The 140,073-nt window shown below is 39.2% G+C and overlaps 12 protein-coding genes and 1 long non-coding RNA gene across 17 annotated transcripts; 3 read left to right on the forward strand and 10 right to left on the reverse strand.

Moving 5' to 3' along the window:
- Positions 1 to 7,758: 7,758 nt before the first annotated feature.
- On the reverse strand, positions 7,759 to 14,935 carry LOC102081923 (uncharacterized). The gene is made up of 10 exons (XR_003214226.1): positions 14,746 to 14,935; positions 14,031 to 14,103; positions 13,845 to 13,936; positions 11,241 to 11,558; positions 10,501 to 10,680; positions 9,940 to 10,029; positions 9,809 to 9,837; positions 9,579 to 9,635; positions 9,217 to 9,276; positions 7,759 to 9,046 (listed from the first exon to the last, which is right to left on the reverse strand). It is a non-coding gene; the product is annotated as an uncharacterized LOC102081923 (long non-coding RNA).
- A 552-nt stretch (positions 14,936 to 15,487) lies between these two features.
- LOC109194722 (uncharacterized) lies at positions 15,488 to 18,810 on the reverse strand. 2 transcript variants are annotated; one of them, XM_019345458.1, is made up of 3 exons: positions 18,687 to 18,810; positions 16,614 to 17,118; positions 15,488 to 16,484 (listed from the first exon to the last, which is right to left on the reverse strand). In XM_019345458.1, exons 2-3 carry the CDS (start codon positions 16,790 to 16,792, stop codon positions 15,653 to 15,655), a joined length of 1,011 nt encoding a protein of 336 aa, XP_019201003.1. In that variant the 5' UTR covers positions 16,793 to 17,118; positions 18,687 to 18,810; the 3' UTR covers positions 15,488 to 15,652. The 2 variants fall into 2 exon arrangements, with proteins under 2 accessions (XP_019201003.1, XP_019201002.1); XM_019345457.1 differs by having other exon boundaries at positions 15,488 to 17,118.
- Positions 18,811 to 22,657: 3,847 nt separating this feature from the next.
- LOC102081977 (uncharacterized) lies at positions 22,658 to 34,864 on the reverse strand. Of its 2 annotated transcripts, none has more exons than XM_025898660.1 (10): positions 34,376 to 34,864; positions 31,301 to 31,618; positions 30,704 to 30,973; positions 26,847 to 27,152; positions 26,103 to 26,390; positions 25,691 to 25,825; positions 24,779 to 24,825; positions 24,503 to 24,619; positions 23,745 to 23,813; positions 22,658 to 23,542 (listed from the first exon to the last, which is right to left on the reverse strand). In XM_025898660.1, the coding sequence occupies exons 1-10, from the start codon at positions 34,488 to 34,490 to the stop codon at positions 23,456 to 23,458; spliced, it is 1,752 nt and encodes a 583-aa protein (XP_025754445.1). In that variant the 5' UTR covers positions 34,491 to 34,864; the 3' UTR covers positions 22,658 to 23,455. The 2 variants fall into 2 exon arrangements, with proteins under 2 accessions (XP_025754445.1, XP_025754444.1); XM_025898659.1 differs by having other exon boundaries at positions 22,658 to 23,545.
- Positions 34,865 to 36,074: 1,210 nt separating this feature from the next.
- On the reverse strand, positions 36,075 to 40,227 carry LOC109194750 (uncharacterized). Its single transcript, XM_019345515.2, has 6 exons — positions 40,044 to 40,227; positions 39,009 to 39,314; positions 38,469 to 38,747; positions 37,283 to 37,393; positions 37,174 to 37,202; positions 36,075 to 36,746 (listed from the first exon to the last, which is right to left on the reverse strand). Exons 1-6 carry the CDS (start codon positions 40,087 to 40,089, stop codon positions 36,681 to 36,683), a joined length of 837 nt encoding a protein of 278 aa, XP_019201060.1. The 5' UTR covers positions 40,090 to 40,227; the 3' UTR covers positions 36,075 to 36,680.
- Positions 40,228 to 40,687: 460 nt separating this feature from the next.
- On the reverse strand, positions 40,688 to 44,434 carry LOC109194784 (uncharacterized). Its single transcript, XM_019345597.2, has 7 exons — positions 44,295 to 44,434; positions 43,621 to 43,929; positions 42,894 to 43,172; positions 42,639 to 42,752; positions 42,348 to 42,376; positions 41,360 to 41,431; positions 40,688 to 41,172 (listed from the first exon to the last, which is right to left on the reverse strand). Exons 1-7 carry the CDS (start codon positions 44,338 to 44,340, stop codon positions 41,086 to 41,088), a joined length of 936 nt encoding a protein of 311 aa, XP_019201142.1. The 5' UTR covers positions 44,341 to 44,434; the 3' UTR covers positions 40,688 to 41,085.
- A 1,661-nt stretch (positions 44,435 to 46,095) lies between these two features.
- On the reverse strand, positions 46,096 to 50,391 carry LOC102081802 (uncharacterized). Its single transcript, XM_005452520.2, has 7 exons — positions 50,326 to 50,391; positions 49,118 to 49,239; positions 48,454 to 48,762; positions 47,736 to 48,014; positions 47,476 to 47,568; positions 47,370 to 47,398; positions 46,096 to 46,179 (listed from the first exon to the last, which is right to left on the reverse strand). The coding sequence occupies exons 2-7, from the start codon at positions 49,161 to 49,163 to the stop codon at positions 46,096 to 46,098; spliced, it is 840 nt and encodes a 279-aa protein (XP_005452577.2). The 5' UTR covers positions 49,164 to 49,239; positions 50,326 to 50,391.
- Positions 50,392 to 51,988: 1,597 nt separating this feature from the next.
- Positions 51,989 to 60,712, reverse strand: LOC112842455 (uncharacterized). Its single transcript, XM_025899066.1, has 5 exons — positions 60,646 to 60,712; positions 56,180 to 56,497; positions 55,403 to 55,720; positions 54,402 to 54,677; positions 51,989 to 53,091 (listed from the first exon to the last, which is right to left on the reverse strand). The coding sequence occupies exons 1-5, from the start codon at positions 60,710 to 60,712 to the stop codon at positions 53,081 to 53,083; spliced, it is 990 nt and encodes a 329-aa protein (XP_025754851.1). The 3' UTR covers positions 51,989 to 53,080.
- flvcr1 (FLVCR choline and heme transporter 1) lies at positions 58,755 to 75,267 on the reverse strand. 2 transcript variants are annotated; one of them, XM_005452397.4, is made up of 11 exons: positions 75,144 to 75,267; positions 74,212 to 75,033; positions 73,606 to 73,750; positions 72,705 to 72,845; positions 69,946 to 70,013; positions 67,957 to 68,060; positions 66,923 to 67,033; positions 66,420 to 66,525; positions 65,960 to 66,071; positions 65,781 to 65,848; positions 58,755 to 63,261 (listed from the first exon to the last, which is right to left on the reverse strand). In XM_005452397.4, exons 2-11 carry the CDS (start codon positions 74,926 to 74,928, stop codon positions 63,163 to 63,165), a joined length of 1,671 nt encoding a protein of 556 aa, XP_005452454.1. In that variant the 5' UTR covers positions 74,929 to 75,033; positions 75,144 to 75,267; the 3' UTR covers positions 58,755 to 63,162. The 2 variants fall into 2 exon arrangements, with proteins under 2 accessions (XP_005452454.1, XP_025754725.1); XM_025898940.1 differs by having other exon boundaries at positions 74,212 to 75,211.
- Positions 75,268 to 76,625: 1,358 nt separating this feature from the next.
- Positions 76,626 to 78,716, forward strand: spata45 (spermatogenesis associated 45). The gene is made up of 2 exons (XM_005452396.4): positions 76,626 to 77,258; positions 78,384 to 78,716. The coding sequence occupies exons 1-2, from the start codon at positions 77,018 to 77,020 to the stop codon at positions 78,401 to 78,403; spliced, it is 261 nt and encodes an 86-aa protein (XP_005452453.1). The 5' UTR covers positions 76,626 to 77,017; the 3' UTR covers positions 78,404 to 78,716.
- Positions 78,470 to 84,972, reverse strand: tatdn3 (TatD DNase domain containing 3). The gene is made up of 10 exons (XM_003446722.5): positions 84,809 to 84,972; positions 84,613 to 84,645; positions 84,318 to 84,391; positions 83,801 to 83,885; positions 82,659 to 82,721; positions 80,678 to 80,787; positions 79,580 to 79,635; positions 79,399 to 79,511; positions 79,147 to 79,227; positions 78,470 to 79,059 (listed from the first exon to the last, which is right to left on the reverse strand). The coding sequence occupies exons 1-10, from the start codon at positions 84,863 to 84,865 to the stop codon at positions 78,925 to 78,927; spliced, it is 807 nt and encodes a 268-aa protein (XP_003446770.1). The 5' UTR covers positions 84,866 to 84,972; the 3' UTR covers positions 78,470 to 78,924.
- A 30-nt stretch (positions 84,973 to 85,002) lies between these two features.
- Positions 85,003 to 90,408, forward strand: nsl1 (NSL1 component of MIS12 kinetochore complex). 2 transcript variants are annotated; one of them, XM_005452398.4, is made up of 6 exons: positions 85,003 to 85,256; positions 87,026 to 87,098; positions 87,206 to 87,339; positions 87,595 to 87,649; positions 89,181 to 89,248; positions 89,343 to 90,408. In XM_005452398.4, the coding sequence occupies exons 1-6, from the start codon at positions 85,065 to 85,067 to the stop codon at positions 89,598 to 89,600; spliced, it is 780 nt and encodes a 259-aa protein (XP_005452455.1). In that variant the 5' UTR covers positions 85,003 to 85,064; the 3' UTR covers positions 89,601 to 90,408. The 2 variants fall into 2 exon arrangements, with proteins under 2 accessions (XP_005452455.1, XP_013127723.1); XM_013272269.3 differs by having other exon boundaries at positions 85,006 to 85,256; positions 87,209 to 87,339.
- Positions 90,409 to 90,803: 395 nt separating this feature from the next.
- batf3 (basic leucine zipper transcription factor, ATF-like 3) lies at positions 90,804 to 93,364 on the forward strand. The gene is made up of 4 exons (XM_003446645.5): positions 90,804 to 91,242; positions 91,581 to 91,685; positions 92,663 to 92,707; positions 92,905 to 93,364. The coding sequence occupies exons 1-4, from the start codon at positions 91,168 to 91,170 to the stop codon at positions 93,046 to 93,048; spliced, it is 369 nt and encodes a 122-aa protein (XP_003446693.1). The 5' UTR covers positions 90,804 to 91,167; the 3' UTR covers positions 93,049 to 93,364.
- A 20,482-nt stretch (positions 93,365 to 113,846) lies between these two features.
- Positions 113,847 to 117,872, reverse strand: atf3 (activating transcription factor 3). The gene is made up of 4 exons (XM_003446646.5): positions 117,715 to 117,872; positions 116,210 to 116,468; positions 115,978 to 116,085; positions 113,847 to 115,806 (listed from the first exon to the last, which is right to left on the reverse strand). The coding sequence occupies exons 2-4, from the start codon at positions 116,465 to 116,467 to the stop codon at positions 115,504 to 115,506; spliced, it is 669 nt and encodes a 222-aa protein (XP_003446694.1). The 5' UTR covers position 116,468; positions 117,715 to 117,872; the 3' UTR covers positions 113,847 to 115,503.
- Positions 117,873 to 140,073: the final 22,201 nt, after the last annotated feature.

A 140,073-nucleotide genomic window follows, 5' to 3' on the forward strand; every position in this document is an offset into this window, starting at 1 on the left:
ATGAAACAGGAAAAGACCACCGTGTAATCCATTTATTTCAACAAAGTAACTGTTTTCTGAATACCACCATTTAAAATGGTAACTGTAACGGAATACAGTTACACATATTTTGTATTTTAAATACGCAACAGCGGTACATGTATTCTGTTACTCCCCAACACTCCACATACTCACTTAAATGAGTTAATGATGTGTGAGTTCCCCTTCATGAAAAAAAATGTGTTTTTTATCTACGTAAGAGTGTATTCACCGGTGTGGAAGACTAAACTCCTCATTGTTACTCACTGTGCTACATCATTATTTTGCAGATTTTTAAACATAAATCTATCTATTAAGATATTATATTACATTATTATAGATGAAGTTATTAAAAATAATTTCCCCCTGCAACATTAAAGTTATCAATCAATCAATTCAATCAATTTATTTATAAGCACATTTAAAAAGAATACAGGTTGTACATAGTAAAAAAGTAAAAAGTAGAATAAACACACACAAAGAACAAAACAAAAACTCAGTCACAGTTAAAAGCTAGTGAGTAAAAATGTGTTTTCAGATGGGTTTTAAAAATGTTGAGTGTTGGAGAGATCCTAATTTGAAGAGGCAGACTGTTCCAAAGTTTGGGCGCAGCAATCTCAAAGGCCCGGTTTCCTCTGTTTTTTAGCCTGCTTCTAGGGACAACGAGAGGGAAGTTATCAGCTGACCTGAGAGTTCTATTAGGATTATTTTTAGTTAGAAGATCAGAGAGGTATGACAGAGCTAATCCATGTAGAGACTTAAAAACAAGCAATAAAATCTTAAAATCAATTCTACAACGTACTGGAAGCCAGTGTAAACAAGCCAAGACTGGGGAAATATGGTCATGCTTACAACTGCAGGTCAAGAGTCGGGCTGCAGCATTCTGAACAAGCTGAAGACAAGCGAGCAGAGCCTTGCTTATACCAAAATGAAGACTATTATAGTAGTCAAACCTGGTTGAAATAAATGCATTTATCGCTTTCTCGAAGTCGGCAAATGACAAAATGTTCTTAGTTTTTGCAAGAGCCCTGAACTGGAAGAAGCTGGCTTTTACAACAGTGTTTCTCAAATGAAAAAAGATGAAGAACACCATCAGATTTTTTGAAATGGGAGTTCTCGACATTAGTGGAGAGGTTCCAAGGAGCGCCAGAAAACAAACCAAGCATGATTTGAAGATAGACCATGCAGGAAGCAGTGAGGATCAGCTGTCGAGAAAACCGCTACATAGTTTTTAAACCTCACCGATATGCCTGCCCGTTTTCCCCTTCTCCTGCAGCGTTTCCTACTGGGAGGAACCCAGGTTGGCAGGCGAAAATTCTCGGGAACAGCCACCAGAACAGTTTGGAAGACGTCTTCTTGGAGCTGCCAAGTGTATCCACAGAGGATCGGATGTGGAGGAGAGTTGGGCGATCATAAATCATCAAAGAAGATGCAAACTGGAGCAAAGTTAACATTATCAATAAGACAAAAAACAGGACAGGTAAGACAGGTACAGCCACAAACACCGGCGCCATCTTGGATTTGAGTATGGTGGTTTCTGTATATAACTTTAAAAAGTTATATACACAATGATTCTCAGTACAAGTGAAACAAGCTGCTCAGTAAAGCTTGTTTCACTCAGGAATGGATAGAAAATAAACTGTTAAACTTTTTTTTACAAGAGTATTGGGTTTTGAGACTCTCACACCATCATCTGTAAAAAATAACATTACCATACATCCTATCCTGGCCGTACAATGTTTTATTATAAATCACAGGCCAGGCCAATCACAGAGACATAGAGAATGAAGCCATACTTCATAGTCTTTGAGTAGAGGCGACTTATATACTTTTGTATAAAGAGTCTAAATTGAAGTGCTAAGAGATTTGAAGAGAGAAACGGAACCCTCAGCATGCAGTTTATTTATTGCTTTTTTATTATTTACATAATCAACAATCATTCTCTTAGACAAAATGCATCAAACACATTTATTAACTCATTAACTCCATTACAATCTGTCTGGACAGGTACAGAGTTAAATTTCACAGCAGTCCAATCATTGACTTTCAAAAGCGACACCTGTTAGTAAGGAACAACACACCACCTCTGAGTTTAAACTTCATTGTTTAACATTACCAACTAATTATATTTTTAACATTTAACATATGCTTAAACAGAACATAATGCTTACTAAAAGTAAAACTTTTAGTAATACTTTACTTGTTGTTTTTATTAAAAGTAAAACAATAAGTAAAACAAAGTAATTTTAAGTACATTGAATTTGAAAAATGCATTGTATTCATATTCATACATGTTTTAAGCAAAGCAAAGTCCTATAATGTTGGCCTATAATTTTTAATTTGATAATCTAACACTGGAGACAGTACAGGTGAAAAAAATGTTACATATATTTTCCATGTCTTCTTTTCGATCAGTGAAGAGAAAATGTACACATGTAGGCTGCTTCCCATTTATGCAAGTGTATTAATCTGTAATGAGATATTAGCTATTTTGGATAAACATGAAAAAAAATCTAAAAACTTAAATGAAAGAAAAATAATCTTTAGCTAAATACACATTTTTAAAGACCTTTCTCTTAAACTTATTTTTTTACACTAACCCGCAGGTGTTCGCCCCACTTTTAGGCTGCCAAATATTACAGTTTTATTCTATTTTATAAATTCGATATTTTAAGAGCAATTGCTTCTATAGTTCTCAGAGTGTCATTTACAGATCATTTTATTTCTGAAAAAATTGTGAAATTCTACTTTTTTTGGCTCCTGACAGTATTTTTTGATTTCTGGATTGTTAAAAAAACAACAACAAAACAAACTGTTAGAGTGAATTGTTCAATGTTGTCATTTTTATGCTTACCATCTTTACATTGTTTTAACTCTGTGATGAAAGGAATTCTTTTATCCCCCTCCCCAGATTCTCGAGGTTCTGGGGGGGGGCTGTAGTGTTTTATTGCAGATACATCCTATCTGGAAGATCTGTTTCTTGTGATGTTGCTTCCTGCTTTTATGACCCTTTTGGTCAGCAGGAGGTCACACACACGCACACACACATTCTCACATAACACAAACACACACACACACACATATACGCACGATCTGATATCGTCGTGTTGGTGTTGTTCCCAGATCATCATGAAAATGTTGTTCCAGGATCAACATTGCAAGTGACCAATCAGAATGTTGTGACGTCATAGTTTTGCGACTTCGGGAAAAACCGCCGTAAAACAAAAAACTGTACTTAAGCTGCGAGAAACCGCCTCTGTCCACCGATCAACGGACCCTGACCCTAATCCTAACCCTAACCCTTTAATAAACGGTAAGCACAATTGATATTGTCCTTGCAACATTGGAATTTCATAAATGCACGAATGGCTTGGCGCGCAAAAGAATAACGTCACAACATTCTGATTGGTCACTTGCAATGTTGAACCTGGAACAACATTTTCATGATGATCTGGGAACAACACCAACACGACGATATCAGATCATCCCACATATACATACAGTGCCTTGTCTTTGTAACCAAGGGGGGTTACGAGGGGAGGTGCATGTAAACTATTGTTTATTGTGTGAACGTTTTCAATAAAAGGCAGCGAGAGGAGGCCGTTGTTGGGGTCATTTTGTGGTAGATACCAACGAGGCCTCCCTTGCAAGTAAATCGATCGGTCGCTGACTGTCTTGTTTTCTTCATGATGAATAAGTCTCTAAACCAGCGGGGCTTGTGGAAACACAGACCCAACACAAACCTTTTTTCTGTCTCTTCAATTTGAAGATCGAAAGAGCAATCCATCCTATACATTGTAAGAAACAGAATCTATAATGTAAACACAACTTGAAACTCAATATATGAAATTACCTGCAGTATTATGAAGCAATGGAAAGCATAAACAATCATTCATCAATGTAGAAAAAAACACAAAAAAATGCTGTGATTGATTAAAAAGGTTTTTTGTCGGAGGCACATTGCTGTCATCAGTGGAGAATCCAGAAGGGGAGTGAGATTGATTGTGGTGTAGGTCACTTCTTCACATTTGTTACATCTACTTCAAATCTGTGAGATGAAAGGAGCCCAACAAATACACACATAAAGAAAAAATATACGAGTGACGAGCCATTGGATATCACAAATATACACACCAAATTTTAATCAATATTTTGAAGAGATAGTAAAATGATAATAGGACAGCTTGAGAAAAGAAATCTCAGCCAAAAATGTCTTTTAAATTTATATTTGAAAGTTTGTTTGTTTGCTTGAAAAATGCATTAAACTCACCCTATTTAAAGATAAATACCATCAGTAATATCAATACACATTACTGATCTCTGTGTAAATATGTTTCTTTAACAGGAACACCATGATACAGACAGACCATGATACTCACTGTTAAGAACATCCAGGTGCACCTGAGAGTCTGTAACTGATTGTCCTGATCTGAACTGTCTGCAGGTGTAAGGACCGTGATCCTCTGATGTGACCTTTATAGCCAGAGAACAGTCTGTAACACTCAGTGTGTCTGATTTAGATCCACCTTTTTTCTGAACCGTACTACATTTACATTAATTGAATTCTTATCTATCTCAGGCAAAGTAACTTCATCTCCAGCTCTAACAGACAAGCTGGAACTAGATGGTTGAGATGGAAATTTGCCACGTTAAAAGAATAAAGGTATAAAGGTAAAGGCATAATATTAATGATGTTCAACTAAAAATTTACTGGAATCAGTATTGTGTTAAAACCCTTTCTCACAATTCCAACTCTTAGTCCCTGCTCTCATGCCTTATAATTGGAACCACTATTATTGTAATTTAAGTTATTACAACCACAACGGACAAGACTGGGAAACACAAAAGGTAAAGAAAAAAGAAAGTAAAGTTAGGGAGAAAGTTAAGAAGGAGAGAGAGAAAAAATAGGAAAAGAAGAGGGGTAGAGAAAGAGAAAAAACACAGAATCTGCTTCAACAAAAAAAACCATCAGCGAGATAATCAACATATATAAATACACATAAATAACAGTGGCAATATTACTGAGCAGCACACAGTACTAGAGAAATACTAGGTATTTTTTGAGTCAGCAGCTGCCCAAGATAATGTGTGTCAGTGAGTACCTGTGTGAACAGCTGTGTAAAAACCTGTGTGTGTGAACGCGCTTGCGCAAGGTTAGTCCAAGTAAGTGTCTAATAGTGGGTGTGGGGAGCCACAGCCCTGCCTCTCCAGGACCTCCAGAGCATAAGAACCCCAGGAGGACCTCAAGCTTATTTGAGGTCCTCCGCTCCCAGGTGCACCCTGGCGGTATTGGATGGACTGCAACATAATGTCCCAGAGGCATTCTATTTGATTTAGGTCAGGCGAGTGTGGGGGCAGTCAATGGCATCAGTTTCTTTATTCCTTAGGAACTGCCGCATATTCACACCACATAGTGAGGCTGGGATTTGCTGTGCACCGCAGAAACCGATGACCAATTGCACCAGAATAGGGTTTGACAATGGGTCCTGACCACCATCCTGATAGTAGTCAGGGTGTCATGGTGTGGGTGAGTGGTGATACATATCTCCTCTTCTGGGTGGAGCTGACCTAATTTCTCCTCAGGAGTCTCACCTGGACCCATCATGGCAGGATTTAAGCCAGATCGTCAGCTAACAAGCCCGCTGCCATCTTAGCTCCCTCACGGACTCCGCTCTCATCACTCTTCTGCCTGCCTCCCTGCCACACAGCTTAGCCTTTGTTGAGATTTAAATTTATAATCTTAAATGCTTATATGCTGATTATATTGCTTTATATAAGAAAGGCCTAACTCTGAGTACACTCGGTGCCAAAAGTGTTGACAGGAAACGACATGCTTTTGCAGAAGCGTGGTAACTGCAGGCTTTTGCAGCCAGAAAGTGAAACCAACAAGGCTGTTTGATCGAAACTTAAAGTGTGGTGTGACGTAGAGAGCAAGTATATAAACAACTAGGCTTCCGTTTGTGCTTCAGACGTGGGGTTGTGTGTTTTGTGTTCAGGTCTCTTAATCCCGGATATGTAAAATTAAAGATCATTGTTTGAGTTTGACCACTTTGAGCCCTGTGTCTTTCTTGGCCGTAAAGAATCTAAAAGAACTGGGATTTAATACCTTCCTCCTCCCTGTGATCAATGCACCAGCTCCACCAGCTCATTACTTCTGTCCCCGCAGGTTCTAACTCAGTCTCCAGTCCAGAGTCTCAGTCATGGAATCCCTGGGCCCACGTTCATAGCCCACAGCCCATAGCCTCCATTCCCAGCCCTGATGTAGATTTAGCGTCTTGCTTCCTGCTCAGGATTATAGTCATAGCATGTGTTTATAGCACTATATGTTCCTTGTCATAGTGTGTGTAAATAGCGCCTCGATCGTTCACAGCCATTGATCCCCATGTATTTGTTTATTGCCTAGTTTTGTTCTCTGTTGCACTTAGTCACATCCCCTTAAATATCTCCACAGTCCCTCACTGTTGTAAATAGTCGCATGTTGCAATCTTCCACTGTTTATCTGGGTATTGTAAATAAACATTGTGCACATCAACTGCATCTCGGTCTGAATCTGCTTTCTGGGTCCATCTTGGAGTTCGGCTCGTTCAATCATGGCGCAGGGAGCCTATGCTGCCCTCCCTCTTTGTGTCTAAACCAGTTTATCCAGTTAACTAAACAACTCTCAGACTGAGAAGTTTGTGCTAATGTTCTTCCATCATGTATTATAATCACCCTGCTGTACCATGTGCTCTCTCACTTCTAGTCGGCCCCACTGTTTTTCCCCCTGCATCAATAGGGTGGCAGTATTTCACAGAAAAATAAGGGTTCTCTGAATATATTCCTTGGGACTATGGCATACAGAGGCCATGATAGTGCCATTGCCTAGCCTGCAGAGATATGCGCACACTTCTTTGGATATGCTTTCCCAGACCATGATTGACCCAACATTCTCTACAGCTTCTCAAAGACAGTTTCACATCTGTCACATTTGCTTAGGACGAGGTTGCTCTCATAAGTAAAAACCACTGTGCACCACTGGTGGACCTGCTGATTCCTTTGATGTATGAAAAATGCCAGATGGGCTCCACAGTGCCAGACACAGGTGAGCACAGGGCCCACAAGAAGATATCGGGCCCTCAGGCCCAGGTTGTTAAACTTAATAGGAAAGCTTAGCAATGGTAGAAGATGCGATTGAAGCTGTGAACGATACCCAGGGGTAGCATCCATAATAAATACATGATAAAATCAGACCAAGAACTGAGCCCTGGGGAACCCTACATGCGAGAGTATATATGTATGAGAGTGACATGATCAGTGGTGTCAAAACCTTTCAGGTAGGTCTAGGGCTACAAAACAATGCAAATCCTTATTATATATATATATTTAGGAAGACAATAGACAGCAAACAGATATTTCACACTGAATTTTAAAGATAGTAATTTGCTAGGTTATGTAGTAGCAAGAGATAGAAACGCCATGTTAATCTTGTCCATTTCCATAAAGTCTTGCTTTAGCTTTTGGTCATCCAGCAGCAGTAAGTAGGCGGGCAAACAATGTCCACACACAGCCATAGGAAGTTTGCTAACTGTTTACTGCTGTGGGCAGTAAACAGTTAGCAAACAGGCAAAAAAACAAAGAAGTGGCCAATGCTGTCATATAATGTAGTATTTGCATGTGGTGTTATTGATTTTGTTTTAAAAATCCTTTTAAAGGGATTTCTTTTTAGCATGCTTAGTGTATAAAAAGTTGAAATTCAGAGAATTTGATTGATCTTTTATTATTTGTCATTGTCAGTACTCATTCTTGTAGAGAAAATACACCAAACAGACAAGTTTTAAATGCTTCTGAAACTAAAATAAAAATGTGGCAGAAATGAGGCATGAAAGCCACACATATCCACAACAACAACACAACAGAACACTACACCGTTCTTAAGCTGGCGAGGTGTGATTGCGAAGCCACACAGGTGCATACGCCTTCCCTGCCGCGGCACCGCTAACCACAACCCGCCACAAAAAACAATTTATCTTAAAATGTACATTAAATCAAATTTACTTTTGAATAGAGTTGAACAATTAAAAGATTCCACATCAGTCTCACAATTTGAAACTATGCAATTAGCAAGTCGCAAAAACTGCACTTAATCTACACTTTATACAGCACCAATCTAGATTAAAGCATGCAGCGCCAATAAAAATGTTTGCAATTTTTCTTATCAGTACTGCTGTTGAAAATGTGACAATCTCAAGGAGAGATACTACAGGGGAAAGCAAATGTTGTGCTGCATCAGTAATATGTCTTCTTTTAGACTTAGAGAAAACATTCAAAATATACTTGTAGTTCAATCTTTAGGAATACTTTGTCTACTTCATTTATAAAAATGCATTTAAACAATTAACAAGATAATACCTTGTGCTAAAACACAGCATATCAAAAATTTATTATTATTTATTGTATAAAATGCAACACAGAAATACACAGTTCGAGTTCATCTTTTGACCCATAATGTGGCTTTTCTTTTTTTTCCAGTTTTACAATGCATATCTTCAAACATTGTTTTCCCAATATAAATTATTCAGTCCCAAATTCATATGTTATTCAAACCCTGACTAAATATTTATTCAAAATATAGCAAAAAAAATTAAAAGTGTAAAATGTTTTGGCTGTTAGCAAAGTTTGGAATTCAGATCACGCAAAGTAAACTGACAGATAATATCTCATTTTTATATTAAACATAAGATGTCAGAAAAAGGAAAAATGTTACAATTATAGGTATAACTTGTTGTTTTTTGGGGGGGGGCTTTGTTGTTTTGTATTTTAGAATTTGTCTTTATGATTCATTTTGAAAAAAAAAAGATGATGTAGGTAGGTTCCTAAATGATCATCACAGTAATATCAAATAATATAAAGCATATTCTGATCATTAAAAATAACTGCCCCTGGCTTTTTGTATGCTTTTCATGTTCATGTAGATCCTGTTATCATCATTGGAGGCTTTGTCAAAGATGGAGAAAGTCTGTGCATCATCTTTATGGTAATTACTGTGAACCTGTAAGATATAGGAAAGCAGCACACACACACACACACACACACACACATAAATACATAATAAATACACACATAAAAAACTGCATAATTCTTCAGTCATCGGAAATCACAAATATCTCCACAAAACTTTTGCTGCTGTGATATTCGTTCTTGACCAATATTGGTACTTACCCGAGTTTTATTCCTGGTCTTCTTAATGGAGGAATAGGAAAGATCAGCTGCAGGATTAGCCTAGACATTAAAGATAACCAGAGGTGATATGTTAATATTTTTGATATCATAATTCTTGTAATTAACCTTTGCCTTCTTTTAGTATTTCCTAGTGTGCAGATGCAGAAAGAATTCTAGATCTGCTGTACGGGTTTTTTACACACACACACACACACACACACACACACACACACACACACACTAATGCATAATGTATTAGAGTTTTTTTCAATCGACACAATTATACACAGCAAATTTTAGTTGTTGAAATTTTTCTTCATGCAACAAAACTAACATTAAGCATAACCAATAAGACAGCTTACTGGGGCTTTGGAGGTCTCGTTTGTGTTACCAATGGTATCATAGAGAGCAGAATCAGCCTACGCAACAAAGACAGAAAGATATAGAAAATGAACATAAATACTCAAATACACCTCATTACTCAATTACTACAGGTACATTTATAGTTACAGTAGTAGTTCTAGCCACAGAGAAATTAACTATAGAAGTCATCGCTGTATAAACATCTTTGAATATTCAGTTTAAAACTTACAATTTCATCACTCTTCTGTCTTTTGTTCCCTAAAAAGACAAAATAGGGAAAATTTAAGTCCAACAACTTCATTAAAAAAAAGAATAATAATTATAATTTGTGTTTCTCAACTATAAATGGGGTGTTCTCACTTTTATTTCTCTTCCATCCAATGAGTGCCAGGATTATGAAGATTACTAGAAAACCACCCGCTAAAATGATCAGCATGTTTTTGGTTTGAACTGGAAAAAGATGTATTCAAAAATTAACAAAATATAGTTATTAATTACTATACATAATGTACCAGTTATCAACATGGTAAATGATTTATATCCAGTGTATTTTCACTAAATGGGAGAGCGAGAGAGATAGCCTTTCTTATTGCTCTAATTGCACCTGTGCAATATGGCATCACGTGGCACTGCCTGCCAGTATTTCAAATGTTTTGACAAGTGTTGATAGGGCTCGCTGAAGAAAAAACTGCTACATCCAAGTTATGTTAATTGTGGAAATAATTTATATATTTTTTAGTTTTTTTAAACATTTTTGCCTGATTGAGACAATGTGTTTCCAAAGTAATGTTAACCCTGTTTTTAGTGATGGTTTGATCTGTATTATTTACTCAGCATGTGATGATGTGCTGTGTGTCTCTAGAAACAGCTTTTTATGAAATAAACATAAACAGTTTTAATTTTTAGGTGTTCACACTGTACCTGTGTTTGAGGTTTTCTCTGATTCTGTGGTTGAATTGGTTTTACTTGTCATAGATGTGTTAGTCACTGATGAAGTTGTTGTTCTTGTGGTTGATGTAGCGCTTTTAGATTTAGGGACATTTGCTGATGTTGCATTTTTGGTTGTTGTTGATGTAATTATTCCTTTTGTTGTGTCCCCTTCTGAAATGTTAAAAAAATCCAGTGAGAAAACACACATTCACTATCTACAGTCATTAAACAAAAAACAGTGGCTCTTAAAATCACAAATCTATCAATAAAAAGACAAAACAATTCAACATGAAATCTCTTCAAACTTTTGATCATATTCTCACTTGTATGCAACAGCACTACTATACTATAAGATATGCAATACTTTGTATATACTGTAAATCACTCAAGCAGGACAAATAGACCAGACTGGTGAAATCATCACATTTTTTACTTTAAATCATTTGTAAAGAATAAAAACAAATGTTTTATCTTTATACTGAATCGTGGAGAAATTTAAGTCAAGGGAATGCATTGATCTTAATTAGATCAGAAAACTTATCCATGATCATAAATGAGCTATTAGATCCACTCACTGTAGGTGTTAAATGTTTAGATTTTTCCTTGATTTTTTTAAACCCTCATTAAATATACAGGTGTCAGCATAGGCCAAGATAATGTACTTATTTACTGTACTTTGAGTGTGCCTTAACAAAACAGTTAAAGCTGAAAATATTAATGTAAATACTCACCGTTAGTAACAAACAGGTAAGTCAGAGACTCTGAAACTTGCTGTCCTGATATGAACTGCCTGCAGCTGTAACCACCAGCGTCCTCAGCTCTGACCTTCTTTATGATCAGAGAACACTTCGGTGTAACACTCAGTCTGCCTGATTTGGATCCATTTTCTTTTGATATCTGCCCATGTTCAAACAGTGTTACTGTCGTTTTGCTTGCTGAGTCGGAAAAGAGCCAAGTAGTACTGTTATATCGATTGTGAAAATCTTTTCCATTTACACAAGGCAACGTGACTTTACCTCCAACTTTAGAGCTTAATTGTTGTGTAACTGCTGGTGACAAAAGTAGAGAAATGAAAATGATAAAGTTAGACTCAAACACAGCTTTTATATTGTATGTAGAACATGGTTTTATATTCATATATAAATGCACATGGTTGAAGAATTTCCTAAACTCATCATGTTAACTAAAAATAGTAAACAGTTTCAGTTACATGAGTATTACATCCTGAACCATCATTAGCAATGTCAGTATAGGTTTGATACATATTTTAAATATGTTTCTTTACCTGTAAATTGAAGCATCAAAATAAGAAGAAATTTAAATATTGCAAATTCAACCATTGTGCTTCTTTCTCTTCTTCTTTATTATAACCTTAAGTCTCAATGCTGCTGTACTTGTGTCTCAAGACAAGTGTAGAATCCAGCCTACTTCCTGTCTCCGTCTCATTGGGACTGGTGGTTTTCAGTCTAGGCAGATCACATTAACGTCTTCATTTTGTTCAATTTAAACTTATATCCTGTTTAAATCGAATTCACACTGTAATTTTTAGCATAATATTGGTGAATGAATAAATGTAAAGAATATAAACGTTTTGCTTCAGAACTAGTCTCTAATGAATCCACCATGCATTACTTTTATATTTCAAAATTAGCATATTTTTATCCTTTAACCATATATACTCGACCAGCTTGTACAAAAACATGTCACTATACAGTATGTGTGCTTCTTTGGGAAAATTGACATTTGTGCTTTTTAAACAGCAGGATTCATGCCAATGACTGATAGCACACATACCTATGAGGGAGTTGAACTTCTAACCCATTTCTGGGGGCTTTTTTTAAAATTTTTTTCTGAGAACTGAGTAGGAGGTGTTTTGATGACATTGTGGTTAATGTCAGCTCAGTTTGCATGCCATACACATGACAAAAATAAACATCAGGTGCAACCACACTGTCGTATCTAACTAATGTTAAGCTTATTTTAAATTGCGTGCGAGTCACAAACCCACAATCCTACTTCTTGGAAATGTAAAATGTTGACATAATGTGTAAAATGCTATATTACAAAGTTTAATGCATGATCCTACTGAGAATTTTGAAACAAATGGGGTATGAACGAATGCTGAGTGCACACAGTTAACACTTTAGTGAAGGAAGACCATTCTGCAGGTGGGAGAATGACTAACCTAGAGACACCTGCTTGCCTCTACAATGAAGGACAGAGTCTGCACTTTTATAACTGAGACTGAGCTGAAGAGAGGAAACATCGCCTTTTGCTTACAGGGTCAGGATGCAATTAATGGGAAAATTAACTTTGAATGTATTCACTTTTGAATTTGTTGCTGCAAGTGTGGCAAGCTTACAAAGACGAAGCTGGAGAGGGTTAAGTGTGATCATTTTCATTACCATTGCTATAATTGATTTGGCCATACAGGACTGAATAGCATGTTTAAAATACTTAACATGCTACAGGTTATTGCAATTATTGGGGACAAATTGTAAAGCATATATTCTTAGATTGTGATAAATATGCCACAGATTTAACCGGGAGAAAGATGATTGGAGTAGACCAGAGATCAGACCAGACCAGACATCAGAAACACCTTGACAGCATGAGAAAGTGGAAGTAATGTGAAGCTTAGACTTAGCCGGTAACACCTGTTATTGAACTTACACATAAGCTTCCTTTCAGTGCAGACGTACATGTTTATTTGAAGTTGCCAGTTGTGTTTGGCAAGTTTTTAATGGCATTATACACTGAAGCTATTGTGTATTGCTGTTGAAATAAACTGATTTTGTTGAAAATCCCCAAGCTTGAAACCCTGCCTCAAACATTTGTATTTTCCTCAGAAATTGGTCAAAATCCTGAAATCAATTTCACTTGTAGTTGGGAGTTTTGTCTTATAAGTGTCAAGGGGGCCAGAAGTCTGTACCAGAACTGGACTGAAGTGTGGGATGAAGTGAGGAGGCAGAATAGTTGAATTAATGAAGCTTTACTTACAACAACACAGAGAAAACAAAGAGAGACGAACCCCAACACCTTAGTGTGGCCTGATACGTGATATAATGCTTGGTGGGGGGACTACACAATACACTACAAAGCAGAGAATCCTAGCGTGGCAGCCTGAGGTATATTACATAAGCAGTGACTGGTGGAGTGGTGCTCACAGAGCGCACTACAGGGAGCGAGAGAGAGAGAAAAGGTGTTATTGGGTGCATGAGCTGGGTCATAGTGAATACTGAAATGGAGTGGCTTACTAAGACAGGTGAGGCTGAGGTTTGGAGAGGGAGACAAAGGTACAAGTTGGTGGCAGAGGAGTGTTTAGGAGGTCTAACCTGAGTTTTCAGGCCCCTGCGAGGGGTGGTGATGGCAGGAGGGCAGGCAGGTAGTGCGGTTGGTGATACTTCCTGGAGTGTGGCTAAGAATCCTGAGAGGGTTTGTGTCCAGAATCCAAAAGGTGAACGTTTTAACATTGCAGGTCTCTTTTATACTTTCACACACAACTGTATCTTTATCTTTACCTGTATCTTTCAGCTACAATGGCTTTCTTTGTCCCACCCGGGCTGTTGCTGGGCAGGGAAGACTTTCCATTATCTATGCTTCAGGAACCACCTAGGCTGGTCTTCTTGGGAGTTTGTCCTTCTACGTCCTAACATTTAGCAGATAACATATTGAAACATCATTAAGCATAGCTAAGCATTTTTCACCAGGTCAGATTGACACACACACATCCTTCATCTAAGGAACAAAAGGTTATACAAAATCCTACAGTGAAATTCTAACCACCTAAATCTAAATGTGAGGATAAACTAAACTTTCCGCTTTTACATCCCGCCCTTTGATTATTGTTTAATCATACAAAAATCACTAATGATTGTCAAGGTTATAATTCAACACCAATTAACATCAACAACATTGCATGCTCAGAGAGGTTTCACAATGTGCATCATTCAGGTGTTAAGACTGCATCCATCATCAACAGTATTAAACTTTACACATACTCATTGTCATTACAATCACTTTCCTCATCACTGTCCTTATCCTCTACACTACCTTCATCCTGAATTAATGGTAACTGCAGGTTAGCAAAATCCTTCTCCCTTGTCAGTGTGGTTGTGATTAATCTATTTATCAGCCTACGCAGACAGGGAATAAAACAGCAGCCACAGCATGTGAGTATAGCAACAAATGCAGCTGTGAACATTAACAGGGAGACCTTAACAGCCTTATACTCACCATAATAGTTAGTGAACCATTCATCTATTGGGTTGTTTATCCCAGAGTGTTCGGCCATTGTTAAGGACAGAGTTTTCAGTCCCTCCAAAGCTCTGGTTACTGAGCCATCTGGTGCAGTGCTGTTGGGAATGAAAGTACAGCACATAGGGCCTATCATGGTGCACACACCTCCTTTCTCAGCTAAAAGCATGTCTAGGGCCATTTTATTCTGCCAGGCCATTAGGGATGTGGTGGCCAGCTGTTTAGCTAGACCAAACACTGCATCCCTAGAAAGGTTGGCCAGTCCCTGGACATTATAATGTACATAATTTATCCTGTATATGTTTTTATTTGGGGTTATCCATCGGAAAATTGATTCAACCCCCCCCCGCGACTTGATAAGCTAATTTGTATTCATCAGGGACACCTCTAGGGACACCTATAGCATCTATGTAAGTTGGAGAGTTTTTAGTCAGATCAGAATCTTCTGACATGGTCCTACAGGTTCCACTCACAAGGGTCTCTGCAGTAGCAGGAGATCCCATTAACACTATAGGGCAGGGGTGGGCAATGAGGGCCGGTGTCCCTGCAGGTTTTAGATGTGTCCTCGAACCAACACAGCTGATTTAAATGGCTAAATTAGCTCCTCAACATGTCCTGAAGTTCTCCAGAGGCCTGGTAATGAACTAATCATGTGATTCAGGTGTGTTGACCCAAGGTGAGATCTAAAACCTGCAGGGACACCGGCCCTCGTGGACTGAGATTGCCCACCCCTGCTATAGGGAGTGTTAATCTCACAATAGTACAAGTTCCTGACCAACCACTGGGCAGAGTGTCTCTCAGGGTCTTGTCTCCACACCACCAGAAGAGGTCAGCATGAGCAACATTAATGCTGCTCATATTTGCCCATTCAGTGACATCTATTACCTCAGTGCACCATGCAGCGTCTGGGTTTCCTATAGGGGTAACACTTACCCTGGTTAAACAGGTGTAATTTCCGGCCCTTGGGGGAAAACAGAGGAGTGACACCCTTCGTGACAACTGGGAAAAGTGCACTTAAAATTTGGCAGTCATGACCCACCCCCCCCTTCATGTGGAGCTGTAACATGCAGTCAAATCCCAGCCTGTCCTCCCTGAACAATAAAGGGGCAGCCTCAGTGAACAGTGTGGGGCGCGCTGTAGAGCAGGCCACACACTCTGTCATGTTGTTTGTACTGGCTGTGTATGTTATCCAATCCAGCCAGGTGTTTTTATCTATGTACCCTGTTTCTACCTGTATCACGTCCTCTGGTGAGGATATGTTTACATACCTCACAAATGGGTCTCTGGAGGTCTCGTAGGCCAAATCTGTGACATTCACCCCCAGCCTTTGTGGTGCTGTAGTGCATTGACCTGAATGTAACCACCAACCGACAGTTCCCGCCTTAGAGTAAAGAACTACCTTAATTATCCCCATGCTATCTGTGCCTGCCTGGTCTACTCCGATAATCATGTAAAATGAGTCTTCAGATGGATCATAACATCGTTGTGAATATGCGATAGACCAGGGATTTTGTTTCAGACCATTTATGGTCAATAACAAGGGGTTGGATCTGGTCCCAGTCCCAACTCGGCCTCTCTTTAACGAGAAAAGCGCTGCAGTCTCCTTCAGATTACGTACCTCGTTTGGGCCCCAATAACTTGGTTGCGAGTGAGACCACACATCGTCCCAGCTACCGCACCAGCTTCGGTCTCCAGGTTCGGGCCGTCCCCTTGGTAGCCTACACAAATACACATCAGACCCTCTCCAACTGTCACCCTTTCCCTTGCAATTTATCACATTACACAAATCAAAACTGAAAGCTTGAGTGGTTGAATATAGATAGTGTAGTTCAAGGTGTCCGCCATACTTAGTCAGACATTTGTCTCTCTGCTCGTTGGCAGTTCCTCCTATTGTACAGACATCCCTGGGGCTTGGCATGGTGTTCAGCTGCAGGTCTCCCCAGATGCTCGACCACAAGGCAACCATCAGCCCTGTGAAGAGCACAAGGGCTACCCTGACAATGAGCTGCTTCTCGGTTCGGCACATCGTTGCAGGTAGAGGGTAGACTGCCTACTGCCTGGATGAGGTGCGGGGATTATTCTGCCCCGTGTGTTTTGTCTGGTTGTTCTTTCTGTGTCACAGGCGATTCCCCCTGTGAAGAGCTTACAATGACGTGGATCCACTTGCCGCGACCTTCACTGCTGTCTGAGTGGTTAGTAGGACTTGGAATGGGCCCAACCAGCGTTTTGCCTTCGAGTGTTTCCTTCTGATATCTTTCACCAGCAACCAGTCGCCTGACTTGAAAGGGTGCAGGGTCCCTCTGCTGGTCTGGGCCGGACTGCCTTCACTGTCTGGTGTATCTGCGAGAGAGTCTTGGGGAGATTTTGACAATACACAGTCATTTCACTGTTACATAGCTCTGTAGACATCCCTGTCCACTTTGGGGGAGCGCTTTTGGCCATGAGAGGCCAGTTTCTTCACACCATTTTGCTAGTTTGGTTTTCAAAGTGTCTTTCACTATTTCTATAGCCCCTCCAGATTGTGGGTTATATGCACAATGTGTTTGTAATCTAAACCCCAATCTCACACTGATTTCTTCGGTGCCTGATTTATAAAATGGGTGCCATCATCACTTGTGATTTTCTCTGGGATACCCCATCTGGAGATGATCTCTGATAGGAGGGCTTTTGCCACTGCGCTGCCATCTGCATGCTTAAATCTAAATATGAGGATAAACCCAAATTTTCCCCATTACAAAGGTCAACTTAATGATTTAATGGTTGAAAATTGAAAAAAAGCCTTATAAACTCAGAAACTAAGATTGTTACTGTTCTTAGTGTTGTATGCATTACCAACATAACGAAAGAACTATGTTAAGATTTAAAATATCATGTCATGTCGCTACTTCTTCAGTCACCTTTCTCACTCACTGTGTTAATAGACCTTTCTGTATTGAATCATACTTGTTATTAATCTCTCCCTCTTTTCCACAGCATGTCTTTTATCCTGTCTTCCTTCTCTCATTCCAACTGGTCACAGCAGATGGCCGCCCCTCCCTGAGCCTGGTTCTGCCGGAGGTTTTATCCTGTTAAAAGGGAGTTTTTCCTTCTCACTGTCCAAAAAGTGCTTGCTCATAGGGGGGCATATGATTGTTGGGATTCTCTCTGTAAGTGTTATTGTAGGGTCTACCTTACAATATAAAGTGCCTTGAGGCGACTGTTGTTGTGATTTGGCGCTGTATAAATAAAACTGAATTAAATTAAATGTTGACCTCTGACCTTTTTTCCAAGGTCAATAGATTCGTCTGACAGTCAAACTGATAATTATGCTGTATAGAGCTACTGAAAATATTTTTTTTTTTTACTGTCATTGTTTGCTCTGACAACAATGACATTACATGATATTACTTTGGATCTTTCATAAAAGTTCTTGTGGAAATATATTTTAATTAGATTTCAAGTTGAAAACAAGGACATAAATATTCACTCTTAATAACTCCCTCTTTTAGGTGTTTTCCTAATTAAAACTGTCTGTAGTCATAATGACCATCATCCTCAGCTTTGTCCTTTTATAATGTGAGAAAGGTTTTCTGCAACACTTGCACTGCTTTATTTAGCTGTGGCATCTTTGGCAGCCGGTGCTAAATTCCTGTGTTACAGCAGCATTATTGTTTTATTGTTTCTCTAATGAATTAAGAGCCAGGTATTATTGTGACATCTTTCATGAACATCTTTTCCATTTTCACAAGGTAAAGTGACTTCACCTCCAACTCTGACAGTAAATTTAATTTCTTCAAGGTGCTGCTGTTGAGGAAACAGCAAACACAGCACTTTTCGTGAGTAATTGATACTTAACAAACTAAACAGTAATATAAATAATACAAGTAATACAAGTTTTTGATAGTTGTTTAAATATATGTTATATTTATATGTTTCCTTACCTTTAAGTAAAACAATCAAAAATAGAGAGATATTAAAAAACTTTGCTCCAAATTCTGAGCTTTTTCTTCTTTTATCTCCTGTTCTCACGCTAGCATCTGTCAAAGGTTCCTGTTGCACTCTGTCAGGAGCACAAATGTGGTATCTACTTCCTGTGGTTAATGTCTCGTCCCCATGAGACTATAGTGTTGTTTATTTTGGTTTAGTTTAGTTAGCATTTATTAGATGTTTGATACTTGGCAATGCTGATACTATTTTAGAGGTGTGAAAAATGATGCCGCTTCTGTTTTTCTGAGAACTGAGAAGCACTCTGGCGAGTGTGGGAGTCTGGTCACAAATCACAAGATAATCATCAGGTGTGATCAAAACAATGATGTCAGTCCCAACTAATCTATGATTATTTTTGTGAGACTTATTAAATTGAAATGCAAAAAAATGTTGCCAAACTTTAAATATAATAATTGCTAAATGCTTTGTATATGTGTGTGTGTGTGTGTGTGTGTGTGTGTGTGTGTGTGTGTGTGTTGGTGTTTGGGGGGGGGGCTGTCTTTGTGTGTGTGTGTCTCTTGTGTTTAGAGCTATAATAGAATAGAATAGAATTCAACTTTATTGTCACTGCACATGTCACAGGTACAGGGCAACGAAATGCAGTTTGCATCCATCCAGAAGTGCTTTAGCCATGATATAGATATATTACAATATATATTAGCAATAATATAGATATGTAAGTATATTACAGAAATGGGTCTATTATGGTATGTTATAATGTACACGGTATGAAGTATGTTATGAATATTCTATAACTATAAGTATGTACAGGCTGTAGTGAGTACAAGCTATGTACAGGCTATGAACAGGATATAAATATGAAAAAAACTATACAGAATATGAAATAAAAAACTATACAGAAATATGAGATATACAGTTATACAGAAATGTGAACTAGGCAAGTTATAAACAGTTGTAGGATTAAAAATTATTGTATGTACAGAATGATTATTTACACAGAACTATACAGTAGTGCAGTTAAGATAAGTGAGATATGTGGATAATTTCTACAGAGGCTATATAAAGTGCTAGTGGTTGTGAGTGGTGGTTCAGTCCATGTTATTATTGTGTGTTTGAGGGTACGGTTGTCCATTGTGTGTGTGTGTAGGTGGTTGTGGGTGTGTGTATGTTCAGTCCATGAGTTTAACGTGGGTCAGATGTCAGGAGGCAGAGTTCAGGAGTCTGACAGCTGTGGGGAAGAAGCTGGCCGTTTATCAATGCCCAAGTACGCGAGTACGTACTCGCGTTCTCGGTGAGTATGTACTCGCCGAGAACGCATGGGAGTACGTACCCGCCGAGAACGCGAGCACGGACTCGCGATATGTACAATTGGAACACCTGCGTACGTGATGATGTCACAGGTCCGGAGTTTTTACTGCCGTCCCCTCCTAATTTAACTGTGAGTAACATGTTATGAAGCCTAACTTTAATCACAGCCAAACCGGTTTACTCAGGAACAAATAAAACACTGAAATAAACCAAACATTAACATTTAGAAGTGATCTAAGTGACTCATATATCATTTTTAACCTCAGTAGTGAAACCTCTATTAATAAAAATAGTGTACATGTACATACGTGTACATACCTTAATAAAAACAAGCAGGTGAGATGTTAGAACGCTTTTATTTCTATTCTAGTGGACACTCAATACTATAGACAGCTGCTGGAGTTTCTTTAACCTGAGTAGTGACAAGCGAGCGGGGGGGGGGGGGTTGAAAACGATGTGCGGGGAGTCCGCTGTTGAGTTTTGGACGAAATGCATTCTGGGATATATAGCTGTCCCAAGTCCACACCGATGCATGCTCGATAAAACGGGCGGATCGAGAACACATCCGGGACTTTTTCGCGTTCTCGGCTTGATGCGTACTTCGAATTGGAACAGTACTTGGTCTCCGACTGATGACGTATCACGAGTACACGAGAACGCAAGTACGCACAAGTACGCATATTGATAAACGCCCGCTGTTCCAGTATCTTGTGGTCTTAGTCCGGAGGCTCCTGTAGCGCCTCCCAGAGGGCAGGAGGGTGAAGAGTCCATGTGATGGGTGACTGGGGTCTTTGATGATTTTCCCAGCCCTTTTCAGACACCGTTTCCTGTAGATGTCCTTTATGGCAGGAAGTGGTGCTCCGGCGATGCGCTGGGCAGTTTTCACAACCCTTTGCAACGCCTTCCGGTCCGAGGCAGAGCAGTTCCCGTACCAGACTGTTATACAGTTGGTCAGGATGCTCTCGATGGTGCAGCGGTAGAAGTTGTAAAGGAATTTCTTTTACTTATGTACTAATCACATTATTTCATTGTATAATGCCTTGGTGCCACTGGATTTTAACATGTCTGACACCCATACTGTAAGACAAATGGTGGGGGTCTATTTAGGAAGTTGGGGGAAGCAGACAACTCCACAGGAAGGAATCTTTTATCTCTTCGAGGACTCTGGGAGGTAGCAAGGGAGTGTGAACCTTAAGGTGTGAAACAGCTGTGTACTGCCTTTTGTTCCTGTGGAAGGTATTTAACTGAGAGCCATGCTAGGCTCAGTGAGACTCTGCTGACGCTGCCCCGTGGTCATGCAGGCTCTCCACAAGCTTGGTTTACTGTTCTGTGTGTGTTTTGATTAAAGAATGTTAGCTACCGCTCACCGCTCATCTGCAGTCTTTATTTAATGGAAAACTTCCACAACAAAGTTCACCAGGATGTCTGAGGACAGGTGGTTCTTCCTCAGAGTCCTCAAGAAGAAGAGACGCTGGTGAGCCTTCTTGACCAGCTTGGAGCAGTTGGTCGTCCAGATGAGATCCTCGGAGATGTGGACACCCAGGAACTTGAAGCTGCTCACACGCTCTAATAATCCACAACAGCAGAATATCCTTGTCATCTGATCTGGTCTCACACTCGATGTCTTTATAGTTCAGTTCATGTCAGTTTTATGTAGTGCCAGTTCACAACAGTCACCTGAAGGTGCTTTATATTATAAGATAAAGACCCTACAATATCAAAAGGAAACCTTAATAATCAGATGACCCCCTATAACCACATACTTAGCGACAGTGGGAAGGGAAAAGCATCCCTTTAACAGTCTTGATGCATGCTCAATCATCCAGGCAAGTAAATCGGCAAAAGGTTGATTCTGATCATCTGGATGCTTCAGCCGATCCTCCAGCAGAACCAGTCTCAGGGACTGGCAGCTAGTGGTGGGCAAATGAAGCTTTCTGAAGGATTGAAGCGTGTATTCAAAAGGGGCTCATTACTCTAAACCTTTCAACACAGTCTTCTTTGGTAGCATCTGGTGGTCAAAAATATGAAGTGCGGCTTGCGTCTATAAATTTTAAATAAACTTTTTCATTATGATTGCTCACTCTACAGAGCTCAGTTGACAGCTTCTTTTAAACTATCACATATAAATATAACAAATTTGCGTATGTATTTTTTGGAGTAGCAAAATAATGTTATGTCTATTTGATTATTAATTAATAAACCTTCCTTGTTTAAACATGTAAAATGGTGTGGTCTCATTTTGCCTGTGACTTCTTGACATTTGTAAACATGATAAATTAAAAATAAATAAATGATATATAATAACACACAACACAGTCATATACTAGGTTGGGAGTATGTTTGTGGTGTGAGGTCTGCACGCAGGAGTGGTAGTAGGAGGACCCAATGTGCAGACACTCGGAGGCGGAAAGTAACTCAAACTCAGATTTATTGCTAAACTCAAAAGGTAAAAAAAAAACTTGCAAATAAACTTACTCAGACAGAACACACAGCAAGAAAAGGGTAGATCACGACATGGACACAGAGAAACACAGAGCTTAAATACACAGAGGGAGCAATCAGGGAATGGGTAACAGGAGGGAAACACAGCTGGGGCAAATCAGGCCTAACGAGACAAAGGAAGCAAAACCAGACGCATTTACATGAGACACGGACTAAAATAAATCAATCAATCAAAGCTTTATTCGCCACATGCAGGTTGCCCTGCAGTGAAATGGGACCCCCCCGACCTTACACATAAAACACAGACATTACATGGGGATACAGGTCGGAGATTGGTAGCATTAGAGAAAAACATTGAAATGTACATTACAATGGGAGAGTACAAGAGGAAAAAAAGAGACCCCTACTCATGCTGTGCTTCCATGGTAGGACAGCATGAGAACAGGAAACAAAAAAACTCCTCTGCACAAAAAGCACATGAATGTCCACAGCACAACATTATGAAGGACATGACAAGCCACGGGGATGGGTGGGGGGTGAGGAGTTATCCGAAGCGAACACAGCAGCCAGCAAATAAAAATCGGTGATCGATTTTGCAATCGTATCATCCGATCTGGAGACATATGTACTGGGCACTCGGGTAAAGAGAGGGGCTGAGGTGTCTACTGATCACCACCTGGTGGTGGGTTGGATCAGGTGGTGGGGAGGATGCTGGACAAACCTGTGGCACCTAAACATATAGTGAGGGTGCGCTGGAAACGTCTGGCAGAGGCCCCAGTCCGCAAGATCTTCACCTCCCACCTGCAGCAGAGCTTCAACAGCATTCAAAGGGAGACTGGGGGCATTGAGTCCAAATGGACCATGTTCAGTACCTCCATCGCTGAAGCTGCTGCACTCAGCTGTGGCTGCAAAGTGGTTGGTGCCTGTGGTGGTGTTAAAACCCGAACCAGCATGGGTAGATAGCACTGACATTATGAGAAGTTTTATTCCCTCTGATTTCATTTTGGTAAGCTTAGCAGATGTTACTGTAGATGCTGCCGGGGTCAGTTTCTGCCTTCGTCTTCACAGCAGAATAAGTCACCGCCTCCTTGTTTTTGACCTGCTTCACACAACATTTACATGAGTCAGGTCGTTACAAAGATTTTGCTGTTGAGTTCAGTTTTTTTATTCAGTTTTTAAATAACTCACTGATTGAAGTCAGAGGAGTTGAAGAAAAATATATGCTTTGTAATACATATAGCACTGCAAAGAAAATTTAGGATGAGATCATAATTATTGTAGGAAACAACTGAAAAACTTACCTTTTTCTTCAGAGTTTTTTGATTAGAGTGGTCAATTGTGGCGTAGATGATATTCCCCTCTGGCTCGTCCTGATTAGAAACACAGTGGTTTAGAAAGCATATCAATACACAGAACTCAGCTGTCTTAGGGCGAGAACTTTGACATCATAAATTCCATTTTAGCTCAACAAATATACTTTCAGAAACTATAGAATGTTGCATTTCTAACAATCAATTTAACTTTAATCTGTCTTAATTTGGCTGCACTTTAACAAGTATGATCAGATTATTACAGTTCAATAATCTGCTACATTAAATAATCAAGAGAATTTTCTTTAAATAATTATGAAGAGAATCTTGGAAGCATGGTAAGGTGTTGTACACTAAATCAGAAACTAAATCAATGTCAAAAAAGAAGAATTAGAGGTGGGCCAATGTCATTTAATCTTAGGAGATTTCCAGAGTATAGCACCTTTTTTTTTCTCGAAATACAATTTTTTCCAAAAATTTGGAGTTTATTCTCAAAATGATCCATCATATTATTTTTCTTAATATAGCTCTAATATCACTTTATAGTTACTGAGATCTCAAAGGTATTACAGTTCTTTGTTTTAAAATTGCTTTCCTTGTGGAGGTGGTTTTAAATGCAGACTAATCAGATTAATGTTGATATCTATCTAATATAGATATTGCCTAACTAGCTCATATCTACTATATGTTAATTGTAAATTTAATATTTCACAGCCTAACGTAAAGATTTATCAAGGTAGCAATGTTACCTCACAGCAAGAAGATCCTGAGTTTAAATCTGCAGGCCAGATGGAACCTTTTTGTTTGGACTTTGTTCTCCATGTGCCTGTATGGGTTTCTTTATTTTTCATTTTCTCATTTTCTAGCTAAAGAACAAGAAAAGGGAAGCACAGTGACACTTCCTGTCAGTTTGGCAAATTGAGGAGCAAGTTGAGCATACAAACAAGTTCACTTTTAAAATTGTGAATATAGAAAGAAGCTTCTTTGGTATTTCCATGTTGGTTATATAATAAATTAATAGATACCGTATTTTTCAGTATAGTCACATTGTGGTGGGATCGTTTTTGAATATCTGGAACACAAAGTGATTTACAGAATTGGTTAACAAATGTCATAATATGTGGCATTATAGTATTATATATATCATATTATTATATGTTTGTGTTAATTATGTTATTACTTATGACACATTTCTGAAAATGTGAAAATTGTTTACTTTTTCAGTCCAAGGTAGAAAATACTGAAGTAACTATAATAAAGGTTTTGGACTTGTACATCATATCATATGTAGATATACGTATCATTATGTAGATAAAAAGCCAACTGTAGCTCTAAGTGCACTGGCTCAAATGATTTTAGTGGGCCTGAGAGCTCATTACACTGAAAATGAAAACCAATCTTGATTTTGACAAATTTAATAAGAACGTTTGTTAGAAAGCCTTTCTTCATACTGACTTTCTTCTGATTGGCTGCCAACTAAAAATAAAACATTTGAGCAGCAGGTGGGTGAGGTTTGTGTGCAAAGAGTGAAAGATGTATGCCTGAGATGGCAATGTTAAGTATATTCACGCTCACTGACATCATAAAGAGGTAAGAGTGGAAAAAGTGTCTTTTAGAGCTGTGAAGCCTCAGAGTTCAGCTCCTAAGGGTGACTTGTATATACATGGAATTCATTATTTGATCCTTTGTCCGTGTTTAATGAGCAGCCACCACTGTTACAGGATATATTTCATATAAAATACAGAAAAGAAATAAGAGGATGCTTTAAATTTAGCATTTGTTTGCCTTAAATTCCTCAAATCAATCCATGAAAACTCTTAAAAATGCCGAAAAAAACAATAGCTTATTATGCATCACTTTATCATTCTGCAAGTTCACATGTCACATTATTGCACTGCTTTGTGCCTTCCTACAAATACTGTCCCTGTTTTACTGACCTTCTGTCACTTTGGCTCTCCTACTGTACTTAATGAAAACAGTAAAGATGACGACCAGAACCAGAATCACCATCCCAGCACCGATGATGATGAAGCCCTTGTTAGGTGTGGAATCAGACAGAGGATTCGTAGAGGCTTACCAAAACAAATTATATATATATATATATATATTATTACATATTACTGATGTATATATATATATATGTATATATATATATATATATATATATATATATATATATATATATGTAGAGAGAGAGAGAGAGAGAGAGAGAGAGAGAGAGAGCATAAATAGGAAAACTCATTTTTAATGAGCTACTTGGTAATAAACATTTTATATTAATATAATCAGACAGCATTTGTTTGATTAAAATGTTATCTTACTTTACTTTTGATTTTGTTATTATCTTACCTATAAAGACAGGTGTGTAGTGACCTTCTATCATCACAGTCTTTTTGTTAAGAAACTGGCAGGTGTATCTTTTGTTATGGTCACTCTGATGCTTCACAGTCAGAAGAGAAACACATTTTGTCTGCCCATTTTGCAGGACACCTCTGTCAGGCAGTGCAAATCCTGTCTCATCCACCCAGCAGATACTCTTCTTTTTACAGGGTATGGAAGAATAGTATCTAAACAGAGAGCACTCCAAAGTGATGTTTCCATCCTTCTGTGGGTCAGTGTCTGATGGAGATCCTGAAACTGAGAGGATGTGACTGAATGAGAAGAACCTAATATCTGTCTTACCCTTTGTTATTCTTTATTATCTTTTGTTATCCACATATTAACTGAGTGATTGTCCTGTAGAAACATTAGTTTTGCAGTTGTAATACCCGTGACATTGTTTCAGATGCAAATGCAAACTTTTTACCACATGAATAAACAAGTAATAGTCAATCAGATTGCTCATCTCATCACATAGGCATATCATTTTAAATCCCTGCTCTCATCATCCCAAAAAAGCAATACATTCAGTTACATGAGACATCAGTTCACATGGATTGAAATCAAAGCTGCATCCCCCATAAAGCCTGTGGAGATGATGGTTGGTGATTAGTTCTTAGTGTGAAGGGTTATTTACAGAACTGGGTGTGAGAAAGGGATCTCTGTTTTTTAAAGTGCCCCACCTTTAATGAGATGTTATGAATGTGTACTCACTGGTCAAAATATGCAGATAGACACTTGTGCCCTGACCAGTGGTCCCTTCAGGCCGACAGAAGTATTTGCCAGCATCCTCTGCAGTGATGTTGTTGATGCCCAGAGAGCAGTTACTCTGCAGACTCAGCCTGGCAGCTTGAGCTGATTGCTTCACATTACTATTTTGAACCAGTATTTCAGTCTGAGATGAGTCTTTGCTGTAAAGCCAGTTAATCATGGCGCATGTATCAGATAGACTGTCACACGGTAGAGTGACACAATCTCCAGGTCTGTGATAGAGGTGGTACATCTGTCCACTGATCACTGCTACTTAGAAAAGACAGATTCAGAAGAAAAGACAACACAAATCATCATCATCAAACAAAATAATAACTAACATTTGCAGCAACATAGAGAAAATGTACCAACATAGATGCCAAGAACATAAATTCCTGTAAGAAACATGTTCACAATTTTCAAATAAATCTCAGTTCTCAAAATTTCCTAACCTAACTCATTTATAATTGCCAAAAATGTTTCTTTCCAAACTTTTTAATTTTTTTTTCAGAAAAAAAGACTATACCGAAAGCTTTTGCGAGGTTAGAGTGGCCTGTAAAGAATCCGTTCTTAAAAAGGTAAAGTAAAAGAAGCTATACCTTCAAACTGGAGCACAAAAATGAGAATCAGTTCCAGCAAAGCCATTCTGTGTCAGCACAGAAATGTTATGAGGCATTCCTTTGCTACCAGTCTGTCTAATGGTGCTAGTTCCTCTTTGACATCATCACATACCACCCATACTGTCATGAGACATTTTGGGTTTCATCACATCCACTCCACACAATAAATTCAAATACACGTTAAAGGAACCTACAACAGGTTTTAGTAAAGAAAAAAATCATGTTTGATCTATTTGCTCATGATCATTTTAATAATTTTGGTATCAACCAAAAATCATTTTAAGGCTGAATCCTACCTCAGTGTGGTAAAATGTTGAAATAATAGTGAAGTAATTTTCATTCTCACATCTAATTAGATTTTTTTTTTAAAGATCAGGTGTTATGATTTGGAATTTAAGTGGAAAACTGTGGTTGTGGAGGTGTGGTGGAAAAAAAGAAAGGAAGTGGTCAAACTGAAGCTCAGATGTTGTCATGTAAGTGCGCTGGCCCCACAGCATATGTAAAACATGTCTGGTTTATTCTGTCAAAGCATGGCATGAATACATTTCTTTTAAAATCTTAAAACTTGCTTATATTTTTGGGTTGTTTTGTATCTTTTCAGTGACAGTCTGTTAAATAGAAACTGATGTATGTTACACTAACTTTAGTCATTTTGTGACTTAACTGAAAAACTTACTAAAATCCTTCATATCCTTTAACACCTAACATAAGTTCTACTACAACCAAATGAGTTTATCTTTCTTTCTATATGTATTTAATTCTTTGTTCCCACCAATTTTACGTTTTTGGGGGGGTTTTTTAGCAGAAATGAGGGTTTGGTGTCTTTTTTAAATAAATAACAGCCTAGCTATTTCTTGAAGTTGACTTGGCTCTTAAATAAAATCAGTATTTTTAATAAAGTCATTATTTGTAACTCTGTCTTGATTAAGTCACTCATAGCTACAAAGGACACACCATTTAAGGTATTCTGTATTTAACTTCATAAACTTATTTCTTTTACAGCAATGCTGCCATTTAAAGTATTTAGATAAGAAGCTACAAATACAGATACAAATACAAGTTTAGATCTTCACTTTTATCATTTAAGCAGTCTAAATAGGAAGAAATTGAAGAAACGAGTAACTTAATACATAACGCAGGATTTTTATTTTTCCAGATGTCTCACAAAATTAGGCTCAACCAACGATACAGGGGAATTATTAAATGGTAAATGGTCTGTATTTGTATAACGCTTTACACATCCAGTCATCCACCCACTGGTGATGGCAAGCTACATTGTAGCCACAGCCACCCTGGGGCGCACTGACAGAGGGGAGGCTGCCAGACACTGGCGCCACCGGGCCCTCTGACCACCACCAGTAGGCAACAGATGAAGTGTCTTGCCCAAGGACACAACGACCGAGACTGTCCCAGCCGGGGCTCGAACCGGCAACCTTCCGATTACAAGGTGAACGCCCAACTCTTGAGCCACGATCGCCATCACTTGAACTACTTTGTTCAAGTGATGACAAATATTAAAGCTTAAGAATCATAACTTGGCTTTATTGAGTACCGCTGTACTTTTCAGTGCTTTTATTCTACCAACAGTTATTTAATGGTAGAGCCGGAGCCACTGTCTTTTCATTTAAAAGGGAGATTTTCTTTCTCATTTTCACCAAGTGTTTAATAGTTGGGGTCTCTCTGTATTTCTAAATGTATAAATAGAATTTACCCTCTGTGTGAGTATATATAGAGTGTGTTTCCCTCTGTCCCTCGTCTGTTTGTCTGTTTGTCATCCTGGTGTTTTCATTCAGCAGTTTCTCAGCATTACTCTTTACCCTCAAATATTTGCACTATCCATAAAGGGGCTCTTCTATTTGTGCATGCTTCAGACATCTTGAGTTCACACCCTATGAAATTGAATAAGTATAAATGAGATCTTAATGTCTCTGTATTAGTTTTAAAAATTAATTGACTGAACTCCAGAGGAAATTATTCAGACATTACAAAAGAAAAAGAACCTAACGATGAAATCAGTATTGTGTTAAAGCTTATGTTCATCGGGCCGCCTACAGTCTTCTATAAAAAGTCAGTGAAGACATTTGTTGCTGGATTTCTGTAAACAAGCTTTACATCAGAAAAGGTGATGACATTTCCTATTTCTTATGAATTAAAAGGCAGAATTTCAGAGGAAGTTGTGTAGTTACTATTGCCCAATTACTATTTCAATAACACGAGGACCCAAAATTAGTCATAACATTTTAATTCCATAATTTGGTATCTGTTATGAAGATGTGCAATGCTGCTACATTTTATTCAACAAGACGAACTGAAACTGCTGTGAACAAAAGCCCATATCCTTATCATTGTGACAGTCCAAAGGCAGGTAACAATACTGGGGTGAATGACTGGATAATTTACCACAGATGGGGAAGAAATGTGGGGGATTATTAAAATGGAAATTCATATATAGTGAAGCAAGGTCAGGTTTATTTGTCTTAGATAGGTGGGCAAAACCAAAAATCCAAGTCAGAAATAACAGGGATATTGAGCATGGTTATTGTCTTCTCTGCTAACCCGGGCTCTCAGGCCCTCAGGCTCTGTTCTCATACAAAAGAGCAGTTCATCATTTCAATTTCTGACCAGGTGAGTGCAACTCAGTCCTAGTTCAGGGATTATCTGAGAAATATGATTATTAAATTAGAGACACACAGTCTCTAATTTAACTCTGACACAAAGAGTAAAATGCTTATATTGACACAAAGATGTCTTTTGGTGTCCAAAGCTTACTTTGAAATAAGAATACGTGATATAAATTTCAAATCTTTTAAGTTGTTTTTAATTCACTGGCTTTTTGCTTCCTGAAAAGAGAGAGAGCACAGCAATTAAATTCAAATGTCAGATTGTTTATCAGCACTCTTTAGGATCTAAATTGTCTCATCTCTGCCTCTGAGGACAAAAACAGTGATTGCAGTCATTAGGATCACTGCTCCAATGCGAAGAGTCCACATGATGTAGCTCACAGGAAACTGATCTGTGTATTCTATGAAAAACAGTACAAGAAAAATATCATGCTTTTGTAACTTTATTATTAAATTCTGGTCAAATTAATGTTTGAACATTTGGAAACTAGAGTAAATTACTTCTACAAATAAAACCAAAGCTTTATTTATTGAAGTGCATAATTCAGATTATTTTGAAATTCATTTAAGCTTCTCATACCTCTAAGTGTGTAGTGAGCTTCTATCTTCACACTGTTTTTCTTGATATACTGGCAGGTGTAGGTTTTGTGTTGGGCCCTCTGAGGTTTCACAGTCAAAAGAGAAACGCACATCGGTCCAGTGTCCCTGGCACCACTGCCAAGCAGCACAGTTCCTCTTTCGTTCAACCAGAGGATGCTGTTCTCGCCACACAATTGGGAGTCAGAGTATTTGAAGAGAGTGCATGCTAATGTGATGTATCCATCCCCGTTTAGTGTCTGAGATGCTGAAACTGAGAGAAAACAGGTGATAAAAGAAATCTAAAACTCTGTAACAGGTCCTCAGAACTTTTCCCACATTTCAAACAAATTTCACTGGATTCACTGGTGAGATTTCACTTTTAAGCTGTTGTTTCAAAGGTCAGCATGAATCTGAAACCTTTTCAATGCCCAAATTAAAACTGTTATATGATGTTTAATCAAATCTTTGCCACTTTCACAGTTTGTTAGTCTGCAGTTATTGCTTGCTGAATGTTCTGTGTAAGCAGTTAATTTAATAAGACAAAAATGTAGTGAACATAACTGTGGTGTTTGGGAATCATTAAAGTCTAAGTACTCACTGTTCAAAATATGCAGACCCACATTTGTATCCTGGGCTGTAGTGTTCCCAGACCGACAGCAGTAAAGGCCAGCATCTTCAGCAACAATGTTCCTGATGCCCAGGGAACAGTTACTGTACAGACTCAGTCTGGCTGCTTGAGCTGAGTTCTCCATAATAACGCCATTCCAAACCATTTCTGTTGTCTCAGAGTTATCTCTGTTATAAAACCACGTAATGATGGAGCATGATGAGTTCAATGAGGATGTGTTATCACAGGGGAGAATGACATCATTTCCCGGTGTGTAATAAAGATCCATGTAGGTTTCACTGATGCATGCTGCAAAGAAATAAACATGTTTATTCTACTTTCTTTTTTCTTTGAATTCATGTATTTACCTATCAATCAATATCAAGAAACATGAAACATAAATGTTCATTTTTGCACACAGCCTATAAGACTAATAGGAACCTCTCATACTCATGCTAATTTGAACTTTTCAGTTTTTTTCATAATCATTTCTGTCATCATTTCTGTGATGCAGGTTATGTTCCTTCACTTATCTTTCTGACTTTTATTTGAAGGCTTAAGCTAGGGTGGCATGGTAATGTGGTCGTCAGCAACTGCTACATTTCAAATTATGTTATATTGCTAAATTATTTTCAGCCCTTGAAAATAAGGGGACCATGTATATAAATCCTGTAAGATGTTGGTACATCTCATAGCAAGAAAGTCCTGGGTTTGAATCTGCTGGCCAGCTCGGGTATTTCTCTGTAGAATTTAAGAATTACAGCCATTTATATACATGGTCCCCTTATTTTGAGTTAGTGAAAATAATTGAGCAAACTAACATAATTTGAAATATAGCAGTTGTTTTTAACATTTAAAAATTCTTTGCAGTCAATGGCTGTCTGAAGTCTAGAGCTCATGGACATCAACAAATGCTGTTTTTCCTCCTTGAATGAATAATACTACTGTGGCAGGATGTGGTTTGTGGCTCAGCTGTAGGGGAGGGGTGGAGTAGTGTGTTCAATGAACAGTGCCAGGGAAGGCCTGCTGGCGCAGTTGATTTTCATCATCCTAACCACACCTTCCCTATTTCTAGTAGTTGCTGGGGCCTAGAGGAAGAGGCCCCAGCAACTGCTGGGGTTCTGGTAATGAGTGTTACAGTGGCGCCCAACTTCCCGGTGTGACATGTCAAACCCACAGGTACCACAGCCAGTTCAGGTGGCCCAGATGAAGGCCAACGTGGCAGCCATGCACCAGATGCAGGCAGTTGTGAATGGGGGGCAGCTAGAGGACCTGCAGGTCAAGACTGGGCGCAGACACTTCCACCAGGAGTGCCCATTCATGGATGCCAGCGAGGTGTTCGGTGTTGCTGAAGTCCCAACAGACTCCCTGGCTCAGGAGGCACATACAGGGATCCAGTAAGGTCCCAGTGGGGTACACGCCTGGCTATGGTTGACACGGGCTGTACACAGACCCTTGTCTAACAAACACTGGTTCAGCCAGGGAGGTTGGAGGCTGAGTCGGTGGAAGTTGGATGTGTGCAGAGGGACATACCCAAATATGCCATAGTGCCACTGCAAATTAAACATAAGGGCAAAACGCATAGAGGAAAGACTGTGCATCCCTTAATTCTCTGGGGACAGATTGTCCGGGGTTTAATAACCTGCTAGGGCAGTGTGCGGGGATGCATGACCTTTAACAGTATGTAGCGCCTGTGCTGCACTCAGCAGTGACGCGGGCTCGTCCGACATTGGCTCTGGGGAGAGGAGACAGCAGGGCCCTGCCCGCCCCAGGATTTCACTCCACAGGAGATTTCCTACTAGAAAAATCTCGTGATGATACCCTGCACTCAGCCTTTGACCAATGGATAAAAATTGATGGTCACATGGTGCGCCTTGATGCAGCGCTGACCTACCAGCATTTTGTACTGATCAGAGATAGACTTTATCAAGTGAGCCATGACACTCCCAGTTGTTGATTTCTAAAAGCCACCAGAAAATGATTTTCAAGTCGGCTCTAAAACTCCATGGCAAGGCATATGGGATATAAAAAAACTCAGGTGGACTGGCATGTCTACTGCACGTTTTGCCATAATTTGGGGTTGGCGAGAGTGATGTACCTAGGTTTAAGGATATAATGGTTTCATCTGTTGAAATATTTTTTTTCTGAACTGTGCATGCCCTTGAAGTTTTTACCAGCTCTCTGACAGGTTTCTGTTTTTCTGCCTAATGATGTCCTCCATCACTTCCAGTCTTCTATTTGGGCCTCATATTTAGAAATCCAGTGAAAAGCAACAGTTTGAATCAAATTAATATATATTATCTGCTTTATTTGTCATGAGATACAAAAGGAAAAAAAAGTCTCCCCTGGCCATGAAACTACTTGCCAGTTAATTGTACAATTGCCTCTACAAAGCCTCTGAAAGTGTAAAACAACTATGATTTCTGAACAATTAATGCACAAGTTTTATAAGACGCCTTTAAATTAAAGCCAAAAGTCAGCATTACAATCACAGCTTGATTGTTTGATTTAAAATCCACTGGTACTGATGTACAGAGGCAAAACTACAAAAATGTTTTCTGTCCATAAAGTTCTTAACTCTATATCGTCCATATCAAGACCTGTGAAAAGATCAGTGTTTTCTAGTAGCTTCTATCCTGTCATTTGCACCTCTCAGCCAACTGAAGATGTAAACATTATTCTAATAATGATATGCAGATTTCATTCTATAACTAATAATTCATAAACAATAGAAATAAACAGTAATAAACAAGAGAAATGTGCTGTATATTCAACTAGAATGAACACTTAATTGATTGCATAGTAAGATATAGAATAAGCAGAATCTACAGTAGCCTAACCTGCTTTGTGTCAAGCGCTGGATCATAACCTTTTCAGTTTTCTGTTGCAGTTAAAGTCAATGGAATTTATCTAATTAAGGTCCAAAATCTAAGAATACAAAGAGGTTGTCATTTTTGTGTTGGCAATCAATGATAATTTTCCACATGGCTACAACAGTTTAAATGTTCATATTTCATAACCACATAGTCAGGCACAAAAGCAAGAAAAGAAAATCTGAGTAATTACCTTCAAACTGAAGCATAAAAATCAGGATTGTTAACAGTGAAGAAATGTGTTGTTGCATCTCTCTCTCCAGGCTCAAATTAGGCTCTCTGGCACAGAAGAACAGAAGTGATAACATTTCCTGTTCCTGGTTTCAGAGAAAAACTTGCAAAATTGTCCTATTTGTCACCCAACGTATCTGCACAGTTTGACAGGGTATGTATTAATCTGAATGTGGGTCGCAGTCCCTGGCATTGGGCACTTTTTTATTTGATTTTACTGCTGTTCTTGTGCTCTACATTTATTTATTTCTTTATTGTTTGAGTTTTGAATTCCCATTTTGATTTTGTTATTTTTGTAATAGAGTAATTTCTAATGATACTGTTGAGTCTTTGTCTGTTTTACTGTCCATGTTTTACTCTTCCTGCTCTCTGCCTCATCTTTCTCTGTTCTGTAAAATTAGCTTTGTGTCTCTTTCTTGGTAATGATAATCGGACTGGCACTCATACTGCTTTTTACTACAATCCACCAATTCAAATAGGCCTTCAAACACTTTTTCTAGCAGTCACACACACTCACGGCTACATCCAGGACAATTAGGAGATCAAACCTAGTCAAGAGCTGATGGAACCTGGGATTGAACTACTAATCTTAGAGATCTGTAATTGTTAGAGAACAGGCTCTACTGCCTGAAATCAACAGGTATGTGTGGTGGAGGTGTGACCGCTGGCTAAGCTGCAGGGGAGGAGTGGGGCAGTTGAGCTCAAGTGGGCGGTGCCAAGGAGGCTGGAGGGACAGGCGGCGATGATTTGCCTAACGAGGTTTCTCCCTTTTTATATAGTGAAGCCAGAGGCCAGAGGGAGGAGTGTTCGCAGATGACTAACTGAAAAGTTGGTGAACAGTGCACTGAAACATAAAGCCACATGTGTGGTGTTTCAATAAACACTCCTCAAGTGAACAGCATCACAGTGTGTTGGGTCAATCTTTACAGTATGATGTCATTACCTACTGGCCAATCAGTTATCTGGAAAACAATGTGACCATTCCTGTGAGTACTAGAGTTTGGGGTGGGGGGGTTGATGGTATTATAATATCTTTTGTAGCTATTTTATGTATTCACACAGAGATTTGATAGTTTATTAAATAAATAAAAAAAATAATCTGTGAATACTACAAAAATGAGGGCTCATCTCCTGCACTAACATCCTGAGATAACATCAGCAGAGCAAACTTATATTAAACTGGCTCAACCAAAAAACCATCCTACACTGGACACACTTAGACAAAGCCACCTCTAAATGCAGAGCATGCTGATGGTAAAAGTGGGATAGCAACCTCCATGGAGGTCAAGGAAATGTGATTCAGAAGGAGGTACATTTTTGGATTATTCAATTATTCAATTATTCAATTATTCAATTATCTTTAGGGTTTTTTCTCATTTGCGCAGCTTCATCTCCTTGTTCTACCTGTGACATGGAGATCAGTTTCAGTATCTGTTGTGAATGATATCTCAATTGCTAAAATACATCTGGAGGACAAAGAAAACTGGAGGCTTGCCAGAAAGGTGTGTTCAGTGATGGAGAGGTGCACCCAAGTGGTCAATGATCTTTGATCAGTGGTTGTTGATCAATGGTCATGACAATTTGCATATTAATGATCAAGGAATTGACCTCACAGCCCATTGTTCATTTGTGCAAATGCACTGTTTATAAGGTTGGGGAAACCTGCAGTCAGCTGAGAGTGATGAGTGATGAAACGTTTCTCCCATTGAAAAGTCTACGTCCAGGTGAGCAGAATCAACCTTTTGAGATTCAGCATTTAGAGTTTCCAAAAGAAGAATGTGAGGCAGCACTTTCAGCTATTTGCCTCTTCTCCTGTGCTGCCAGTTGGGATTCAGAAGTCAGACGCCATGGCTGCTTTAGGATTAGACTCCTAATTTTCATTTTTGATAAATCTCATAGGGATGGTTCAGATGACTCTGAATTATCCTTTAGTTATGCTGCTACAGGCTGAGGCTGCTAATGCACTGAGCATTTCTTCTCCATTCACAGTTTTCAGCTTTATTTATCTTCAGGAATCAAACGTTATATAAGCAAGAAGCAGCATAACTCCATTCAGGATCACTCCATTACTGCAGTTTTAGTAGGTAGAAAGTAAGATTTGACCGAAAAAAAACTAAACCTGGTTACAGGTCTATTTTTTTAGTTGGATGGTGTACATTACATTATTGTTAATATACAAAAGAGTTAAAGAAAATCTAAGTAGTTGCAAAGGGATTAAGAAAATGTTGAGCTGAAGTATGTGCTCTGAAGTTCAGTGCAGTTCAGGGTCAGCCAGACTTTGTCACATTCTCATAGATCACTGTGGCATCATCACAGTCACCAATATAACGAACCTGTAAAAAGCAAACAAGCAGATGTTCAAGGGAAACTCGGATGGCCACTGAAGTAATAACTTGAGGATTCATTATACGTCACATAACTGTCACCAAGGATCTGGTAGGTTAAAGACTAAAGTCCAGTCTAAACTGTTTTAGGACATTTATGTTTTCACGTGCATCTTTATCAGGTAAGTCCTAGAAAAATTCAGTAATGCCATCCAGGTGTGAAAACAGTTTTATATAAATGGCAACTTACAGTGAACCAACTTTCTCATCATGTGTCTTACAAGCTATTTTAGTTCCTCCTAGGTTTCAAACTACCCAGTGCACACTGACAAATTGTGTATACATGGAATCTGCTTATCAGAGCCACTTACTGTGCGGTGTTTATTAAAAAACTCCTACATATTTAACATTTAAAACAAGATCTTTTTAAACTCACGTTGCTCTCTTCAAGGAGCTTTTTGTTTCCTGAAAAAAAGAGCAGCAATTTAATTTAAACGTATACTTTCAGTAATTATAGTTATTATGTATAATCTGAATTGGCTCACCTCTGTATCTGATGACTAAAATAGTGATGACAATCATTAGGATCAGTGCTGCAATGCGAAGATGCCACATGGCATAGCTCAGCGGAGACTGCTCCATGGACTCTCTGAAGTCTGCACAAAGCACATGGTTCACATATTTCTTCATGCATTTCAGTGTTTGAATGTTTGGAAACTAAAGTAGGACTCAAAGTTATTTTTACAAAATGCAGCACTATGGAATAAATGAGGGGATTTCCCTAAACATTGGGTTGGGGGTTTTTTTCTATATAAGTTATTGTATGCCTTTATTTTCTGTGGGAGTGGAGACTACACTGTAGTCCAGGGGCACATTATAATAGTCAATTTTTCTTGAATGTTCCTAACTGGAATGTGATTATTAGAGCTATTCTATCAATCTGTTTTCTCATTGTGGAGGGGTTTGGGCCTATCCTAGCTGCCATAGGGAGAGAGGCGGGGTTTGTCCTGGACAGTTTAAAAGCTATTTGAATTCTTCAAATACTAAGGAAAGAAGTCTTAAATGCTTTCTTTATCACCTCCTTTAGCAAGGGATTCACCAGACCAAAACATTAATTAGAGTCAGATTCCAACCTGGTCCTGTATGTTGGTAAGATCTGCCAATGACGTTACAAATTGTTTGAAAATTAGGACACCCAGGGAGGTAAAAAGAAGAGCGCTGTAGAGTTCAGAAGCAGCTGCTTTGAAACATTGGTTTCAGTTGTGGACCAAAACACTACTACCGCTTTAACCTGGCCTAGCTTCTGTCTTTTTTTTTCTTCTTTGAATCACAATTTTAGGTGGTGGCCAACCTGATGGAAGGCAGTAGGCTTGGGCGGGAAAAGACTGACAGTTACACTCCCAGGTCAGAGCATGGAGCCCACAACCAAAAGACCTATGACAACCCTGGATGTGTGGTGTCCTTGAGCCCTGAACTGGCCAGAATCACATTTCCAACCCACAAGTTACCATGGTGGTTTTCCCCTCGTCACCGATACAACGTATTGTCTTTTCAAATCTTAGGCAATTTGCCTTTTTAAAAATGTATTTATAGCAGTGACTTGCATATCTTAGGTAGAATTAACCAGCTTATTTATTCTTGCTAGAGGTGTGTAATGAGCTATGGAATCTGTGGACTCTGTTAATCAGTGTTTAATGGGTAAAAATCATCTAATCGTTACATATAACCTACCTATGAAGACAGGTGTGTAGTGAGCTTCCATCTTCACATTGTTTTCCTCAACAATCTGGCAGGTGTATCGTTTGTTCTGGTCACTGTGAAGCTTCACAGTTAGAAGTGAAATGCACGTGCGTCCAGTGTATCTGACTTTATCAAGCAGCACAGTTCCTGTGTCATCCACCCAGCGGATGCTTATCTCGTCACAAGGGAGGCTACTGAGTCTGAACAGAGAGCACTTTAATGTGATGCTTCCATTCGTCTGTAGGTCAGGGTTTGATGGAGATGCTGAAACTGAGAGAAAATGAGTGACGACAGTTACCTCAGCATTAAGAAAAAAGTGGAATGTAAGTGGAATTTAAATGCAAGCTCTGTAATTTCTTCTTATTGTCACAGATTTACTGAGTGACTGTCCTGTAGAAAAAGGACTTTTACATACTTAATATATGTGACTTTCATCCAGATGTTACTGTAAAATTTTGCTCCTCTTATCGCATAGGCATATCGAGTTAAAGCTGAGACTCCACCAAAATGGATTCATGTCCAAGTACTCACTAGTCAAAATATTTAGATAGACAGTTGTGTCCTGGCCAGTGGTCCCCTCAGGCCGACAGTTGTAAACACCAGCATCCTCAGTAGTGATGTTGTTGATGCACAGAGAGCAGTTACTGTGAAGACTTAGTCTAGCAGCTTGGGTTGAGTTCTTAACATCTCCATGATAAACCACCTGTATTGTCTGAGATGGCTCTCTGTTGTAAAACCAGGTAACCGTGGAGCACATATCAGGTGCATTGTCACAGGGCAAAATGACATAATTTCCTGGTCTGTGATAGAGAAAGTATGGTCCACCACTGATTCCTGCTGCAAAGGAAAGGAAAGTTTCTATGATGAATAACACACATCATCCATCCTCTTCCCCACTCATCCATCCACCAGCAGGGTTAACACAGAGAGACAGACAACCATTCACACCTATGGGCAATTTAAAGTGACCAATTAAACTAACTGTATGTCTTCAGACTGTGGGAGGAAGCCAGAATATTTGGAGAATCCACACAAACAGATGATGGTGGAATTGAACTCAGGACCTTCTTGCTGGGAGGCAACAACACTAACCACCGTGCCACCATGCAGCAACATAAACCACCATATTTTAAAAAAATAAAAAATAAAATAAATAATAAATGTAGCCCTTAACATTTGCAACATGCATACATCTAGTGCATGAGTTCTTATATGAATAACTTTCAGTGATATCTAACTTTACTGTACATCTCATGTAATCCAAAATCAAGACTGATTTAAAATAAATTCTACATAAAACTGAGAATCACTCCAAATATAACTCACAATTACTATTCTTTTTTTTCTCCCAAATACTGGCTACTTTTTTAAAAAACTGTTACCGAAGCTTATGAAAGTGGCATCTCTGTATCATTTCTGCAAAATCATTCAAAGAAACTTAACATAAACTGTCATGGTATTGCAGGATAGAGGACCCAAATGCAGACCCACTGTGGCAAACTGAAGAAACAGAAAACAAGCCTTTATTTTTGGGCCTAGCATCATGAAAAAAAAAAACAGATTTACCTTCAAACTGAAGCACAAAAACCAGAAATAATTTCCAAAGAGCCATTCTGCACCATTCTGTGTCAGCAGGCACACATTGTGAGGCACTTCTCTATCTTTATGTTGCTGCTGTTTTGTCTTTGAGCCCATCACACACCACCCATACTGTCATGAGTTTGGATTTCTTCACATCCGTGTCTGCAATAGACTGCACGCAAGTGCTTTAAATGAAAGACACTTGTCACAGGCTTTACAAAAAACTTCCGGTTAATCTATTTGCTCTGACAGTCTTCCAAAATTAAAATATACATCAGTATCATTTACCCAGCTGAGTACTGTGTTGTGGTTCAGTTGTGAGGAACTGTTGCAAGTGCGAAGTTTTTCTTTGCATAGTTTGTTATTTCTGTTTCCTTTCTTTACTGCCATTTTGGGACTGCCATCTACCCTTTTTCTTTTTCCTATATATTTTTATCAGCACCTTAAGCTTAACCTAAAAATAAAATCAGCTGTTTTGAATCTGGACTTGTTGACTTGTTTCCCCATTTGGACATGTAATTGTTATTCCTCCTCATAGTCCTATAATTCTGACATGACTGACTACACACTGTGGATGCTGAGGAGGACTACCCAAGTAAAGACGGAGAGGGAATTAATTTAAACAAGAACTAAGAACTAGAACTTAAGTAACAAAACTCAGAGGCACTCTACACTGAACATCGGAAACTCAATATTCTGCAAAAATCAAGAACAAGTCAACCAAGCTCAAACACCTGGGTCAAATATCCAGGACCATGAGGAGAACAATTTAATTTATGGATGACTTAAACTAAAAAGTTAAATAACATGTCTAAAACACTCTCACACACACAATTATACAACAAACTTTTTATTTCTTTAGTTGGATGAACTCATGTATTTTACAGTAATCTGCCATATTTCATGTTTGTATGTATTTGAAGCTGATAAAGATGCAAGGTTATGTTTATCTCTGACAACAGCAAGCTTAAATAAAAGCAGTGGCATTATGAGAAGTTTTATTTCCTCTCATTTATTTTTGGTAAGTTTAGCTGATGTTACTGTAGAAGCCACTGGGGTCACTTTCTACCTTTGTCTTCACTGCAGAATAAGTCACCGCTTCCTCTTTTTTAACCTGTATAACAGAAAATTAAAGGCTTTAAATAATTCAGACCAGATTTTGTTTTGCTTTTTTTGTTTCTCAAAAAATTCACTGGTTCAAATCAAATGGGTTAATGAATAAAATATGCATCTACAACTGTTAGATAGCCCAAAAGTAATTTTAAAATGGAATATAAGTTTAAAAAAAAACCAATAGTTACATTTTTCCTCAGTGAGGCATTTTGATCAGTGTGGTCAATAGTAGCATAGGTGATGCTGCTCTCTGGCTCATCCTGAAAGCAAACACAGTGGTTCAAAAAGCAAAAACATGAATGAAAACTACTTTAGGTTCTATTTCAGGCACATGATGATCAAACATAGTCTCAAAAACTAAATGTTAACTTTCAAATAAAGACTTGATTTTGGCTTTACTCTTATTTTAGTAAAATTCTGTATGAAAGGGTGAAACTAACCAAAAACCCTTTTAAAACGTCCACTAAAATCAGTGAAGTCAGAGAACAGGAATTGCAAGCAGGCTGAGGTTATTATGACATTGTGCCAAAAAAGTGATTGTCGTTCCTCAGTCACTCATTGCATCTCAAACCAGCTTTAAACTGCTGCAAAGTGCACCTGTCCACTTATTCACAGGTACGTATTTTTTCCCCTCTCTATCTATACAGACTTTAAATAGCAGATGATGTGATGTCCTGGTTTTAATAATTTAATATAATGAAGTTCCCCCTGAAATTTTTCAAATTTCATTGTGCATCAATGTAAACTGATCAGTGGGTATACTAAGTAACCATGCAGCATCAGTTTTCAACATACACAGTAATCTGATGAATCCAGGTTTAACTGGAATACTTTAGACAGCAAATTAAGCCAATGGATAATTATATAAGTAATAATTTAATGTATTACTATGTTCATTACTATATTTATTATAGATACATGAACTATTTATCAACTGGCCCAAGACTCCTTGAAGTATTTCCTCATTCTAAACGAGAAAAGGGAAGAACACATTGTCATCATATACTGTGGCACGGTCAGCATGTTGCAATTTTCCAAGTGATCAGTGGCAATAATGTGCAAGAAACAAGGTCCTTTGTAAAGGTTATATTAATATGTAATAAAGAAAAGAAACTTCACTGGTATTTCTGTTATATTTGAAAATATATCATACATAGTGTGAATCAATATACTTACATGTTTGGGTCGGGTGGGTTTTTCAATGTCTGGAACAAAAAGTAGAATCAATAATCACAGTGTAGAGCTTCTTAAATCAATTTTCCAGTGCAAAGTATATTAGACTGAAGTAACCACAGTTAAAATTTAGCATTTTCACAAGTTAACATTAAGCTGCAATTATTGCAGATTGTTCAAAATGGGATAGAGATCTTGTAATAATAAAATAATACTAATAATAATATTAGATGAAGCAGATGATAAATAGATGACCCAACAATGACCACATTTATATGCACTATAATTACTAACCCTCTGTCACTTTAGCACGCCTCCTGTATTTGATGAAAACAGCAGCGATGACGGCAACCACCAGCACCAGCATCACAGCACCAATGATGATGAAAGCCTGGTTCAGGGTGGAATCTGTCAGAGGATTCAAAGTAGTCAGCATTAAAAGTCATTAAAAAGTCATTAAGAAGTATGTAATTCACTTAAAAAAAAAGAGTGACTCACTCTTATATCCCATCTTATCTTAATTTACTTTTCCTATTGATGTTATCCTACCTGTGAGGACAGGTGTGTAGTGAGCTTCTATCTTCACAGTATTGTTATCTTCAAACTGGCAGGTGTATCTTTTCTTGTTGCCACTCTGAAGCTTCACAGTCAGAAGAGAAACACACGTGCGTCCAGTGTTCTTGACACCTCTGTCCAAAAGCACACTTCCTGTCTCATCCACCCAACGCATACTGTTACAAGGAGAGGTAGTATAGTATCTAAACAGAGAGCACTCTAACGTGACGTTTCCATCCTTCTTTGGATCAGCGTCTGATGGAAATGCTGAAACTGAGGAGAGAACACGAGCGACAACTGTTATGCAAGTTCAAAACATCTGGATCATCTTCCTAAATGTGAGAAACCTTATGAGACATCCCAAATAAGTTCTATTTTTCTCCTGGTATTTTAATAGCTTAAATAAGTGATTATCTAAAAGTAGTTTTACTAATTTAGAATATAAAATTTGAACTGAATACATAAGCAATGGCCAGATTTACTGCTCTCATCTAATGAAATAAAAACTCTTTTGATTTAAAGACCTGTCTCCATGTTTCAACGCGAGAGCTTTAATTCCCCAAAAGGTGTTACATTCAGTTACATGACACGTGTAGAGTGAAATCAATGCTGTATCCCTCATAATAGTAATTGTGGGGATGATGGGTGTGTTTACTGCTTAATGTACGGTGTCATTCACAGATATGGATATGTGGAAGTACATGGAAGTCTAAATACTCACTGGTCAAAATATTTAGGTGCACATTTGTGTCCTGATCAGCGGTCCCCTCAGGCCGACAGAGGTAAAGACCGGCATCCTCTGCAGTGATGTTTTTAATACTCAGCGAGCAGTTACTGTGCAGACTCAGTCTGGCAGCTTGAGCTGAGTTCTTCTCAACAATTCCATTATCAACCATAATTATCGTCTCAGACTCATATATGTTGTAAGCCCAGGTAACCATGGAGCATGTATCAGGCACATTATCACAAGGCATAATGACATCATTTCCAGGTGTTAGATACAAAACGTGTTTGGTTTCACTGAGCCCCACTGCAAAGAAAAGAGCACATTCTGAAAAATGTGTATATAGCATACATGGTCATCTAAAAAAAAAAAAAAAAAAGAATGAACTGAGTGTAAGAGGTTTGTTTTATTTTATATTTTTTCAGCTTTTTTTTTTTAGAATCAGTTCAATGTCCAACGATTTCTTTGTAATATACAGAAATGGCTTTGGATTTGTTAGAAGATCACAAATCAAGTTGAATCAAGTTTAAACTTGTTTCCAAACTGAACTCACGCTCATGCCACAATTCTGTCTTAACAAATTTTGACTAATTTTAACAAGTAACAAAAACCTTGTGTGAAGCTATCAAAGTGGTTATCAAAGTAAGCAATAAAAATAAAGGAGGCTTTACCTTCACACTGAAGCACAAGAATTAGAAGAAATGTAAGCAGGACCATTCTGTGCCGTTCTGTCAGCGGGCGAACGTTATGAGGTTTTTCTCTGCTGCTGGTCTGTCTGATGCTTCTGTTTCCTCTTTGACATCATCACAAACCACCAACATTATTTTAAAAGAACTTGGATTATGTCACATCCGTGCATGCAAACACAGCTAAAAAAAAAAATTCACCTTAATTAGATGGATGAAAACTGGTTTGGCCTTAGAGTGGGATAATGTTGAAACAAAAAGTGTTGCAATTTCCATTTAGTAATGTCAAAAAGAGGAAGTGTGATGATTTGGAACTAAAATGCCGATTTAGCAGAAGACAGAAATGACATGATTCAGCTGCTGGTAGCAACAAACAGCTGCTTTGGGGGGGGGGGGGGGGGGGGGGGTCCCAGTTTAAAACTGTGGCTGTTTTAAATCAACCTGTCACATAAAACATGTGGCAAACAGGATTATATGGAGGAGATTTCAGATGATCAACTCTGTGATTAAGCTGTCTGACACTGTGTGTGTGTGTGTGTGTGTGTGTGTGTGTGTGTGTGTACCTGTTTAGACATCTTTATGGGGACCAAAAAAATTTGGAATCTTAGTATCCTTGTGGGGACCAACAGTGACTTGTGAGGACAAGAGTGCCCGTCCTCATGAGTGTGAAGGCGTTTTTGAGACTTCAAATGTGGTTTTAGTGTCAGGGTTACAATTAGGTAATGGTTAGGTTTAAGCTAAGGGCTAGAGTTAGGCATTCATTTTTGATGGTTAGCGTTAGGGTAAGCGGCTAGGGAAAGCATTATGTCAATTAGATATCCTCACTAAGATATCAATATGGGAATGTGTGTGTGTCTCAAAAGTAAAGTTCAAAGTATTTAACATTAGTCTTAAATATTATAAAAACATAATGAGTACTGCTATGTCCAAGATCACAGATACAGCGATGGTTTGGCTAAAACAAAACAGTTTGTGATGCAGTTGTGTCAAAAGTCATATTTTTATCACATCAATTTAAAATGAGGCTTAAATAACTGTTACCTTGACACCTTCTGAGAGGGACAGTTTAGATTCACAGAATGAGACAGGAACTTTGGCTTTCAGCTTCACTTATCTTCAGGAGTCAAACGTTCTGACCAAGAAGCAGCATCGTGATAACTGACATGAATAACTTTCTTAATTCAAAAAACATTTAAACTTCAGAACTCACAGAATGAGGCAGGTAGCTTTGAAAACAACTAAACAGGATTCCAGAAGTTCCATTTTTGCAATACAAGTCTTTATAGTTTTGTCAATATTTGAAAGATTTAAAGACATTTCACGAAATTAAATAGTTACTGTACAAAACCAACACAAAAAAATTACTGTGAAAAGGTGATTGCATATTAAAATGTGTTTTTAATATTAGTCTAGACACAGATTTTAAAATTTGATCTTCCTTTTAATAGTACATAGAGGACTGTATACAAACACAAACCAAGCACAGGAGGGAGAACACTAAAACAATACAAAATAAGAATCAACACAAAACACAGGATGACACCAAAATGAAACACAAAACGCTGGGTCACTGACCCAGGACCATGACATAAGCAACATTTTGTTATGCAAGCAATGTTTTTATATGTAGTTTGGTCATCATTCAAAAGGAGGTCATGAGATTATGAAGTATTAAAAAAAGAAACTTACAGGGAAAGTGTAAGATATTATTTTTTGCAATAGAAAAATGTAATTACAAACAAAGATTCATTTTTGTTCTGGTTAACAGAGGGTGGTGCTCTGACGTTCAGTCCAGTTCAGGATCAGCTGTCCTGTTTCTCACATTTTCATAGTTCACTGTGTCCTCATCACGGTCACCCACATAATGTACCTGTGAAAAACAACACAGGTAGATCGTCAGGGGAAACTCTAGTCATTAAAATCAAAATTGAATCAAATTTAAAATAAAATACTAGGTCATCTAAAAGGTATCCTTAGCTAGTTTAAATTAGCTAGCCATGATCACACTGACGGAGACTGAGGGTAGCACATCTACATAATTTACAGTACTTCTAGTACTTCTGCCATCTTTAAGCCATTTTCACACACAAATGTCAGATAATTTTGGGAGACTCAGGTTAAGATATCCTCCATAACAGGTGTAGGACACAGGAGGAAATAGTTTTCTTAGGTTTTTGGAAAATCTGTTATAGCCCAGCTAAAGAGTGCAGGAAACAGAGCACTTGAGCCTTGAGGTGCATGCACCAGATGCTTAGCTGCAGTATCTGCATGTCTGCTCACAGCATGAGATTGTTTTTGAATGGAGACAGTAATGGATTACATACAACTGTTAGTTTTTTTTTAACTTTACTTACTAATGACTATGTCACTGTCACTTGAAGATTTAACTTAACTGTGAGCATTTCTGGAGTCTTAAAAACATGTTCTGCTGCCACTGAGGAAAAGTAATTATGGCAACCGAAAATGAGGTCATAGTGTTTCCTGCCATTTACAGCAAAAAGAAAAAAATCTCCCAAAGAGCTGAGGAATAAGTGTGTCACAGGGACACAGTGATCAGCTGAGATCAGTTGGGTCACAGACTGGTCTCAGCAGATGGCTGCCCTTCCCTGAGACTGGTTCTGTCTGAGGCTTCTTCCTCTTGAAAGGGAGTTTTTCCTTCCCACTGTAGCCAAGCGTGTTTTTCAAAGAGGTTTTTGATCGTTGGGGTTTTCTCTCTACTGTTGTAGGGTCTTTACCTTTGAATACAAACCATCTTGTGGTGATTGTTGTTGTGATTTTACAATATATAAATTACATTGAATATGAAGTTGTTTTTTTATTTGTTTCCTTGTTTGTTCGTTTATGTGTTTGTTTCTGGTGCATAATGGAAAAAAAAGTACACAACGCTCTAGTCTTATTTTGGGCGATAAGATTAAAAACTACCCAGTAATCCTATAAACATTTGCGACAAAGCATCATAGCAGGTTAAATTAAAAATATACAGATTATGTTTTTCTGTGCCATTTACAGTCTTTATATTAGAAAGCCTGTGTGTTTAAAATTTAGTTTTTTTAAACTTACGTTGATGTCTTCAGGTGGCTTTTTCCTTCCTGAAACGAGAGCACTGAATAAATTCAAATGTCTTTTTGTTGGTAATCTGTCCCATTTCTGATCTGAATTGTCTCACCTTTGTGTCTGATCACAAGAACCATGATTACAATCATTATTGTGAGTCCTGCAAAGCGAAGAGCCCACATGATGCAGTTCAGAAAAGACCGATCTGGGGTATTTAGAGAACACACAGTTCAAAATATTTATTTATAAATTTGATATTTTTTAGTCAAAGTATTTAAATAATTTTAGCTGCTGTGAAAATCCAAACTATTATTTATACTAGGAGCTCAAATGTCACGGGTCAAACTGATCTAATTGTTATACAAATCCTACCTATGAGGACAGGTGTGTAGTGAGCTTCTATCTTCACAGTATTGTTATCTTCAAACTGGCAGGTGTATCTTTTCTTGTTGCCACTCTGAAGCTTCACAGTCAGAAGAGAAACACACGTGCGTCCAGTGTTCTTGACACCTCTGTCCAAAAGCACACTTCCTGTCTCATCCACCCAACGCATACTGTTACAAGGAGAGGTAGTATAGTATCTAAACAGAGAGCACTCTAACGTGACGTTTCCATCCTTCTTTGGATCAGCGTCTGATGGAAATGCTGAAACTGAGGAGAGAACACGAGCGACAACTGTTATGCAAGTTCAAAACATCTGGATCATCTTCCTAAATGTGAGAAACCTTATGAGACATCCCAAATAAGTTCTATTTTTCTCCTGGTATTTTAATAGCTTAAATAAGTGATTATCTAAAAGTAGTTTTACTAATTTAGAATATAAAATTTGAACTGAATACATAAGCAATGGCCAGATTTACTGCTCTCATCCAATGAAATAAAAACTCTTTTGATTTAAAGACCTGTCTCCATGTTTCAACACGAGAGCTTTAATTCCCCAAGAAGGTGATACATTCAGTTACATGACACGTGTAGAGTGAAATCAATGCTGTATCCCTCATAATAGTAACTGTGGGGATGATGGGCGTGTTTAATGCTTAATGTACGGTGTCACTCACAGATATGGATATATGGAAGTCTAAATACTCACTGGTCAAAATATTTAGGTACACATTTGTGTCCTGATCATCGTCCCCCTCAGGCCGACAGGAGTAAAGACCGGCATCCTCTGCAGTGATGTTGTTAATACTCAGCGAGCAGTTACTGTGCAGACTCAGTCTGGCAGCTTGAGCTGAGTTCTTTTCAACAATTCCATTATCAACCATAATTATCGTCTGAGACTCGGATCTGCTGTAAGCCCAGATAATCCTGGAGCATGTATCAGGTACATTATCACAGGGCATAACGACATCATTTCCAGGTGTTAGATACAAGATGTGTTCGGTTTCACTGAGCCCCACTGCAAAGAAAAGAGCACATTCTGAAAAATGTGTATGTAGCATACATGGTCATCAAAAAAAATGAATAAAACGATTGCAAGAGGTTTGTTTTCTTTTTCTTTCTTTTTTCTTTTTTAGAATCAGTTACATTCAATGTCCAACGATTTCTTTGTAATATACAGAAATGGCTTTGGATTTGTTAGAAGATCACAAATCAAGTTGAATCAAGTTTAAACTTGTTTCCAAACTGAACTCACGCTCATGCCACAATTCTGTCTTCCCAAATGTTGACTAATTTTAACAAGTAACTAAAACCTTGTGTGAAGCTATCAAAGTGGTTATCAAAGTAAGCAATAAAAATAAAGGAAGCTTTACCTTCACACTGAAGCACAAGAATTAGAAGAAATGTAAGCAGGACCATTCTGTGCTGTTCTGTCAGAGGGCGAACGTTATGAGGCTTTTCTCTGCTGCTGGTCTGTCTGATGCTTTTGTTTCCTCTTTGACATCATCACAAACCACCAACATTATTTTAAAAGAACTTGGATTATGTCACATCCGTGCATGCAAACACAGCTAAAAAAAAAATCACCTTAATTAGATGGAGGAAAACCGTACTGGTTTGGCCTTAGAGTGGGATAATGTTGAAACAAAAAGTGTTGCAATTTGCACTTAGTAATGTAATGGTAATAGTAATGGTTAGGTTTAGGCTAAGGGCTAGGGTTAGGCATTCAGTTTTGATGGTTAGGGTAAGCGACAAGGGAAAGCATTATGTCATTTAGACAATATGAGATATCAATACAAGAATGTGTGTGTGTGTGTGTAGTTGAGAATAGTAGAGATAGTTCAGAGGAGACCGATCTGGGATATCTAGAGAACACACAGTTCAAAATATTTCTTTATAAATTTGATATCTTTTAAGGTATTTAAATAATTTTAACTGCTGTGAAAATCCAAACTATTATTTATACTAGGAGCTCATATGTCATGTGTCAAACCATAGCTGCACTAGCCATCAGGCATACTGGGCATTTGCCCGGTGGGCCGATGGTGATTTTTCGTTTTTATGGGCCGATGGGGTTTTTTTTGTTGTTGTTGGCCAGATGCAACAGACGTGTGTAGATCAACAATAGATAATATAGAGTGTGGAAGAGAGTACGACCATGCAGCGTTTAAAGCCTGGACATACTTACATTACTTTAAGTTTTAGTCTGTAAAAAATGACAAACACATTACCGTCTGCTGTACACTACATAAAAAAAAGAGTTGGGCTGAAAGGTCTACTGCTTTATTACATATTCAGGTCGTGTATCATGTTTTTAAAAAGTAACTAAGTAACTAATTACTTTCGAAAATAAGTAATCAGTAAGGTAACGGGATTACTTTTTTGGCGAAGTAATCAGTAATTAGTTACTAATTACTTTTTTCAAGTAACTTGACCAACACTGATTAGGACCCAAGATGCAGGCGCAGCTTCTGATGCAAGCTTTATTTTAACGGTGACGGTACAAACAGCAGTGGTGATGGCATGTGCAGAACCTAAGAGAAGCTAAACTGGAAAAACTAACAAAAAACAGACCAGAAACCTTTAAACGGAGATGCAGGGAGACAACACAGACGAACCAGCAACGAGCATGAGATGACACACACTGAATACACAGACAGGAACATGAGAGAACGAGGAACAGGTGGCAACACAGCTAGAACTGACTGGGCACAAAGAGACAAGGAAGCAAAGCAGAATACACTAACGTAAGACACAGACTTTCAAAGTAAAACAGGAAATACACAGAGAGGCAGACTGGAGGGGGAGAGAGAACACTGAGGAGCACGAGGGAGAGCACAGACATGATGGGTTGGGGAAACATGGAATAAAACACAAGGAGGGAAAATAAGGCACCAGTACTCCAATACACAGAGGGAGACACAGGGGGTAAAGACACAAAGGGAAATCCAATAAACTAAAGTGAACAACTTAGGACCCATAGAAGAACTCTTTAGAATGACAAATGAACTTAACATGATACAGAAACACAAGAAAACTGAGAGCGCTAGGTCAGAATGACCCAGGACCATGACACAATCCAACATTCTCATTGCCATTCATTTACCATGATACCTGAAGTGTTTCACCCACAAGGTCAATCTTATGTCACAGTAGAAGCTAAATCAGCTAGTAATAGGGTCATGGGGACAGCGCGGTGTATAACTGGCTTTTTCAATTGAAGCCCAGGGGCAAGTAAAACAAAAACAACAACAAAAACAGGTCTTGGTTAATTTAACTTGGTAGAGTTTCTAAAAGTCTGTAAAATACATGCCACAAAAGAAGGACAAGAAGGCCAAATTATTTATACTTACTCCTTTTATAGCCCCTTCTTATCTTTTGTCTGACAGAAAACATCTTCATTTATAGCTTTATAAGCTTTCTTCTGATTGGCTGCTCCTCATCAACACATGCAACAGAAAGTTGAATGAACAACTGTTTTCACATCCAGAGCTGTGTGCCTGAGGTGAGCTTTGCACATACTCTATCCTCATTATTTCAAACTCTGGGCTGCAATTAAATACATACACAGGATAAGACACAAGGAAAGGCATAATATGCTGAGAACTCTGTTTTATTAAATTAGATTAAAGTTCTTCCCTGGAAATGCAATACTCCAAATGCACAATGCATTTGATAAATTTACATAATAAATTATCTAAAAAGAAGAGAAAAAAACACACTGGTGCCGCTATAGGTGAGAGTAATGCTTCAGTGATCCTTGGTGTTGTGTGGGCCACTGATTTATTCATCATCCTTTTATTGTCTTCTAGTCATTCTCATTAACCAGCTCTGTTCTCTCTGATTGGACAGACCCAGAGTGCCGATTGGTTGCAGAAGACTCGTCCACGTATATAAAGCCAGAGAAGTCAGAGCGTGGAAGTTGGCAGTTGACATCTTGTTCCCTTTCTCTTCCTCCCTCACCACCATCACCACCATCAGCATGGGTATGACATTTTTGTTTTATTTATGTATTTTAATTACAAGTAGAGCTGGGAGTTACCCACAATCTAGTTTTGGTGTTGTTTCCATTAGTTTAGCTAGAAACCTGATTTTGTTGACTGTTTTACCTCCCATCTCTTTTGGCCCTTTGGGCCATGATTTTAGCAGCTGTAACAGTTGTTTAATGGACTTTTTTTTAGAAAACAAAACAAGTGTGTGAATGATTGTCTGTCTCTCTGTGTTAGCCCTTTGACAGACTGGTGACCTCCAGAGTATACCTGGCCTCTCGCCCTATGGCAGCTGAGACAGGCTCTAGTGCCCCTGCAACCCTGAATTGGATGAGCAGAAGACAATAGATGGAACTCTGAAAGTTTAAATCTGATCTATTTAAAAAGTCAAAGGTTATTCTTAGTCATAAATAGCCTTCAAATAGATTGTTTAGTTCAGTAGTGTAGTTCGCAGCAAATTAAGTCCAAGGAACAAATGCAGCTTCTGCCTTCTGTCATTTAAGGTTGGTGGAGTGAAAATGCTTTAATGACACAAAAAACATCTGACTATATTTTATTTGTGTTATTGGTGGAAAAAACGATTTAGCTGGCCAATGATGTGTTTACGTTTTTAAAAAGTTTTTTTTTTAAGTTATTTAAAATTTGACTTGCACCTAGTTTTACTCAAATTAGAGACACATGGTTTTTCAGTGATCATGTGTGCATATGTGTTGATCACTTGTCAACACATATGCACAAGCAGGATCCTGAGGTCTTAACTCTGAGATGGAAATTTCAGAATTTTGGGGTTCCAGAAAAGCTGATCAGGGCATAATTAATGAAAAAAGACTTCCAATATCACTGTTCACCATGAAAAAGGAGCATAAAAAGCACCAAGCCTGCTTTTTTTAATCCAGTTGACTGTAGAATACAAATACATATATCACTGTGAGCAACAACATCTACCTAAAAAAGCAGAGGGAGAAAATTATCCACATCGTTTACCGACCTCATCTTTACATAGGCTACGGGTAAACTTCCACATTGTAAACATTTAAAATTTTACTGTAAGCACAACAGAAGATGAAGCATTTTCCATTAGATTATTTAATTTTTTTAGAAGTTACGCATTGTACAGTGTGTTTTAGTCTTGTAGGGTATCCAAAGGTTTCATGATGTATTTGTGCAGGAAGTGAGAAGCCACAAAGCACAAGAAAGAGAAAGTAAACATGATCTTTCTGAAGAATATAAATTATTTATAAAATGAAAAAGAATTAAAAAGAATTATGATGACTCTTTGTTCCTGGTGAGATGAAGTTGGTGCTCTGAGCTCAGCACTGCCTTTCAGGGTCACCGAAATCAGCACGTTCACCAACAACCTGTTAAGTACAACACAAGTAAATCTTCAAAAACACTTTAAGGTCGAAGTAAAAATATAATGTTAATGAAATAGCTTGTATATAATGGTGTATTACAGACACATAAAAAATAATGCCTGTGTTGTTAATTTAGACGGTTGCTATGAGGTGTTTGAACTGATATGCTTTGTTTGGTTTCTGCAAACATGATACACAGATGTTCTGTGGTTTGTTCAGGTGCCACTTTATAAACCTAAACCCTGCTGCCATATTCCTTTAAGAGAGAAGAGGCTTTCTCTCCTGGCAGAGCCTCCAGTGACAGCTGTGCTTTTTCATGTTTGCTTATGCAGTTTTGTTTCATTTTTGTTAAATAAAAATGACACAGTGTCAACAGCATATGTTGCTGTTCATCTGAGGTTGCACTTATCCAACTTTAAGGCCTGTTAAAGACCAGATTATTATTATTAGTAGTAGTAGTAGAGGTAGTAGTATGCTAGTAGTAGTATTACCGAACCCACCCGAGGGATTAATAAAGTTCTATCTAATCTAATCTAATGCTGTAACAGTAATTCAAGTAAATATGCTGCAGTACTGAATGATGCCACAAGGTGGTGCCTCCTCCTTATAACAAATCCTGCAATAAGACAGGTTTGCATGTCTATCTTGTATTAACTCATGAGAGTGTTCCTGTAACAGCAAAACTATGAAATAAAGTCCTAGTTTCATCCAGTATTATGTTTATAGGTTTTCAAAAACTACCAAATCGTCCAAGAGGCACTTTGGATGACTCATACTGATAACTGATAACTTAAACTGTAAGCATTAGCTAAATTTTTAAAGCAAAAAGCCTACATATTTCAAGCTTCAACTCACTTTGGTGTTTTCAAGCTTTTAAAGAAACAGAACAGCAATTCAACTGAAATGTCTGATTAGTTTTGATCAGCGAACTTATATGTAATCATTCATAGGTCAAAAACGTCCAAATCAAAAGGAAAGCCTTCCAAACTGATCCTGTGCTTGAAATTCTGCAGCAAAACCTATATCCTGCATCTCTGATATCATTTGAATTGTCTAACCTCTGTTTCTCATCAGAGCAATGATTGCAATTATTAGGATCAGTCCTGCAATACAAAGGGCCAACATGATGTAGCTCAGAGGACACAGATCTGTGGAATCTGTGAAAGAAGGAAAATTTTCATTCCTAAATTTCTTAAATTTCCTTCTTGTAACCTTATAGTCAATGTCCAGCAACATCAATGTTTTGAACATTTAGAAGCTACAGTAAGAAACCAAAGCTTTATATGTGAAAATCAAACTGTTCTTTATCCTACCTGTGAAGACAGGTGTGTACTGAGCTTCTATCTTCACGCTGTTTTCCTTAACAAACTGGCAGGTGTATGTTTTTCTGTGGCCTCTCTGATGTTTCACGGTCAGAAGTGAAACACACGTCCGTCCAGTGTTCGTGACACCTCTGTCAAGCAGCACCTTTCCCGTCTCGTCCAGCCAGCGGATGCTGTTCTCTTCACAAGGATGGAGATCAGAGTATCTGAACAGAGAGCACTCTAATGTGAAGTCTCCATCCCCATTTAGTGTCTGAGATGCTGAAACTGGTAGAAATAGGTGATAAACAAAGTAAACGTAATTAGGTCATCACAACTGCTCCCACATCTCAAACTAATTCTAATGTTTAACAGCTTTATGCACATTTCATTGGACTCATCAGTGGGACTTTATTCTTAAGGTGTTGTTTCTAAGGTCAGCATGAATCTGAAGTGTTAAAATCACCCAAACAAAAGCCTTTTATCATAATACATCTCATCATTCATGTTTAGTCAAAACATTGTTACTTTCGTTTGCTACTCTCCAGTTACTGCATGCTAAAAGTTTTCCATCTATCCAGTTTCTTCCACTTATTACATTCAGGGTCATGGGAACTAAAGCCTATACCATTTTGAATACACTTCAATGTATGCAGCTTCTAATTCTAAATGTTGAACACTCCACGGCCCAACCCGAGGAAATACTGGACAAATATTGGACAAAGACTGTTAATTATGATGCTGCCAGGCAGGAGGAAAAGAGGAAGGCCATAGAGAAGATTCATGGATATAGTGAAGGTGGACATGCAGATTGCTGGTATGACAGAGGAGGATGGTAGGGATAGGGTGAGGCAGATGATTCACTTTGGCAACCCATTAAGGCATTAGAAGAAAGAAGAGGACACAAATACATGTAGTGTGTTTTATAGCAGAGCGTGAGGGATCAGTTTGGGAGTGAGTCAGAGGGAAGACGAGGATATAACGTGAGATTCTTGCTTAATTAAAGTACCCACTATTCAAAATATGTAGATACACAACTGTGTCCTGGTCAGTGTTCTTGCCAGGCCGACAGCAGTAACCACCGGCGTCCTCAGCAGTGATGTTCTTGATGCCCAGGTGGCAATTACTGTGCAGACTGAGCCGGGCAGCTCGGGCTGAGTTCTTCTCGATGGCCCCATTGTAAACTATGGCAGCAGTCCCAGATCGATCTGTGCTGTAAAGCCAGTGAACGATGGAGCAGCTTGAGTCAAGTGGGGGTGCGTTGTCACAGGGGAGAATGGCATCATGTCCCGATTTGTAATAAAGGTAGAAGTATCTTACACCAATGCCCGCTGCAAAGAAATACATGTTTACTTTTTTACTCATTTCTTTTGTACTTTAATTCTAATGGAATAATCCATGTAACCTATTCAACCTAATGCTTTGAAACATGTATAATAATCATAAATCAAATTATATTGTGTTCTGTATTTTCGCTATATTTTTATCATTTGGGTTCTTTTTTCCTTTAAATTTTAAATGAACAGCCAAATGCCTCACACTGAATTCTCTACACCAATAAATCATGTTCATATCCTTCTAATGATCTTTCATAATGAAACTGTTTTAAATAAAAACAATAATAATCTTCATATTTTGGCCTAGAAAATTGTTTGAGAATCACACAGACATAAATATGGAGTGTGTTTCATAGCAGTGTGTGAGGCAGGGATCAGTTTGGGAAAGAATCATTCAATAGGAGGTTCTAAATATCACTAGCAAATCAAGTTCGCTCAGGTCAGTGTACTCACTTGTCAGAATATTTAGATACACAGTTGTAAGCAGTGCATTGTTGTCCCCAGGCCGACAGTAGTAAACACCAGAGTCCTTCAAAGTGATGCTTTTGATGCCCAGGAAGCAGTTACTGTACAGACTCAGCCTGGTAGCTTGGGCTGTTTTCTCAATGATGTTTCCATTGTGAACCACCTCTGTAGTCCAAGGTAGGTCTCGGCTGTGAAACCAGCTAACGATGGAGCATGTTGAGTCCAATGGGGGTGCGTTGTCACAGGGGAGAATGGCATCATCTCCAAGTCTGTAATTAAGAGCGATGTATCTTCTACTGATGCATACTGCAAAGAAAAAAGATGTGTTTATTCTAGTCTACCCAATCATCAATAAAGATGAGGAAGGCACCGTGGCTCAATAGTAACGGGACAAAGGAACATAATTTAAAATATATTTTTAACAGTTTCATGAAAGAACTTTGCAGACAGTGACTGCCTGTCAGGAAAACATGGACATCACCAAATGTTGTGATTCCCCCCTGAAGTGTTCTGCTACGTCTTTAATGCAGCTACCTTCAGTTGGGGGTCTCCGCATTCACTTTTGAATTTAATAACTTGAAAATATGCTCTTTTGTGGCTCTTGGCTTTTGAAGAATACTACATTTCTTTGATTTGAGAAACTCTGGAGTTTCCTTAACTTGCACTGGGCCTTATATTTAAGAAAATACGAAAATAAAATACAAATTAATTCATTGGTGTTGGAGTACAGAGCCATAACTACTAAGTTTTTTGTCTTTTTCAAAAAAATCATGGACAAACTATATTTCTCTCTTAAAACAACTTTTAAAAGATCAAAGCTTTGAGTTTTTCTCGTAGTTTTTCTTCCTTCAACTGCTGTATATTCAACCGGACTGAACAGTCAGTGAAAGTATATGCACTGTAAGATCCAGGGTAAGATCCCTAGTTCACTTTATGCTTTGGGTCAAGTGATCTATGATGACTTATATGATATCTAAAAACCCTTTACATTCTATTGTCAACCGAATTCAATGGAATTTTTCTAATTATGATCCAAAACCTAAAAATATATTTTAGATGTTGGTATTTCTTTTTTCCACATGGCAACAACAATCAATTAAAATGTATATATTTCATCGCAACATAGATAACAGAGCCAAGAAAAGAAAATCTGAATAATTACCTTCAAACTGAAGCATAAAAATCAGGATTATTACAAGTTGTTGCATCTCACAGGCTCAAAATGGGCTTCCTGGTACACAAGTGATTGCGTTTCCTGTTGATGGTTGTATTTATGAGTAAAGAATTATGTAACAGCACCAACTCATCAGCCAAAAATAGGTTGAAAGGGCATGTTATAAGGCGTCATGGCCACTGACATTGGTCACTTTGGAGTTTTTGGATGCGTTTCCTGTCTTGGTTTGGCTTTTATAGCTTTCTCGGTAAATACTGATACTGCAAGCCACATTCACTAATACATAAACCAACATCCTCTTTGGAAAATGCACACACATACACAAGGATAGCCTATCCCAGCTATCGTAGGACGGGGGCCGGGGTATATCCAGGACATGGCCTTTTTAAGATCCCCAATTAGCCGAGTACCCAGAGAGAACCCACACAAACATGGGGAGAACAAGTAAACTCCACACAGAAACCACCTCTAACCAGTGCACCACTGTGCTGTTATATGCACCTAATTCTTATTTATTAAAGTCATTAAAGGCCTACGCAGTACAATCATGGCATCCTGAAAAAAGAGCAGTTCAAAGAAATTGTTAAAAGCCCAGAATTATCAGGAAATTCTTGCCCACGATGAGTTTTTATAAACTTGTGAAAGCAGCTGTAACCATCTATGGTATAACACAGGTACGAAGTCACCGCCTACTGATCAGTTCTCTGGAAAACAGTGTCACAGTTCCTGGAAGAACCCTCCTACCTCAGTATGCTATTTTTATATAGTATCTTGTAAAGTATTTGTCTTTCTCTGGTAAATATCAGTAATAAATTCTTACAACCTCATACTATCAAACTGCCCACAGCTTCAAACAGCAACTTTCCTCTCTGTCTCTCTCTCACACGCAACTTTTTTTGTCTGTTACTTTCAGTCTAACTCACTTTCAGGTAAATGAACTTATAGGTAGATCAGCTAGATTGTTCAGTTCTGAGTTTACTTATTGAGTCGATAACCACATCTTTGCAATCGCTAGACTGACTGCTGATGTTAGGGTAACTGAAGCCAGACAACTGAAAGGTATCTTGAACTTGCTTTATAATACAGGACATCAGAAGAAGTTAAAGGTTACGGTACAAATACAGGAAGTGAGTCAGAGTGGCAAGTGAACTGAACAAGGTAGAGAAAGGAGTCAAAGCTATTGCCAAGAAGAACTTATGTGAAACAAGAAAACTAACCATTCATGAGAAACAGTGATGGTAGAAATCGTCTGAACTGAATTCAGTTTCACCAAAATTAGAGACATTGGTCACCCCAAGTCAGCTTTGCCAAATAGACAAACTGAGCAACTTACATGAAGTAAAATTTATGTTAAAATGAGAGGACAGAGAAAAAATCTGTAAGAACAAATATGTTACAGTAAAATGCTTTTATTGACAGTGAAGAAAAACAAGATATTTTCTTGGTGTTTCCAATTTTAAGTTTCACTTGTCCGGATAACACGTTCTCTGAAAATAAAAGCTACTTTCGGCTACTGTGCTATTTCTTTGAAAATATTCAACAATAATTGGCATTGAGATTTACAATATACATCCTGGTTTCACAGGTAAGTGACATTATTCATGTTTTTGTTACAGTCAAAACAAAATTCTCTACAAAGACCCAAAACAAGAAAAAATACATCCAGTTAAAAGTTTTATGTACATCTCTTGTATCCATCCACAGATAAAAATAGTCCTCCACATTTGCAAAAATTTAAATTTTTAACCAGTTTTCTTTATTTTTAACTTTTGGCTGACCATTTGAGAGAATACCAGTGAGCTACGGGCTCAATGCAGTGCGATGTACAGCACCTTGTTTTGGTCTATTTAGCCTTTAAAGATTAGACTTGTGTGGGAGAACAAAGTCGTAAACTACCCTCAACTACTTGATTTTTACATGTCAGAAAACAGAAACTGTCAATCATGCAAAAGCATAAAAAACATCTGCTGCATAAAAACAGATTCTAATGGTGATATAAAATAGCCACTAAATCCAGTGACCCAGTTAATGCAAACAGGATACCCAAGACAAAGGAAGCATATAATGCTTTACTGATTTCACATAATTTATTTCTATTATATGAAGAAATGTTCAAAACTGGATGTAGACAGTGTAAAATATGGCTGACAAAATATGAAATATTTTTACAGCTTTTGCCCCACAGGCTGAAGTCTTTTCAGACTACGAGGCCATGTTATTCACCACCTCATCATTGTAATTGTTAAGTGCTGTTTTCTGTAACGTACTCACAGGAAAATCAATAGACTGAAAATAAATAAATAAAATTATATTCCAGATAAAACCTTTTAGTAATTTATAAAAGTGACAAATATCAGTGAGTCAGAAAAAGTAAAAACAAAAAACAAATCTTGATTAACAATAAGCCAGAAAACAGGAAAAATGCATGAAATATTCCTAAAGGTTTTACACATAAAGTATTTTAAAGATAAAAAAAGTATAACCAGATCTTTTTTTTTTTCAACTACAAAAAGGTTTAACGGAGGCTTTAACAGTTGTTTGGAAAAATACCCTACCACCGTAAAGGTAGGGTATAAAAAAGTAAAATGTTTCAGGTTGTTGTATCAATATCTAATTGCCAATCAATATTTATTTACTTACACATTCCAAAAAAACAAAGAGAACCTGTAAACTGACATGAATCCTCTTGGAGTGAAGAGTTGGTGAGATTGCAGCAGAAAGCAGAAAAATAAAAATGTTTATACCAAAAAATCTTGCACAGAGGAGAAAAACAAACGCTCTCTTTCTACATCTTTTCAGTTTTAAGCTGAATTAAAAGAACAAAAGAATGGACAGTTAAAAGTCTATGATGGTGAGCCAGATTTTTTAAGCCCTCCTACCCATCAAGTATGAGGAGTAGGCCATAACAAATTAGCCCTAAGGTTGACAAGTGCGGCACATCTACTGAAGAGGCCACCTGGTGCGTAGGACTTGTTGTGCTTTGTTGCATCATATTTAGTAGATTTGTAATTGTCTGTTATTTATTCTAATCTACAGTTTTTAAGTAAACATAGAATCAAAGTCTGACTTCATGCAGTTCACATTATAGACCAGGACTTATGAGGTCAAAATAAGTGAAAACAAATGTTTCTTACATGGTTTATGAGCATGGACACAAACATGAAACAAGGCTACGTGTCAGCTAAGACCGAAGTATCTGCGTTTACGCAAGACTTTAAAAGGAAAAAAACTTTTATGGATACAGTAGGAATATTAAACTGAGAATATTCATATGTCAAACTTTTGTGCTTCTCCTGTCCACTCTGCTTTCCTCGTCCCACAAACAGCAGCTCGACCAGCCGTGACATGCAGACATAACCGATAGAGTTAAACTCATCTGAAATCAAGTATGTCAGAAAAAGGCCTAAAGTTGTGCCTGTGTTTAAAATTGTGCGCTGAACTCAGAAAATCTTTACATTCTGTTTGGTCCAAATTTGGAAAACACTGCAGCACATTCGGCTTGTCACATATTTATGATTTGCACAATCTGTTTTATTGAGCAATATTACTGCCGAGTTACAGTCATCAGCTTTCGCCTTCCCTCCAAATGATAACTAAACTATTTGCTCTTTGTGACTGGATGTGTTCACATTAGGATATGACTGTGTGTGTCTTTATAAAAAGAGCTTCTAAGATCAAGTGTTTTGATCCTACACTATTTTTGTGTGTAAACAGAAGGAAGAAGTTAAAATGCTCAGGGATTATTAATTTCCTTAACTATTGAATGGATTTTTTTGGACGTAGCAAGTAGGTGCATTCAGTCACCATGAAATGTCGCTCCAGCTTTAAATGTGTCCAGCAAAACAGCACACATCTATACATAATGCTGTGGTAAAAAGAAACTACAGTTAAAAGCAATGAGGTCTTCATGGTGATTTTTAGACATCATCTAGCATAGAAGTGCAATTCCTCAATTGGCCACTTGCCGTTGGCTCCAAAAATGAGTCATTTCCCAGAGACGCCCATGTTGAAACACCCAATGACATGAAAATAACATATTTGCAAGAAACAGTTGGGGCGAAGCTAATTTCTCCCACCATGACAACTAAACTAGAGCTGAGTTTCCTTTTTAGCTATAACCCATCCATCTGGATAAAGTTAAAGGCTTAAAGTGAGGGTGTGGTTCCTTTAATTCACAGGTGTGCCACACGGGCAAGTAGCTTTCTGCTAAGCCCCTCGTCTATGGAACCAGCTTCTAGTTTGGATTCAGGAGACAGGCACTATCTCTACTTTTTAAGATTAGGCTTAAAAGTTTCCTTTTTGCTAAAGCATATAGTTAGGGCTGGATCAGATGACCCTGAATCCTCCCCTTAGTTATGCTGCAATAGGCATAGGCTGCTGGGGGATTCCCATGATTGAGTGTTTCTTCTTCAGTCACATTTCTTACTCACTATGTGTAAATAGACTTCTCTGCATTGAATCATACTAGTTATTAATCTCTGGCTCGCTTCCACAACATGCTTTTTATCCTGTCTTCCTTCTCTCTCCTCAACCGGTCACAGCAGATGGCCGCCCCTCCCTGAGCCTGGTTCTGCTGGAGGTTTCTTCCTGTTAAAAGGGAGTTTTTCCTTCCCACTGTCACCAAAGTGCTTGCTCATAGAGGGTCATATGATTGTTGGGTTTCGCTTTGTATGCATTATTTTAGGGTCTACCTTAGAAGATAAAGTGCCTTGAGGTGCTGTATAAATAAAATTTCATTGAACTGAATCTTTTAAACCAACTTCCCTAAATTGACGTCTCCGTTGTGCCGATGCTTTTTGAAAGACTTTTGGCTGTCTGTGTGGTAAAGCCCATCCAAGCTGTCTGTGAAGCTTAAATATTCATTATTATTTTCATAATTTGAAGTCTTTTACTTGGAACTATTTAGGATCAGTGTTTGTGGACCTGTGCACTTTATGGATGCAGCTTGCTAACGAAAGTTAGCTGAGCCCTAGCTAGCACCCCACCCTCTCATCTAAATATGGTCACTTCTGACTCTAAAAGAAACATGATGTGGCAGCTGCTAAATTGCTAATGCTGAGGTTTCAAAATGTGGGTTGGTGATGTCACAGTGCCTACATCCATCCTTTATATACAGTCTATTGAAATTCATGCTGCTTTTTAGAAAACAGTAAACATGTTCTGTATTCTTTGTTGAAGCAGGTTTGAAACAGATTCCAGGAGGTAATCTGAGTCAAAGTACCTTTTTGATTACTGCCATGTAAAAAAAATGTAATAGATATTTACAGTGAGATTCACATCTAGAGTAGAGCATCAAAGAATAATTCAAGTAAACTCAGGAAATGGTGGCCTAACATCTGTGACAGTATAAAACTGAACAGGATTGCTCTGTTCGCTTCCCCTTACAGGAACCAGTGTCATAGTCGTCTGGGAACTGGGGGGGGGTTAACCAGTCAGTTTTCCTTCACTAACCAGCTTAGAGTGCCATCCTTTACTTACAGCTAAGTAAAGTGCAGTGGAGTGTCTTCTGCATGTCAGTCTACAACAATCTTTCCAGGAGCTTTGAAAGGAGTCAGGCAGCTTGGTTACAACATTAACCAATCCCATCCATGAGACACCTGTCCTAAATCACCTGTAGATTGTGGCTGTGTTTAATTAGACCTGGCTCACGCCCAGCGCCTTCAACTTTCCGATTGTTAAAGAGGAGATTAGGCTTGGCAACAAAAAGCAGGTACTGCTGTAGGTATTTGATGCCAACTTGTTTCCCAGGTGAGCAGGGAGATAGTCTCACTTGTTTGTGATTGGGTGACTTGGCAGGTCACAGTGAGGTTTCACGAGAGAAGCTGACTGAGGGCTCCATCTTGACTCCGTTGGATTTCTTTTCTGAAGGGAAGTCTCCGGGACAATCAGTAGTAAGCTAGGACACAAACAAGAAATCAAAATGAACTGATGTCTGTTTTCAATGTAATGTAATTAATCAGACATGATGAACACATCTCTTTTTGGGCTTTTTCTAGTAACTGCCAAATAACCCACCAAACAATTACTCCCGTGACTCTTGTAACTATAAAATATTTCCTTATTTACATCTCTTCTCGTCATGCTTTTAGGCTTCTCTGAGATGTTGATTTCAGAAATGTGGCAATTCAGGGTTTTATCCAAATCCAGCATTACTCTTTCTGCAATTTATTATCCACATTATCTTTATGTAAATAGGTCCCAAAAATAGTCCCAGTATGTGCATTATTTAGACAATTCCTTTGAAAGACTGAAAATTGAATGTGGGGTTCCTCAAGGTTCTGTTTTGGGACCAAAACTTTTTAATTTATAAATGATATCTGCGATATGTCCAAAATGTTAAATTTCGTTTTGTTTGCAGATGATACAAATCTTTATTGTGCTGGGGATAAATTGAAAGACTTGGCTGAATTAATGGTTTCTTAAATGGAAAAACTGGTTTGATGTAAACAAATTATCTTTGAACTTGACAAAAACAAAATTTATGATTTTTGGAAATCGGGTAAAAGAGGATGAAGTAATTCTGTCCATTGATGGAGTTCCGATTGAGAGAGTTACTGAACTCCGTTTTTTTTGTGGGTGGTATTGGATGATAAATTAAAATGGAAATCTCATATTGAACATGTTAGAAAAAAGATATTTAAAAATATTTATATTTTGGGTAATGTCAGAGATATACTAGATTATAAGGCAATGCATATTTTATATTTCTCACTAATTTTCCCCTATCTCAGTTACTGTGCTGAAGTGTGAATACATATGCGACTTATATAAATCCTCTATACTTGTTACAGAAGAAAGTGGTACGAACGGTTCATAATGTTAAATATAGAGAACATACAAATAATCTGTTTATAAAATCGAAATTGTTGAAATTTGAAGACTTAGTGAAATTACAGACATTATTATTCATGTTTAAGGCAAGAAATAATACATTACCTCTTAAGTTACAAAGTTTGTTTGTATTGTGTTCAGGAAGTGGGGACAGTAGGAGGAAGTTTGACTTTAAGCATCAGTTTGCTAGGACCACACAAAGGCAAATGTGTCCGACAGTTAAGGGTATAAGAATATGGAATTCTCTTCAAGATAATCTCATGAGTTGTACAAACATGCACCGTTTTAAAATGTGTTACATATTTAAAAGGATAAATCAATATGAAGAACATGAAAGTAATTTGGGCTAAATGTGGAAGGAAAAATGTTCATTGCCATTTAGTAGTGCTGTATATTGCTGATTATACTGATTTGTTGTTTAGGTTTGCATTGTTACATAAAGATACATGTTAGAGGGTTTTTTGGGTTGTTGGCGCCCTCTTGTAAGAATAATTAGACTGCAGATAGGGGGCAGGTGCTAACAAGAATTTATTCTTCTTCCTGCTCCTTGTCACCCATGGGTGCAGTGTTATATTAATGGGAAGGAGGATCTGTATGTAGGAAACGAAACACTGTTGAACCATGTGTGAAATAAATAAAGAAATGAAATGTAGATTTTGTGTGATTAAATCTCTGTTCTGGTTGAAGCTGGCACAGTCCTGTGCTCTATTTAGCACCTACTAAAATGTTATTCTTAACACTGCCACCAGATGGCACCAATAAAAACATGCAGGCATTACTTGTGACCCCTGAAGCAGAGGAACAGTTGGACAGAGACATTATTTTTGCTATTTTATTTTAGTTTTTGTATTCAGAGGCATTTATTAAATTGTGGTAACCTCATAACCTACAAATGAATGTGTGAAACATTTGTTTAAAACGTCAAATTTGATAAAGGCAACGAAGGAGAGCCTGAATAAATTGAGGTCTCTAAAGGGCACTTCAACTGCGACTCAGCAGGATGGTGGGAAGGTGGTCTATCAACTGACTGGAGAGTCCTTAAACAGATTTAAAGGCCTGGCTTGTCTAAAGGGTTTTAAGCAAAATCATTAGAAACAACCAGCTGGCAGCAAGATAATGTGTAAAAAGATAGCGTTTTAAAGCCTTGTCTGCTTAGAGGACAATTTGCAAGGCTAAATGCCAGAACAGAAACAAAAAGAGACTTAATGTTCAGGGAGAGTAGAGAAAGGTTCAAGAATCTGTCACCTCTGAAGGTCACCTTAAAATATCACACAAAGAGACACTCAGACTAAATACAGTCAGCCGTATAGGACACAGAAAGCCAACAACATAATGTAAAAGACATATTTTAAAAAGTGCCTGTGAATGGTTTCCATTTACAATCAATTATTGCTACTTTTCTGCCATTACAATAAAAATATAATTTTCATTTTCTGTAAGCTTGTGAACTTACATTTGTTTGTTTCCAGATAAAGACTCTACTTTCAACAGACTTTATTAGGTTAAATTTTATAATACTAATATTTTATTTCACTGTTTAGCTAAATTGTTTAATCTAGTTTAAACATTCCTGGAAGGACTTACCGCTTGCAGGTGATTGGCATCTGCTCCCATGTTCACATTGTGTCTTTTCAGTTCTGACTTGATTAAGGCTGAAAACATAACATGATAAAACATTAGAAATCTAATATTTGATTTACCGTGCACTAATGAGCACATAGTCACACCCATATACACCCCACACACGCACACACACTGCTTACCTGTAAGAATTATTCCCAGGAAGATCCAGGCACAGAGAAAGAGATTTCCAGCCAGTGGATTATGGTCTGTGGTCAGTTTTCCCTGAATCAGAGTGAAAATAATCCCAAATATCTGCAACATAGGTAAACACCCACATACCATGTTAGCAACGAAGGCTAATAAAGTACATTACATCCTTAAAAAACATAGTAGTCTCTGATCACATGCAAAGTGATAATAAGATGCAGAAAATCTGTTGCCAAAAGGTATAAAATGAAAAAGAATATTTAGCTTCTTTAAATAAATGTTTCAGATAAAAAAAACAAAATGTTTTATTATTAAAGGAATTAAAATCTGTTTGGTGAAAGAGGTCCAATCTTAACATTTTCTTCTGTAGTGCTTACACTGCAGATGTGGCCCACAGTGCAAATAGAAAGCACTCCTTAAGTATGAGAAAGTGTTGCACAGCTTCTGGAGTACCTGAGCAAAGGCATTGAGGAGTCCTGATGATGTTCCCTCAGACTCAGGGTAGGTGATCTCCACTCCAAACTCAAAGCCCAGGGGCAAGTAACCTGTCATGAAGAACCTGAAACACAGAAGTCACAGAAACGAGGTTTAGAATCAAAACAAAATCCAATGACCTGATCCACAAAATGTACAAGAATATGTATTTTCATTTGGTATTTACATGTAAACATCGACTCTGTATCTGCCTAAGGGCGGGGTGTGTTTCAACAAAAAACACTGAAAGATGTGTGGCCTGCAAACAAACAATTTAACGTACTAGCATCAGAAACAGAGCCTGCAAAATGAAAAGCAGCTGATCAATTTGTAACTGAGATCTGTATGCTCAGTTTAAAAGGAAGCTAAAGCCTGTTGTTTGTTGGTTTGTTTGTTGTTGCTATTAAATAGCATAACTATAACACTAAATATATTGTATGTATATATATTTCTTTAATGCTTCTAAGAACAGCTGGACCTACCCCAGGACTCCAGCAGTGACAAAGACCAAGTGGATGTTGTTGAGGTTCAGCGTGAAGGTGAAGACCAACATGCCCACAAACGACAGGATGTACACGATCAGTGTTGTGATTCTGTGAAAAAGCAACAGCGCAAACATGAGAGCCCCCGTACTCATTTGATTATGGTCACCAAGCACAAAGACAACCTTCATGCTTCTGTAATACTTCCCAGCATATAAAACTGTTTTTTCCCACACAGACCAAAACAAACTGACAAAAACTATGTGAAAACATTAATCATGTCCAAAGTGGCAGGTGTTTGGATGCTTTAATTTACTGTACCTATCCTCTTGGCTGAAGGATTACCACTCTTTGTGTCGGACATGTGAAACAACTCTGACATCCCTCTATATGATCAGAAGTATCCAGCCTGGTCTTAGCTGTCAGGAAGGGAAATCTTACTGCTACAGTTCACAATAATATTTTAGTAATGGTATGTCAGCTCTCTGGGGAGGGCCTTTTCCTGTCTCAACCTTAAAATGCTGCCTCCATTGGTTCAGAGCCTGTTCTCAAACACATTCAAAAGTGCTGAATGTGAAATAGACCTTCTCATTCAAGCAAATACTGCCATGGCAGTGTCCAGTGAGCCATGGAGGCTGCCATAGCACCAGAGCAGTGAATAATAACCGCTGAAAAACACTTTTCCTCCTTTTCAGTGTAAATTCTGAAAACATGCACAATCAGTTTTCAGCAGTATGTCTCAGTTGTTCTTAAATCAATCAGCCTTTTGTAATATATCTCAGAAACACATTGGCACAGCTCCTCGGTTTAACAGTCTTACTTCGGTGTCCTTTGGCAGACCAAAGGTAAAGTCTTTGTTATTGGGAAGTCTTTCTGCCTTTAATGGATTACCGTTCTTAAAGATGTGCAAAATACACTTACAATTCTGCCATCCAGAAACTATCCTGCAGGATGATGGGTCATGTTTTTGACACCTACCTATAATATAAACTATATCTATAGCTTGTATACATAAGTGTGTAAGTGTCACTTACTTGTACAACTTTGTGCGGTCCAGCCAAAGGCCACAGAGGATGGATCCGACCATCCCGGCAACAACCAAAGTCAAACCGATTCTCCCAGCATTCAACTCCTGGTTCTGAGGAGAGGAGAGGAGAGGAGAGGAGAGGAGAGGAGAGGTTACACTAAGAGCCACAGTGCAGAAATGAAGTGCACCTGATTCAAGGGCTTTAGCCTCATTTTAAACTGAGAATACAGTATCTCAGTTACAGGTGGAGATTAAAAAATAGTCACATGTTCTGTCAGTATGATGGCTCTTAATTGGAGGGTGGGGTGAGGGGGGTCAGAGGTTTAAAATGCTTCTGGTGGGAGAGGACTGCAAAGTCATCTAACAGTTTAGCCAAGAGACAAAGAGTTTTATAAGGTCATGTAAGGTTGAGGATCTCTCAGTGTGTGTGTGTGTTGCTGAGACAAGCAGCAGCTGAATGAGCATCAGCTTTTCCGTCACTCAGTGTGTGTACAGTGTCTGAGGGCGACAGAGAAAGAAAGACATGAGTCTTTCAAAGTGACTGAATCAGCTCGCTCTCTGTTGATTTAGCTTTTTGTCTGTGTGTGTGTGTGTGTGTGTGTGTGTCTTATGGTGGGATGCAGGCATGCATGAAAGCAGCTAATGAACTCAGAGCCACAGACAATAACCTTGTGTCCCATTGCAGCCATCTGAAGCTGCTCTGTTCTTTGCTTTCTCAATAACCTCTATGTATATTTCTCCCTCTCAGCCTCTCCAGCCACTCTGCAGTTTCCTAACACCTGTTTTGTCTACATTTTACATTCACCAGAGCAACCTAAACGACACAAACATGGTTTACAGTGGTCGAAGTGGATCAGCTGGTGCACATATGTGCTGACAGAGTAACACTTTTCCACTATGACGACACTATTTTACCCACGTCGTGTCCACACTCGCGTTCTTTTCATCATAACCTTTAAGAACATGAGGGTCAAATCAAAGATAAACAGTGAACTGAAGGCTTTCTTTTGCCCTTTGGCTCAAAATACAGTATACGCAGAACTGCAGCTGCTGATTTTAGAATAATGGATTATACTGATATTAATGTGCAATATCAGATGGTTTTATGTGTAATTTAAGCGTTTTTTTATGCTTAAAGAGTCTATTGAGTTCTGTGTTGTAGAGGTCGGAAATCGGTATATATATTAGACACTTGTATGCAAGGCGGAGAGATGTTCAGCTTTGTTGACTGTCACCAGTTATTGTTTGGGTTATTTTTAAAAACATTTATGTCTCGCATTCATGCCTCCCCAGCTTCGGTCTCTAGGTGGCTTTTACTGTGTTTTTTGAAGTCTCAAAAGCATCAAAACAGAAACAGATGCATCACAGTTACTAGCCTAAGTTAAAAAAAAAGCCAGATTAACATGCATACATTTAGTATGCAGGTTGTGTGGTATTACTTGACATCTTGCTATATGATAAAACTGAGTTATCTTACCAATAAGTAAGTAAGCATGTTGATTTGCAAGTTTCCAGCACTTTTACCAAATGAAAGAGCTTCTTAACATCAAAAGTATCAGAATAAGTAAGATGGAAATTTCAAACCAGTGGGATATTGTCTCAGACAATGCAAACATCAAAATGTTTGCACAAGATCAAGATGTTTATTATTATATCAAACTGGTGAGCAATCCATTGACCAGTTTAATGACACCAGAACCAAAATTACAAAATTATGTGAATATCGTCATGAGCTAAGAGCTCAGAATAACGATTATTATGTTAACTATTAATAACAGCCTCTTCAGAATCAAATCAACTTGATTGTGATGAGTGTTTGTAGCCATGGATGTCTGCTACATTATTGTACTGTAATGTGTAACAGCGGTTAGCACTAACTGCCTCACATGCTCTGTGGGGCCTCTCTGTGTGGAGTCTAAAATGGCCCCGTGACACACTCATAACTTCTCCAGAGTCATCATGCCCAGTCTCAGCTCGGACAGATGGATGATTTTACCTCATAGCAGGCCATGATCATCTGGTTGAGAAGTGTTGAGACAGAGTAGAAGGAGCCAGTCATTATACCTGCAGACAGACAACAAAGGCAAAGGTGAGCACAGTTTTGCATTTATCTTAAAATTGAATTCATCCATGAGGATTATGACTGAGCTTGAATTTGATGTTTATAATTATAAATAATATACAATAAGTATAAGAATGCAAACAATCAAAGCAGACATTAAAATAAGAACCAAACAATAAAAGTAGCATTAGTAGTAGTGATGTACTGTAAACAGACGTTATAGCTCATCTTTCATGAACCTCTGAGAAGTTTTTGATATTTAATTTTTTTTAAATAAGTATTGTGGTTAAAAGAAATATGTGACAGCAAAATAAAAAAAATATATTTATTTTTAGTCCTACGTAAAGGACATCTGGTCTTGCTTGACTGCAGAATGGTATAATGTAATGATACTGTTTTCATTTTTGTGTGGGTTTCTGGTAAAATGTATTTTTATTTCATGGACATTCAACAGTTGTTGAAGGTAACATGTCTGAAGACTAAAACATGATTTTAACAAAGACGTTTTACCTTAAACTTCATTCTGCACACCTAATTATCATTAGGGTTGTTAGGTCACATCACCCACTGATCATATGTGACATGACAGAGTGATATGAGTGAGGCAGAAAGGATTTCACTCAGAATTGTGAAAGAGGACTCAGACTTAGTGCTGTCAGGAGACGAGGTAGAGGAGGGCCAGACAGCAAAACAGGAAAGCTCAGAGGAGGGAATACTAACTTTTGAGGAAATGACGATACCTGAAGTTTATTATTGATAGGAAGTGTTGTGTATGTTAGACTGAAGTTGTGGGATTTGGTTTCTCTGGCACAAAGTGGAGAACAGGACACTGGCCTGTGAAGGGAAGCATCTGCTCAGCTACACCACAGTCTCAGCAGACTGATGTAGTCCTGTTGCAGTCTGCTTAAGAGAGGTCTCACCTTCCAGAGGGCATTATTGTTTTCCCCTTAGAGCCAAACTTTAATGTACTTTTAGCAAATGTATTACTAATGATAGAAATCAAAAAAAGTTTTTAACAAAATCTAAATTTTAGCTCATTATGCATTCTACATTTATGTGTGTGTGTGTGTGTGTGTGTGTGTGTGTGTGTGTGTACACATTGTAATCCCAAAAAGCTTTAAAGCCCTGGGTTACACATTGCTTCTTACCCATAACGGTGCTGTCACTTTTTCCCTGCTCAAGCTCTGCAATAACTCGTACGGCCTCCTCTGCACTTTCACCGTCTTGCTCTAATCTCTATCCTCCTCCACCTCCCCTCCTGACTACAATAGGTCTGACTCCCTTTCTACAATTCTGAGTAAAATCCTTTCTACCTCACCCTTCCCTCAGCTTCCTGAAGGAGGGACGTAGGCTGACACCAAGAGTTAGCAAGTCAGTTATTCCACGTCCACTGCCAAGGACACGGAATAAAAGGTTTGTTTTAAAAGGGTTAAACTGATGTATATTTCTGAAATCCTACTAGACTTAATTAAGGCACCCCATATCGAAGAAACAATCTGATATGATTGTAGAAAATATGTTATCTGTTAGCCTAACCCTCAGATAGGTGGCATCACTACAAAGCCCACAATGTCCTCTTGCCAGTGCAGTAGGACTCATGTAGGATGCATAATTTGTGCTTGATGGAGAGGCCTCAGACTGATTTCACTCACAGAGCACAAGAATGAATTGCTGCAACTTTAGAAGTTAATGTTTATTTGATGGAAAATTACTAAATGCACAGCTCTGTTTGTCTGCATTGCAATTACTTCCCGTGTGTGTGTCTGTGTGTGTGTGCGTTAGATTAGATTAGCCATTGTTGTCTCCTTTAGGGGAAAATTGTCTTGGACAAATGAGGAACACACATCATGTAAGATAACACACAAGTACAAGCACTGATTTATAATTTCACCTGTTACTATTCAAGAATTTGATTAGGAAAGGCACTGAAACATTTTTATCTATTTATGAAAATTCGATCTATTTAAGAGGTACAGTTTGATATCCTGTACCTTTTTCTTGAGGGTATCAACTCATACTCTTTATAAAGGATGTGATTTATACCCTCAGTGATTTTCAGACCCTGTTTTATCAATGACTCTTCAAATATCACCTGGAGAGAAGATGAAGTGAGCATCCCAATTGTCATTAGCATATCCAGTTATTATTATTTAAGTGGCCCAGTGCTGCTCTCTTTAGAACAAATCGCCCCAAGGATCTTGAAATTTACACACTAGCAAAAAAAGGTTATGAAATTCAACCTTGGTGCCACACTGTTTGTTTAATGAAGCTTATCAAATGTGAGACAGCGGTCGGCTGTTTTCTAAGAATGCAGAAATAGAGGTGTGCATAGAGGAGCAATTTTAGCATAAAAGGAAAGCATACCAAATGAAAGAAAATATGTGTAGCAGTACTATGGGTAATGCTACTATCTGGGGTAACTTTATAGTGATAAGGTTGTGACATTGTAATGATAATCTGTATAGGTGATGATGGTGGGTGAGAAGAAGTTGCTACTATTCATCATGATTATAATAGCATAGGCTGTAAGTCAGGATAACAGAGGTAATGATCGTAGTAGTGTGTAGTAGTGAGTGTAGCCAGGGTTTGTTTTGAGTAATGCTAATCTATTAGATCTGCTGACCTGAAAGAGTCTCCATAATGTTACCAAAAATAAAGACAAACAATGTAAAAATCAGGTGTTTTACACTTACCATAGGTGATGAGGAGCAGGACAAAGGCTTTATTCTTCACCAGGTTGAGGATGGACTGTTTGTAGGAGTAATCTTCAGGAGGGGAGTCTGGTAAGACAGCCTGTGCTTGACTGGGAGGGAGAGGAGGTCTGTCTTTTATGACTGTGGAAAAGGCAGAAAGAGTGAAGTGATGGACCTTTTATGTGAGAAGAAAATAAATCAGAGCCTCTGTGAGCATACAAGAACCAGAAAAGTTAGAAAATGATTGATATGTGGTATCAAATGTAATGACTACACATCTGCATACATACAACCCACATTTTGAATGATAAATGATTTATTTAGATTATTTTTGACTCAATTCAAAGATGTGTTATAGAGTCTGAGGTAGTTTCAGGAAGTCAGCTGCCTCAGCAGTTTGAAATGACTGAACTGCTGCCAAAACCAGGAGTTCCTGAAATTACTGCAATGGAACTCGGGTAATATCTCATCTCTTGATTGGCTCGTTTTAAACCAGCTGCAGTTTCAACACTGTGTGTTTACATACCGTGTCATAGCTATTTAAAGACACTTACTATTTACACCCCAGTTTACAGAATGATGCAGAATCTTAATCTCAAACCCAAATTCATGATCCTGAACTGGATGCTTAGTGTTTTTGAGAATATTTACAATAATCTTAGTCTCAAGAAGACAACCTGGCCCTTAGATGTGCAAAAGCACACTTGCACACCTGTGTACCAGGAAGCAGAGGTGTGCCAGTGTTCTTTTGTACCTGCAGGCCTCTGTCCACATGTACACAACAGAAGTCTGAGTCTGAGCACCACTCCCTGGCAACTGAAACATTTGGCAGTACCAAGAAAACCTATGCTGCTTTGCATAATGTAAGCCAGCGTGTGACTGAGTGATATTAAATGTGTACCTATCACTGCCAGGACGAAGAGGACCGTGGAGACGGCAGCTGTACCGTAGAACATAATCATGATGTTGTGACCTGTGAGTTCAACATTATCAGGGGTGTTAGGAACCAAAACAGGAGGCAACAAGAAGCCAATGGCTGTCCCCAACTACAAACACAAGGCACAGGAAGAGAGAGAAGAGATTATTTACTCACACAAATATTACTATTGATAAACTGAGCATATAAAGAGCTGATGATCTGGTGATGATAGTGTTGTCCATTAGCTGGCTGTGGCTAAGGAATTATTTTTCATCTACTATAGGCCTATTCTTAGGTTTTATTAGTAGTATTATGTTCCATGAGTCCCTAGTTTTTCTCATTTTTCTATTACTAGTAATGAAAATGTTGGAATTTAGACTATTCGTTCGTGGGTACAATAATTTTTGGGGGGTCAATAATTGTCAGTGAATTCTTGGCTGTTATTATTGTGTTTGTTGTTTATTTACTGTAAAAACTGAATGATCACTAAAATAGAATCACGTCTCTCTTCCCCCCTGACTCGGTCTGCTCACTAAACTCCACACAAACCTAACCTATCAATAATCTGTGACACGCGCACGCGCTAACCTGGTTTCCGAGTACTGCCGTGGCGCACGCGGTGGAAACCTCTCGGGGTCCGAACCACACCGAGGCCACGCGGGAAGGCAGGCCGAGGATGAACACCTGCGCCACGGAGCAGATGACCTGCGCGGTGACGGTGACTGCGAACAGCTGGGGGTTCACGCTCGCGCATTTCAGCCAGGCGCCGGCGCAGTTGAGGCCGGCGCCCAGCAGGGCCGTTAAGCGCAGACCCTTTCGGTCCAGCAGCCAGGTGGCGGGGAAGATGAGCGGCACGTAGGCCACCATGTAGACGATGGAGAGCCAGTCCACCTTGTCGTTGGTCACCCCGTAGTACTGCGTGAACACGTTGGTGATAATGCTGTACTGGATCCACTGGAAGGCGTTCACGAGGGAGTACAGGCTGAAAACGGCCAGCACGGCGAACCGGCGGGCGTACACCCTGGTCTCCAGCCTTTTCTCTTCCTCCTCCTCCGCCTCGCCTTCTCCTCCTCCTCCTCCGTTGGGTAGCATCACCTCTCTTTCATCAGGCGGAGCCTCCTTGTCCTCCTCCAGCTCCTGCGCGCGCTTTGAGCCTGTCTCCCCGGCCCCGCCCGCGTGCGCCGCTCCGTGTGGCCGCTCCGCGTGCCGTTCCTCGTCCTCCGGCTCCTTCCTGCCGACCGTGATGTCGTCAGGTGCGCCGGTACCCGCGCGCAGATGCTCCTGCACGAGCTCACCGGCGACCATGATGCGTGTTCGCAGCCTTTTGCTCTTTTTGTGTGATGCTGAGTCCAGAGATGATCGACTGAGGCGAGCTGAGCAGGAAACAGAGAGGTTTCCTCATTTGGTTACCTGTGAAAAAGAAGGCTGAGCTGTAGATGACTGAAATATGAACAACTGCAGACTACACATCCCTAAATATGAAAATACTCGAACATGTCGCAATCCTTTGAAAACAATACCCAGCTTCTGTCAAACAGCGTGCTGCTCCCGGTCTGACACACTTGATTCTCTCTCTCTCTCTCTCCCTGTCTGGTGGTTTCAATACGTCTCTCTACCTTTTAAGCCGACTCTGACACGAAGCCTTTCGATAGCGATGAACCAATAGCAGAGCAGCATGAGCTTGTAGTATCTAGTAGTGCTGCCTGTCTGGGCGTATGTGTGAATGGTAACCGTGGAAGCTCTGATGCGACACTTAGTAACGAAAATGCTCTGCTAGGAAGTCAAAACGAGTCAGTTTCGTTACTAAATCACCTTCTCTTTAATATGTAACAAAAAAATAACGCGAGATCATTTAAATGTTTCTGGATGTTAGACTTTTTCAGAATCTGTTTCTAATTTCTGCTAAATTAGATGAGTGAGTTATTTTCATATGTGATCCGGGCTCCTTGTGAGACCTCTCAGTACCATAAAGTCTGTGGTTCCTAGAAACACGGCCTGTCAGGCTACTCTCCCGTGGAAACAGCTCAGTTTGGGAGCAATAGACACACCCTCTACTTTTTAGATTTGAATCTACTTTGTCTAAAGCAGGGCTGGAGCAGGCACGCTTGACTCACGTGATATTTATGCTGTTGTATGCTCAGGGTGCTGCGATACTTCCCATGATGCACTGAGGATTTCCTTTTTTTTCTTTTTACTCCTGCTGCTAATATGCCACTACTGTATGTGACTAATGTTTGGCCACTATCTCGTGGATTTTATGTTTTATCTACAATCCTCTTTCTTTGGTCACAACAGATGGTTGTGCCTCCCTGAGCCTATGGGAGACCTGGATAAACCGTGTTCTTCCTCACCACAGTCGCCAAGCCCTACCTTAATGGTGATTATCAGATTGTATGGGTTCTTCCTCTAATACTGTAAATGGAATACAAGTAAACATGAACAGAACTGATTGAAAAAATATAAAACTAATCAGTAATTGTTCCTTTAGTCTGTAACTACGCTGCCTGCTCCATATACTCAAAGTAGCCTGTCCATATGCTGAGCATTATCTGCTCTAATCCTAGTGTGACCCAGTGAGACTGGATGCAGCAGCAAGTCTGATCCTACAGGTGATTCACACCTACAGTAAAATCTACACACAGCTGATCTCTTTACTGGACTTTAAGATACAAAGGAAGCAACATTTCACAGCCCTCTCTGGTTTTCATTTCCAATGAATGGCAGTGCAGTGTTGTTTGACTTCACTGAACAACGTGTAAATATTCAGCTTGCAATCATTTATAAATCTCGAGCTTCTAAGTATCCCAATTATTATTATTTTTAAGTAGGTCCTTTCTCAGTGGGATCAATCAAACTACTGTCCACGTGTTGCCTCCTTTTGAAATCATAAAGCAGCTAAATCTTACTATGTCCCTATTTTAAGATACCAGACAAAAAGAAAACCACGGACGTCACAGCTGTGTCTATTTATTTATTTTTTATTTATTTTGTTTTTATGCAGCTGACTTCACAGGTTCTGCAGACTGTTGAAGACAGGTTGAATCTCGTACAAGATATATTGTTTTCTCATATATCAGTGTTTTTGTGAAAGCCTGACAACTAAAGAAAATAATAAAACCAAAGGAAACTAAGATCACACTTCCCACTAAATTTGAAATTTAATATCTGATGTGAGATTCTTACTCCACATTCTAGTAATCTCGGTCCCAGGAGCGAGGGAGGTTCTACTTTCGCTCCCCACAGAGTGGCTCATCCTCCTTAATAAATTGTCTTTGAGACCCCTCTTCCGGTTTCTTGTTGCCCTGGTAACAAGTGTATTGTCACAACTTACCTTTGGATAATTTATGAAAGGAAATCTAGTCCACATTAATACTTCCTACAAAGGTAAAAAGTAATGTCCGGGTATGAGGAGCGGGCTCTGCTCGAGCTGAATCAGAGCAGGGAGACGTGGTGTCAGGTGGAGATGGACCCCCGGCAGGGCTGGGAGAGATCCCAGAGGAGACATTACCGGAGTCACTTGAAGACCAGCCCGGTTCTCCTTACAGCTCTGACCGGCGGACCGCAGCGCAGAGAGGCCTGCACCCAGCGGCCTGCCCCCGTCAAGCTCCCCGAGAGAAGGCACTTCGAGGAGGGCTGTAAGAAGGCTTGTCTTAAGATTTCACAGAAATATTTCTGTAGATCTGATATGGACACAAGAAACTGTGTGTGTGTGTGTCCCAAATACTTTAAAGATATTAATATTTAATTAGGTAATTACATTCTAAAAGGCTGAAAGACTCAGTATTTTAAAACTACAGCAATCATGTAAGATCCTATTCCACAATTTAGTTTATCAAAGAACCCTACTTGCCAGATATTTCAATTTCCCTTATTACACTATTAAAGATGAAATTTGTTTAGTAGCTTCATTTGGTCCACAGTACAGACAAATGAAATTTCAGTGATGAGAGATAGTTTGCACACATGCCATTACATTAGGACCCTACAGGTCACCCGTTTTATGACTGCTGTTGTCAAACATGTGGCCCACATGTGTTTGGGGACAGACCCAGCCTCAGTAGGTCCTTTCCACCTCAGTGGATGATTTTGCAGAAAAGGAGAGCATGGCTGTTTAACGTGCTAAATCTGAGCCTCAAGCTTGAATCATGGTCAGTTTCCCAGCCTTCTTATTAAAAGACTTTACCCACAATGTGTCATACAACACCTTACTAACCCACTTACACCTAGGAGCCACGTTGAAGCCTTTCTTCGCCCTAACAGCAGACTGAAAAAGGAAAAACTGAGGCATGTTATTATCAGTTTGTGCAAAAAAAAAATAAAAAATTGATGCAGTGTTTTTACCAGTCCAGTCTCCTTGACGTTAAATTGATGATATGCAGCCCACAAAGTAAAATGAGTTTCACACCACTTACCCAGACAATCATCTAATGCAAATTTACCACTTGTACTGTAGTTAATTGGCTTAAAGTAGAAAATCTGTAGTGCACCACTTAATTTCTGCATGTCTTGATCAGGCTGACATAAACATATTTATCAAAAACATGAGGTGGAACTATGCTGTATCAATGATTTATGAAGGAAAACAAAACAAGAGTTTGCTGATTCTATTCTGCTTGCTTTTACTTAACTGAAATTCTACTTAAGTATTTTTTTGTCAATGTTCAATAGAACTTTGTTTGAGAACAGCTGTATTATTTGATTTGTGATCCAAGAGAAAATGCGCAGCTGTTGACTCCTGAGATCTGTCTCTTCTCTTCCAGACAAAACTCACCTGGTCTAGAGAGCTGCAGCCTTAGAAGATGACCTGAGCTCTTACTACAGATACACCTGGGACCCAGACGTGGGGCAACTTTCAGTATTTTATTTTCATGACTAATATCTGACGTAATACAAAACCCCAAATATGCTGGAGATCATGACGCATGAGGTCTTGAGACATTTGATTGTGCTTGTTATTGACAGTACTGATATTAAAAACTCATTTTTGAAAAATAATTTCTATGCATCACTCATTTTGGTCAAGAAAGACATCTTATTAATTATTAGAATTATCTGCAAGACTTTGCAGAAAGCTTCTAGCTTGTGTGAAACTTTAAAAAAAAAACAAAAAAAACTCAAAAGTAAAGAAAAACCTTTCTGATATTCAAACGTTAGCAGTGTTATTCATCATGCGTTTAAAAAAGTTCACGTTGAGCCTCGCAGTGAAACACTGAGGGGCGGACAGTAGTAAAGGGAGTTATGTTTTCCATGACGTCACACACTGGGTGAGCCTTGGATTTCGAAATCACGCTCACGTCACTGTCAGCGTGTTTTAGCTTTGGGGAAGAGTCTGTATGCGTTGTGTGCGGTGACCAGCCGAACAGTTTCTGGAGGGAGACCTTTGACATCGGTGATGTAGCGACATGGTAGGATGATGTTGGCGGGCTCATTCCTCACCTGGTAGACAAAAGACAGATTAAACATGTCTGCACTCGTGGCGCTGTGTCTCAATATGATGATGATTTTAAAGCCTTTCAAACTTACATGCTGGTGAAGCCCGAGGGCAGGAGAGTCTGTCTCAAGACAAATGTGTTCCAACGGGATCTGCTTGATTAACTTGTATCTCTGTGTGGCGGTATTAAAACTGTTTATTCAGGTGACTCAGCAAAAAATTTTATATAATCTTTTCCACAGGATGACACTTCTCATCTCACCGGTTTGCTTCTGCTTCTGCAGGTGACTCAGCAAAAAATTTGCAAAAACTTTTTTTCCATAGGACGAAACTTCCCATCTCACCTGTTTGCTTCTGCAGACAGCAGGGGGAAAAGAGAAGAGGTAGCCCGCCTTCACACCTTCCAGAGCGACCGATGGCTTCCCCGCAAAGTTATGAAGCAGAGCTCGGCTGATGCCTGACAGAAAAACAGAACATGAGATAACGTTCAGATGTCTGGATGGTTCGCTGGAATCGAACACCCACCTTGTTCCTTCATGGTCTCAATCGTGACCCTGGCAGCTGATCTGGAGTGGACGTTCCTGAACAGAAATTCACAATCAACACGTTACATAGACTTCTATGTGGATTAAAAACCTTCACTTAGCCACTTATGCATGCTCGGCAGACTGACTGTTTGATCATTTGTGTCTGACCATCACAGGAACTGTACCTCCTCTAACCTAACGCTTCTCCAAAAACAAGTTAAAAGAAAGCGAAGCAGCCCTTCAGTAAGCAATTTTTACGGCATCTGGCAGCCACGTTGAAGCAGTTATTTGGGGAGGTATTCTAAATTAACTTAATCTAAATTAACCTAATTCATAAATGTGATAATCAAGTTTGGAAATAAACTGCAGTAAAACTGGAAGCAAGGTCTTAAAAAAAAAAGCCTTAAAAATACTGGTGGACACCAGTGCTACCCCTCAGCATCTTAGTTTATGCAGCTATATATAAATTTGAAAATCCTGGGTGACTTCCTTCTTGAGTTATCACAGTCACATGATATTTTTAGAAGACCTGACCTGACTTTTATCTTGAGGTCCCTGAGAATCAAACTTGTCCAAGATTTTTAATAGACACACTTATGGTATCACTTTGAAAATCCCATGTAGCCTCGTTCCTGAGTTATCGTGTTAACGAAGTTGGGTGTCCACGCCATCCGCTCACCTGGCAGGATGATGACAATACCCCGAGCCTTTCAGGCTGAGGGGTAAAAAGTTCAGTGTGAGCTTCATATTTTTATTCTTGGACTCTTTATGATTTGCTCATTCATGTTTACACTGAGTCTTGGTGCACTGGGACATCTTTAAGTCTTGTTTCGTCCTAAAATGTCTTAAATCCATCATTTAAAAGTTCAAACCTTAAAACAATGAAACAATGGAATTCAACACATTGGAGTCTGGGGCTTCACAATTTCCACCTGCCTTTGGCCGTATAAACCCTGTGTTACATTTGTGATCTATAAGTAGCCAAAGAGTGACCAGATTAAAAAGGAAAAACCAAAAAAAAAGGGAAAGAACTTGAACTACTCGCCATGACTTAAGTCTGAGAATTCTAACAATAGCTATTTTAATTAGTCCTCACACAGGTAAGTCCAGCTCCTTGGCGATGTTGAGCTGTTTGATGAAGACGATCACTTGGTCATCTCTGTCCTGCTGAGTCGGGGCGCACCAGGGGGTGAAGTCTAAACCAATCTGAAAAATCAAAAGAAGGCTGTTATGACCCTAGGAGGGCCTCCTGTGAAACTGACCTCGTGTGGGTGTGTCCTGCCCTCTCCTACCTTAGGTGTCACCCTTTTTGTACAGCTGACTCTAATCAGCAATTAAGGCCAGAGACAGGTGAGGTCTAGTGCCAGAGAGCCTTGTTGGGTTTTGTAGCTAGCCTGCTCTGTGGAGAGGAGTGTGTTTTGGTGACTAACCCTTTTTTGACTTACTTTTCAGTTTATTGACCAACTACTGGGTTTTTTTGTTTTCCTTCTTTAAAATGTGATAGGGCTTGTCCGTCTCTTTTAGTTGAATTACTAATAGAAACATTAATAAAACCCTTTAATTTAACCATTTTGCCTCCCCCGTCTCCTTTTTTCAACCCAGACACCTTTAGATATTTCCCTCATCCCCCGGACCTTTTAAAAGAACGTAAAAGTTTGGGGCTCATCCGGGATTTGAACACAGGACCTCTCACACACAAATCGTAAAAAATAAATACATTTTTTTTAAATCAGTCATCCCATCCCAGACTACTATTAATGTAGTAGAAGTTTTAGAAGACCAGAATCACTTTGCATTTCTTTTTCACTATGACAGTTCAAAATTTTAAGTCCTTTTTAGAACAAATTAAAATTTCCTCTCCTGTAAAGATACACTCAGACTATGGTTTTATAAAAACATCTTAATGCTCACCATTAACATGACATAAACATTTAAAGCACTGATCTACAAGTTCAGTATTCAAAGGATTTATGCATGCTACTGTAGAAACGAAACCTTCGTCTCAGGTTCGCTCTTTAAAACTTTGAACTATGTCAGTGAATCGTTACTGATTAAGTTTCATAACTGAAGAAACATAAGAAATTTCTGAAACATAAGTTTCATAAGAAACAGAAATGAGGAACACCAAATGCTACATTGGATGCATTTGTGTGTGCCACCTTAAAAACTGACACCTGCTCTGGTGCATGAGCCTCTGGCAAGGAAGAGGTTTAAGTCGCCATCTCTCAAGTGAGTCCGTTCTCATGGAGCTTATGTCCAAATGAAGTCGAGTCAAACTGGTTTTGATTGCTCAACCTAAAACCACAAAGTACCCTCAATCTCTCAAGCGTCCGCAGATTAAAGAAAAAACTGCCAGAACAGATATGAGGGAAAAGGTTACAGATTCAAACTGTAGCTGAACTAAAATGTGCTCAGTGGAGCACAGGATGGAGCTCTATGTCTCCAACCTAATCCAACAGCTGGAGACAGCAGTAGGAGAGTGTTGATTTAGCCCTGTGATGCCTGAAATGTGCTGGAACAAACACACATTCCTCATTGACACCATGTAGAAATTCCCTCCACCATCAGCACCTGCTGGAGAGCAGTTAGTGTGTGTGACTGTCTGTGAGCCTGAGAAAGACTGTTACTGACTGTGTGCATTAACCTTTTCTTACACGCGAGATTAGCAGGTAAATCGGGGCTTTTAACACGTTTAATCTGCTTTGCTTCAAGACAGGTTACATTAAAAATGTAAAGATTTTTTAACACAGAGCAGACACAGTGTGTGTTAATGTGTGTGTTTGTAACAGTTGAATCCATGACCACCCTTAAGCCTTCAGAAGTTGCTGTAACTTAAATTATCTATGAAGACTTCCAGTCATGGAATTATTTATTATATAAAATTTTGGTTAAACTTCTTCTACTGAGCTCCATTTCAGTAGAAAAATGGCCTGTCTGAGATGCAGCACACTTCTTAGTCAATTTAAAAAGGGGTTTAGCTTAGACATATAAACATGTTTTATTAATTCCGCAGTAAAATTAAAAATATTTTAATAAAAGAGGTTATTATAAGGTTCAGTTAGAGGTTAAAAGTCTACCTCTCCAACAGCGACGAGGCGTTCTTTGTGGTTATAGAAGTGTGGAAGGGCAGCATCCAGATCCTGTGGAACACATTTCTTTATTAAAGGAGAGGCTAAAAAAAAACCATTAAAAATATTTTTCTGGGTATTCAGAAAACACTGATCTACTGGAAATTTCCACACACCATCTTCAGGGTTTACAGAGAATAGTCTGAAAAGGAGAAAACAACCAGTGTGCAGCAGTTCTGTGAGTGTAAATGTGCAGGTAATGACAGAGATCAAAGAAGAATGGCCAGACTGCTTTAAGGCAATAAAAAGGCAACAGTAACTCAAATAACCACTTGTTATAGCTGAAGTGCGCAGAAGAAGCAGAAGAGCATCTCTCAGCACACAGACACACACTCAGAGATGCTTGAAGCAAATGGGTAGCAGAAGACCACAATGGTGGTCTGATTAGATAATTTCCTTAGCGATTAATAAGCATTCTGTTTCTGATGGGCTGCCACTCCCGTCAGCTAAGAAAGGAAAACTGAAGCCAAAATTAAACAACAATAAATTTGAAAAACAGAAAGTCAGAATTTGGTATAAACAACATGAATGCATGGATCCTGCCTTGTATCAACTGTTCAAGCCTGTGGTGGTGTAATGGCTTGAGGGATGCTTTCACAACACTTTGCACCACCTTAGAAGTGACTGAGCATTGTTTAAACATCACAGCCTTTCTGATTACTGTTGCTGACCATTTCCATCCCTTTATGACCACAGTGTGCCTGTCTACTGATGGTTGCTTCAAGCTGGTTGGAACATCCTTGTCAAACTAGTTTCTTGAACATGTATGCAAATGTCCTCCACAGTCACCAGATCTCAATCCAACAGAGCACTTTAGGGTGTGGTGCGGTGCAACGGGAGATTCATATCATGGATCTGCAGCCAACAAATCTGTATTGGGTTGTTGATGCTATCATGGACCAAAATCTCTGAGGAATACTTCAAGCACCTTGTTAAATTGATGCCATAAAGAATTAAAGCAGATTTCTACTGTAGTAAGCAAACTACACAAATCGCTGGATACAGTCTGGATACAGATTTCCTTCTCATTTTTTCATAATCATTTAAGTAAAATATTTAAAAGACACATGTGCTACACATTGTTTCAGTACCTGAGGTTTCACACTGCGCTGCTGAGTCCCCTCGGCAGCCTGCAGCGGATGGATGCCAAAACACGGAGCCACGAGATCTGGATAGCTGTGAGAAAGAAATTCAACATAAGATCAAAGATAATAAATGCAATGCTTTCCAGTTGTGAGCAGCTGCGCAGAACAGTATATACATTTGTTTTCTTTACACTCTGCGTGACTGACTTTAGAAGAAAAAGTAACACAAGCTCTGTTCTTACTGTGAGTGAACCTCAGTGTGTCTGTGTACTTTTACTATACAAATATTAGTCCAGAAAACCTAACCTTTAGTTGCACCTAAGTTCCTGGATAGTTTTATTTATTTCATCAGCAAATAACTGAAAGTTTGTCTCTTTTTTTCCTGTCTTAGCTCAGCTTAATGAATCTGTTAGACTTTATGCTGTTGATGTCGTTTTTCTTCAATTTGGTGTCCTCTCAATAAAAAACAAGCAGCATAATATATGTTTGTGAGACAGACAATGTGCTTTGCAGACATGCAGACCTTTCCTGCAGCTGGAGAACTCGGGCAAACTCTCCGACTTCTTCTGTAACTGCAACCAGAGTCTTTACACCAGCCTACACATAGACACACATAATTGCATGCTTACTATTTTAAATATTATATTAAACTGCACTTATTGTACTTGTGTGAACCAAGATGAAACATACAACTACATTTTTTCTCATCTGTAGTTTCAGGCTGTATTTCCAGATGACTCTGAAAATATTTACTGCTTTCAAATGGCCAAGATCTGTAAGGCATATGTGAAGGTATAAAATGAATTCATTATGCTTACCTCCCTCGTCCTCAGGATCACATCCTCGAAATCCTAAAAGTAAAAGAAAGGCTTTATTTGATCAGTATATATAAAGCTAGGAGCTGTAATCAGACTGTAAATAAAAAGAGTGGCATGTTTCCTGATTTAGTAATGCTCTAAATTTCCTGCAGTTCATGAAGAGGGGATGAATAATTTCTAACATGTGACAATTTACCTCTTCAAACTCATGAGCCGAGATATGACAATGACAATCAACGAAGCCATTCTCCATTGAAAATCAACAAATAAAAGCTAAGACACCAAGTAATATTAGAACAACTGTTCTGCGTTAGTAGCATAGCTAACAACCATCCCGGAACAGTCCTCCAAAAATAAACGTTGTTCCTCCACGGTCATCTTTGGTAGTAGGACCGGTTCGTTTCTGTTCAGTTCCGGGTTGCGTTAAAAATATAAACAAGTTGGCGGTAAAGATGGAGGCCGTAGAGAGTGAAGTCTTACCAAGTGAGGAAACAAATCAAGAGTACAGGGTCCAGGTAACCTCGAAGAAAGCAGTAAGCGAGCAGGTGAACAAATGCAAAGAACTTTTAAAGACGGCTCTGGACGGACAGCCGGAGGACTTTCCGGAGGAGACGAAGCGAGTTTTACTGCAGGAGCTGCTGGCAGTGAGTCCGAGTCCTTTCTCACATTTTGGGATTGACTGTAACTGAACATGATGTGGGCAATGCTAAACTGTAGATGCCAGGCCGCTGATAGTTGTTTTAATTAAGGCGTATTTGTATTTATAATATAAACTATAAAAATATATAGACTCCAGGCTTCTTTTATCCCTACTGCATCCTGTCTCCTAAATGGCATATAACCGTTCTGGGATTTTCTATTACTATTATTGTCATTTTATGTTATTGTTTTGTTTACTTTTATCCTGTTGCTAAAGTAATTTCCCTTTGGGACAATAAATAATTTGAATTGAATTGAATTGAATAAAATCTTTGCATATATACTTTACAGCTTGATATTAATAAGCTACATCTGTTAAGCTCAACAGTAATAGTTATGAGGTCAGGCAATAGTGTCTGTGGGCTGTTAGCAGACCACACTGAGAGTAGGTGGAAGAGAAGAGTTGGAGGTATGCTCTGGAAACTCAGTTGAAGCAAGACAGGATAGATGTGTGTGAATGAGAGGAAGGCAGGTGTAACAAGATGAAAGGAGCGGATGTAGAGAAAGTGGAGGAGCTTAGATACCTGGGGTCACCTTCCAAAGAAATGGACAATGCACAAGGGAGGTGGAAAAAGATGGTAGCTGAACGTGTTGAGACAAAATTAGAAATAAGTACATCAGAAGGACAGCACAGGTTAAGCATTTTTGAGACAAAGTTAGAAAGGCGAGGTACAGATGGTGTGGAAAAGTGCAGAGGAGGGATAATGGCTCTATTGCACAATGGATGTTGAAGATGAAGTTGCCGGGCGGGAGAGAAGAAGAGGATGCCTGGGTTAGGATGAGATGGTCTGCTGTGATGACCCCATTTCTGGATCTAGTTCTTTTTACAAATCCTTTATACACCTATGATTACAGACTGTCTGTGCCAAAAAGAGACAACAGACAGGCAGCTGAAAAAAATGCCACTATAGTGATTTTTTTAATTACATAGAGGAAATCTGATATGGTGACAGTACTTAGGGGTAGTCTAAATGCTCCGGGATGGAAAATAATTAAATGGAGAGTGTGTGAATGCTGTGTGTTTGTTTGTTTGTTTAGTGTTTTAAGTTGTCCACTACTATGCTGATACTTGCGTTATAAACTTCCGATCTACAGATATTGCCGGCTGTCAGTCTTCTAACAAATGATTTTATTGTAACCGACGCAGCGTTTGAAGTTTATGTTGTGACTCGTATCAGTTTTTGCACCAACTAAATCCTCAAAGACAGGCATGACTGTTGTAAAGTCTTTTTGTCACACTATTAGTGCTTAATATAAAACCATATTTTAAGTACACAGTAAGTGCATCCCATGTATTTCGAGCTGTGTGCTTCATACTGAATCATCATCACACTGCAGTAGAAGAAACCGAAAGTTTTCATGAAAATTTGGGGAAAACAGTGTTTCAGTTGTGCAGATTATTTGTAGCTCAGTTTAAGCTTCATGTGAACTAAGTACAGAAACAACTCTGATCAACATTTGACCTTTGTATGGAGGACTGTACAGTGTTCATATAATAACAGCAACAGAGTTTCCTGAAAATGATCCTGGTAGTCTTCTTTGGGACTAGATTACTCAGGACAGTCCTGTAAAATAAAGTGTAATATGGCTTCCTGTGTTGACCAAAATAGAAACGTTATCAAATTGATCTGATCCTGCTGCAGTTGCACAGCTGACGTCATATTTTAATGTGCGTTGCCACTGATTGTGTGCTTGTTTATTTGAAACGGTGCAGAATTTTGAGGCTGCTGTTCAGGCTAACGTGTTGGTGAATGGACGGCCTTGGGAGGAGGCGCCCGATGATGAAGGTGATCCTTCGCCCTTTTCATACTCTTGTTTCAATTGTCATATTTTGAGGAAAGCCTGATTTAGTTAAATATGCTGCCTGTTTCTCCACCACCAACACCACCCTCAGCAGAGGATGAAGCTGTAGATCTGGAAAGCCTCCTGGACGATACTGTCGTTGAGACCACAAGAAGGCGCCGTACATTCCCCAAAAAGATCCTTCCTCATGTGGTGCATGCCCTCAGGGCTGAACGGAAAATCATGGTGGGGCTTTTTTCCTCCTTGTTTATTTTTTGATTTACCAGCTCTGATTATTGTCCATTACTCTCAATTTTAGTTTTTCGTATAGAAATAAATAAACATATTGAATAACTAAAGTGCAAAAGTGCCAAGTGTTTTTCAAAGCAAAGAGTATTTTCTGTCTTTGAGAAAATGTTTATTGCTTATTACAGATTTCACAGAATCTTTCATAAACAGATATTTGTCTAAAGATTGAAACAAACACGTTTCATGTTTCAGGGGCTGTATGAGCAGGCCATCAAACCTCAAGAGATGGTCAAAGATCCTGATCAAGGTAGTAGCCTCTGATCATTTCTACAGACATGCACATTTTTTATTTTAGCTTCTAGTGTTTTCAGGTCTTCCTGAAACACCAAATCTTTACAGGTAGTGAGTGTTCACCTACAGCTGACTTGAAATGCTGAGCACCAGCTACAGAGTGCTGTACTGCTGGCTCAGGACAGTGTTACTGTCTTAGTTTGGAGAGTAAGTTTAGACAACTTATGGTTACGTGTGGAGTCAAAAAGAAAAACACATAAAGCACCCTTTGTCCAGTGAGGGGGTGTTTGCTATTTTAAAGTGCATTTAGGAAGAACTGGTTCTTTTTAAAGGCAGACATGAAAGTTTCAGCGTCACTGAAGTGAAATACCTAAATGCATCAGTACTTCTTGTTCACCGTTTTTAGTAGACTGAAGCAAAGACTGTGAATAAAAACATATCGGCAGGTTGTAAATGACTCATGAAGCGATAACAATAGTTTTACTGTAGTATCGCAGGTCACACGGTCATTCATACAGTTGCCATGGAAAATGTTTATATATGTATATACACATATATATTTTTTAAACTTAAGGAGTAATTTGTACAGATGTTGGTAAGCAGAGCAGAGCTGCATTACTTTCATAGTAAATTGCTACCACGAGCGATTTGCCAGAGAGAGCGTAGTTAGTGCTGGCTTTCAGATAAAATGAGGCCTAAGCATGTTGCTGAAGAGCAGTGAGTAGGACCCAATGAAATGCTGGCAGTTTGCCACTTTAAATGGTAAATGCACAGAATTTTCTACCTTATTTTGCCACTCAAAATGCTTTATCACTTATACATGTGTACAGTGTCGCTAATTTACACACTTTCACTTTTTCCTGCGTGTTAGTGCTTTCTATCATTCTGTGGAACATCAGGACCAACTTGAGATTCAGTATATTTCCCATTGATTCTTGGAGATGAAGACTGGAGCCTTCCAATTAGTGCATGACCTGCTCTACTTCTTGAGCCACAGCCACCCAATCAATCGCTCTTTAAAATGAATTTGAATCAACATTAGCTTGAAAACGATAAATGATGCTTGAAGAGAGCAAATTCTTGCATGGCCTCGTGAACAGTCGTAAAAACGACCGTGCAGTTCTTTATCACAGCAGAATATACAAAAACTCAGCATATCAAGCAGATATGTTTATATGGTTTATAAATAGATAACTGTTGTTTTGATTTAGTCCTATATAAATAAAACTGAATTGTTTTTAGTTTGTTTTAAATTTTCTAGATGTTGAAATAAGGAATTAAAAAAGAAGTGCTTTGTATAAGTAATATTTGTCCAAATATAGTCACTGTTTCCTTACAAATTTTATACCAGACAGTGAAGTTTAGTTTAAGTTTAGTTTCATTATTTCCAATGATTCTGTGACTATTTTGTGATATTCTTTGTGTGAAATCAGTGAGGACAGTCCTTTTTATTTTGGCTAAGCAGACAGACAAGACTAACTGTAGGCACTGCTGACACCGATGTGCAGTTTACCCTCGATAACAGTGCCGTTCTTGTGTTTTACCAGAGAACATCATGAATGATTTGACAGCAGCCGCTCCTGGTGTGGTAAAGCAGGCCATCCAGGTCATAAAGGTAACACACCAAAAGCTCTTAGCAAGTTGTCCTTCATGTATAGAGTCACACCTTCATGTATGGAGTCATTACTGACACATATTTTTTTCTACAGTCAATCAACACTCTGCAAACACAAGTTGAAGGCCTGTGCGAAATCCTCAAAATGAAACCCAACCAAGCCTCTCTGGAGATACACAGAGAAGTGTTTGGTTTTAATGACCAATCAGAGGCTCCCTTTCCTCCTGCGAAAAGAGCCATGGGAAACAAGCAACCAATCAAGAGAGCCTTAGAGGAAGCAGCAGCCGCAGAGGGCTATGTACCCCAAGCCAAGAAACCAGAGTGCTGCGTGGGAGAGGACAAGCTCGAGTGACACTTCAAGAAACATTAAACCAGTGTGAAATTGCCAAACACTGCAGTTCCTCTAATGGCCACTTGGCTGATCCCAAAAACTAGCACATCCATAGACTCCCACATTAAAATGTCCAACTTTACAGTGGAAATAAATGTGCTTTACAACCTGCTACAAAAACGTTTTGCTCTCTGTAACCTGCTCCACCTTCTTTAACAATTATACAAGGTTTAACTTTAGTATAAGCAGGCCTGTCTCTGTGTATGCAGCTTGCCGTCCAAGCTTAGCCAAAAACGTTTCACTGCTCTCTCTGTGGGCACTTCACCAGCACTGTGGTGGCCAAAATAGCAACACTGGGGCCTTAAATACACCAGATTGTGTCACAGTGGATACATCCCTTTTTTAATATCCAGTCTGTGGCTGAAATTAATAAGTGTAAACATGATCATTCTTTTCCATGAAGCCAAACAGAAGTTTCAGTTTCATGTGTGGGCAGCAACAGAGATACTGTTTGGCAAGTCAAAAGCACAGATAAAAATACCCCAAACTGGCTGATTTGTTTCTCCACTTGCAAGGACTAAAGTAGCATCAGAGGTGTAATCTTGTGGAGTTATGTGCAGCATGTTTTTGCATATTATCTCCGCTTCATCAGCATCAGATTTGTTCATTTGTTAGAAGATTGTTTAACTAAATTGATGATTTTTGTAAAGGGAAAACTGTAATTAGTATTGAGGATTTGAGTGAATCAAATGAAATCATTTCGGTCATTTCTGTTATCTTGTGCATATTGTATAAAATACAATTCCAGAGGCTTTGCTTGTACTTGTAACCGTCTTTCTCATATTGATCACTTTGTGGTCGCTTTAATCCACTTTAAAGAGATTCATAAACCTTAAATTTATGGTTAACACTCTATAAAAACTGTTGGTTTAGTTAAATATATTGTTATGTTACAACTTTTAAAATCCCTTTTTTGTTTTTCACAGGTTTAACTGAGAGAAACTGTATTTTTGGAAAACTATGTTAAGTAGTGGATTTATAGTTGTCACCTGCAGAATGTGGGAATGATCTGTGCTCACAGTAAAAACAGAAACTTTAAAAAATGTTTATGAATGGAAGAAGTGTGTATTTTAATGCAAAACATTTCACTCTGTAAATCTAACCAAATAGTTTCGGTGCATAAATCTAATATGTGACTGTAAACAGCAGCTGAAGCTGAACTCTAACCTCCAGGGTGAAAGTCTTGTGTCTTACCAGGTTTTTTTTAATAGAATCTGCTTCGTCTGTTGATTATCTCAGTTGGATTTCTGGTAGTCCTGAAGAAAGACTTCTTCCATATGCTAAATACAGGTTAACCATGGGGCCCCCCAAGTCACATGACTTACATTAACTCTCCTCACCACTTCTTTAAAAAAGGCAGCGAAATTGAAAAGTAAGCTGAAGTGAAACTCGAGCTAGTTTTCTACCCGGTGTGTTTGAACTTGACTGGACTCAGTGCCCAGCACACACACACCTATCAGTCTCCTGACAGAACCAGTGTTCAGAATACCGTCCTCTTTCCTTTTAGGTTTTGATTTTAAAGCCTGTGATGTCAGACTCTGGTTTTTCATGCCAGTCTCAACAGAATAACATCAGCACCAACCAGCTCTGTGAAGGATGGGAGGTAAGAAAGATCACGTCATCGTGTTTTTTCTTTACACGTGTACATTTAGGTTCGTGTTTTTACTGTTTACCTTCCTCCTAATCCACGGGGAGGTCAGGGGTCAAGAGGTTTTAAGCAGGTTTAAAGAATCGTCTTGTGTATATAGGCTGATATCGCTATGGTCATCCTCAGTGCTTCACACTGAGGTTGTGTGAGAAATAGGCAGATATGTGATGTTACTCTGCCAGCGTCCCCACATGAATCTGCACAAACAAACTCGGGTTAAGCAGTAAAAAATGAGATGTAAAATATCACAAATGTAGAACGTGTCAACAGATTATAGTGTTTGTTTGTGTCAGTGTTCGGAGGATGAGGGGCGGAGGATGAAGAGGAGAGAGAAGAACAGAGTTGCAGCTCAGAAGAGCCGCAAAAGACAAACTCAGAGAGCCGACCTGCTGCACGAGGTGGGTGAGCGTATTTCTGCTGATCAGATTCTGATTATATGCATAAAGTTGGGGTGTCAAACATATGGCACTTGGGCCCAAAGTGGCCCACCAAAAGGTCTATTTTGGGCTCTTAACAGGTTTGCAAAATGTTGCAAATATTTTTTGCACTGCATTTTTTTCTCCATGAAGATTTAGTTTGCAAGTCACTGAGAACAGATTGTGTCTTTGAGACTGGCTGTCTGCGACGTTAATTTCATCACAGCCAGATCGCCGCCCGCTCACCTTTACAGACTTGTTACTGACCATAACACATCGGCTAAAGTGAGGTGGTTAAACCAACGACCATGCCAACACGTTTCTTTGATTTACAGCTGGAGTGTTTCTGGATGGCTGTTTTGTTTCTCAAACTGTTTTAGGTTTTACCACAGTTCAGATCAAATTGGGATGTATGTGGCTGATAAACTAGAATGAGTGTTTTGACAGGTCCTCTCTTGCTTGAGGCTGCTGGTTTAAAGCAAACTGTCGGTCAAAGAGCAACTAGCATTTACACGTGGACCACCAGGATAAAAATATGGAGTGAAATGGAGTTAATGTTACTTTTGTAGCTTTAAAAAAAAAAGTTTATTATTAATAAAAAAATGTGATGTGTGGCTCCTGACCGTTTGTTTGCTTGTGAAGTAGGGCAAGGAGAGTGCTCTCTGACTACTCTGTCTCCATATTATCAAATCCAGAGATGACTGAGTGCTTACAAGCTGGGACTGCAGCAATAAAAATCCCATTGTGCAGTTATGCAATGAATGTGTAGCAACCACATTTACCTGTGTCTATGCAAAAATCACATTTCCAAAATTACAATCCCAATCAAAATACCCCAATGATGAAATGCCCAGTCTAGCTTTTGTTTTCAAATAAATATTATTTTTTATTTATATGAAAGCTGTTATTTTTTAATGTAACATGTATTTCCCACTTTGTTTCCCCCTCTTCACCTCCAGGCCTGTGAGCTGCTAGAGCAGAGGAACAGGAAGTTGAGGAGGGAGGTAAACACACTGCTAATTCTGTCTCTGTTCGTCTTTTACAGACAGTTTTATTTTATATAAACAGCAGCAAGGCCTGTTTGTATGACATGCATTAAAAACACAGCAGAAATGAAACCAAGTTAAATATTTAAAATAAAATAGTTCTGGTGTACCTCCATTGCTTTTACACAGCAGTAACAGAGTAAATTCATCTGCAGGTGGATTCTCTGTCAGAGGAGCAGCACCTGCTGACCGAAGCTCTTAGAGCCCACGAGCCCTTCTGTCCCATCATGCACTGCTCCTTTGCCTCCTCCACCTCTTCCACCCTGCAGCCCGAGAACATGGCAGCCCGTTCTGTTTGAGGCAGGGAACAAAGTTTCTGAAGACGAGTTAAACTTCTGAATGTATCTGAGAGTTGGTGTCTCTGTAATGCTGCAGTGAACCTCTAGAGAGCGCTGTTCACCACGCTTAAACACAGTGACGATGCAACAGGTTTGAGCTGCTGCTGATCTCAAATCCCGGTGAAGAGCGTCCTCTGGTGGTGTTGTTACAGAGCTGATCATGTTACTGAGAGCAGACCTGAGCTGCAGCAAATACGAAGCTATCAGTCGAAAAGCAACGTCAGTGTAATATTGTTGTCTTTGTTGTGATCAGAATAAAGTACTGACTCATTTCTATGTGGACATATGTTTAACAAAATGGATCTGGTTATACATTTTCACTGTTCCTAAATGAAGAAAGATGGGCCATTACTATTATCTTCTTCTTCTCATAGAAGCTAGTCTGAAACCTTTGCTCATAAAACAACATTAGTTTAATCAGCTTTAATCAGGGATAGGGATTGAAAGAATGTTTACACATTCAGTAGCCACTTTATTAGGTACACCTCACTAGTACGGGGCTGGACCCCATTTTTACCCACAGAGCTGCTATAATTCTTCGTAGCGTAGCTTCAGTGAGGTTCTGGAAAGTTTTTGTCCATGTTGCTGTGATAGCCTCACAATAGTCTCGTTTCATGACATCCCAAAGGTGCTCTATTGGATTGACATCTGGTGACTGTGGACGTCATCCATGTACAGTGAACTCCCTGTCATGTTTTAGAAACCCGGTGGAGATCATTTGAGTTTTGTGACAGGGTGTGTTATCTTGCTAGAAGGTGACACACCCTACTCATCAATAATCACTGGTCAGGTTGTTTAAACATTGCTCATTTGGTACTAAGGGTCCCAAAGTGTGCTAAGGAAATAACTCCAACAGCAGCCTGAACTGCTGATACAACGCCAGATGGATCCGTGCTGTATGTTGTTTTCACCAAATACTGATTCTACAATACAAATGTGCTTCCAGTCCTGTGAGCCAGTGTGAACGGTAGCCTCAGTTTCCTGTTCTTAGCACACAGGAGTGGTAGCTGGTGTGGCCTTCTGTTGCTGGAGCACATTTGCTTGAAGTTTGGACCTGTTGTGCATTCAGATATTGCCTTCTTTGGTTTTAATGAGTAATTATTTGAGTTCCTGTTTCTTTCCTGCCTGCTCAAAGCAGTGTGCCATTTCCCTAAGACCTCTGACATCAACAAGGCATTTTTGCCCTGAGGACTGTTTATTAACTTTAATTCAGAGACAGACAATTTCCGTGAGAATGCTTCTTCCAGTAGCTGTTTCACTCTGCCAGTGATAAAAAAAAAAAGTCAAATCCCCAAACCTAATTTTATGATAATCCCTTTTGTTGATGTTGTTTGTTTAGCTGACTGCACAATAAAATTGCACAAGTCAAGCACTTGCGTCTGTTCAGGTGCTAGTGGTTTAAGTTGGTAATTATTATTTTTGTGCCTTTTTTTTAATTGTTTGGAGAGATGGCTGTCAGAAGATGTGAATGAAACAAGAAGCTGACACTGAAGTAAAATGTTCCTTTAGCATCATTTTGTGTTGCTATATGCTAATACGCCATGAGTCCTGGTTGAAAGAAAAGCACAGCAGTGGACTTTATTTTGCACTTAAGAGACACATGAAATGTTACCAACGTCAAGTACTAAACCCACAGACCGCACTTTGAATCAAAGCTTTGTTTTCTAATGCACAATGGTGCGGTGGTTAGCACGCTGTCTCCCCACAACATAAAGGTTCTGGTTTTAAATCTCCTGGTCACATGGGGCCTTTCTGTGTGGAGTTTCCATGTTCTTCCCATGCTTGCCTGGGATTCCTCCCACAGTCCCACAGTGACACCACACCAAACAACCAGAACATTAAAACTTGTTTGTGTGGCTCAAACTCACAAAAGGTCAAGCCCACTGAGTGAAAGCCAGACCTGCATGATGTATGAAAACTGCGAAATCTCTCAGTTGCGTCACGGGTTAGCTAATGCTCACCATCATCATTTTAAGTAACAGAAACGTCTTTGAGGACATCACATCCTTTCACTAGAAGTCTTGAGGTCAGTTTTAACCCAGACATGTCGTAGTCACACAAACTTAAGCATATGAATAGAAATCTATAAGTTGGCGGACGCTACCAGTTCCCCATTTTGACCGCAACTGCATCAGAGTTTAAGACAGCACAGTACAGAGCGCGCTCTTTCACTTTTCCTTCCTCCTTCCTTCCTTCCCCCTTCACATGAAGAGGTGAGTGGATCATTTCGACACAGAAAATGATGAAGCAAACCACTGGAGACCAACCATTTCGCAGCAAAAGATTTCAGGGAAGCCAAACTGATGCTTTTCTTCCACAAACCTGCTGATAAATTCCTTGAAGACAAAAAGAAACAAAGTAGGAAGGTAAGCTGTTTTCAGCGTTTTAGTGTAGAATTACAGCTGGCAGTAGGCGGCTCCATGGAAAATCAGTCTAAACAACATTAATGATGTCTACATAATGAATAAATTATAATAATATGTACTATTAAAGAGGCGTGATGAACAGTAGGTTTAAAACTTCTTTAAAACTTTAAATCTACGTAGATTCTGGATATTTTTAACATTGGTGGAATTTTTAAATAAACACTTAAAGAGATATGTCACTTCATAGTAAAAAGGTCCTGGTCAAATTCACATTTGGGCCTTTCTATGTGAAATTGTATGTTCTCCCTCTTTCTGAGGAAGTTCTTTCCAAGTACTCCCACTTCCTCCCATAGTATGCTTTCACAGTTTCAGGATTCCCTGAAACTTTCCCTCTAAAATCCATCTAACCACATACAGGTCAAATTTGATCGGGAAAAGCCTCATTGCACACACTTTAAGACAAGTCATTAACTTTCAGGTTAAAAGAATTAATTTATGATAGCTGGGATAGGCTGCAGCAGGCCAAATTTAACCCATACTCTATGTATAGTGGCAGAAAAAATTATTTGATCCCACGTAAAACATGTCTTAGTACTTAGTGGAGAAACCCTTGTTGGCAAAGCCAGTGATAAGATGTTTCCAGTAGTTGGCAATGAGGTATGCCTTCAGGACCCTAATGTGCTACTTCTTTAACCACTCCTTTGTTGCCTTGGCGATATGTTTTGGGTCATTGTCACACTGGAAGACACGTCCATGACCCATCTTCAGTGTTCTTGCTGAGGGAAGGAGGTTGTAGTCCAAGAATTTAGGATACACGCCCCTGTCCATTGATGTCGGTGAAGTTCTGTACCTCTAACACATAAATAGCCTCAAAGCATAATGTTTTCACCTTCATGCTTGGCTGTGGGGATGGTGCTCTTTGGGTCATTCTCATCTTGCGAGGCGCTGCAAGACTTCAGTCTATTACGATGTAGCGTGCTACCAATGGTGGTCTTGGTGATTGTGGTCCCGACTGATCATTAAAAAGCTCCATGTAGTTTTGAGCTGACCCCCCCCCCCCCCCAATTTCTGCATGCCTGGGTCAGGCACACTGCACATGTGTGAACCAGAATTCTAGCTGTGTCGTAGGGTATCGCACACTTATTTCACTAAATGACACAGAAATCATTTTGTAACTTCGATGTAATATGTTTTTTCCTGGAGTTTTGGTTGATATTTTCGCTTTTCATTAAAATAAAACTACCGTAAAAATGAGACACTGGTCATTTCTGCCAAAATCAGTTGGGATCAAATAATTGCTTCCCCCACTGTGAAGGTTAAAATATTTTACAAGTGGTTTTAAATTATTTCTAATGGTCATTTTATTGTCCAGAAGTCTGAATACTTTGGAAAATGAGGAAGTCTTACCTTTTACAGCCTGAAAAGGCAAATTATGTTAAGTTGTTGAATTTAAGAGAAAATATTTTACAAGGATATTAGAAAAAAATTTTCTTAGGACCCAGAAAAAGTTGACCTACCGTACATCCACTCATTAATCTGCTCCAATGTAAACACCACTGGCCAAAATAAAGTACAAAATTTTTTCTAATGAAACAGAGATCAACAGTTTCAAGGAAAAATTGAAATGATCTTGCAAAACTCCCAGCTGCCTTACTGTGCCGAACTCCACCCATCAAGGTCTCCAAGTTACACAAATTAAACACTGAATGCCTGGAAACCATATTTGGCCTGGCTTCTCCAGTTCCTCAGACATCCTCAGGAAACTGACATCACAGACTCTTTGAAACTGAGCCGAGACCAACGTATAAGTGAACCATTCTCTAAAACAACTCACGGTGCACAATAAGTAAGGAAACGCTCGTTGCCCAGGCGGGAAGGAATATGTCACTGACTTATTCAGAGGAATCCAGTAGGCAGCCTGCATAGACAGATAATTAAGCTACAAATATATGCTCAATCACCCAGAACAAACAAAGATAAAGGCATTCAGGCAGCTACACAACTGCCAAGTAACACCACACACACAAATATCCACAGAGTTCTGCTGAAATTCTGATACAAGCTTTGATTCTGTGTACAGATAAAGAATGATGAGAACAGGGCTGCAGGAAATGTTTTAGAAATGCTGAGATTATAAATCATTTTGAGCCACTGAGATGAAATTCCATAGTAAAATTTCAGCATCTTGGCTCAGTTTTTCAGGAAACGTAGCCTGTAATGGAAAAATTTATCCAGTGAGAGAGGTGACCGAGATTAAAGAGCAAACAAACTGCATGGGAATGGGATCAAGTGTTTGTTTTAAAGGAGGACATTTACCCGGGAGAGTACTGTTTGAGTCCCATTGTTGCCTTTTAGCTGGACAATGTTTAGACAGTATGATGTTGTACAGTATCCCTACACTAAACTTTTCAGATTCTACCAAATTTATAGCTGTTTGTTTGTATTTATTAAAGTCCATGTTTTTTGGCCTAGGCATTGTTATATGTCACTGATTATTGACTACTAAGCTTTACTTTTGTCAAGTCCTTGAATTATATCAATTGACTGATTTTTTAATTATCTGACATATAGTTTGGCTGTTTGTGATGAAAAGCTTCAGTTTTGTGAGTTTAATGGAGGTTCTTTATTAAGTGTCTCTGTGAGCTGCACTCATAAAATAGATGATGGTGGTACTAAATTACGGCACTACCGTATTTTTCGCACCATAAGGCACACTTAAAATTCGTTAATTTTCACAAAAATCGACAGTGCGCCTTATAATTATGTATGAATTCTGGTTGTACTTACTGACCTCAAGCCAATTTTATGTGGTACAGGGCGCTCAAAAAATGTTCTAGTACGACTTTGGTAAGCTACGAAGCCGCACCGCTTGATGGATTGTCAGATGGATTGTCAGAGCATTACAGCTACTGTACCGAGCCTCGCGGAGTAATCTGGGTCCAAAACTCCGTCCGCTTCAGGTCCCAAAGTCAAACAAACACTGCGGCATCACTGAGAGTTTAAAAACTGTCTAAATTCTTTCATCTTTGATAAAATGATCAGGGTTACTGCTTTACCAGGTGTAACAATTAAGTTTTACAGCCAGGCATCCATGAAAACGGAAGTTATTAAATTTAACAAAGTTCGAAGTTAGCAGGAAGTTAGCTCGCTAGTTTCCACCTAAACATGATATATCATGTTCTCACTGAGAGATTTCTGAAAAAATTAAAACGTACAGCTCTGCTATCACCATCCATCCGCTTCCGCTTATCCTTTCCAGGGTCACGGGAGCCTATCCCAGCTGTCATAGGGCGAGAGGCGGGGTACACCCTGGACAGATCGCCAGTCTGTCGCAGGGCCAACACACAGGTAAAGACAACCATTCACGCCTAGTGACAATTTAAAGTATACAATTAACCTATCCCCTCAAACTGCATGTCTTTGGATGGTGGGAGGAAGCCGGAGTACCCGGAGGAAACCCACGCAAACACGGGGAGACCATGCAAACTCCACACAGAAAGACCCCGGCCTGATGGTGGAATTGAACTCAGGACCTTCTTGCCGTGCGGCAACAGTGCTAACCACCGTGCCACCGTGCTGCTCTGCTATCACTTTCAACATAAATGAAGAAAATTAAACAGCAGTGACTTTTGTAGGGTTGCTGAAGTTGGGCTACCTGGTATTTAATGATGTGCTACGTGATCGCTAGCGACACAGCTATGTTAGCTTAACATAAACACAGTGAAGCTGGAGGATGAACGCTAACCATTGTCCACTCGGTAAAAGTTAATGCGAGGGTTCCCAATGGTTAGGGACAAATGCTATAAACAGACCAAACTTCAGTCAGGAGAACAACTGAGATAATCCATCCACAATATGAGGTTAGTCATTAATATACTGCAACAACATGGGAATAGAGCAGCTGCAAGAGAATTCAGCATTAATGAATCAATGGTACAGAAGTGGAGGAAGCAAGAAGAATGAGGTGAGTAAAGTTTGACTTATCTGTTTTGTTTTGTTTAATGGGCCTTATAATCCGGTGTGTCTGATTCATGAAAACAGACGTGTTCATCGACAGTGCGCCTTAAAATCTGGTGCGCCTCATGGTCCAAAAAATACGGTAAGCTAATGGGTGACCTCAGTAACCATAGCTCAAAAGTTCCTAGGCGAATTATAATATTTATTCATAAATGTTAATGAGATCAAATTAAATCAAATGACAACTTCTCTGTCTTTTCTAAAGTCGACTTACACCATAACGTTTCTAGCAATTACTCAGTAGCATATTTCAGGGATAGAAAGGGAGATTGTGAAGATATTACCAATTTAAAATGATTTATTTTATCAGTTTATTGGTGACCATCTATTTAATAAAGCTTTCACTAAATTTATTATGAGACATTAAAGTAAAGTGTTAACTTGATGAGTGGTGGGGGCATGTAATAGCACTGGAGTAATTCTAGTTTCCTTTAGAAATTTCTCAAAAACTGATGGAAAGCTCAGGGAAAATAGCAAAATATCCTCTCTCACAGACAGACGCAACGCACCCACATGCTGACATAAAAATTCCATTCACCTCCAACGCATCTGCACACACTTCTGCTGAAATATGAACTGTATTCTCAGTAAGTTCCCTAGAACAGTAGTGGTTGTGCCAAATGGACAGAGGTTTCATCTGTTTCTGCAGTAGTTTAGGTGTCGAAGGTTTTGGTCTGCATCTCACAAATAGATTTAATTTAGTGCAAGCAGCACTAAATAATTATAACACTTTGAAAGCTTTTTGAATGCCTTTTTCATCACACAGTTTACACAAATCCTCTTTTAACTCTGAAATGATAAGTGAGGGCTTATTTTGCTGCTTCTAGCAATGAAGCCAAAGCAGAATTGTCTCTCTGTCTTTGAACTGGAACCTCTTGCACTTTATGACTTGTTTCCTTTTATTCTAGGAGATGCAACGTTAACCTTCCGCGTGAAGGTTATCACAGACAGATGCTCTCATTTTTTTTTTTTTGTGCTATTTCCAGTTTTTTTCTTTTTTGGTTTGTGTTTTTTTTTTTTTTTACAGGTCTGATGCTGGAGATCATTGGCACCATGAGAAACTACTTCATGTAACTACCTGAGCAACTACAGTTGATTCATGTGGCGTAGAGCACCAAAGAGTCTTTCCCAATTTTTACCAGGAAGGTTATACCACCTGTTCCAACGTTATTTATAGAGATAAATTAAAAACAATAAATCTTAATTAATAAATCTCAAGCAGGCGCACCGAGGGCTCTCGCGCTCACTTTTCCCGTATAGAATTTCGATAAAACATCGGTGCAAATTATAAGTCTGTATCATGATGTCTGGTGTTTTCGTGTTTGTTGTTTTGTTTTTATTTTGTTTTATTTTGCGAGTTGATTATTAGATGCTGCTCCAGCCAGCCAGAGAAGCCCCCGTCACCCCGCCATCTCCTCCCTGTGCCGCAAGCAGCAGGCGCACCTCGCAAACGGAGGGCGCCCATGCTCTCAGCAAATGGGCGATAGAAAACCGACCGGTGCCTTTGCCATTCCCAATATGCGCTGGCTGATGTCGGGGCAGCATGAGTACGAGCAATTTCTTCTTTTCCCTTTTTTTGCGGATGCCCGTGATGCCGCCCCGGGCAACCGCCCATGTCGCCCGTATCAAAAACCGCTACTGCGGATATACATGCCTGCAATGTTAAATTAGCCTTGGGGTGAAAGCTGAAACCATGTGAATAATCCACCCTGTAGCTGTTTGTTTAGGAACAGGAGTGTAGCACCACCCTTCGTGACAAGAATATGAGTAAGTAATACTTTTCTGTGTAATTTTATCTTATTATTTTATCTATGTAATTTCACATTTCAGTGGGGGGAGTTTTGGCCCTCCCTTCTTTATAATATTGCATCATTTCATTGAGGACTACAGGCATTTATTTGTACACGACATTTCAATCAGTTCAAGGTGAGGACTTTTCCTGGGCCATTGCCAAATCAGACCGTTTATCTACACTCTCCTTCTGTATTTTGACATAGATATAAAATAGAGAAATAATGACACCGGTTGTAATTTTGAAAACCTCAAAATGACCAATATTTTTTGTGCTGTTAAATCAAACCTTATAAGAGGATGTGCTGTGTTTTTACCACGTCTGTAATGCTGAGCATCCTGTAGGCTTCAAAACGTGGAGAAACTAAGACAAAATACACAATCAAAGCTGTTGAAACTGGTTTTGACACCAGGGTGACTATGTTAATTAAATCAAATGTTTTGACAGGATACTCCCACATTAATAATGCAATACATTCCAGTGTTACCAAATCATTTACCAGATGTTAACTGATACCCAGGCAGATTCTTTGAAAAATGGAGCCCTTTGGATGCCAGACTTTCCTCATCTTTCACACTCATCTTTCTTGTATTCTGTTAATGCGTCAGTAGCTAAGTAAGCAGCTGTGATGATTAGAACAGCGAATACACTGAATGTAGTTTCGTTAAATGTGAACTGCTGCCTTAATGACCTTTTAGTCTTCATTGGACCTTTTGACCACACAGGGTGGTGTGGTTAGAGATTATGACACTGCTGTTTCATCAGTTGTATTTCCTCTGCTTGTCACTGAATTGCCTCAGTTTCCCTCTCATTTAAGCAAGTGACCAACCATCTTTCCTCTCCATTACAACCCCCCTTCTTCCTCCCTGTGTGTACTTTGGCTCCATATTAGCCAACAACTCACGGGACACGCTCAAGACAAACAACCAGCAGTTGAGACCACAGGCAGCAATACGTGTTTACCAGTGAAACAACCAAGCTGTATGATCAAACATAGAGGTAGAAACTGAGTTTGCCCTCTGGAATGACTTAACATGACGTCACCTTTTGACCCCAAAAAGACCTAAGGATAAACTGTACTGCCCTCTGATTTCGCAGTACTCAGGGTGTGTCAAAGCATGCACTTCTCACTTCTACTTCCGCTTGAAATGTGAGAAACAAATTTTCTTTTTTTTATAAAACAGACTCATAAAAGAAAAAGAAAACAACATTTAAAGGAAAAAAAACCCATAAAGGATGTTGATTTATGTTTAAATTATTTTAGAAATGCAATAAGTTAAAGATTGATTGCTGCCCTGTTGAAAATATAAAACATTATTGCATTTTTTTTAACTCAATTATTTATTATTAATGAATTCAAAATCATTTTAAACTGAGCAATGAAGCAGAACAGTTCTCATCAGGTTGGAAAACATCAAGCATTTTCACTTCTTGTAAATAAACTTTAATTCATAGACTAATGTTCAAACAAACTATAATGATTCATTGGTGTCTGACATTTCCTAAAACGTGGCCAAACATCACTGTAATCAACAGGTCACAGTCACTACAGAGCAATGAACTTTAGGATTGGTAGAGGAGAGGAAGTACAAATTCAAACAAACTGATTATTATGTCACATAGTGTCAAATGAATTGAGCCTGTCTAGAAACAGAGCCAGAGGCAAGTAGTTGTCTATTTTTTAAGTCTGTTTAGAATCAGCCTGAAGGACGGATGCATAATTTGTCGTAACTTGTCTCAGTTAGGGTCGGAGTTCCTGATTCAACGATAGGAAAGAGACCAAAACAGCTTCAATGGGAGAGATCCAAAAAAACACAAAGGCTCAAATATTTGCCAAAAAACATCTTTGCAGTTAAGTGAATAACTTTACTGCAAACACTTGATTGCAATTATTAGCTTTAGGGTGCAAATACCTTTTTTCATGGCACTGTAACTAACAGGCAGGGGGCCTGACATTCAGCTTCTGATGAAGAGCACAACTCGGACCCAAACAGATGCGTGCATACTTATAAAACCATAACACTTATATAAGCCACCCTACCCCTAATGGTGTTGCCTTTAAACTTGTCCCAGCAACTTTGTTGACCTACCAAAAGCAAACATTCCTGCATGGCAACAAGCAACGAAAAACTCAACTTAAAAGTTATGGGCCAGAAATAATGTTATCTACCACATATTATGTCCTTACACTAGTAAGCAGTAGTAGCGATGTTTGTTCGTTTTGTGACTGTGTGCAGTGAGATTGCACTTACACGTAAAACTATGGTAAAACTATGGTACATTGTCATATCAGTGCATAACGTCACGCCCCATGCCTGCATTCTGTGAAGTAGTGCAATCTTAGTTCCTTTTTAACGAGCACACAAAAAGATTTATTGAATAGCTGGCACTGTTTTTTTTCTCAAAAACAAAGGAGAAATCCCATTTGCATTACAAACGCCTTCATGTGAGATGCCGTTCTGCCTGCTGATGTTTCTGCTCCTGACATTCCCATTGAACCTGTTAATTACAGCCTGCAGCTGAAGAACGCTGAACCTTGGCTCACCTCTGAAAAGATCCCATACGCAGATATGAACTTTTTATTGTATTTTTTTATGACCCAGGAGTATACCTTAAGCCAATCTGAAGTCGCCTTTTTACAAGATGATAACAATGAAACTAAGGTGTTTATACAGATGTGATAAATTGGTCACAACCCTGTTGTTGTTCATCCCAGCGTTCTAATAAACTGAATAATGAGGAGTGGCTCCCTCATTTATGCTATTTGTTGCACTCATAATTCACTAGCAAATACCAAAACCCCACATGTGAATGTTTTATAATAATGAAGCAACAAAACTTGGAGCCTTATGAAGTATTGTCAGCAGCTCCCTGACTGATACCTTTGAGAGAGTGCGCGAGAGAGAGGGTAGGGCATAGAAACTATAAGAAACGTGTGTGGACACACAGGCATTTATAGACAGGAGTGTTTGGGGTGTGGATTCAATTCTGGACTTAAGATAAAATCTTCTTCTTCCAGTTGCTCCCTTTAGGGGTCTTCCCAACAGATCATCTGCCTCCATCTAACTCTATCCCTATCATCCTCCTCTGTCAAACCAAGTCTTTGCATGTTCTCCTTCACTGCATCCACAAATCCTCTCTATGGTCTTTCTCTTTTCCTCCTTCTGTCTGGGAGCTCCATCTGTAGAAAATAAAAAACTACATCCAAAATACTTGACCTGAACTTGTCCTGCAGTTAAAATGCGGTTCATCCTGATCACCTTGAAAAATCTACAAATCTACAACCTTCAGATATCTCCATGTGAAGCTTTTCTCTGTCTTTTCACTCTAAATGCCATAATCTACACCTGGTACCTGTGTGATTGTATCTTCATTTAGCTTCTTTTTACTTGACGCTCTACTGGGCATTACAATAAAATGTAACATCCAGGCTTATGTGAAAAACATAGATGCTAAAGACTCGATTATACTCTGCTGCTGGAGCTGGAGACGCCGCGGCCAAGTAGTTCATTTGTCAAAAAAGGTGTCAGCTAAAGCATGTGTATGGTCTGTACATTGTAACGTAATGTAAATTATCTGCCAACAAGTCTGTGGAGTCACGAAAATTGGCAAGCATGCAGACATCCACGTGGACCCTTGGTCTCAATGTCTGATGACTCAGAGCCAAGCAGATCCCAGCGGTCTCGTGAACAACTCTGAATGTCAACAGAGACAGAAATCAACACAAGTGAGTGTCAGTGAACCAGGACTAGCTGGCATATATGATCTGTGAGCTACCTTTTTACAGGGAAATTGTAGAATGAAGGATGCATTTCTCTAAAAAAAAAAAACCAACATGTGAGAACCCCTCATGTTCTAACATTATTTCACTAGCTGGGCCCACGTCCTCATTTTAGGTTTGACAGCGTTTTAGTGGGTAAAGGTGAATGCTTGGACATTAATTGAGCTGCAGTTTGGGGAAGGCCTCGAAGAGGACTGGTGACAACTCCTGGGCCTGGCAGATCCCCATGCACTAAATAGGAGTGAAGAAGTTAAAGAATTGAGAACAAGGAGGGAGAGAGGGAGGATGGGGCACGTAAACGAGAATGAACAGCTTGGAGAACTGGGGGAACCTATATAGATGACAACCGGAAGGAGAGTGTTTGGAGGCGTGGTTCCGCTCCTGGAATTCCGATACATAATCTCCAATTCACTAACTGGACCAAGTCCTCATTTTAGGTTTGACAGCGTTTTAGTAGGTAAAGGTGAATGCTTGGACATGCATTGGGCTGACATGAATTGGTTTGGGGAAGGCCTCGAAGGGGACTGGCGACAGCTCCCGGGCCTGGCAGATCCCCAAAGAAGGCATCCCCTAGAAGCAGTAATAACTGTGCGATACGAAGGTCGAAGATGTCAGCAGAATAATTTGATTTTCGATTCGACTTATTTATATGGCACCGAGCCACAGTGACAGATGCCTCGAGACCCTGCAATGATATCTAGAGGAAAACCCAACAATCATATGACCCCCTATGAGCAAGCGCTTTGGCGACAGTGGGAAGGAAAAACTCCCTTTTAACAGAAAGAAACTTCTGGCAGAACCGGGCTCAGGGAGGGGCAGCCATCTGCCGCGACCGGTTGGGGAGAAGGAGAACAGGACAAAGACAAGGACAGAGAGAGGGAACGATGTTCCGTGGTGTGGATTGGATGAGCTTGGACAATTAGGAAGGAATGGCAGGAGAAGAGATCAAAGGAAGTTGCAAACAAGGAAATCTTAATAGATGAATGAGGGGAACCCTCGATCGGGTAGCGACGTCGTTCGACTTTGAACTGAAGCTCTGACAGAGAAGAATGCTGGATTTGAGATTCGAGGTAGGGCTTGGTGGCTCGAAAAGCTTGTGAGCTTGTGTTTGAGTAGAAGATGAAGAGGGGGTGCTTAGCTGGTTAAGTACTTCAGATAAGGTAGCGTTAACGACTGAGCTGATTTCTGAAAGAACAAAAGTGACAGCAGCAGCTTGGGAAGCGTTGATGAATTGAAAGACTGATTAGAGGAAAATAATCTCCATAATAATAACCCCCAAAATCGTCCAAGAGCAGAGTGCGAGTTCACTGGACTTCGTGGGAGATGATAAGCCGTTTAGACGCAGTCAGAACTGTGAGTCAACTTAGAGAGTGGTCTCGAATGATTGTGTCGAGGGTGGATGCCTGATGATGCTAGTGAAAGCACATGAGAAGTGAAGGGACGCCATGAAGAATTATGCGCACGGCGCGGTTTGGATGTCTTAAAAGGAGCGAAAGAGGAAAGAATCTGGCATCCCGGCGCCACGAAGGCGCCGGTGCTTTGCGAAGGCAGGAAAGGTGGCAGCGAAACTGGCATCTCGGTGCCAGATCGGTTTGCTGCTACATCTTGTGGAAGACTGGATGAAACAGAGAAACTGGCATCCTGGAGAGAGGAATTTTTTTTTTTTTGCATGCAAGTGATTGATGACAGAAGCTGCCAATCCAATACCGGAAGGGGGAGCTGCTTAGGGAACGGAACCTGGCATCTCGGGGCAAAGAGCTTTTTCTGCATTGCAAATAGGGAATAGAGACACGGAACCTGCCGTTTTGGTGCCGAAAGGAACGTCTGCAGCTTAGCATGTGAGGGCTAGATGCAGAGAACCTGGCATCCTGGCGGTAGAAGGATTCACTGCTGCAGTGCTGTGATAAATGCAGAGAAACTGGCAACTCTATATTAGAAAGCGTGCTGCTGTGTTTGCGAATGAGGGATAAAGAAGAACCAGACATCTCGGTGCCAAGCTTGATATTGCATTCGTAAAGGAGGGACAGAGGAAGAGAAGCTGGCATCCCGGTGCCAACGCTTGCTATTGCATTTGCGTAGGTGCATAGAGGAAGAGAACCTGGCATCTCGGTGCCAGAGGGGTTTACTACTGCTTTGCAATAACGGATGCAGAGAAACTGGCAATGTGGTGGAAGAAGTTTGCTGCTGCGATTACAAATGGTGGATATAGAAGGAACCAGCTAGAAGGTGCTTTAGCCATGATAGATGGACAGGAACTGGCAACCCAGGGGTAAGAAGCTTGTCACTGCGGTTTGCACATGGCAGGTATAGCAAGAACCTGACACCACTGTGCTAGAAGGGTTTGCCGCCTGCTTGCAATGATAGATTCTGAGAAACTGGCAGTTCAGTAGTAGGGAAGCTAGATGCTGCATGCGAATGGGGGATGAAGGAAAACCTGGCAACCCGGTGCCTTTTTATTTATTTTGTCTATGTAGAGAACTGCCAACCCGATGGTAGAAAAGCTGCCGCTGCTACTTTTGCGAATGAGGGATCAAGGAACCTGACAACCCAGGACTGACGTTTGCTGCAGAGTTTAGCTGAGGAGAGATGAGAGGCTGGGATCCTGGCAAGTCGGTGCCGAGGTTTGCTGCAGAATTTTGCGAAGGACGAATGAGTTGCTGAGAACCTCGCAACCCGGTGCCGACGTATGCTGCAGAGTTTAGCCGAGGAGGGATGAGAGGCTGGGAACCTGGCAACTCGGTGCCGAGGTTTGCTGCAGAATTTTGTGAAGGAGGGATGAGTGGCTGAGAGCCTGGCAACGCGGTGCTGAAGCATGCTGCACTTACTACAGAGGGATGGTGTCATGAATCGGCTGTGTGGCAGACAGGATTAGGACCCAAAGTGCAGGATACTCAGACAGAGGAGTAAACTCAAAAGCCTGCTTTACTGCAGTCACAGAAAAAACTCCATAAACAAAGAACTTGCAAAAACAAAACTGGAAACTAATACTAAACACTAAGAAACCTGGCGACGAGGAGCACAGAGGAAAAAAATCACACAGCATGAGGGGACGACGCAACAGAGAACAAAGGAGAACACAGGGCTAATATACACAGGGGAATAATCAGGGAATGGGAAACAGGAGGGAGACACAGCTAGGAGAAATTAGACTAATGAGACGGGAGAAGTAAAACTGAACACACTGACATTAGACTGGGACTATCAAAATAAAACAGAAAACACGAAACAAATCACAAAGACGCAGACTTGACACTGAGAAGCAGACTGAAAGAATACAACACATGGAACCCAGGGACAACAGAGACTTAAAGAAGAATTAACATCAAACTAAACTCATGACCAGAACCAAACTGAAACATTGATTTATAATACTCGTCAAAACAGGATAGCTAAAGAATCAGATATAAATCATAATAAAGAAAAACACCAAAACATAAGAAACAGAAAATGCTGGGTCAAAATGACCCAGAACCATGACAGATGGAGTACTGACAACTCTGTGCCCCCTCCCTTTTTTTTTCTTTTCTTAACTATGCTGAGAAACTGGCAACCCGATGGTCAAAAAGCTTGTTGCTGCTTTTGCAAATGAGGGAGAAAGGAACCTGGCAACCCGGTGCCAAGGTTAGCTGCAGAATTTGCAAGGCAAGGGGGGGGGGGATGAGTGGCTGAGCGCCTGGCAACCTGGTGCCGATGTTTGCTGCAGAGTTTAGCCGAGGAGGGATGAGAGGCCGGGAACCTGGCAACTCGGTGCCGAGGTTTGCTGCGGAGTTTAGCAGAGGGATGAGTGGCTGAGAACCTGGCAACTTGGTGCCGAGGTTTGCTGCGGAGTTTAACAGATGAGAGGTGGGGTTTCAGGGGGGTTTTATTGTATCGTCTTTGCTGAGAAACTGGCAGTACGGTGGCAGGAAGCTTGCTGCTGCATTTGCGAATGGCGGATAGGGAATGACCGGGCATCTAGGTGCCAACTTGCTTAAGTGTTTAGCAAAAGGAGGGATGGAATCATCACGACGATGGAGAACAGTAGAGAGTATGGAGCTAGCAACAGATTTCCAGCTTGCATTAAATGGTGTTAGAAGGAAGGAGCACGGAGCTGAGCTTCCCCCTGCTACCTGGCGCTGGCAGGTGGGTGGAGTTACGGTGGAGTTACGAAGTACGCTGTAGTTTCTGCTGTTGGAGCTGCGATTTGTTTGGAAGCGTGGGTTGGGTGCTGACGTCCGTCGGCTTTTCGGCTAACTTGCCCGGCCTGTGACTCTGCTGTGAGTTCTGCTGGCGGGCGACCCCACTGGTTTTCGCTGAAGAGGCAGGGGGCCGGAGTTACTTCATGATTGGATTTGGCGGAGATGAGACGACTAGATGGATGGGTTAGCAGACCTTATGTCGGGTGGCGAGAAAACTGCTAGGAGGTCGTCAGCATTCGGTTTTTTGGAAGCGCCACCATGACATTCGGTTTGTTTCTGGGATTGCCGGAGGAAAAGCGATGGATGCAGAGCTTGAGTAGTTGTTCGTCTGACGCGCTGAGGGACAAGAGGGCGATTGTACAGAATGGAAGAGTGAGTAAAATTACGTTACTCCTGAGAGATGAGCTGTGTTTAAAGGTATTCGCCGAGAATGGACCCTGTTTGCACGTAAACGAGAATGCCACGTAAACAAGAATGAACAGCTTGCAGAACTGGGGGAACCTATATAGATGACAACCGGAAGGAGATGTTTGGAGGCGTGGTCCCCCTCCTGAAATTCCGATACATAATCTCCAATTTGAGAGGATAAAAACATCAAAAATGGACTAAACCCAAGCCAAGAAATGCCTGACATGAGCCCAAACACAGCACAAGGTTAGAAATTTATATATGGGCACAAAGTTTGGATTATTTGCAGTGAAAAGTCCTGAACCTGTCACGGCGAGTGAGATGAGCCGTGTGGAAAATAATAAAGGAGGATCCAATCGCAGGCAAGAATGAAGGTGAGAGGGTGGTTTATTAAACACAAAATGAAATGGACAAAACAGCAAACGGGACCGAAACTTATCTAAACTGAGAACAACTAAACTACTGACACAAACCAGGACCTGAACATGAAGGAGGATGAGCGGAGGTGGCAGACGACGGACAGCAGGGAGACACACAGATGAAGCAGGGTGGATACACAGACGGACCAGCAACTACAATGACTAAAGACGTGACTTAAATACACAGAGAAACACAGGGAGATTGCACACAGGTGGTGGACACAGCTGGGAGTAATTAATGAGACGAGACAAGAGGTAAAACTGAACACACTCACATGAGACGCAGACTTTCACAATAAAACAGGAAATGAGAACACAACACCAAGACGCAGACCTGACACTGAGAGACAGACAGAAAATGACACATGGAACTAAACCCACACAAAACATGAGAACACAAATCCTAAATACCAATAAACAGAAACATGGAACTCAATAACAATAATCATCATCACCACCATCACCACAAAATGAGAAAAACCAAAACACCAAGATAACTGAAACACAAAGTGCCAGAGAAACATAAGGAACAATCCATAATGCAAAAGTAAACCAAAATATAATAAACTCAAAATACTGGGTCCAAACTGACCCAGAACCGTGACAGAACCTCACCTTAATATCCACACTGAAATCTTAGGCAACCCAAGAGTGATTCTTTACTGATGTCTTCATATGTCTGGAGGCTGGGACACCACCTTTAGGGCTGCAGTGTACAATACACTCAAAGAATGTCGTTATTTCATCACTTCAACAACTAGATTGATAAACGATAAGAGCTGTTACGAAAGTCCTTGAATAATTGACATGTGACCACAAAAAATGCCCCCGAGCTCAACATTAAACAGGTTTGCTTCTCCCTATTAGGATGAAAATGTAAGTTAAGTGTGGGGGGGTTTCAGTATTTAGGAAAATTATTAAAATGTCAATATGGAAACAGAGGAGGAAAAGAAACTTGAGAGTAACTGGAATGTTATTTTTGGTTTGTTATGAGTTGTAATTAACATACCAGTGTAAATTAAATCGATGGGCAGGTTTAGACATCACCTTCGGTAAAATGCTGCCCCACCCACTTTTTCTCACGCTGCTTGGTTTATGAGAATCTTACCCACAGGATTCTTCTGAAAATATCACTAACTGAACTCTTTATTTATCATTTTCACTCTTTTGTTCCATGCATGGTTTCCTGAAAAGAGATGACTTGCTCTTTAAGGAGTTTAACAGGAAATCAGAATACTTGTGATAGGAAAGAAGCGAAATGTCATGTCTCCTCTAGGTTCTGGGCAGCTTACCGGAATACTAACTATTGGTACCATGAAACTCACTAGGACAAGTGCAAAGTATTGATTACAGTGATTGTATACCTGGGTGTTTGCTTTCATCCACTTTTAGTGACAGCTAGGTGGGGTCAAACCATAGCAGATCTCAGGCTGTCAGACCTGGAACAAATTATTTTCTTTGTGAGTTTTAATGTCCTGATGCAGATGGGTGAGATTTGATGCTTGAAGGCATGAAACTTCTTGTGTAATTACATAATTATCTGTTTATACACTTTCAGTTTGGCGGGATTGTTTAGAACACGTATGTCACGTTTCATCAGAAAGCTCATTTGAATGCAGTTTCATCAGATTAATTCCCTATTATATCACATCATTCACATCATTCTATGTTGCAACTTAGGCATAACTATGTATAAAAAAAAAGATGGGAAACAAATGGATTTGATTTTGCACATTCCGCAAATTGGCTCATGTTTGAACACGCTTGTTTACATCTCTTGAGGTCCAGTAGCGATAGGCCAGTGGCCTTATTGGGTGGGTTTGTTGTTATGTGAACTACATATCAGAGCCTTCTTGGACAGATACTGTAGAAAACATCCAGTCATATCTAACAAGGCAGTGTTACCTCACCCTTCTGCCTGCCTCTACCTCTTTGAACAGAACATGTTCAGTCTTGTCCTTCAGCTCCATCACATGCACAGTTGCTCTGTGCTTACATGTAGGAATTCTGTAGGAGATTTTTGTAAGCAAACGTTTATGTTGTGAAATCGTTCCACTTGTGGAAAAAAACATGGTGATAGAAGTACAGCAGCTTCCTGGTACCCATCTGGGAATGTAAGCTTTTAAAACCGAGTATCCTTCAAGGAAACTCTGTTATTTTTTCTGATATTCATAACACACTCTTTATTTTAATGAGAGTGGGCCCGGTGCTGATGTAACTGTGTTCCTAAAGTAAAACAGAAGCTCACAGCTGCAGAGTTAGTTTTCTAAAGATCAAGCATGAGTTTTGTTAGCTCTGCTGTTGTCATTTTCAGACGTGGAGAACATGAGACGTACGTGAGCAGGTTAATGGCTACAAAACGAAAATCATTGTTTCAAAATGGATCTGATGCAATCCAAAGCAACTGACCGGTCAACTGCATTGTCAGAAAGTGGTGATTATTGATGATAAGCATTGCAAACATTTGTTTTACAATGTGTTGCATCAGATGGCACATGTTTTCATAAGTGCAGAAAGTCTATAGGTATAAGATATTGTACAGCTCCAACAGCGAAGAGCAAGGCACTAATATTTCTGTATTTCTGCTCTATTTAGTGTTATCAATGCACTATCACAGCTTTTTTCCACTAGCATCATGTGAGCTCACTGTAGCAATAATCATGTCGTAATTTAATTTAAGATTATCATAAGAAATCAGCTACTCAGCCCTCTTCCACTGAACTTCATGGAGCTTGGTTGTAGTGCTACGATCATTGCTGCACATTTATTAAGCTCTAACCATTATTATTATTATGTACTACTGATATTTTAATAATGATTTATTTTTTTTTGCATTTTTGTCCCAGTTACGTTTCAGATCATCAAACAAAATATAATATTAGAATGAGATAACCAGTCACTAACATCTATCAGTCTAGACAGAGTGACAAAGCCATTGTAAGGCTTTGGGGACCACCATCCATAAAATTAAGAAATTTTGGAACTTGATGTATTGATGACTCGTCCAGAAGATCACCAAAAAACAAATAACAGAACAACATCTAAAGAACTGCAGGTCTCACTTGCCTCAGTTAAGGTCAGAGTGCTGTGACTCAATATGAAAGAGACTGAACAGAAATGGCACCAAAAAGAACACAAAGGCCTCACATTTGCCAAATAACATTTTGATGATCCCTAAAACCTTTGGGAAAATGTTCCGTGGACTGTGATGAGGCAAAAGCTGAACTTTGTGGAAGGTTTGAGTCCCGTTACGTCTGGTATGAAACTAACACAGCATTTCATTAAACGACAGCCAAACATGGTGGTGTCAGGGTGACGGTCTGGGACTGCTGTCCTGTTTCACGACCCCCCAATGGCTTGCTGTAATGATGGAAACATGAATTCTGCTCTCTACCAGAAACTCCTGATGTGAAAAAAATAATAATTATCTCCACATCAGTGCAAATCACATTTACCTGTCCGTTTCCAAAAAAAGGCATCTGACAGGTCTCATTTTCAGTTCACATCTTTAATTATCAAAGTATCAAAATCAAAACAGAGATGAGAAGTAGTTACACAGTGATAGTAGCAGTGCAGTTGTACCTGACATCCTTTATTTATTTCTGCTATGACACAGCTATAGAGAAAAAAAAAAGTCTTCAGTAGTAGAAATAGGCACAATATGAATACATGCACTCAGTGCTCAGTGACTATCTAGTAATGACTAGCATCGGGACAACAGGTGACAAAAGCACTATGACCACAAAGACGCCTGCGTCCCTTTAACAATGTGACTCTCGCACAACACATACAACAATATAAACCTTCTAACAGAGGAATACAACTTCAGTCTACAAAATTCATTATCATAATGTCCTGTCAAAGGAAACCCCTTCTGGTATGTACTCATCCTTTGCTTGGCAGTTTGTACATCAGAGTTTCAGTTTGATTAGCGATTGGGTAACTGAAGGAGAAGTTAGAGTGTTAGGGTGTCGCTCAGGAAGAAAGGGCTTCTGATCTCATGTTTGGCTTTATTTTACTGCCAAAAAATGACAAACAGCAATCATCGTGCTTCTCAAATTTCTGTTTGCGCAATAAACTGCTTTTTTCCTTGGGCCATTTTTTTACTCTAAACTTTAAAGGTCAGAGAATAGAAAAGGGTGTGCAAGTGAACGACAACTATTTTGGCAATGGGTTTTCAAATAGCGGAAGTTCACGACACACTTAGATTCTAACATGTCACCAAATCTTGCATAACTTCAGAGTAAACTGATGCAGCGCTTCTGATACCTAGCTAATGATATCTAATGAACACAACATCTGGACCAAATGTTTTCAATAAATACATTTTTAAAAAAATAACTTTTGTTTTTGCTCTGTTGAGACCAAAGGAGGCATTGGTGTTTACATACAGCAGCACGTAGTTAATATGCATTTGATACGTTATACAAGACATTGGGTAGAAAACACATCTGTAAAATAACACTTGTGTAGCTTCATTGTCACAGAACAGGTTAAAAAAAAATCCCCTTTGCTTTAAGAGAGAACACAGTGATAAATAAAGTGTCCATTGGGCAACTGTGATTGCCAGAAAATATTGAATTCTTAAGAAAAACAAAACAAAACACTTATCTATACATGTGATTACACTGTCTTTTGTACTAGGCTTTTTTCAGTAAGTGCAGAATTAGAAACCCTGCCTGCAAAGTACATTTCCCTTTTGTGTCTGCTACACTCACAGCAAGGAACCTGACCCGTACTCACGCTTTTGGACGAGTCATCTCGTATTATGTATAACAAAACTGACGTCTACAGCATACCTAGGTCCTGAGTGGTTAGTAGCAGCAGCGTTTTTAGTAATTCACTTTGTATACAGGACAAGCAAACAGGGTTAAAACAGCAACATCCTAACATACAGTAGTCATTTAATAAATATGTAATCTTTGCTGTACACTAAACAGAGACCGCTTCTTTTTAAAGTCAGTGACTTGCATCTGTACACACTCACACTGAATCTCCTTTCTCTCGGGGTGAACTCTTAAATAATGTGCCTTGATCACCTTGAAATCGCGCTTTGGTACAAAAATCAGACCATCGACTATTTAAAATACTAATAAATCAAGAAAAGCTGTTGAATTTTGTTTAAGTGCTTTAGCATCTGTTCTTGGCCCTGACTGTTTAAAATGTTTAAAAAAACGAAACATAATGCAAGTCAAAGTGCTGTCCATCATTTCTCACTCCTGTCCAATCAGCAGCTACGGGTTCAGGGAGTGGAAGGTGCTGAGGTCGCTTTACACCACTCTCTCTTTCTCTAGCAGCATTATGGGCGGCAGGTGAGTGTGAGGAGTCACAGGTGGTGTTTCATTCTCAGGTCATAAGTCTGTATGTGGCAACTCCACCTCCTGCGAAACCAGTCAGTCCTACATCAGCAGCAGGAGATGGAAGAATTGCAAGCCCTAGATAACACTCTGGGAGATCATAAGTGACTGGGGCACTGGACGTGATCGAGAGTCAGAAGTCCTCCGCCGAGAGGCGCTGCTGTGGACGTGGATGCGGATGAGGTGGTGGTGGAGGTGAGGTCGTGGAGTTGTAAGGTGCTCTCCTTGATGTGCTGGATGAAAAGGTTTCGCTCGTCCTCGGGGGTCTGGGGGTTCTGGGCTCGGACGATGCACGTCGGCCGGTGCAGATTGAGCATGTAGACCAGCTGCTGCTTCTGCTGCTTCAGCTCCTCAATCTGAGCTTTTAAGTCGGCATTGATGCTCTCGAGCTTCTCAGACTCCTGTGGAGAAGGATGGAAGAAGGAGACTGTTATTCACCCGAGAAACATAAGCTACTTCTCACTGCAAGCTGGGAATGTTGAGCTTTATAAATTGTCTAACTGTGAGGGTGCAAAAAGCTAAGAGTAGGTGCAGAATAACCTATGCTCATATTGATGAAAGTGGAAAACTACCTTCTGGAGTGATTCAGTCTTTTCCTTCTTCTTGTTGCGGCACTTGGCAGCAGCGATTTTGTTTCTCTCCCTCCTCCTTTTCCTCCTTTCATGCTCCTCAGATGTCAACTAAAAAACCAGTGAGAAATATAAACCATTAAGAAAAAAAAACTCTATATAAAAACAGACACATTACAGAAAACATATCCAAAAATACAGATAACTACATGCTGTAATTCCCCCTCTGCCTTACCTCTCGCTTGACTCCGTTCCTGCATGAAGTTAGCTCGGAGGCTCGATCCGAGCTGGAGCTGGCACCATCAGAACTCATGTCGGTGCTAAGCCCGTTGGACAACCGCTTGCTCTGGATTGCCAGCCGGAGCTCCTCTTTCACAATGGGTGTGAAGTTGGTGAAGTCGTCCAGGGTGAGTGTGCCTGGAGGGGAGAGGCAGGGAACCAAGGCGGAGCAGCTGATGTCAGCCAGAGAAGGACCCGAGTGCTGAAGCATCATTCTGGAAAAGCAAGAGATGAAGATCGTCAGGTGGGTCAGAAACACTTAATATAATTTAAAAGAGCCCAGAGCTAAAATGTCCTTAGGACAAAAAGTCACTATGAAACCAATGCTGAAAGTCACAAGATAAATAAAGGAGTCATATTTATACTGTCTGGCTCAAACACAAGAAAGTATCTGAATATGTGGCAAAAATAATAAAGGAATTTTCAGATTTTTGCTGAGTAATAAAGACACAGATGTCAGGAGGAAAACCAAAGCTAAGATCGGTTTGTTGGAAGGTCAACATGGCATGTTAAGGAGGACAAACAGATTGTGATGACAAGACAAATGGCTGTGTCATTCAAAACTAAGCAAACATTTGCTTTGTGGAAAACATGCTGTAAAAAAGGCTCATTAATTGGGGAGGTGTGGATGTTTGTTATCTAAACAGAGAAGTGACAAGAGTTGAATTATGGCCATCAGCCAGATAAGAAGTGTTTACATCAGCTCTGAGACCAAAACCAAAACAAGCACATTTATATTATATTCTTATGTTCTCCAGTAATAAATCATTTGCAACGAAGTCATTAATGATAATGGTTCGTATTAGTCTGCACACAGCTGCACCTTCTTAGAATTAAAAAAAAAGTTTTAAAAAGTCTTGTTAGCTCTACAAATATTTTACCACCGCCTCCCTCTGTTCCCTTCAGTTTCGTTATTATGTGTTCAGGTAATTATAAAAGAGAATTTTGGCTATTCATGTGTTTGTTTTGGTTTTGTTATTATAGAGTTAGCTCAAAAGAAAAGAAGAAAAAAAGAAGAAACAACGATATTAAAAGTCTCGTCAAAAGCGAGGAAACCAGTGCAAAAATCCGAAATACCTGATTATAAATAAGTTACAAAAAAGTATAACTACATGCATTCAAGCAGAATTCAAGTAAAACGTCGCATGATGTCAGATTTGAAACAAAAACATCTCAAAAGTTTTTTATAAATACAAAATACGCTAAAATAAAATGAAAAAAAAGAAAAGAAAAATCGTTAGTGCAAACTGCTCCAAAAAGATGCGCTTGTTTATATATTTTATATTTTCACGCAAAAACACGCGCGGAAGTTTTCGCAGTGTCCCGGGACGGAGCGCACGGAGACACCGGCTCTCTGCGCTTCTCACCGGGATCAAAGAGCGACAACACCGCCTCTCTGCCCCTCACACACACGCTCAAACACCCCAGTCCTCTTCCACCGGAAACAGATCTCCAGCCTACCTGTTAAAGCTGTGAGTGTCCGGATCGGATGAAGTGCGCCGTGAAGAAAGAAACCTTCTCTTATGTCTTTGCGTTTCGCTCTTTCTGTGTCCGCTTCCTGCTCGTTGGCTACGGTTGCTCTTGTGGCCTTTACGTTGCGTCACCTCGCGCTTTTAACTTGGTTGAAGGGGCGGGACACATGACGCAACGCTACTAGAGAGCGAGAGAGAGAGCGCTAGGGTTGGGAGCCTGAGAGTAGGGAGGGGTGACGTCATCCTATTTTTAGAAGGCTGATCCGGCGATGATGCAATCTAGCAACGCCGAGTGTTCTTCTCTGCCATAACAGGACAGGCGTCCCCCTCCCTCCTCCTCCTCATGTTTTTTCCTCCTCTGCCTCTCGTTCCTCACATTTTCAGCTCTCTTTCCTCATTCTCCTCCTCCTCCTCTCTCTGCTTCCTACCCTCTTCCCACCAACGCTTTATTCCTTTCCCAGTCTTTTAATCTTTTTTCCTTTTTTGTTTTTCATGTTTTGATATTTGTCTCTTTTTTCAACAGTTCATTCATCATCTCTAATCCTCCTTTTTTGGTATAGTTTCTATCTCCCTCCTTTTTTAATCCCCACCCATCAGCTTTGGCCTTTTTAAAAATTTTCCATGATTTACGTCCCAAAATCCCTCTATTCTTTGCCACTTTCACAACATGTTTTTCTCTTATCTTCCCTCCCATCTAATCTCTTTCATCCTATTTCCAGTTGTCTCTTCTCCACCCTTTGCTGTACCTCCTGCACACACATTTCCACTAATCACTTGAATCTTTTTCTCTGTTATTGTCTCGTAAAATGACCAAATTTAGAAATACGGGCTAATTTTTCTCTGCGACACCTGGTAGGTTGATGGTATTTACAGATAACCAGTTTAACCTGTTTGATCTTTTTCTTTTTAAAAATGCAGTTTCTTTTATTCCCTTTTCACTTTGTCTCCTGTTTTCTACTAAACACCTTCACGTCTTTTCCTTTTTCACTCCTCCATCATTATATTTCCAGTTTCTTTCTGCTCACTTTTTCCCAGTATTTACTTTGATACTTTTTTCTTAATTATCCATGTTTTTATATTCCTTCATCATAGTACTTTTACATCTTTCCTTCTTCTATTCATCCGAAGTCTTTTGCCCTCGTTCTTCTGCTTCTTTTATCTTATTTCTCTTGTCTCTCTTTCCTCCACTTTTTTCACTCCCATACACTTGTCCCGTCTTGTACTAAGCAGCCCCATCTTATTATTCCTCTTTCCCCTCCATTATTGTTTCCATAAGCAGCACCTCTTCACACGCTTCCCTTCCCTCTCTGTCATCTCTCTCAGTTTTGACACTGACATGGATTTCCATTCCAGGCATTCCACACTAACGAGTGAATAAGGCCGTTCAGGCTGAGTGACACCGGACGGTTATTTATTGTGCGGTTACACCACACTCACCAGCTGGGGTATAAAAGAGGTTAGACAGACATGCAGACAGATATGGATCTTTGCATGGATGGATGGAAGGATTATAATGAAATATTTTCCTTTTCCTGTCTGATGATATGATGATATGTACCTGTGAGGACAGGTAAAGAAAACTTTCTGCATGGTTTCATTTCTGAACTACGTGTGTTTTTACATGTGTGTGTGTCACAGATTTGTAGACTGACAGTAAATGTAATCAACATGCAGGGATTTTCTTGATTAGTCGTAATCAGATGATCTTGTTTACTCGACTGCTGACACAGATTTCCTAACTGTGAGAATGTTGGTTTTTGGCTTCAGAATACAAAAATATGTGCGAATTTTCACTATTTAACATCTAAATTTAAATTGTAAGTTGTGGCAGCTGTGGACACATGCAACTAGTAAGCATCTGTTAATAATATTCAGACATAGTAATCGGCATTATTAGCAGTCTTTCACACCACTTTTTATGTATTATTGATTAATTTATTACCCGATAATAGTGTCAAAATTACACCTGCGACTTCAGCACTGGCAGTAATGTCCTTGTCCTAGCAGTCAGATTAAAGGAAAATACATTTTAAAGGGTTTTACCTTATCTAGAAAACTCTGCTACTGTAACATAATGTTTATTTTATGCTTACTGAATTGTCAAAAACTGCAAAAGAGGATGGTTTATGAAACGCATGTTTATTTTATTTTATTTTTTTCCATATGGGCTGACCCACATCAGGTGCAGCTGTTTATGTGGGGCTGTTTTAATGTGCAGCCATAAAGCAGAAAGCAGCATGGCTTCAAAGCACATATCTAGCAAAGACAAGCAGAGCAAGCCGACGTCATCCTGTTTGCAGCTTTTATTATTTTCAATTTACAAGCAACTCAGAATCATTCCAAAAAAGAAAAGAAAAGAAAAGAAACAGATTGTTTCGTCTCAAATATTTCTGTCAGAAAACAGAACAACCTTATTTTTTTTGTGTGTGTCTGTTATGATGCCTACATATCCTGTCAAAGCAGAAAACAAACTCAGCTCAACTTTTTCCGGAATGCGTACATGATGCAATAATTTCCTGATAGACCGTTATCTAACACGAACCATGCAACAACAGCTCTGCAGTTTTGTAAAATCCTGCCTCTACTAGATGTTAAGTGACCTGATTCATGCGGATGTTTTAATTCTGATTAGAAGATGCAAGCTTTTGGGCATCTTGGTGACCTCTACTACAGTTTATGTGCTTAACTTGTAAGTGTCATAGGTTTTTTTTATTTGTTTGAGTGATTTCACACTGAAGAAAAGGTTCTTTCCCTGCGATTTCCTTGTAGTCTTGCTATCTTTTCCTTCTTTTTCTCATTTCCTGCCATTTTCAGTATAATTCCCTCTCAGTTTTGTAATTTTGAAACTCCCAGTTTCTCTGAATGTACCAGCAAATCTGACTTTCAGTTTTGCCAATTCGAGACTTTCTCAGAAACAATATTGCTTCACTATTTCATGAAATTATGAAATGTCAAAATCGAGTGGTCATCATGTTTGCATCTCATCTTTTCATAACTTTACCTGAAATGAAGCCAAGGAGACATGACTTGCCACACGAACGATGACTGCCATGACTGATATAGAAATTCATGTCACTATGCTGTCATGGTGAATCCCACCCATTTGTAAAAGCCATAAAATGGTTAATAATCAAACAAATGAGTTTCCACTGCTAAACTTCTGGCCTTATGTAAACCTCTGAAAAAACACTCACTCACAAAGAAGGTTATGTAGTGGTGACCTGCTGAGGTGTTTTCTCCATTTTTAGACGGTGAGTTTGAAGGCCGAGTTGAACAAGGGAAATATTTCTCTTTGCCAGGAACTGAAAGAAAAGATCTGCTCTTTCCCCAAGCTGTAAATCTGAAACCATGAAATAGTTTAAAAACAAATTCTAATAAAAAATTATTTTAGTTTAATTTAACCCAGCATAAATATTCTCATAAATAAAAACATACCACAGACGCTTTTTGTCGGCCTCAGACTAAATGAAAGTGACTTCATTGACTTATGCCCTTGAATTCTTCAATGCGTTGCCTATGTTTCCTGTGCATGTGACATGTAAGGTATGTGCTAACTCACAGTCACATGGCTTGATTTTGTGCTTTTAGTTTTGGTCCAGTTGGAAAACATAAATGCAGAGTGACTGCTGTTTGGAAAGTTGGAAAAATGCTCAGACTCAGAACTCCCGCCCAAACAGATATCACAAAGGATAGGGGAGGGGGTTTCCAAAGCAAACTTAGGATCCTAAAAAGCTCTTCCAAAGAAGAATACTCACTCACTCAAAGAAAGAAAACATAAGTTGTTCCAGACAAATCAGAGGCATATGGATTTCCATTCCAGGCATATTTAATTTAATCTTTTACAGCTGGCACATGTGAAAGCACATCTTTAAATCTTAAATTACATCTTTTTTTAATTTCTAAGATGGTAAAAGCATGACTGCATTAGTCTCACAATGTGGTGCTCAAAATTTAGGTTTTAATTAAATCAGATTTCAAGATATTTTGCAACCAGCTTGAAATTTTCAGGCCGAGAAGCAGCAGGTGGCAGAATCTGTTCAGCGTGACCTACGACCCGGTGGCAAGTTTCGTCTGAATTTAGCCAAAGGAAATGATATGACGTCCAGTACTGAACCTCATAAAGAGTCACATGGTCTGAATTAACCATCACTTACATTTATAACAGTGAGTCATGCAGAGACTCAATGTATGCTTTCATTCAGTGTAGTTTCAGTTAACTCATAGAGTAGGTATGCTTGTTTCAGTTTAGTTTTTTCCGTTTAACTGGTTATATTAATACTGTTTAGATGGTTTTAAAACATTAAGCTTGTAGTGATGATTTCATTTCACTTGGAAATTTTCAATTTTATATATTTTTATTCTTAATTCACAGCAAATCTTATAATAAAAAGCACAGATGCCAACCAACAAAACCTATTAATAAAGATGATTTTCTTCTTTTATCTTGACAAAAGCAAAAAAAAACCCAGAAAAGTGTTTTCGCACATTTTGAGTTTGTTGCTGTCAAAGTGAATAAATTCAGTGGAATGTGCGGCCTCGGATTTTGCAACACCTTTTGCAAACTCCCACCAGCTCTGGTTATCCACCTTTCAAAATATGTTTATGTCCTATCGTATGTGATGTCTCATAGCTCAGAGCCCCAGATGGAGAACTTCAGGCCCGGGTGTGCACGCTGTGTGCACGCTGTTCTGGAAAGTTACAGCACTCCCCTTCCTCAGCCTGACGTTGGAAAGGTGCTCGGGAGGAGGGAGGTGTTTCCAACATAAATGCATCAGAGGGTTTTCCAAAGAAACATATTTGATCTTTTACAGCTGACAACTTCCTTTAAAAGGTCACCAGTCCAGACAACTAACGTAAGAGCAGAACATCACAGTCATTCATATATATATATATATATATATATATGTATATATATATATATATATATATATACAATTTTCACAAATAGAGATGTTATAGGTTATTTTTCAAACTGCTCTCCATATTTTTATTTAAAAATGTGAAAAACTAAAGACAGTTACTCTGTATTTTTGACTTTTTTGGGTTAACTTGTTGTTTTTTTACTAAAATATTTTTTAGTTGAGCTATTTTCACATCTAGTTTAGTTGAATTTCTATCAACTTGTCTGAGTCTTGAATCTGCCAGAGAATACTCAACATATGAAGTTCAGTGTCGTTTGTTTCCAGCTCTGATTTTAAACCGTGTGATTAGTTAACAGTGCCGACTGTGAGTCCCCCTTTTAGAAATGCTACCTGTGCTGATTATCACCTCACAGATTTACTGTGGCGCATGCTTGACCTCGCCTCAAAATACATCCATGTTACACTGCATCTAATTAAAAGCTGACACGCTTGGAGTTGTAGTTTTTATTTTTAGGACGCCAGACAATCATCAAAATGCTCGAGCTGAATGGCACAAATGCTCACGCTCGCACTTCCACTCCTCTGTCTTTCTCTGCGAGCAGCCAGACGGGTGTTGAAAAGTTTATGAGGTCAGTGTGGTCATCCAGATTGATGCTGCGACATGAAGTCATTGCTGACACTGTCGCTTATTAATACCATATGATCGGACTGCTAACCCTCCTCAGCTAAATATTGCATTCTCTATTTTTATGTTTCAACTGTTTCATGCCAAAGAGCTACGTGTGCTCATATCCACATACAGTATGGAGGAGCAGGCTCTTTGGGCAGCTTTTAAAAAGGAAAATACAGTTTATCAGATCGACTTTCTTAATGTCAAACTTCAAAAAATTCATACCTTTTAAAATATAAAATCTAATAATGGCAAACAGGCGGACTTAAAAAAGCTAAATAAAAAGATAAACAGTAAATTTTAGCTGATTTCTAAATAAATCTGGTGTAAACAGACACAAAAACACATGGAAATAAATACATGAATCTGTGAAAGAACATAGGGTGACGTATAATATGTAAGTGGGTCTTTGGCCAGTTAACCATAACTTTCCCTTGTGATAATAAATCATTTTGTTTCTATTCAGTTTAACCTAAAAAAAAAAACCCCAGTTCTTCTTACAAGTTGTAAATAAGGGCACCGCAGGATTTCGCCACAAAACTCTCACTTTCACCTTCTATCCTGCTTACAGTTCACATCCTGGACTCCTACTTAATCTCCAAGACAGTTCCTGATGTCGGCTGATAAAGAAAACAAGACAGAGGATGGGTTTCACTATGACAGAAAGGAATGTGAATAAGAGTGAGTTTCTCATTGTGAGAGTTTGCTCTCAGTGGAAGAGAAAGTGAAAACCATAGAAGAATTCGTAAACCCATGTGCAGCAGTCTAGAGAAGCAAAGCCTACTTTTTAAACCCTCAGTTAAACAGTAAACTCTCTGCAATTTGTGGTTCAGACTGCATATTAACTCACACCTCATTCATGCTTCTGTTCAGTAAAAGCTTCCCTACTGCAACCGTGTCTTATTAAAAAAGTCACTTTCTTGCCTCCAGCCAGTTCTAAATGCATCAGCAGCAGCTTCTTAATGGTTTTAACACATGCTGTCACATTGCCACCATCCTGGCTCTTCTCCATTGGCACCCTGTACGTTTTGGAATTGGTTTTAAGATTTAGTGTTAAAGCGTGTCAGCGTCTGCATTCAAGCTACATGACAGAAATACTGACCTCCACGTGAGCTGGCTAACAGCCTCAGATCCTTAACTGGGGTTGTAGGGCAGTGAGTAGAACTGGGGCAATGCCTGCATAGACAAAGTAAACAAAGGGCTGCATGTTGGATTAACTTAATCAAAATGTAAGCAAAGGTTACAAAGAAAGGGATCAGATCCACTGCACTGGAATCAAGGTAAATAGCAGTAAAAACTCACTGCAGACCTGATGATGATTCAAAAGGGGGTTCCTTTTAGAGCTTTACAGGCTGGATTTGCTTTTGCTGCTGTGTGACAGCACACCACGTACCGAGACAATGTCCCGCATGTTCAGTGGCTCTATATTTTACAAACATGAGTGCACGTGTCACAAGAAACTTGTGGCTGAAAATGTGATTTATGGCTATTGAAACTCAAAGGCGGTTAGCAAACAGAAAAGTAACTGACTGTTAACGGTTCTCACAGTTACTGTAATAGAAAAAAGGAATAGAAAAAGGGAATAAACCACTTAAGCTTGGGAAAACTCAATTCAAATAAAAAGCTTTACATGCTTGATGACATACATTTTTCTTATATAGGCTTGTTTTGTTTGTGTGTTTTTATTTTCATTTTAGATTTTTTATTTACCCCATTTTATTTATTTATTTTCTTCCTTGTTTTGTTTGTTTTTTGGTCTCATGGTCTGGATTTTTGCTTTTCCTTGCCTTGTTATTAGTATAATTTTAATAGACATGGAGAACAGATCATAAAACAATAGTTCTGGCTCTAATCTGAACTGTATGAAGAATGAGATCTTCTTCAGATCCTATCTCGACCCTTACATGTGTAATTTTAGCTCAGCCAGAAAACTCATGGACACGCCTCATATTCAGCACCATCTATATATCCATGTGGTGATACTCATTTATAAATTCTTTGTTTTTTTCCTCTGCATTCACCAGACAATGCTGCAGTTTAAGAAAAACTCTTCAAGATGTTTTCCACAGAAAATCAATACTTGGATTGAACAGATGGTAGCTTCATGGTCACGGACTTTGGAAAAGACCCAGTGAGCCATGGCCAAATTGTCATAATCAGTAACTAATATAAGTAGCAGTGTTGCAACAACAATCAAAGGAAATACCCATGATCTTCAGTTTTCAGGCCCCTCTTCTGTGGAACCAGCTTCCAGTTTGGATTCAGGAGACAGACACTATCTCTACTTTTAGGATTAGGCTTAAAACTTTCCTTTTTGCTAAAGCATATAGTTAGGGCTGGATCAGGTGACCCTGAATCCCCCCTTAGTTATGCTACAATAGGTGTAGACTGCTGGGGAATTCCCATGATCCACTGAGTGTTTCTTCTTCACCTTTTTGTGTTTATACATCACTTTGCATTTAATCATTGGTTATTTTTCATCTCTGGCCTCCCTCACTCCCAATAGATCACAGATGGCCGCCCTTCTGTGAGCCTGGTTCCACAGGTGGTTTCTTCCTGTTAAAGGGAGTTTTTCCCAAGTACTCAGAGGTCATCTGATTGTTGGGGGTCTTTAGCTTACAATATAAAGCACCTTGAGGCAACTATTGTTGTGATTTGGTGCTATATAAATAACATTAAATGGAACTGTCTGTAACAGCAACACTAAGAAGTTATGTTAAATTTGTGTCCTTAACATTTGATTTAGATTCATAGATGATACTAGAAAAAAATCATTTAAATGATTTTGTGGTTTTGGGAAAAAGGAGCTCCCAGACTTAAATGGTGCATAATATAAACTAGAAATGAGGAAAATAAACAAAAAGAAAGAAACTAAAGAAAAAAGAAGAAGAATGTGGGAGAGTTTCTTTATCTGGAAGGGAGAGCCTAGTTTTCCAGCCTCCTTCACACAGAGGACGATCCACCCACCAGTTACTCCAGGCGGACTTTGTTAAATTGGAAACAGAAACCCACCAGCCCACTTACAGCTGCTGAAAGACAAAGTGCAGCAACAGCAAACAGTGTACTCAGAGAAAAGATGAATATGTTGTATTCAGGACCGAAATCATGGAGATTGACATTCCTCCCAACTTCAAATGTCCAGTTGTGAAGCAGTAAATAGTGAGTTCAATGCCTGGTACAGAGGACAGTTTGCACATCATTGGAAAGTTCAATGACAACTACACAGATATTGTTTTGAACACATCAATATGTCACTGCTTTGACAGACAGGTGTGTTGACCAGGGAGCTGTAAGCATACCTGCCTGCCGTGGCTTAGCTGTGCAGAATGGAGTCCCTGAACTCATGACCACATTAGTGCTTTTTGCACCACTTTTAATTTAATTATCTGACAGATTTCTGTGTTAGCTGATAACTTAGCACCCATTTGTCCAGATATGATCAATTCTCACTTCGAAAAGTGCAAAATTAAGAAATCATTTGGTAACATCACTTGGTGACATCCGCCGTTTATTTACAGGGCATTTTATAAGCACAAACCCATGATTGGCTTTTAATGATGCTGTGATATATGTGGTGGATTGTGGGTGTATAGTATGCTTATCCACAAGAAAGTTACCAATAAACAGAAAGGTTTTGTAATTATTTTATAAAGTTAAACGAGGTGCAAAAGCTAAAATGAGTCCATAGCTTTAACATAAGGATATCACATAGAATGCTTACATTTATAACAGTGGGATCAGAAAACCTCTTTGTTCCAATAACAGGCCGCATTCAGTTATTTGAACACTTTTCAGAGCCACTTACAACTTATGAGAGTCCCACACTGTTTAATTGAATCATGGAGCATAACCAGACATGAGCGAGCTCTGTCCTTATGGCTCAGTTTTCATCTTTGCATCAGCGCATATGTATCAGAGAAATCTACCCATATAAACCTGCAGTTTTAAAGCTCAATTAAAAAAAAAAACTATATTAAAACAGTAACATATATAGTAATTATAACATAATATACATCTCCTCACTCAGATTCCCAGATTAGGAACAAATGATTTGTTGTTTGGGAAGATCATCCTTCCTGTTTCCTGTTTCACCTTTAAAATGTTCCGATAATGAAATGAAAGTATTTATAGTGAAAACGATAAGTGTTGGAACAGGAGGAGGCTGTTTATCCTCCCGGTGTCTCTTCCCGGTTCCCTGCTGGTTGCCTGGTAATGCCACCGGCAGGATAAGGGGCATTATTTCCCGGAAAAGGTGACGTAATCCACTCCCGGAGGGAATAAAAGATGAGGAGGTGGAGGAGCTTTTGTTTACAGTTTTTACACCACAAGGGGGGGAAATAAATAAAAAAAATATTCTGAATAAAACACAAAAACAAGCACAATACATTTTTATATATTTATTTATGTATTTTATAAAGTCTTATTTAGCTGGTCTAAAAGATTTAATCTATTTATTTATTTATCTTTAAAGAAACATGAACTACTTTTTGTCTATTATTTATAATTTAATAATATCAATTTATACAAGATTTCCACTGGAGTCATTTTCATCAACTTGCATGCGTTTTATTTATTTGCATTTATTTTTAATTTATAATCATTTCTATAATTTAACGAAAATGATACAGTAGAATCACTAATATTTAAAGAAACACAATAGACTGAAATATACAGCTTATAGTACAGATTCAGACTATATACCTTTTAACAGACAACAATATATTTTATCATAAATCATCATATTTTATATTCTTATTGAGTTAAAATGAAGAACAAAGAAACCCCAACTTTATTTTGTGTTATTAATCTGCTTAATTTAATTCTTTCTCATGTCCTTATTTTGCCCTTCCCTTCCTTTCCGGGAAGCTGCAGTTCTTCCTCGCCCTTCTCCTCCTCGTCTTTTGTTTCGTCTTCTTCATCATCTTCACGGGGTATCCGGGAAATCCCCCCGCCCTTCTGGTCTCCTCTTCCTCCTCCCACTGATGAGAATCGGGGCGTGAAACACGGCGGTTGGGTAGATGCTTAATGCGAGGCTTACAGTATATTGTTAATGTGGTAAACAGGTTTTCGAGCTTACGGCAGCCGGTCGGGATCATTTGCACTTTCGGTCTGAGTGATTCAACGCATTCTGGTAAATCTGCGTTTTGCTGAAATGGAACTGCAGCACCAGCGGATGCCCGAGCGGCCGCAAATTAGCGCCACATTACGAACCGTGCAGATTCATGCCTGTTTCCAGAAAACGCATCAGCTGCCCTACTTTCCTGTTAAACGGAAGATCGTTCGCTTCCTTTTCTTAATAAGGGATTTCAGCCAATGAACATTATCCTGTAATATTAGCCTGTGGCCCACATGCTAGATATCCACGAAGGGATATACAGTGTATTATTATTTCCACGACAGTATTTCATTCTTGCTTTGAAAATAACCGGGAGCTGATACGAGCGTCGTTTTTGTTATGCTGATGTAATTAGTCATTAAATTAGCTGAGAGACAGAAAACTACTAACTTTGGTATTAAATCGATTGACTGCTGTTAACTTTACTGAACCTTATTTTTTAGGGAAACAGGAAATGATTGCATGCAAATATAAATGGAATTATATAAAGCAAAAACAGGTTATTTAAAATGTGATTTTTGTAAAATCCGAGTTTCTTTCTTTATTGTGGGGATTTTGCTCACACGTTTACTGCCCCTCCATCTGCAGGCCTCTTGGTGCCATTTATGACCATGCACTGCATTTTACAGATGAGAGTTTTAACCATCACAACTGTATCATACATGAAAAGGTGGGGCAAGTACAAAGGATGGCCCAGTCTCATTTTTGCATACTTACTTTAAAAGAAGAAAAGAAAACTATGACCACCTCTGTTCGTTTGCTGGGGTAGAGGCCCTGTCAGCCCACTGGAGAGTTTTTAACATGAGCTGTACATTTTTTTCATTTTTACATTTATATATTGCACATGACTTTTAAACTTTCTGCACATGAACAGTTTATTTTTTCTATCATCTGCCAGTCTATTCACAGTTTCTATATAATTATGCAAACTTGTCTGTTTGTAACATTTAAATGATGGATTTAAGAGTATGTTTTGTTGCCAGAACATTAAATTTATTACTCTGTCATTACTCTATTAGGCACTATTTTGTGCCACCTGTTGAAGAGTGTTAATGAAAGCATTACAAAAACAAGACTTTCAGAAAATATTCACTATTTATATAGTGGATATTTTTGCACACTTCCATGTGTTGTAGATTTTGTCCATGAAGCTACACGAACATTGGAGTTAAAATATTGCAAGTTTTTTAAACATTAAAACGAACATTTAGACCTTTAATTCGTGCCAAAGCACGTGGCAGCAGTACAGCTGTGTCAGCTGTTTTGCTGTGTTCCCTTTTCTTTGGAATACGCTGAGAAGTGGAACCACATGTGAACTTCTGTCTATGGTCTCTGAGCTGAACATCATTCCAGAGATTCATGCAACAGGTTTTGAGATGCGTTTTCTCTTATCAAAGTTCTTAATCAGCATTAACTTGTATATAAAACGCCGGTACAAAAGAACATAACGCACTGTTGAACATCCTGCTTTTGCTACACTTTCTCAGGGCTGACTGCAGCTCAGGGCTCTGTGAGGTTTTAACCCAGCTGATGGCATGCTGCATGGAGGGACTGCTGGGTTGGTCACATCACTCACCAAGCCCCTTCCAAGTAAGCTAGGCCAGATGCTCGACTCTAAGAAAAGTCCTGGTTGTTCCAAACTTCTTTCACGTCACATTTTTTCATACCCTTGCCTTCACTAGATTTTATCCTGGGGTATGCAGAAAGTTTATTTATCTTCATGGCTTAGATTTTTGTCCTGACATGTAATGAGAATATTTAAAAACTTGCCCAATACCTTCACTTTTCCACAGGTTGTTCTAAACAAGTGACTCCAATTGACCTGCCTTGATATTATACTATGTGGCAGACTTATTTGCAGTTATTAAAACAGATCAAAATAACCTGATTATGCAGTAAATTTGATTTTTTGGGTGATTCTTTGGCTCTAGGCCAACTGTACATTTACTGTATGAATTGAAAAATATGCAAAGTTTCTTATTCTTAAAAAAGTTAAAAAGAAATCAAAGACTTGTGTGTGTATATGTGTAGTCATTCACTTTTTATGGTCCTATAATCCGACTGTGTTATTTGCTATCACAGTGTTCAGATTGAGTAATAAAAGTACAGTGATATCATACCCTTGTGCATACGTTCATTCCTTTGTCTGAGTTTCACTGAATTTTACTCTCGGTTGTTCTTAAACTATATTTCCGTTGAGGTTCAATGATCATTCTATCGTTCAGGTTTTGAACTGATATCTGTGGAGATTTCTTTCTGTGGTGAACGGTGACACTCACCACAGAAAGCAGAGACAAAGATCAGACCCTATGTGAAACTGTACTGTGGCTATGATTCATCATAATAACACTGCCTTAAGGCAAAAAGCAGGCCGATGATTCAGTTTTTATGGCGCTAACGTGAGCAGTTTCACGTGACAAGAGATGACAAGCAGTTTTTTGTGAACTTTGACCTTGATGTGGGCTTCTGTCTGACTTATTTTTAGCACTTTTTTCAAAAGAACTTTGTAGTTGTTGCATGTTTGGCATTTTTTTAGAACATGTCACAACCGTTCTGTGGATTTTTTCAGTTTCACTCTCTTCTGTCTCCTGATGTAATCCCAAATTGACTGTATGATGTTTAAGACTAGGTCTCTGTGAGCAGTCACACAATCTGATTGGGGATTCTTTGTGTGTCTTTGTTGTTAGTGTGTCTTTTTAGATCGTTATAGTCGTGCTCTGACTCTCTGTGGCCATTTTTTCGTCTCTGGGTGTGCTGCATGGTCTTTGTTCTCTTTTTAGTCATTTGTCCAGTCTTTGTAGCCATTGTTTTATTCTGTGTGGTCATTTTTGCCTTGTGGTCATTTTCAGTCTCTTTCTGGTAATTTTATGTTTTGTTTTGTTTTGTAAGGTCTGTAAGTCTGTGGATGTATTTTTTGTCTTTTATTTAAATTTTGCGCCTATGTGGGATTTTTTCTGTCTCTTTGAAGTCACTCTCAGTTTTTTGTGGTCATTTAGAGTCTCTGTCGTCACTTTTATAAAACCGTGTGTCATTTGTCTTTTTGTGGTCATTTTATATGTGGCCATTTTTTTTTGTCTTTGTGAGCCCTTCATCTCCCTCCAGACATTTTTTCTGTCTGTATGATCATTTATCGCTTTTTGTGATCAGCTTGCGTCTTGTTTTAGTTATTGTATGTCTCTCAGTCTGTGACAGGCTGGAGACATGTCCGGGGTTTAATCAAAGCCAGCTGAGGTTTTAGCCCCTGTGGAGCCTTAGTTAAAAAGATGTTTAAGAAACTGGATGGACGGTTGGACCTTTTAATAATTTTGACATTACCAAGGGCGGCAGCGTTGCTTGTTCAGATTCCAGAGGTAACTGTGCAATCCCGAGCCACTGCACTCTAACGAACTGTCTTTGTACTAGTTCTTTACTTCCCTGCTTGTGTTTGATCTATCCAATTAATTCTTATTGTTTTCTATTTTATAAATACTTTTTGCTACCTTGAGGCATCCTTTCATGCAGTAAACAAACCCCAGTTGCCCGAAAACATGAGATCAAAAGTAAAGGTTTTCCTTTAGAGGTTGTTGTCCTGCTCCTGAACCTGAAGCCGTGGGTGGTTATGGTTGCGAAGGTGTCATTTGTGGGATGGTAAATCCTCTTCTGAGCATGAATGGAGTTGAATGGGTCAAAGGTACAGTCTGTTATCTTTATAGAGGAACCACATTGCGCAGGCTAATGTAAGCTTAAGGTCAATGAGGACAAGGAGTGTGAGTCATTGTTTGTGCATTTATGCCAGTTCAGTTCACTGCCCAGACTGGTTCAACTGTTTGAGTTTCTCTTTATCAAACCACACCTGAACAGGCTGTGTGAGGCGTGTTCCTGGTCTTCTCCCAGTGTTTCTAGCACCTCTTCAAAAGTTCACTGAAACATAAAACCAACCTCCCTGTGCTGCCGTGTGCCGTAGTTTAATCTTTCCATTCGGCAGCAAAGATAAGAAAAGTAATTTATCACACTCAGGAAGCGTATGTGCAATTCATGTTTACTGTAATGCCCTTCCTGACTTGGACTCATGCCTGTAACTAATAAAAATTCAGCACATTGAAGTCCATAGAGGCTAACACAAAGGAAATCTAAATGTTTTGCAAGTTAAAAGTCAGGAGTCATTTGTGTTGTTTTTGTTAAGCATAATTACTCCATGTTATATTCAATTTCCCAAATCTACCCAGAATCAGGCTCTACAAATGTTATTTTAAGACTTTATTTGTGGCTTATATGATTTCAATGCAAATTTAATGACTCCACCCATTAAAAAAATCTAAAGTCTTAACTGATTTAAATTTACACAAACTCCCAAGAGGCCTAAACACCCGCTACATCTGTTCTATATACTACACTATAGTACATTGTCATGGTCCTGAGTCTGTGACTCAGTGGTTTTGGTTTTGATTATTATTATCTTGTGTTTAAGGTTAATTGTTGTTTTCATGTTCTTTGGGGGTGGGTTTTGGTTATATTTTGAGCTCCTTCTGTTCTGTGTCTCTGTGCCCTCCCTGGTCCGATGTCTCTGTTTCTCCTGAGTCTGCGTCTTTAAGTTCTGTCGGTGCGTTTCCTGTTTTACTTTGAAGGTCAGTGTCTCAGGCTAATGTATTCTGTTTTGCGTCCCTCAGTCTCGTCAGGTTTGATTGCTCCCAGCCGTGCTCCCCTTGTGTGTCTCATTTCCTTGTTACTGCCTGTTGTATTTAAGCCCTGTGTTCTCCATGCTTAGCGTCGCGTCGTCAATGTCTCATCCCTGTGTGATTTTCCCTGTGTGTCCTCGTTTCTCAGTTTACCATTCCCAGTCTAGTGTTATGTTCTGTGTCGTTGTTAATCCTGCAATAAAGCAGTGATTTTTGAGTTCAGTCCTGTTTCTGTGAGTTTTGCGTTTGGGTCCTCACCTGCCTGCACACAGCCAGTTCATGACATACACAGAACAACCTTATTGATAGACGAACAAGTTTTGTCTGGAAGGCTCCTTTTCAGACAAAAAATCTGGACTGATATTAAGATGCCAAAGGCTACTATGTGTTTTTTATCTGGATTCAAGGTGATGAAAATTCCAAGACAGGCTTTCAGCTTGTGGCCTTCATGCCAAACACAAACATCAAACAAAAGTAAACTATTCATTTTGGCCTCTTCAGACATTCTCACTGCAAATCACAAACACTTGTCCAGTTTCTTCCTATAGGTACTATTGTGGGAGCACAGAAACACCTCAAGTATTGATGCATTACTACATCTATGGTTCAAAATAGCAAACCTTTAGGTTCATTTTGGGGAAGAGGACAAAGTCACAAATAAGTAAGTCTGGCTGGTAGAGAGCAAAGATTGTGTTAGCATGGCCAATGAACTAGTTTTCAAGTGTGAATGTCCCCTTTCAGACACATATTTTGACCCTGAGGTGGTGACAAATTCATTGTGAGCGTTCTGCTAAAGGTTTCTTCCTGTTAAAAGACAATTTTGCCTTCCCACTGTCGCCAAAGTGCTTGCTCATAGGGGTTTTCTCTGTTGTTGGTGTTTTCTCTCTTTTCTTGTGTTATTTTAGGGTATTTACCTTAAAATAAAAAGCATTTTGAGGGAACTGTTGCTGTGATTTGGCGTTAAATGAATAAAATGTAATTGTATTAATCATAAATGACAATCCGTCCCATTGAAGTTTGACATTTGCTCATTGCAGTCTGTACGATGCAAAGTCACAGCTGCACTTGAAGTGGTCCAGAGGTGCACAGGGAGATGACCATGAAGGAGCGGTTAGCCACATATAAAGTGGGTATGTTTATTTGATTTTATTGGGTAGAATTGAAGATCATTATACCCTCCTCAAATTACCTATATTACCTATTAGCTATTACCTATACCTATAAATACAACATTACTGAACATTAAACCCCAAACTTTCCATGATGAAATCCTTTTACGACCTTTTCTCTCTTAGTCTTACCCTTTGTTCTTGGTTTTCATCATTGTTTCCTTCTCCTTTCCAGTCTTTCCACCTACATCTGTTTGTTGTTCCTCATTTTCACAAATAACTGTTCTGCCATTCTCCTAAAACCACATTTTGGTGACCACACTGTGTTTCTGTGACAGAGTTGACCGTGGATGTTAAGGTAACGTGACTGTGAGGTGGGCGTCAGCAAAGGTCAGCCGTGCTCTGATGAGTCTTGAGGTTGTAAGGTCGGAATTTGACGTAAACACCACGAAGGCATGAATCCATCCAACCTTGTAACAACACTTGGTGGTGTAATGGTGTCTTAATTTTTATTGGGACACTTTGGGCCCCTTATTACAAACTGAACATCATTTAAACACCTCACAGTCCACCACAGTATCGTTGCAGACCGTGTCCATCCCTTTATGACCACAGTGCATCCATTTTCCGATAGATGCTTCCAACAGGCTAGCAGGCCATGTCACAAAACTAAAATCATCTCAAAGTGGTTTCTTAAATATGACAGTGAGTTCACTGTACTCAAATGGCCTCAAGAGTCATCAGATCTTAATCCAGTAAATCAACTTATTTTTAATTACTTTAATACAAAGTGTTGGCAGAATCTACTTCACAGTGAAGTAGTGCTATTGAATGCTATAAAATCAATAAAAAGGCTGCTCTTTTAGACTTTTACTGACTAAACGAAATGACTAAAATGACTAAATCAGTGTTCCCAGGTTGAGCTGTAGTGTTTTTGCCCATTTTTTATATTTTATTGCATATTTTTTTCCCTTTAGCATTCAGTCGTCAAGAATGACATAGTGGATCTCTACTCTATCAGAGATGTGTCCTACATGATTTGTTTAGAAGTAATTTGTCTCTGCAATGTCCCAGAGAGGAAGTGAAAACCAAACCAGTTTCTGCAGCTTGGATGTGAAAGACCTCTCTTTGTTTGAGGTGCATTCTGCAGCAGTGACCCAGTTTTCCCTGAGGCCTGATTAAAGTTTCATGTATGTTTCATCTCTCACTCTTCTCATCACCTCTCTATCCATGCATTACAAATCAGGTAAAAAAAAGAAAAAAAAGAAAAGAAATTCCAAACAGGAAGTTCCTGATGTTCATTTTTCATGTCAGTTGATTAAACGGAAACACCACCTTCCTGCTGGAGACACTTTAGCTGTGATCGCCTCTGGGCCTGAAACTTCTCGTTTGACTTGTTCCTGCGTCTGCTTATTCTTTATTAAACCAACAGGTGGATTCAGTGATTCATGACAGAGCGTAAGTGAACTCACCTGGGGTGTTTTTCCTGATGCCACTCAATGTTAATTGTGTTTTCCTTGCTTTTATTTCAGTGGAAGGTTAAGCCAAGGAAAGTTTTGACATTTCATGTTGAGCAATGTTTTTGAGGGAAAAAAACTGTCACTTTAATGATGATATACATTAGGTAACATGCCATTGCTCATTAAAAAAACATACAATTTCAATGACATTTTTATGCCTTCACACCTTGGACAGATTGGTCTGATCTACCGGTCATCCTAACTATGACAGAGAGAGCTCTGCACAAGACTTCAAATGTGCCTTGACTGCTGGTTTTATACACAAATGGCAAATAAAGAACCTCGAACATTGAGATTAATGAATACATGACATGAAATGCAATATAGCTGTTAAGCAGAATAACTTAAGGAAGTTTTGGTTTTGGTTATACATACATATCAAGTAAGTAAAAAAAAGACTTATATTGACTTATATTTGACAGTTATCAGCATACAAAAGATATATAACATTTTTATCAAATCAATATTTGTTTACCTTCACCTTCAAGGTATGCATAAATGTCTACAATCATGCTTACACTTGCATGCTTACATATTATTATGTGTTAACGTGTACTGATTGACAAAAAACAATTTCATCCATTTAGAATTGAATATACAAGTTGATTAATGGACTGAATACTCTCTGAGTCAATATAAAATGCAAATGACCTCTGATGTGATTTGCTATGCTTTCTTTCTGTTATTGTAGAGTCTTTGCCTCACAGTGCGACGAGGTGGCTGTTGTTATGAACTGGATCTATATAAATACAACTGAACTGAGTTGGAGTGGAAGCTGGCAGTAAATATTTCAAGTGACAAGTGCTGTCTTATAATCAGAATTGAACTCATCTGGCCTAATTTCTCAACAGTGAAAACTCCTTACTGCTTACAGACATGTAATTCTGTAAATTGTGTAACACAGTAAAATCATGTATGTCTCTGTGTGTAAGCTTGTGTGTTTGTGGGCAGCAGCGGCAGAGACAGGAACCAGCATTGCATGGGCATGCCACAGAATCTTCTCATGCTCATAGTGTGGTTTATGTCTGTTACATCAGCAAGTTTCGTAAGTTATGCAGCATAACCAAAATCAAAGGGAAAGACAAGGAAATAACAGATTTTTTAAAACTTTTTTCCTTAGATCTCCATTTCTGGCTGCTTGTTTTTAAAAAATCCATCTGATGCCATTTTTTGAAGAGATACTTGCTGAAGAGGAAACCTGCTACTACTGTGTGGGTCATTTGTGTTTCATCAGTTCTAGATGAGATACGGCTGAAACATTTTATAAAGGGTCACAGATAATTATCTCTTATTTACTGTTTTTTTTAAATTATTTATTTTAATTAAGTGAAAGTGAAATTTTTCAAATCAGACTCCAAACAAGCAAAATGAAAACATTGTTCGTAATTAAAGAGCTCAAGCAACTCTGTCATTCAAGAAGGAAGCTGCTCCTCCTCCTCATCAAACAGAACCAGTTCAGGTGGTTTGGGCATCTGACTGGGATGCCTCCTGGACCCCTCCTGTGTGAGGTATTCTGAGCATGTTCTACTGGGAGGAGGTCCCAGGGCAGACTCAGGACTCGCTGGAATTATTATATCTCTCAGCTGGCTTGTGAAAGGCTCCCTCCAGATGAGATGGATGGATAGATGAATGGATAAGAACCCATTTGCAAACGCCTAGAGACTGGCCACTGACTCCACTGACAATCACCAGTTGCTCTGGAAATCTGTGTAGTCCCCAACCAGTCAGTGAGTGGTTGCTGAAGGTTGCTGAAGGCTGTCATTGGTTGTAATCAGTCCCAAACCCACATAGCAGACAGGTCTGGCCCAGATCTGGTGTCAAGTCGGCACTGCTGGCTGACTTCTGGCATGGTAAGTGGTATGTCAACCAGACGTGGGCCAGGTCTGGCAATGATGGCACTGTTTATGTGATGGCATGCCATATCTGGCCCGATTGTGGTTTGGTTTATGTGGCCCAGGATCATAGAAAACAGGTCTGGCCCGGATCCAGCATCAAGCTGACACTTCTCATTGACTGGTGTCAAGGCAGGGTGTATGTCAACCAGATGTGGGCCAGGTCTGCCAATAATGGCACTATTTATGTTCCTATTTTCCTATTTTAGATAGAAGACCCAGTTGTAATGTTGCAATACTATACTGCCATGGTAGCCAATGTTTCAAATGCAGGTTTGACAAGTTTGTGTGTGTACACTTTACCCAAAACCTAGTGAGTGTTTACTCATGTTTACCACCGGGTGGCTGTAGCTGAGGTGGTAGAGCAGGTCACCTACTGATCGGAAGGTTAGTGGTTTGATCCCTGGCTCCTCCAGTCTGTATGTCAAGAGTGCGAATGTGTATGAATGTAGTTAGGAAGCACTCAGTTTAGAGAAAGTGTGTGAATGTGGCATGTTGTATAGAGCACTGTAAGTAATCTGGAAAAGTGCTATATAAGAATCAGTCCATTCATTTTCTGAACAGAGTTTCGTCTTGTAGCTTTTGCACTATCATGTTCCAGCACATGTTCTTATTACATGGCTTGATTAAGGGTTACATTAGGCTGACATCTGGGGCCAGAACTGTAACTCTTCTGGGCCAGCACAGGGCCAGCAGTGTGTCTGTAACTGGCCTTGTGCTGGCCCATGTGTCGGCCACCTCTGGCAAACCAGATCTGGGCCACCAAAGGGCTGTCATTTTTTGCGGTATGTGGGCCATGTGTAAGCACATTGTGTGGGCCAGATCTAGGCCATACCAATTTTGCTATGAGGGAAGCAGTGCATGCTAATACACTGAAAGCCTTCTAGTGATTTATTGTGATTTATAGTGATTTATTTCTTTGATTGCTAGTAGCTTGCAGCTGTCAGCAGTAGATTGCATGGAACTCACCAACTTGTCTGCAGGCAACCATTTTTAGACTATTTTTCCCAACGACCTGTGGTTGCTAAGGAGTCACTGACTGATCTCTAGGCTTGTGTGGTTTGGGTCAAGTCTCTCTTGAATTCTCGTTGAATTCTATTCTATTCTATTCTTATCCACAGAGGCTGACCTTACAGCAGTGAAGCTGTGATCAACTTAATTTGGTAGTCTAGAGCTTAATAGGTTAATTATAAATAGCTGAGGAGTCAGAAATAACTTGGTTAAAAAACACACACACACACACGTACACAAAGCCACAAGCATACATCTTCAGGTATGCATAAACATCCTGAGGGCAGGAAATGCTTGGCTGGTTCTCTCCATTTTGGCTCAGTGTTTTCTGCTGTTGTGACAGTATGAAGACGCAGGAGAAGAGCAGGATGTGGCAGTGACATTTACTGACTGTCCATGCAAAGTATGCAGGATTCCTAGCAGGAACTGCAAAGTCATCATTTAGCCACGTGTTAACTGTTCACCAGCAAGTTGCTAAAGATAGATTTGTCTCTCTGGCTTTATTCACTTATTTACTTAACTGGTGCAAGTATCAAAACATAAAATGAAGAAATTACATTTTTTAAGAAGTAAAAGTAAAACATGATGATGGGGAGCAGAGAATGGGGTCTCTCAGATATGCTGTATGGTGTGTTATAAAAGATGGGAGGTGTGTTTAGTGGTATAATTTCACAGGGGAAGGAGATTTTATATAAAATCTATATAAAAATATTTATATTGTAGTAGTAAGGTTCAATTCATTTATCATTGCCAAGAAAATATTAAACTATTCATAAATAACTACATTTTTCTGCAATTGTTTTGTTTCCTCACCATATTAACACTTCTTATTGTGTAATCACCGCCTTTTTATTTTCATTATTTTAAATGTATTTAACAGCACTCATTGATCAGCAGTCAGACAGGTTATACTTTGTCATTCCTACCAGTTCTTTCAAAGGCAGTCTAAATTTGAAATGCTGGACCTTAAAGAAAACTTAATCATTAACAAAGCTTTAAACTGTATAATCTGAAAGTGTTTTAGCTGTTGAACTGCTGAAAAAAATAATAATTTTGATAAAGAACAAGTAAAAGCTGATAAACATTGAGTATAAATATTCTTGTCTCCTTTAATAAAAATAATAATTTTGATTAAAAACAAGTAAAAGCTGATAAACATTCTTTTCTCCTATTAGGGACATCTTTTTTAATTTCTGTAATAATCAGCGTACTAATTCAGTGAGAAAGTTCAGTAGTAAACCAAAAACAAGTGACTGCAGTGTCCATCTGGCTTCTTTATGTTTGCTTATTTTTGAATGAAAGTCATTTCTTGCACATGTTGCCCGTCATTATGTGTGTTTTTGAGCTCAGTCAAATAATTGTGACATTTACACTCTGTCTTTGTGTCTTCGTATATGAAAACACAAACACTGGCACAACGATGTAAGTATAGTTTGTTGGTAATGCTGTCGGTGACTTTGTGGTTTTGAGACTCTAAACTTGGCGAGCTGACTTCATGTCAGTGCCACACAGA

This window comes from Oreochromis niloticus, linkage group LG15 (assembly GCF_001858045.2).
Source record: "Oreochromis niloticus isolate F11D_XX linkage group LG15, O_niloticus_UMD_NMBU, whole genome shotgun sequence".
Taxonomy (NCBI): Eukaryota; Metazoa; Chordata; class Actinopteri; order Cichliformes; family Cichlidae; genus Oreochromis; species Oreochromis niloticus.

What these genes read in the sequence shown, in the direction of transcription:
- LOC109194722 (XM_019345457.1), bottom strand. Translation starts at nt 16,792, where the DNA reads ATGTGCCGAACCGAGAAGCAGCTCATTGTCAGGGTAGCCCTTGTGCTC.
- LOC102081802 (XM_005452520.2), bottom strand. Translation starts at nt 49,163, where the DNA reads ATGGTCCTGCTTACATTTCTTCTAATTCTTGTGCTTCAGTGTGAAG. An exon ending in GTACCTAAATATTTTGACCA is followed by an intron (nt 48,015 to 48,453) that starts GTGAGTATTTAG and finishes TTCTCTCCTCAG; the next exon opens with TTTCAGCATTTCCATCAGAC. An exon ending in TCTTGTGATCAGACACAAAG is followed by an intron (nt 47,399 to 47,475) that starts GTGAGACAATTC and finishes CTCTCGTTTCAG; the next exon opens with GAAGGAAAAAGCCACCTGAA.
- flvcr1 (XM_005452397.4), bottom strand. Translation starts at nt 74,928, where the DNA reads ATGGTCGCCGGTGAGCTCGTGCAGGAGCATCTGCGCGCGGGTACCGGC. An exon ending in GACCGCACAAAGTTGTACAA is followed by an intron (nt 67,034 to 67,956) that starts GTAAGTGACACT and finishes GCTTTTTCACAG; the next exon opens with AATCACAACACTGATCGTGT. An exon ending in ATGCCAATCACCTGCAAGCG is followed by an intron (nt 63,262 to 65,780) that starts GTAAGTCCTTCC and finishes TTTGTGTCCTAG; the next exon opens with CTTACTACTGATTGTCCCGG.
- spata45 (XM_005452396.4), top strand. Translation starts at nt 77,018, where the DNA reads ATGTCCGGGTATGAGGAGCGGGCTCTGCTCGAGCTGAATCAGAGCAGG. An exon ending in AAGGCACTTCGAGGAGGGCT is followed by an intron (nt 77,259 to 78,383) that starts GTAAGAAGGCTT and finishes CTTCTCTTCCAG; the next exon opens with ACAAAACTCACCTGGTCTAG.
- LOC109194750 (XM_019345515.2), bottom strand. Translation starts at nt 40,089, where the DNA reads ATGGCTCTTTGGAAATTATTTCTGGTTTTTGTGCTTCAGTTTGAAG. An exon ending in CTACACACCTGTCTTCATAG is followed by an intron (nt 37,394 to 38,468) that starts GTAGGTTATATG and finishes TGCTTTGTGCAG; the next exon opens with ACTTCAGAGAGTCCATGGAG. An exon ending in AGCTCCTTGAAGAGAGCAAC is followed by an intron (nt 36,747 to 37,173) that starts GTGAGTTTAAAA and finishes TGCTTTTTACAG; the next exon opens with GTTCGTTATATTGGTGACTG.
- LOC102081977 (XM_025898659.1), bottom strand. Translation starts at nt 34,490, where the DNA reads ATGTTATCACTTCTGTTCTTCTGTGCCAGAGAGCCTAATTTGAGCCTG. An exon ending in CTACACACCTGTCTTTATAG is followed by an intron (nt 25,826 to 26,102) that starts GTAAGATAATAA and finishes TGTTTTGGTAAG; the next exon opens with CCTCTACGAATCCTCTGTCT. An exon ending in GAGAGCCAAAGTGACAGAAG is followed by an intron (nt 24,826 to 25,690) that starts GTCAGTAAAACA and finishes TTTGTGTTCCAG; the next exon opens with ATATTCAAAAACGATCCCAC.
- atf3 (XM_003446646.5), bottom strand. Translation starts at nt 116,467, where the DNA reads ATGATGCTTCAGCACTCGGGTCCTTCTCTGGCTGACATCAGCTGCTCC. An exon ending in GGAACGGAGTCAAGCGAGAG is followed by an intron (nt 116,086 to 116,209) that starts GTAAGGCAGAGG and finishes CTGGTTTTTTAG; the next exon opens with TTGACATCTGAGGAGCATGA. An exon ending in AGACTGAATCACTCCAGAAG is followed by an intron (nt 115,807 to 115,977) that starts GTAGTTTTCCAC and finishes CCTTCTCCACAG; the next exon opens with GAGTCTGAGAAGCTCGAGAG.
- tatdn3 (XM_003446722.5), bottom strand. Translation starts at nt 84,865, where the DNA reads ATGGAGAATGGCTTCGTTGATTGTCATTGTCATATCTCGGCTCATGAG. An exon ending in GCCTCGTCGCTGTTGGAGAG is followed by an intron (nt 80,788 to 82,658) that starts GTAGACTTTTAA and finishes TTGATTTTTCAG; the next exon opens with ATTGGTTTAGACTTCACCCC. An exon ending in CCCTCGGGCTTCACCAGCAT is followed by an intron (nt 79,060 to 79,146) that starts GTAAGTTTGAAA and finishes TTTGTCTACCAG; the next exon opens with GTGAGGAATGAGCCCGCCAA.
- nsl1 (XM_005452398.4), top strand. Translation starts at nt 85,065, where the DNA reads ATGGAGGCCGTAGAGAGTGAAGTCTTACCAAGTGAGGAAACAAATCAA. An exon ending in GGTCAAAGATCCTGATCAAG is followed by an intron (nt 87,650 to 89,180) that starts GTAGTAGCCTCT and finishes GTGTTTTACCAG; the next exon opens with AGAACATCATGAATGATTTG. An exon ending in AGGCCATCCAGGTCATAAAG is followed by an intron (nt 89,249 to 89,342) that starts GTAACACACCAA and finishes TTTTTTCTACAG; the next exon opens with TCAATCAACACTCTGCAAAC.
- LOC112842455 (XM_025899066.1), bottom strand. Translation starts at nt 60,712, where the DNA reads ATGTCACGGCTGGTCGAGCTGCTGTTTGTGGGACGAGGAAAGCAGAGT. An exon ending in TGGACAGGAGAAGCACAAAA is followed by an intron (nt 56,498 to 60,645) that starts GTTTGACATATG and finishes TTTTCTTTGCAG; the next exon opens with TATGCATCAGTAGAAGATAC. An exon ending in GTATCTAAATATTCTGACAA is followed by an intron (nt 55,721 to 56,179) that starts GTGAGTACACTG and finishes ATTTCTTTGCAG; the next exon opens with CGGGCATTGGTGTAAGATAC.
- batf3 (XM_003446645.5), top strand. Translation starts at nt 91,168, where the DNA reads ATGTCAGACTCTGGTTTTTCATGCCAGTCTCAACAGAATAACATCAGC. An exon ending in GAGCCGACCTGCTGCACGAG is followed by an intron (nt 91,686 to 92,662) that starts GTGGGTGAGCGT and finishes CTTCACCTCCAG; the next exon opens with GCCTGTGAGCTGCTAGAGCA. An exon ending in ACAGGAAGTTGAGGAGGGAG is followed by an intron (nt 92,708 to 92,904) that starts GTAAACACACTG and finishes ATTCATCTGCAG; the next exon opens with GTGGATTCTCTGTCAGAGGA.
- LOC109194784 (XM_019345597.2), bottom strand. Translation starts at nt 44,340, where the DNA reads ATGGTCCTGCTTACATTTCTTCTAATTCTTGTGCTTCAGTGTGAAG. An exon ending in CTACACACCTGTCCTCACAG is followed by an intron (nt 42,753 to 42,893) that starts GTAGGATAACAT and finishes ATCCTCTGACAG; the next exon opens with ATTCCACCCTGAACCAGGCT. An exon ending in AACCCACCCGACCCAAACAT is followed by an intron (nt 41,432 to 42,347) that starts GTAAGTATATTG and finishes GTTTGCTTTCAG; the next exon opens with GATGAGCCAGAGAGCAGCAT.